General features: G+C 48.5%; 1 protein-coding gene and 2 pseudogenes across 2 annotated transcripts; all 3 read left to right on the top strand.

Annotated features, from left to right (window-relative positions):
- Window positions 1-1,701: 1,701 nt before the first annotated feature.
- Window positions 1,702-78,199, top strand: SMAD6 (SMAD family member 6). 2 transcript variants are annotated; one of them, XM_054565244.1, is made up of 4 exons: window positions 1,702-3,446; window positions 11,256-11,312; window positions 15,009-15,074; window positions 77,253-78,199. In XM_054565244.1, exons 1-4 carry the CDS (start codon window positions 2,636-2,638, stop codon window positions 77,792-77,794), a joined length of 1,476 nt encoding a protein of 491 aa, XP_054421219.1. In that variant the 5' UTR covers window positions 1,702-2,635; the 3' UTR covers window positions 77,795-78,199. The 2 variants fall into 2 exon arrangements, with proteins under 2 accessions (XP_054421219.1, XP_054421218.1); XM_054565243.1 differs by having other exon boundaries at window positions 15,009-15,086.
- A 22,413-nt stretch (window positions 78,200-100,612) lies between these two features.
- On the top strand, window positions 100,613-100,995 carry LOC129063321 (nuclear transport factor 2-like; annotated as a pseudogene).
- A 1,046-nt stretch (window positions 100,996-102,041) lies between these two features.
- On the top strand, window positions 102,042-102,530 carry LOC129063315 (S-phase kinase-associated protein 1-like; annotated as a pseudogene).
- The last annotated feature ends 19,366 nt before the right edge of the window (window positions 102,531-121,896 follow it).

Below are 121,896 nucleotides of genomic sequence, written 5' to 3'. Positions count from 1 at the left end.
GATCAGGGATATAAGCCCAACCTTGGCGTATCAGGATGAAAGTCTAACCAACTGGGCTACCCGGCCAGGGCATCCCCATTTTTCAAACAAGGAACTGAAGCCAAGACAACTATTTTAACTTGGCCAAAGCAGTAGGGGATGAAGGTAGGGAAGCCTCTCAGGTGTTGGGACCGTGGTGTGAGCAGTACCTGACTTCAGGAAAAGCTCACTAAACGGTTCTGAGTCCTTCCTGCAAATACCGCCCTTGCTCCAGCGTATACGCAGACGCCCCGCCGGGGATTCTCTATGCAGCGCACTCGCAGGGTCAGCTCTACATTTGGGCACGTGGAAGAGAGACCCCCCCCCCTCCACCCCTCCAAGCGGAGCCCCCGCGGGAGAATGGCGCCCAGACTCGGGCCAATGGGAGTAGCGGAATTTCTTTCATTCAATGTGGGGCTGGGCTCCGCCTCCTGCCCGGAAAGGGGCGGGGCGCCGTGCTGGGGGCGGTGCCGCCCCGCGACAGGGAGAGGGCGGTGCCCGCCCCGCGGCCGGGCCAATCGGCGCCGCGCCCGGGGGGGGAGGGGGAACCAGGCCTTTTTTCCCTCCGCGCGGGACCAATCCGTACTTTACAAGCTTGAACTTTTGCCACCCACGGACGAGCGAGCGCGCCCGAGGAGGTACCCCGCCGCGCCGGCTCCAAGGCCTGGAGCGGCCTTAACCCTTCCCGCGCCAGGCGTCCCGCTTTTGCCGCCGCGCCCCCCAGTTCGTCCCTTGACCCTGCGAGATCCCATCCCCAGTGCCATTCCCATTTAAGCAGTGAAACGTCGCAAGAAAAAGCACGACCTCTACCCACATCCCTTTCCGTGGTGCAAAGAGTGAATTGGAGAAGGGGGAGGAGGAAGCATCAGCCTTGAGGGGGCCCAGACAGCTGGCGACCCGCCTGGCTCCGAGGCAGGGCTGTGGCGACCGAGAGGAGCTAGAGAGCAGGAGACAGTCCTACCTCTACCCTACCCTCAGCAACTCCTTACCTTGGGCAAGCGTGGAGACCCTGTGTGCGAAGTGTCCCACAGTCCCCAGCTGGGCCCAGTAGAACGACCCCTGACTTTGCTCAGGGGATGTGGACACCTCGGGCGATCACGGAGATCCCGCAACCACAACAAATCAGCACCCCCGTTCCCAAGAGACACAAGCCAGGAAGGCTCACACGCACACCCATTTTTATTAGCCTTCCCTGGGATGGGGGTTTGCATCAAGTTTAACGTGCAATGTGTGTTTGTAAATTTGTGCTCAAGCCAGAGGCAAAGCGCCCCGTTTGCGTCTGAGTCTTAGTAGGTTCGTGGAGCCCTCGCGCCACCCACCCGTGGTTTTTGTAACCGTGTGTTGTGTGTGTGCGCGCGCGCGTGCTCTTTCGCATCGTGCTCGCGGCGCAACGCGAGCCCGAGAACGGGGTGTGGGCGCAGTCAGGCCTGGGGCGGGGGTGCCTGGGCGAGCACGGGGCGGGGGCCAGGGCTCGGCCCGCCCCGGGAGCCGGCCCCTCGGAGCCGCGGGCCCTGCAATGGGACGTGTTCTCCTTTAAGAGTTAAGAAACTTGAAACCTTGTTTGCGCAACAATCAGCGCCGCGGAGCCGCCAAAGTGTCTAGACTGGCATATGATGGGAGGCAGCCAATGACTCCGCGGCGCTCCTCCGGGGGCCCTCAGTGTGCGTTTGAGGAGAACAAAAAAGAGAGAGAGCCGAGCGGGGGAGCGAGCGAGGGAGCCGAGCCGAGAGAAAGAGCCGCCCGGCGCTGCATCGCCAGACTTCGCCGGGACCGCGGGGCCACCGGGAGGCACTTTTTGTGGAGGGGGGAGGGGGGGCGACCTCTGCAGCGCGGCGCTCAGAGCGTCCGAGCGCAGTGTGGGGAGGGCTGCGACCTCTGCCTCGGTGGATTGCATTTTTAATTAAGGATTCCCAAGCAGCTCTTTGGGATTTTTACAGTTTCCACTCATGTGTTGACACCCGCGTTCGGGAGAAACTCGCTCCAAGTGCATCTAGTGCCTAAGACCTGAGACGGAGTTGGCGTTTCGTGCATGCAATTCCAGGGATTTTGGTTTTGTTTGGGGTTTCTTTTTCTTCCCCTCCTTTTTTTTTCTTTTTGCAGGGAGTAAGAAGGAAGCTGAAGGTATCAACAAGCCTGCCTTTTGGATCCTGCAGGGAAAGCCCATGTAGTTAAGAGCTTGGGTTTTACAGGCAGGACTTTCCAGACACATTTGGGGGGTTCTACGCGAGCGCTTTGTGCTCATGGACCAGCCGCGCAACTTTTGAAGGCTCGTTAGCCCATGCGGGGACTTTCTGGTGGCGCGCTGCCCGCGGTTCCCCTAAAGCACCAGGGCTGGAGTTGCTGAGCAGCCCGGCCGCCGGGGTCCATGTAGCCGCTGGCCGGGCTCAGACCGCGGCTCGGCGTGCGCGTGTTCCCCGCCGGCCCACCCCGGCGAGCTCCCTCATGTTGCAGCCCTGCGGCGCCCCTTCGACGACAGGCTGTGCGCGGTCTGCACGGCGCCCGGCGGCGGAGCTTCATGTGGGGCTGCGGCCCGCGCAGCCGGCGCCTCGCTGAGGGAACGGACCCCCGGTAACTGGAGACCGCCTCCCCCCCCACCCCCGGCGCCAAAGGATATCGTATGTTCAGGTCCAAACGCTCGGGTCTGGTGCGGCGACTTTGGCGAAGTCGTGTGGTCCCCGACCAGGAGGAAGGCGGCGGCAGCGGTGGCGGCGAAGAGGATGGGAGCTTGGGCAACCCAGCTGAGCCAGCCCCGCGGGCACGAGAAGGCGGAGGCTGCGGCCGCTCGGAAGTCCTCCCGGTAGCCCCGCGGCGGCCCCGGGACGCGGCGGGACAGCGAGGCGCCCAGGGCACGGTGAGGCGCCGACGCGCAGGGGGCCCCCCGAGGCCCATGTCGGAGCCGGGGGTCGGCGCTGGAGGTTCCCTGCTCGACGCGGCGGAGCCGGGAGGCCCGGGCTGGCTGCCTGAAAGTGACTGCGAGACGGTGACTTGCTGTCTCTTCTCGGAGCGGGACGTTGCGGGCGCGCCCCGCGACGCAGGCGACTCCCTGGCCGGAGCGGCCCTGGAGCCGGCGGGCGGAGGACGGAGTCGCGAAGCCCGTTCGAGGCTGCTGCTGCTGGAGCAGGAACTCAAGACGGTCACGTACTCGCTCCTGAAGCGGCTCAAGGAGCGTTCGCTGGACACGCTGCTGGAAGCGGTGGAGTCCCGCGGCGGCGTGCCGGGCGGCTGCGTGTTGGTGCCGCGCGCCGACCTTCGCCTGGGCGGCCAGCCCGCGCCGCCGCAGCTGCTGCTCGGCCGTCTCTTCCGCTGGCCTGATCTGCAGCACGCCGTGGAGCTGAAGCCCCTGTGCGGCTGCCACAGCTTCGCCGCCGCCGCTGACGGCCCCACTGTGTGCTGCAATCCCTACCACTTCAGCCGGCTCTGCGGGCCAGGTGAGCGCGCCGCGCTGGGCTTGGGGGGGGCGGGGGCGGGCTCGGGGGCCCTTTCCAGTCCCTTGTTACCTTCTTTTTACCCCGGACACCTCGGGTGGCAGAACTGAGGTGCCCTCGCGGGTGCCCCTGAAGCGTGGGAGCTCCAGTGGAGGCGCCTCACCCTGGTCTTGAGGGAGAGTGGGGATCTGGGCGCACACATCAAATGGCAACTTCATCAAGGCACCGGCAAACTTAAAAGGGTACACCGTGAAGTTTTCTTTACGTAGTTTCAGGGACGGAATGTAGGCTCTAACTTCATAGAGAGGGGGAGGATGGGCCTAGGAGAAGCCAAACATTGAGTTCCCCTACCCCCACCTTAACCCCCAGTCTGTGCTCAGGCCTGTAGCATTTGCGTGCATATGCCTGTACCTACGCTGTAGTTTTCTATATCCCAAGTGCAGATAGAAATTGTGAAATCGGGTGTAGAACTCGTGGTTAGAGTCAAAGTGTTTGTAAATTGTCCCATTTGTTCCTTAGTATACTTTGGAGCAAAGCTTTAGCAGGGCAACCCCTCTCAAAGTGGATACCATCCTCTTGACGTGAGTGTTCCCAGCATCCCTTGGGTGTCAAATGCCAGGGCTTTCCATCATCATTCTCAATTCTGTGTCCAGCTTTTGTGTCCACTTAAGGGTCCTGGGGGCATCTATAAGTAGGTGAGGAAGCCAGCTATTTTGTTACATCTGAGAACTACTCCCTGTCTTTGTTTTCTTCCTGGGACTCATGCACACACCCCACTCCCAGCCCAGTTTACCTGAGGATGCCCTGGGTGCTGGAGCAGAGGTGAGAACAGATGGATGTTCCTGGCAGGCTGGAAATTTGCAGGAACACACATTGTAGCCTTCAGTGTCTTTGGGATGTATGCATCTTAGCTGGCATTGGGGGTTCTGTAGGAGTGTGCCTGTCAGAGAGTTATATAGGCTATTGGGTGTTGGAGGGCTCTGCGTTTCTCCAGTTTGGTGCCTCTGGAGACAGTAGTTAGCACCCAACCTAAGGGTCAATAGAAGGTCAGATCACACTGATTTCCCGTGTGAAGGGTGGGGGAAGTGGGCCTATGAGTGCGTATAGGGGTAGTGGCTGGAGGGGAAAGGAAAGGAGGTGCCTCCATTGTGGTTTGCTGATGGGGGTTGGTGGGTAAAAGGCATTGATCTGGTTGCCCTGCTCCCCTCCTCATGGTTGGTCACTCCAAGCCTGATTCGAGAGCTTTTTGCAGTCCCTGATCTGTGGCCCATGGTTTTTGTGCCCCTTGTTTCTCTGCCTGACATCATCCCCTAGAAGTGGCTTCCTCCCTTCTGCTACCTGGTCTCCTCTCTGTCTCTTGGGAAGGGGATCTCTCCATGGTTGCCCTGTCACGGGTCATTATTGTTTAGTGGGAGATCCTTGGTGGGGCCCACTCAGCTGTTTTAGAAGGCCCTGGCAGGTATTTTTTTCTCTCATTGCGTCCATCTGCCAGTATATATTAGTTGAACACTTATTCTGTGCCAGGCATCGTGCTGGATGCAGTAGCAGGGGGAGTGGAAATATGAGTAGGATCCCTGTCCTCAAGAAATATAATCTTCCAGAGGAGATGGAGTAGAGATGGGAAAAGAAGGGCCGTGTCAGGGGGTGTGAACTCCCAGAGTGCTGTGGGGTTGTATATGTAACAGGGTGACCTCAAGCAGCTCCATAGTTCTAACCTGGAGCAGGCCTTGGAGATTGGGTAAGGGGAGGTGGGTGTTGAAGAGGGGGAAAGACCCAGCTGAGAGTCAAGGTGCCAGGCAAGCTCAGGTATGTGGGTGGGAAGTGGGGGAGTGAAAAAGTTGGAGACAAAAGACAGGACCCATCCTTGCCAAGCATGGGAGGGTTGTCCCTCTTCCTTGGATGAGAAGTCATCTTGGATATTGGTTTGAGTTTGATGGACCTGGGCAGGTACAAGTTGAGGACAAACTGCAGGGGGATGATGCTTAACCACAGACTTGGTGCTAGGCTCTTTTTGATCAGTAATACAACTTGACCTTGGATGAGTAACCTGTCCTCTTAGTCTGTACCAGTCAGTGAGGGTGGCTCCAGGAACATTCTCCACATCTAACTCTAGACTAAGCATTGGCACTTGACTCCTGTCCTGCTCCCAGAAGGAGGCACTATTGTAGGGGCTGTGTCTATTCTCCTTCCTCTTCTCCAGCCCAAGGGGTCCCTCTTCCTAGCCATCTTGGGGGCTGTTGGGAGGACTGATAGTCTGGGAAGAGTTTCCAGTATGAGTCAGGTAGACCCTCTTGCTTCATTTCCCTGCATAGTGACATGGGCTGAGGAGACTGGGACTGAGAACCTGGGAGCCCAGTTTACTGCCCACCCCACCCCCACCAGCTGGCCGCCAGTCTGGCTCCCAGAGCTGGGCGGGTGCATAGCTGGAGCTCAGTCGTGCGCGTCCTGATAAGGAGACTGCTCCTTCCAAGGCTCTGGGGGAGAGGGCTGGAGCACTGAGGCAGGCCAGACATACAGATAGCTAGAGAGTATACTGGAACACTCAGCAGGCCAACTGAGGGGCACCCACCTGTCACCAGTCACCTCAGTGCCCCTGCGCCCCACAGAGATCCCCAGTGACAGAAGGCCCCTTTCTGGGCATTTGCAGACCCTTGCTGCTCAGAGCAGGCCTGCTCTATCCATAACGTTTTAGGGCACTGGGGCCAGTTCCCTCTTTGAGCCTCTTTTCCCATCTGTAACGTGGTAAGCGTGGACAGAATCCCTGAGGTCTGACGGGCAGGTTTCAGGTGACACAAGCCTGTCTCCCTAGCCTTGCCCTCTCCCCCACACTTATCTCATAAAGTGGGTTTCTCCCTCTGCCCAGCTATGTCTCCACTTCCACATCTCCCCACCCCCACCCCGTGGGAGTCAGGCCCCTAGCATTCCCTCCCCTTTGTGTGTCTCTTTCAGTCCCGGGAAAAGCCAGTTCACTGAGCTTGGTGCCTATGTGGACGGAAATGTGGAGAAATACTTTAATCACAGTTCTAACCTGTGTTTATAGAGCTCCTTTCTCCTGAAAGTATCCATTAACTTTGGAATAAATCTGCTCTTTGCTTCACCACTTTTTTTTTTCTGTAATTATATTCAGTAAATTACTATTATCCAAATTGCGCCAGGGAAAGAGAGACAGAGTGAGAGAGAGAACTTCTAAACGACTGTAGGAGGCCGCCTAGGAAAACACAGGGTTCCCAGGCCAGGACTATAGGAATTAGAATGGGCTAGAAAGTTTTCCTTTTATTTGGCCTGGCATTATCCCTTTGAAATGAGATCAATTTCAAGTTGGGCTTCCAAGCCCTCGCCCCGCCCCTCTGGCCTGCCTGCCCTGCTCCTCCAAGCTCCTCTGAGCTCCTCCTTGGAGGTGAGGAAGGGGTGATAATGTGCAGTTTGCCTCTTGCTGGCGCCAGCCGGCCGCGCTGTTTATCTGGCTGCCGGGGGAATCTGGGCAATTAGGCTCAGCCGGCCTTAAAGTGCCAGGAGCTCCTTTTTTGTGTTTCCCACCCTGGGGGTTGGGTTTCAGCCTAAAGCTTCTGGGGTTGGAGGGGATAGGCACTGGAAGGCCACCTCCCCACCCACCGCCACTCCTTGGTAGGGTAGAAACTGGTTGGCCCAGGGAACCTCCGATGGAGCCTTTTCGGAGCAAGATGCTAGGCTGCAAAGATGGGGTGGAAGATAGTGTCCCACACTGATACATCAGCTACTGAGACAGGCTGTGAACTCTTCTGGCCTTAGAATTAGATAGATACCAAAAGGCCAGGTACCTTCTGGGGGCTCACCAGAGGCAGTCTGGGCTGGCTGACTGCTCTCTGACTTCTGGAGGAAGTTGGAGGAGATTCCTGAAGTTGATGCCTAAGTCTGGATGTCTGAGGGGACTGGAGTTTCTTCTGATCTCTCTCTCCCCCCTCTTCCTCTTTCTTTTTCTCTCTTTCCCATTCTCTCCTTCCCTCCCCCGTGTTCATTTCTTTCATAAGGGCCCGCAGGACTCTAGAAATTACTATTTTTAAATCAACACAACTTTTGCAAGCACTAAGAGCTTCTAAGAAGGGAGTAAACAGAGGACCTGGAAGCAGCTCACACCTTCTTATCTGACCTTTTGTCTGTCACACCCTGTGTCCCACCTAAGGGCCCACCTTGATCACCTGATTTAATGTCCTGGAGCTCCATTCTCCTGGACCCACTCCTTGGATATGTGGGAGTAGAGTGGACATGCCAGGTTAAAGGTTTCCCAGTATCGTTCATAGAAGTATTATTTGTAATAGCCTAAAAGTGTAAACAACCCAAATGTCCATTAGGTGATGAGTGGATAAACAAAATGTCATATCTATACAATGGAATATCATTCAGCCATTAAAAAAAAAAATGACATTGATGAACCTTGAAAACATTATGCTAAGTGAAAGAAGCCAGACACAAAGGCCATATGTTACATGAATCCATTTGTGTAAAGTGTCTGGAATAGGCAAATCTATAGAGAGAAAGTAGATTTGTGATTGCCTAGGGTTTGAGGGAATAGCGACTGATTGCTAATAGGGACAGGGTTTATTTTGGGGTGATGAAAATGTTCTGTAGTCAGATGTTGGCCTCACAACTGAATAGACAGAAAACCACTAACTCGTATACCTCAGAAGAGTGAGTCTAAGAGTATATGAATGATAACTCAATTTTTTAAGAAAAGGTACAGTAACTTGATATTGGTCCCCAACTGGCCTCCCCTTTTGTTTAGTTGAAATAAAGTAACTTCTCCTTCTTGCCTTCCTGTGTGGCCTTGGGGCGGTCTTATACCTTGCTGGACTTCAGTTGCCCCATCAATTAAAAGAAGAAATTGAGTTGGGTAAACTCCAAGAAACTGAGTTAGGCAAACCCCTGACATTCTAAATGCCCCCCACTGGCGGTGAAGTCTATAGGCCTTTATACTGTTTTACTTGCCTAGTATGGAAGTTTGTGATTAGCTTCTAGTGCCCACAGTTGTTAAACAGCTCTGTGCACACTGTTTTGCTGGAGCAAACGGGGGTCTCTCCTGAGAGCTTTGCAGTCCCCTGCTAGCTGGCGTGTCTGACATTTCAAGTTCGTACATTTGCTTTCTGTCTCGTTCATGTCATTAGAACCCTGAGCAGGGGTGGCCATGGATGATGGTTGTTACATTTCAAGGCCCAGGTGGTCTCTGGAAGAGATGCTGATGTAGGTGACAGTGGCTTGACTCCACCTACTGCCCACCGCTATTAAGTTTTATTTTGGGGGATAGATGTGGGAGGGAGGGGCAGATGTTCAGAGCTTCCCTCCTTGTGTGGCCTTGGCTTCAGCCAACCAGATTTTTGCCAGAGGAACCCTAATACTGTAATTGTGGTCCTTCTTATAAGTTAGTGGGGTGGTGGAAGGGCATGAAGCTGGGGGTCAGTAGACCTGGCTTCTGGTTCTGGACCAGTTCCCTATCTGGCCCTGAAAGAGTCACTCTCAGTGCCCAGGCCTCGGTCTTCTCTGTACAGTAGGAGTACTGGCCTCAGTTCTCCTTCCCTGTGGAACTTTAGCCCTACCTGTGTTTTGCTTCTTGTCCTGAGAAGCTGGTCCTCACTCAAGTCTGGTCTCTAGCCCCTCCAAGTACTGAAGACTGGTAGATGAGGTGATTCTTACTGAAGGCAAATAGCTGCCCTCCTTGTCCTGTTTAAGGTCTCCCATGGATCACCCCTTTGGTCCCTTAGGTCCTGTTTATCCACTGATGCCCCAACGTTACCGTTATCCTCATCACTATAGTCTTTGTCCACAGATATTACTGAGCACTTTGCAGATGATGTGACTCAGCTGGGATGAAGGGGTGGAAATGGGGTGCCTTTTGATTACCTTTCTCACTGGGGTGTAGAGCAAAGTCAGGCCTGGGCTCAAATCCTAGTTCTACCATGATTGGCTGGGTGATGCTGGGCAAGTCAGTTTTTTTCACCTGCAAAATTGGAACAATACTGACCATTTTGTCTCTGAGAGAGGATGAAATAAAAATAAGTGCCCAATAAGCATAATTAACCACTTTGTACCTAAGGTCCAATAGAATAAAATATAATAAATAAAATTAAAAATGCCTGGCATGGAGAGAGACAGAGGGTAGGCTTTCCGCAAATGTTTGCTTCTCTCCCAGTAGCTACTCCATGATTAACTTTTCCTTCTCCCTAAATCCTGTCCACAAAAGATTCCCTGTTTTAGACCACAGAGGCTTCACTTTGTTGAAATAATTTCTGGCTGGAAAGGCAGGGTGGGGAAGAGCTGAAGCTGCATAGAGTGTATGGAGCAAAACAAATGCTCCTACAGCTAATTGCGCCTTATTATAATTGCGAAAAACACTTATTACCCCTTGTGTCATTACTGATACCTGCCTAATAATAGTTATTACCACTTTACTACCACTGAGAGTTTGTTTTATTTTGTGATTTGATGGTGTTTAGTTTTCATTTGAGGAAAATGAAGGGTCATTTCATTCATGCAAATTGTTACTTAGTTTAGCAAATTGTTACTTCCCCCAAAGCAAGAGGCTAAGGAATTCTTCTGAAGACAAAGTATATGTTTTTTAGGAGGAGTATTTTAGGCAAATGAAAGGAACCAAAAGAAAAATACCATAGACAATAGGGAATCACAGAGGGTCTGAGCTGGAAGGCAGTAGAGAGCTTGTGTCCCCCCCTTCCCTTTACAGATTGAGGGGACTGAGGCTGAGGGCCCATGGTGACTGGTTCAAGGTTTCCCATCTAGGTAGCTGGTTTTGGCTTCTTGGGTCCCAACCAGTCTTGTACTCCTCTCCCCAAAGAACGCTAGTTCTAATGCAGCTTGTTTGGAAATGAGCTTCTATGTCTGAGCTTCTGCACGCACACTTAATTCTGATGAGAGTTGCCAAATTTAGCAAATAAGGATACAGGATGCCCAGTAAGTTTGAATTTCAGGTAACCAACACACACCTTTTTAGTATAATAAGTATGTCCCAAATATTGCAAGGCACCTACTTATACCAAAAACTTGTGCTGTGTACGAGTATATCCAAAATTCAGATTTACCTGAGCATCCATTATTCTTTTCCTTGTTTCCTTTTTTAAAGATTTTATTTATTTACTTTTAGAGGGAGGGGAAGAGAGGGAGAAAGAGAAGGAGAGAAACATCCATGTGTGAGAGATAGGCCAGTTGGTTGCCTCTGGGGCACCCTCAGCAGGGGACACAGCCTGCAATCCAAGTATGTGCCCTGACTGGGAATTGAACCGGCAACCCTTGGGTCCCCAGGCCGCCACTGAATCCACTGAGCCACACCAGTCAGGGCCTGAGCATCTGTTATCCTATCAAGCACCACTGGCTCTGACTTTTCCCTGCAACCACATTTTTCTTGCTACAGTAGTAACAGTTACTGTTTGTGGAGGTATTTTTCTACAGCACTAAGATCTCTATTAAGTATTTCATGTACGTTATCTTTGTCACCCTCCTGGCAAACCTGGGGAGTCCATATAATTATTGTCACCATTTTAGATCTGAGGAAACAGCTCAGAGAACTGAAGTAACTTAACTTGCCCCAGGTCACACAGTCAAAGGTGGCAGAGCAGGGATTGATCCCAGGTCTGTATCCCAATCCTCCGGCCTTACTGTTGGGCAGTTATGTTCCAGTGGATTTGGGCAGCAGAGGTGAGGGGAGAACAGGAGGGTTTCCTGCAAGCTGGGTTAATTATTGGAGGAAATCAATAATCAAAAGCATGTAGAAGAACCGCCAGGTGAGACCCCTCCCGCCCTGGCATTGACATGCTGTCTCCTGTCTTCCAGAATCACCGCCACCCCCCTACTCTCGGCTGTCTCCTCGTGAAGAGTACAAGCCACTGGGTAAGTGTGTCCTCCTTCCGACCTTTGGGGAGTTGTGTCCATCCTGGGCTCCCCTTTAGCCTCACTGCTGAAGGGCTGGAGGGGAGAGAGAAGGATGGTCTGGTTGACTTTGAAATGGGGTGAAATTTTACAAACACACCCTCAGTTGGGCCAAAGCAGACTCAGCCTCTCCAGAGGGCTATTTACATCTTGGAATTCCTCAGCTCATCATTAACCTCTCTGTGACCTTTAAACATGGGCTTGTGGGAGATGAATGGGTTTCGACTTAAGCATCTTATTGGAGGTGGGCTGGTATTTGTCTCTTCTCCTTTCTCACCCTCCCCCAGTCTTAGATTGTCCCCCTTTCATGTATGTTAATTGTTATCATGACAAATACATTGAGCTAGAAGCCACTGTTGAGAGGAGCTGTAGATTTTTTCCCTTTTTAAACCAAGAAGTTTACCTGGGCAGGAACAGCAATAGTAGGAACATTTAGAAAGCATGTGTATTGGTACATAAAGACCCTGGCATGGAGCTTAGTGGAGGTGGTTATGTCATTTCAGACAAGCTCCATTCAGAGGGAGAATGTGTCTTCTGTAAACCTTGGGGCTAGATGAGCAGCTTGTATTCTGCAGTAAATGTGCATGGTTTTAGATGTAGAGATGGCTTATTTTCCTGGCCGTCTTGTTTCCTCCAGTGGAGAGTCCTAGTGGTGGGGCAAGTTAGTTTGGCTTTAATAGTACCGGGAGAGAGAGAGCGGCTTTGCGACCCATGCAGTTCCCGTGGGACTTAAGCTTTAAAAGTCAGATGGCGTGGCAGTGATGCTAACACATTCCATCAAGTGGCCACAAAAAGTGGGTTTTGTTTTGTTTTTGGTAAAGTTCTCTTCCCAGTACGGTGTGTCAGCATCATCTGGGAGGTCCCTTTTAAGTGTTGTCAATTCTCAGGCAGCCAGTCCAGTTTCCCTTCCAGGCCCTCCTGTGGAGTCAGAAGGGCCCACCAGGTCCCTCCAGGAGTTTGACCTCCGCAGTTTAGGAGGACAGAGGCTGTTCCATGATGGCGTGTGAGTCAGTGGCTTAACGATAGCCACTTCCTCATTGTTTTTCCTGACATATGGTCATCCCATGGATGGAGTGGCTTTATTTAGTTCTCTGGGGAACTGGAGAGGTCATCTGATTGGACCCTGTCACTTCGTAGATGGGGAGTCAGACTGAAGGACTGGCGGGCCCCCCAGCTAATGAGCAGCAGGGCCTAGGTGGAAACCCAGAGCAACCCTCTTAATCAGCGCGCTGGTTCCCCATCCTTCCCTTCACAGGCTCGTCTCAGCATTTCCTAAGTCAACATAATTGCACTAGTCACTTAGACAATCCCTAGTTCCATTAGAGAGGGGAAAAAAATAACACACTCACAAATGTTCTTAGTAAAGTAGCACCTCAGTTTGAAAGTCAAGGTTCATTGCCCTGAGGAATCATGGGTCAGCCTGTGATAAAGCAGCAACAATCCGGATACCACTTAACCCTGCTGAGTGACCATTTGGAAGTCAACAGGTGTCCTGGTTATTTTATGAATGGGACAACTGAGGCCTAGAGAGAGGAAGTGACACTTGCTGGTGGTCATATAGCTCAGGGGTCTGCAAACCACAGTGCACCATCTGTTTTTGTATTGCTTGGGAGCTAGGAAAAGTTTTTACCTTTCTTAGATGGTTTTAAAAAAATCAAAAGAAGAAAAAGATCTTATGACATGAGAAAATTATACCAAATTCACATTTCAGTGTTCGTAACAAAGTTCTGTTGGAACATAGCCACACTCACCCGTTTCTGTATTGTCTGTGGCCGCTTCCTTACTATAGCGGCAAAGTTGAATAGTTGCAACAGAGATTGTATGGCATACAAGACTGAAAATACTTAATATTGGGCCTTTTGCAGAAGAAGGTGATGACCCTTGATTTTGCTGACTAGGGACTTCGAATCTGGGGATCCAGCGAAGGTCCCTCCTTGGGGCTTGAGCAATGTGATCAAGGTGGGGAGTGTTCCTTTTCTATAACAGCCCGAAGACACTTTAGGCTTCCCAAGCCTCACTAGAAGCACCAGATGTGAGGGTTTGAGAGTGCGTCATAGGGACTGAGTACAATAGCTGTGAAACGTGGCAACTGCCTGTTGTTCCCACTCCTGGGAACCTCACAAAGCTATCTGTGTAGGCGCCACAGTGGTTCATCAATAAATAGGTTCAGCCTGTGATGTTGCTACTTCAAACAAGAAGTGGCAGCAAAACTTGGGCCACTGAACACTTTGGGAACATTACGTATTAAAAGCAACAATCTTAAGAAGGTCCCACTGAGGCATCGAGATTTTTTTAAAAGAGATTTTCCATCTGTCCTTATTTTCCTCCCAACATATTTTACCAGCAGATAACTTTTTTGTGCCTTGATAAATAGTACGAGTTATTTTTTGGTATTATTTTCTTTTCCTTGCATTGTTGCTTTTTTATAAACAAAAAGTCAGTTCACTTCTAAGCCTCTGTGATCACATGAGACCAAAAAACAAAATAAAACCCAGAACACCCAGTCAGCATCTGGCAAGTGGGAAATGAAAAAGAAAAAAGAGGCCAAACTGGTTAATGTTTCATCTTCCTGCTCCCCTAGCCATGTGGTAAAAGGAAAAAAATAATCCTGTAGGATCGAATGGAATCCTAGCTAGTGAGGGCCTAGGCTAACGGCTAACGGTTTTTACCCCAGGAATCCCCAGCGTGGGGTGCCTCTCCTGAGCCAGGTGGGACCAGCTGAGCCAGACCTGGGTTGTGCTGGGTGAGATGATGGTGAAAGTGCTGCAGGCCTCACAGAACATGCCTTCTGACTCCTGGATAGGCCTGTCCCTTAACAGGGACAACACCCCATTGCTGGTAGCAGGAGGCACAGGCCCAGGAAAAATTTTCCAAGTCGGCCTGCCCCAAAAGGCATTGGCTTGTCAAGCTAGCAACCCACTGTTCAAGAAAAAACGTGCAAGAGATTTTCCTTTCCCCATCTAACTGCGCTGCAGACAGGGGAAAACAAATAATGCACGCCATATGAAGTACTTAAAACTACTTAAAAAGACCGCCTTAAAAAAAAACAGTTCAGGCATTGAAAATTGCTCTGTGAGCAGGTTTGGATGTTAGGGAGTGGAGGAGGGGAGAGAGAGAAAAAAGTTAATCTTTGAGCAAATGCTTGAGCCCTTAATTAGAGGGGTGTAGCGGGACAGAGTGAGGATGGCTGGTAACTTGTTAAAACAGAGTTTCCTCAGCTCCAGAGAGAGGAAGGAAGGAAGGAAGGAAGGAAGGAAGCAAGAAGGAACAACTTCAAGAATTTTAATGGTTGTAATTAAGTACAGCAGCCAGCTATGAATTGTTTAGGGGCTTAATTTAACCTTAACCAAGGAGGCTCCAAGTTGCTACTTGCTCAGTCCCCTGAACTTGGGTTATTTCTCTGGTCACAGCAATTGCAACTTTTTCAGGTGCCAAGGCTGCAGCCGTCAGCATTTTCCAGAAGAGTTCCAGGGCTGACTGGCCTGGTCTCGTACAATCATGGGACAGAGTTTACAGAGTGGCATCAGAAAGTTGGGAGGGACACGCTGCCCTTTGCAAGCTCTTGCATGCACACACGTGCACACAGATGCATGAGAAAGCAGAAGAGGGAGGCGCACCCCACAGCCAACTAAGTTCTCTTTCTCTTTCCTCCCGTAGATCTATCTGATTCCACATTGTCTTACACTGAAACGGAGGCCACCAACTCCCTCATCACTGCTCCAGGTGAATTCTCAGGTTGGCATTTTTTTTTTTCTTTGCGTGTTGTTGTTGTGTTGAACTTTACAGATGGGACAGGTGGGAGTGGTGCTTAATGGAGGCTTTTTTGATATTCCCACTTTCCTTCCTCTATTCCTCCCACCTTTTGGATGTGAAGACTGCGAATGTTTTCACTGCTGATGTTCTTGGGTTTAAGAACAGAACAGTCTGTATCAATGAGACCTAAAGATGACAACTTAAAGTACTTGTCAATCCATGTTTTAACAAGTTGTCTCTACTTGTCTTGGGGAAATGAATAAAGCCCAGCACAATTCTTCATCTCTCATTTTAGCAAGGGAGCTTCTCCTCCCAGCTGCTGAGAGGCAGAAAACGGAGGTATTTATATACATTTCTCTTCATGGGTTTCTCCTTCTGTCCGCATTCTGAGGAAGGACCTATGTGGAGGGTCAGAAGAGGGGAAAATAGAGTAGGTGGAACAAGTTTTCAGGACGGTCTGGTAAGCAGGGAGTTTGCTAGAGGCCAGTGGTTTCCCTGTCTTTCCTTGAGCAGTGGATGCTGGGCTAGCTTGTAGAGAGAACACTGGTTTGGAGCTCCCACCCCTTGCAATTGAGTTGGCCATAGGAACATTCCAGAAATACCTAAATCAAGTTTTCCTTAAGAAATAAGAGGTTGGTGGTGACCAGGGGGGCATAGAGGGCCAGGAGACACATGGATGCCAAGGTCTGTGGGGCCCTTTGGGAACATGGTGTGTGGTGCCCTATGAGGACAGCCGGGGCTTTTGGCCTGGCCCTGTGCTGCATGGTGTGACAGCCCCTCGGGCTGGAGCTGCTTCCCAAGTGGGCATCGCTGGATCCCGGCCTGAAGACCTCTGCCTGCATCTGAGCTGTTTTTCCTCTACCCCACGCCCATGCCATAATAGCAACAACAGTGACCAGGGCTATTGAGTGTTTACGCTGGGCCATGACCTGTCCTTGGGCCTATTTACCTGTATCCTTTCAGTACAGCAGTAAAGAAACTTGGCCAGAGGTATATAGTAGCAGAGCCATTTGTCATTGTACTCCACTGTTCTGTCTCCAATTTTTCTTCAAGGCCTGAATGTACCTCTGATAAACTTATGCTGCACAAAGTCCTGGCTGTCATTCTTGGTGTATTCTCCCTATGACCCTACACAAAGCTGGCTTCTCATGGCTGCCTGGTCATTCTCCTTTTGCAGAGCTCTTCCCTCTATTCCATCACAACCATGGGAGGTTACAGGACCACCATAAATTGCTGTGCATAATATGCACTTTTTTGCCCAAATTTTTGAGGGAAAAATAAGGATGCACATTATACATGGGTAGTACTAATTCTGTATCTACATAAATGTTTTTAATTCTTTTATTTGTGCTTATACATTAAAAGTATAACCTTAGAAAACAATAATGATATCTGTATGCAAAATAATACCCTGGAATACTAGAATTGTTTTTTTTCCCCTAATTATAAATAAAAATTGAGTTAAAAAAATTGAAATGAAAGATTTTTTTTTTTTCCTGAAGGTTTGGGCCAAAAACATGAGTGCACAGTATACATAGCAAAATACAGTATCTCTGTTTCAAAGATAGAGAACTAGAGAAACTATCCCTGACTAGGCTGGCTCAGTTGGTTGAGCATCATTCTGCAAAGCGGAAGGTTGCCCGTTCGATTCCTGGTCAGGGCAACCCGATGGCTCTTTCCCTCCCTCTCTTTTCCCCTCTAAAATTAAATAATGACTTTTTTTTTTTTTTTTTAGAAAACGTAAGAAAATGCTCTAAAAGAAAAAGATTTCAAAGAGACTAGAAGCTGGAGCAGGAAGTGACTTGCACAGGGTCACATTAGCAGGGCTCATGGCACAGCTGGTACTGGGACCTAGGTCTTCTGGAGCTACTTGCCTTCTGGTTTCTGGTGGCCCCTTCACTTGGTCCACTTCGTTTTCTTTGCCTTTTGGCCTTACTTGGTTATAGTGCCTTTCCTGAAAGACTTAACCAGATAAACACAAGGACTTAACATTTTAATCCTGTCTTTTTCCTCTGTGACTGTAGGGATGGAGGCCAGATATGATTTTGAAGTTGATTAAAAGTATGTCTGAATGCATCATTCTGTGTCCCTGCCAACCCTGAGAGTGAGTTTAATTTAGATGAATCACAATGGCAATGGTTGAACAGATGGGTAATTTTTTTACATCCCCTTTCCTCCATTGATAAGGGTGGAAACACCAGTGTGTAGAGGTGCCTTGCAGTTTCACAGTGTGTTTGCAAGCATAGTGTCTTTGTCTCTGTCATCCCACAATGGGCCAGGTGAGTGGCTCAGGCAGGAAGGAGCAGACTCCAGACCATCTGCTCTTACTTGGTTCCTGGGAGGACCCTTATCTGGTTCCCAGGGGAGAGCGTCCCCTGGAGGCTGGGAGTTCTCTGGAGACCCTGGGGCCATTGGATTTGGCTGCCTTTGGGGTTCCCTGTTTGGGATTCTGGCCCAATTATCCCAGAGCAGTCTTTGGTCCTGGCCACTGAGAAGGCCCCTGATGCTCTCCACTGTGGACCAATACTGTATGGTTCTCATGAGAACATTTGGCATCCAGTGGCTTTGAAATTCAAAGGGGCTAAAGAAACTGGGGGGAAAATTTGGGATTTCCTATGGAGGGGGATTGAATGGGGTGTGGTGGGCTTTTGTCCAAGTTCCAGTGGTCCCAGTAGACCACTGGCTTTCCCCATTTTGGTCATTCAGTCCCCTTCCAGGGACAACAGGGGTCTTCTTCCACTCCAAGCTCTTCCAGTTTACTTGTGTTGTAAGAGTCTGAGGACTAACAGGTTAGCATTGCCCCTGCCTCCTGGGAGCACACAGACTTGGGGCTGTGGTGGCTGTCATATTGGAGAACAGGCTCGGGGAGGGGGCCTTGTAGGGTGGAGGAAGGGCCCAGGGGGACATCTCTGTGGATGATGAAGGCAGGGGTCATTCTGCAGAGATGGAATGAATGCAGGGTTGCACCCAAGGGCAGGGTGGGAGGTGAGGTCAGAAAGGTGAGGGACAGAATGTGTTGGGCCAAGGCAGGGCGCCTTATATTCAAGAACAGATAATAATGCTGCTGTTGATGACAACAGTTGACATTTATTGACACTCACTACTCAGCATTTTGCTAAGTGCTGGTCATTCTCCATCTCATTGACCCCATCACAATCCAGGGGCACAGATGTGATTTTTCTTATTTTATAGGTGAGGAACCCGAGGCTTGTTGCTGGGCCGGCTGCCCAAATTCACAAATTGTACGTGGCAGGCTTGTGATGGGAGCCTGAGCAGTGTTACTGCCCAGCTCTCCACCCTGAGGGTCCTGCCCAGCATTCCACAGCAAGGGTTCCCATCCGCCACTGGGAGACACACCCTGGGGGGCATTATACAGTGATCACAAGGAGTCCGGGGCCCTGGCCAGCGAGGCTCAGTTGGTTGGCGAATAGGTAATTCAGTAGACCAAAGGTCGAGGGTTCAGTTCTGGTCAGGGCCCATACCTAGGTTGCAGGTTTGTCCCGCAGTCAGGGTGCGTTTGAGATGGCAAAATGGATGTTTCTTTCTCTCCTTCTAAAAGCAGTGAAAAAAAATGTCCTTGGGTAAGGATTTAAAAAAATAAAAAGGCACCTGGAGGCAGCCATTCCCACTTTAAGTACCAAGGATAGGGGTGAGGGGCTGGTTAGAGGCACTGGGCTCTTTGCTCATCCCTGTCACCACCAGGTAAACCTTGCAGACCACCCAGAAACCATACCAGCCAGCTGCCTCAGCACTTCCAGCCCCCTCTGTCTCCCTTTGTCCTGAGAGCCTGCCCCTTCCCAGTGTCTTGTGCAGCCCCAAGACGGAGACTGCCCTTGTTTGTCTTGCACAATGACAATCCCAGCACCCGGTCTGGGGCTATTTTTATCCAGTCCAAGGTCTCTGCTTCACTTTCCCGTCCACTTTAGAAGGAATGGTGGGAATTGTGAAGCTTAGTCACAGCCAGGCGGTTAAGAACACATCAATTGGGGGTAGGCTGGGCTGGGCAGGGCAGGGCAGGGGGCGGGCAAGCAGGAGACTGTCTTGCTTCAGCTTTCTGCTGAATGGTTGACACAGCACTTTTATCTGATCTCTACATCACTACCAAATCTAGATTCTAGAGCCTTGACCCTTTGGGTTCCTTGCCTAACTCAGAGAGGGGGGTGCTTCTCCTGTGACTGTCTAAAGCCCCCTTAGGCCATCCTCTTCATCTCTGCAACATTTCTACCCCTTTCCTACTGCCTTGATTTCAGTTTAGTTCGGGGAGGAAAGGAAGATTAGCTAGTTAAATTCATACTAAGGTGTAAGTGTCTAGTAGACAACCTTTCATGGCAATTTAAAGGCAGAATATGCCGTAATTCAAAGAATTACAGGACGAAGGGCTACATGGGAATGGCCATCCTGAGGAGGGCTGAGGGAGGAAGGCAGGGTCACACAGCTCTATGCCACTCGAGGCTAGAAGAACAGAATGAGCAGGACACAAGGAGCTTTGTACTCTGTGGGACAAGGAGCCTAGCTTGGTGCTGGGTGCTGAGTGAGTTCTGGGTCCTTTAATGAGAGCTCGAAGTGGTAGAGCTGCTTTAGAAGCCAGGCCCGCCCTACTACATGCCAGGGGAGGGGGCGAAGGTGGGGGGGTGTGCAGCACTGAGCAGGCTTCTTTAGAAACCAGTGACTTCTCTTGGGTATCCTATTCTAGTGCCTGTTGGAAAACAGTTCATGTGTTTTATTTTTTAAAGTTTTTATTTATTGACTTTAGAGAGAGAGGGAGAGTGAGAGAAACACTGATTTGTTGTTTTACTTACTTATGAATTCATTAGTTGCTTCTTGTATGTGCCCTGACCAGAGATTGAACCCACAACCTTGGCATATTGGGATGATGCTGCATTCAACTGAGCTACCTGGCCAGAGCTCAAGTGCTTTATTAAGCACCCACTGTATGCAAGCCATGTTGTACAATGCCTGTCATGGGGCTGGGCTGTTCCCTTTGCTGACCTTACCAGTATCTCAGTCTTTGGGGCATGCTGGTTTCTTAAGAGCTGTGTCAGCCAGGGCAAGCCCCTCATGTCAAAGAGAAAGGAGGGGGACTGTACAGGACTCTGTGGAGAGTTGGGGTCTCAGCTGGATTTCCTCCACCAATAAGACTGTAAGTTCCTTGAGGGCACAGATCCTTCTCTAGGATTCTTTCATTTTGTAGATTGACAGGGTTTGGGAACAGAGGCTCAGAGAGGTTAGGAGAGTGGCTGAGGGCCACACAGGAAGCACAGCGAGTAGAGCCAGTTCATAACCTAGGTGACTCCATGATGCCCACTCACCTGCCACTTCTCAGTAGTCCCTGAACAGGTACCTTTTGGAATCGATGCTGTGTGATGTTCATCTTCAGTGCCTACAGAAGCTGGGAGAGAAGTGTGTTGAGGCAGTATTGTCTCCTGCTGCATCCTGATTCTGTAGGGCCCAAGTGTGCTCTCCTTAAATGCCCTTGTCTAGCTGCGTGGGCTGAAGAGCATGGACTCTGTACCAGTGGGCCTTGGGTTCAAGTCCCAGGGGTGCCATTTCCTAGTCGTAGGCCTGGAGACACAGAGGTAAAAACCATATCATTTATGCCCTCAGGGCATTCACCAACAGGTAAAGACACAAACACTAGTAATGAGAAGTAGTATCAGAGGCAGTCCGGAGGAAGAAGGGACTAGTGTTTTGACTGGTGTTTGATTAGTGGTGGGGAGGTGGTCCAGGAAGACTCCCTGGAAGAGGTGATATCCAAGTTGGGTTTTACAGGATAAATAGGAGTCTACCAAAGAGACATATTCCAGGTCCAAGAAATAGCAGGTACAAGGCCTAGAGATGTGAAAATAGCCTGGTGTTGAGAAGCCAAAGAAGGTCAGAGGGGTTGGGAAGGAAAGCTCCAGGTGTTGGTGGGAGATAAGGCAGAAGGAAGCCAGAGCTTGGGAATTATTTATTAAAAACTTTTTACTGTAATACAGAGTGTGTAAGTGTCCAGCTCAGTGAATTTTATAAACTGATCACACCCTGGCTGACATTGCTGTACATGACAGTGTTCAATCCTCACACATGATAGAGCTCATTGCCTGTGGTCCCAGCACCACTGCATGTCTAGTGAGTAGGCAGGTGGATAAAGTTTTAGCCAAAAAGAGCGTTTCATTTGGTTTTGGAGAGAAGAAGAACATTTAACCTGGAATTTGGGGCACCTAGTGTCCTGGCATAATTAGACGTGAACCTCAGTCAGTCCCCACGGGTCAAGAGCAGGCCCTTGGGTGTGGCACACACCCGCTTTGCCTACCTCCCAAGTCAGGCTCCAGGCTAGGAGTGGTGGAAAGTTTTCAGGACTGACTGAGCTCTCGGACCAGGACCAGCTTGCTACTTCCATTTCAGAAGTGGCCTCAGACTCCTTGCCTCCTCTTGCAATGAGGTTGGAGGAGAAGGAGCACTCACCTCTGGTTCCAAAGTCAGTAGCATTTGGAACTAACATCAAGCCCCTGCGTTGCATTTTTTAGCTTTGACCAACTGAAGGGAAAAAGAGTCTTCTTCCCTGCATAAAACCTCCTGGATATTTCACAAAGGGACCCATTCTTCCTGGGTTGGTTGTTTGAAGTTGGAATAGAGTGGTGGCAAAGGTGACTTTGGTAGTCTCGGGAGGAACTGGCAGTGGTGGAGGGATTCTGGGCAACCTGGTTGGCCACGAAGCAATGTGGGGTTTACCACATAGCCAGAGTGGGTTCCAGGCTTGGCTTTGCCCTTTACCCTGCTGTGACCTCAGGTAAGCTCCTCACTCTCTAGTCTCAGTTTGCTCAGCTGTACATTGGGGCCATTGGATCACTGATGCTGATGTGTTCCTGGGCAGAGGGTTCCAGCTCTTGAGCCTTGAGGAATTATACAGAGAGCTGGGGCTTCTGGCCTGTAGCATCTTAGCTTCTCACCATTGTCCCAAAGCAAAACTAAGGCCTGGGATAAGCCCATGTGGAGAGAGGGGAATGGTGCCATGGATTCCCCCCACTCTCCGTTTCAGAGCACTAAAGCTTGAGGAATGGAGTGAGGGTACCCTTGAGTGATGAAGAGTCCAAAGCCCAGAGCGGGTGACAGACTCACCAGAAATCACCAACTTTCACATCCTCTGGGGTCTCTGACATGGGACCCCAGGGCTGGTATGTTTCCTGGCTGTAGGCTTTCGGGTGACAAGTCATTATATTGAAGCTTTGTTAAGAACCTACTCTATGCCAGTGTCAGGTGATACAAAGTGAAGAAAGCCTGGACCTTTCCCTTGAGGGGCTGATGGTCTAGAAGGCGAAGTAGACAGTAAGCAAAGGATGGTGAGTGAGTGTGTTAAGTGCTGTGGCGCCATGGGCAGTTTAACACCAGCACAGAAACAGGAGAGGGGGACTCTGTCAGGGAAAAATGGCATGTTCAGGAGAAGCTTCAAGAATAAAGTGGTTCTGAGTTGGGTTTCGTAGGGTGACTGGGAGTTCACCAAGAAGACAACAGGATATAGACAGCCTGTGGGACAGAAGGAACAGCTCGTGCAGAGGCAGGGAGGTGTGCAGTAGCACTATGTGTTCTTGTTTGTGGCTGGAAGGTTAATATGTGAGAGATGGGGCAATAGGGAAAGATGAATCCAGAGAAGATATCTTGAATTTGGAGGAATGGGATGGAACAGAGCGACTGTGGTCACTGGGGCCAAGGGAACTTTTGGGATATACTTGCAGGAGCTCTGGACCTTGTCTGGCATCCAGTACAGGGCTAGCCCATGGCCAGAGGTCACTGTGGTATAAATAAATGACTTCTTGCCTGGGACAAAGAGATCCAGAGAGAGAGAATATATAAAGACAGAAAGATCATAACACATATTAAAGAATCATAGCTAACACAGCTCTGTGCCAGGCACTCTCTAAGTGCTGTGCACATAGTCATTAATGGGATCCTCCCCACAACTCTTAAGAAGTAGCCACTTTTATTAGCCATGTTAAAGGAGAAGTAACTGAAGCTCAGAGAAGTTAAGTAATTTGCCCAAGGTCACCCAGCTAGAAAATGGTAGAACTGGAATCAGAACCCAGTCAGTCTGGCCCCTCTTGGGTTGCCCAGTGTGCCCACTCCCCTGGAAGATAGAGGACTCACAATGGTTCTGGCTCCTTGGGGTCTTCTGCGTTCCTGGGTACCCCAGATGTGGTATGAACAGTTGTTGCCAGGCCTTAGAGCAGCTCTGCTCATCAGATGGTTGCTGGATTAATAAATGAATGACCAGTGAGATGGCACGTGGGTGGGCTTCTGGCCTGGCGGGGAGTCCTGTGCCTGTCCAGGGCTGTATGACTCTGGGCTGGAGGTGGCCGGCCCCTACACTTCGGGCAGCCTGCATCCTGGGGCGGTGGGGGGGGGCGGGGGTTAACCGGCAGGTTTTCTCGGGAGACCTGAAATTCCAGAAAATGCGCTTGGTTGCATCCAGCCTAATCACAACCATCTGTCTGCCAGGCACCATGGCTCGCCCTCCTCCTGTCCCTGCTGGCTCGCTTTCCCTGGGCGTCTGTAACAATTGGGAGCTGCGCTCGAAAGTTTCCTTGTCAGGGTAAAGCGGTTGTTGCCAAGAGCTCCTTCTTTGATGCAAAAAATATATCCTGAAGGTACTTTGTCAGATGTTTTTATATTAAACACTCTCCCTCCGTGGCCCTTGGCCGCCAAGGGAAGCGGAGATGCATGGCTTTTCCAGTTGCCCTTGTGGAAAGAATTCCTGGTGTTCACAGGCCTTTCACCACACCCCACCCCCCTTCCCACAGTCAGGGCCTGGCACCCCCAGCCAGAGCGACTCAGGCCTTGGGGACTGGCACTTCTGCAAAGCAGGGGCCACCCTGGCTTGAGGGAGGAATGCTACCTTTATCTAGAAGTTGCTGGGTTTGAGAAAACAGAGTTCTCAGGTCTCGAGCAGACATCCAAGCCACTGTCCCACACTGCAAGGTGAATCATTGGTGAGATTTTAATTGGTATTTAAAAGGAGATATGGTAGCTCTGAGATAAGAGCCTGGGGGCCATTTTGATCTCTCCGAGGGTCCAGGGTAGTGCCAGCCTGGGACAGAGCTGGGAGAAGGTGGAGAGGTGGGCTCGGCACACAGTAATGGCCTGAAATCAGGAGGGGCTGGGGAGGGCTGGGTTGGGGCCTGTGTGGCTTCTCAGCAGCCTTGGGAAGCAGCTAAGGGGAGGGGCTGTTCTGGGCAGATGTGGTCAGTGGGGTGTGTTGGGAGAGGGGTGGTGGCAGAGTACAGCCGTTCTGGCTCATGCTCTGGTTCTGGCCTCTTGGGCTGAATGGGGTGAAATGGGGCATCGAGCAGGCACCTATGTAGATAGGCTTTCTGCATCAGCTCGTCAGAGTATATGTGCCCCAGGAAGTCCCAGACTGTCTCCCCACCCTTCCGCCTGTCTCTACTCACCTCCTCAGCCCTCCCTCCTGTCCACTGCTTTATGCCTGGCCCTGGGGGCCTACGTTCCCCGACCCCCATGTTGGGGCCCAGCCTTCACTTAGTGGCTGTGTGTTCATTGCCAATCACATGTCTACTCTGGGCCTTAGATTTTATGTTCAGGGTCCCTCCCTGGCCAACCCCCAGGGTCACAGGAGAAGAGGGGACAGTGTTTCCAAACCAGGGACTCCAGGCTGCTCTCAGAGGGCAGAAGTTGGGAACAGGGCTTGGTATGCTTGTCTCTGAGGGCAGGGCCTGGGCCTTCCCCTCCTAGTGCCCAGCTTAGGGCCTGGTGTGCAGTGGGTATTGGGTTTGTGTTTGTGATTCATAGAGAGGCCACGGCCTTTGCACACCTCTTGACTCTCAGCTCACATTGTCTCAGGCTCAAGGAGACCCTGCTTTGGGGTGAGGGAGCCCTGCCTCTGGAGCCTCTGCTGCTGTTTGACCTGAGAGAGGAGCTGAGGAGGGCAGAGAGGGCCCAGAGGTTTGCGGACACAGACTTAGTCTTCTCCTGCCTGTTGCTCAGCTGTGCCTTAGTTGCCAGCCCTCTTCCTCACAGGGCAGAGGCTGGAGAGAGCCCCAGGGGCTTCCTCTGAGTCCAAAGGAGTGCCACCCCTGGGGGCCAGGAGACCCAGGTCCCTGTCCCGATTCTGTCTCTCATCTCTTGGTGACCCGAAATTGTTCCCACTCAGCTTTTCCATCTGTAAAATGGGCCAGTGGGTCTAACTTATTTGTTCTTAGCCCTCTTTGTACAGAGTCCCATGAACACTTATTTTATTTTTATTTATTCACTTTTGAGAGGGGAAGGGAGGGAGAAACAGAGGGAGAGAAACATTGATGTGAGAAATATTGATTCATTACCCTTCGTATTCACCCAGAATAGGGACCTGGTCATGTGCTCTGAGAATCGAACCAGTGATCTTTCACTTTGCAGAACGACGCCCAACTGAACCACACTGGCCAGGGCTCGTGAAGACTTTCAAATAGCTGGAACCCATTTGAGAAGTGGTTGGGGAAAACTGGGCATCAGGATTTTTAAAAATTACCCAGGTGGCCTTGGCTGGTATGGGTGAGTGGGTTGAACGCCAGCCAGAGAACCAAAAGGTTGCGGGTTTGATTCCCAGTTGGGACACATGCCTGGGTTACGGGCCAGGTCCCAGGTTGGGGGCATGCAAGAGGCAACCAATCCATGTTTCTCGCACACATCTTTGTTTTCCTTCCTCCTTTTCTCCCTCTCTTCCCCTTCTCTCAAAATGAACAAATAAAATCTTCAAAAAAAAATCCCCAGGTGATTCTAATATGCAGCTAATATGCAGCCGGGGCTAAAAACCCAGGTTTGGATGGACCTAAAAGGGACATAGAGCATCTAACCACCTTTCCCTCAAGGTAGGAGCCTTTTCTCTCTCTGGGCCTCCAGCCTGTACTTCATCACTTCTGGGGATAGGCATATATGGCATCTTAAAGCAGCCTACTTCGTTTGTGAGCTGCCCCAGATCCAGTCTCTTCAGCTGTGATTTGTGTTCTAACGAAGGTGTTAGCAGCACGAGAGCACCAGTGAGGTCACATCGGCCTGATCCTTTGAGGGTCACAAGGTGCCTACATGTTTGATTCTCAGCACAACCTGGTGAAGTAGGTGTTATAACTTCCCGTTTTTGGGTGAGAAAGCTGAGTCTGGGAGGTGGTTTAAGTGACTTGCTCAAAGATGTTGAGCGGCTCTGACTAGTGCGACTCAATGCATTGAGTGCTGACCTGCGAACCCAGAGGTCGCCAGTTCAATTCCTGGTGAGGGCATACGCCTCAGTTACAGGTCAGGTTCTCAGTTGAGGATATGTGAGAGGCACCCAATCAGTGTTTCTCTCCCTCTCTTTCTCCCTCCCTTCCCTCTCTAGCCTTCTGCTGAAGGCAAATGTCTGACTAGCTCATGTTGTAGTTTTCATCCTTGCAGAAAGGCAGGCCCTCTGAGTCCTCATGCCCTCTCCTCGTACCCTCCTTGTTGTCCTTGTTGTCCTGGGTCTGAACAGCTTTACTAAAAATGGAGCCACTCAGCTCTGCTTCTGGATCTTGGAGTAGTAGGATGTGTAGGTAAGGGTATAGGTGACAGCGGGGTGCTCAGGACTCAAGAAGTCAGGGGTGGCCTGGCCAGGTAGCACTAGTTGTTTAGAGCATTGCCCCAGTACTCCAGGTTCTGGGTTTGATCCTGGGTCAGGGCACATACAAGAATCAACTAAGGGATGCATGAATAAATGGAATAACAAATTGATGTTTCTCTCTTTTTCTCCCCCCCGCCCCATCTCAAATCAAGAAATAAAAATTAAAAAAAAAAAAAAAGAGGTTGGGGTGAAAAGTCTAGGCTCTGGGGGCCGGACAGATCTGTGGCCTAAATCACGAAGCCTCCCTTTTGCAACCTCACTTTACTCTGCTTCTGACAAGTGGCCCGGGCAACACCTCATGGACACCTTGGAGATCCCATATGCACAGTGCGTGGCACACATTTGATTTTCAATAAATGGTAATTACATGAATTGGCAACCAAGTACTTAGCATGAGGGATAGAAATGACATGAGGAAGAATATACCAAGTATCTTCTCAAGGAACTTGGACTCTAATGTAACCCTAGAGAGAGGCAGAGCGAATGCCATTTCCTGAGTGAACAGTGTGGGCTGGGAGCAGAACTGGGCTTGAAGAGGGTGTCTACAGGCTAAGGGGGCAAACGGCACCCCAGGCCCAGGCAAAAGCAGGGTGATGTGGAGATGGTTGTTCTAGGAAGGGCAGTGATCCTGGCAGGGCGGTAAGAAATGAGGCCCATAGGGAGGGCCTTAGTGCGGCCTCCCAGAGAGTTGAACTTCCCTTTGTGGTGGGCCACGGCTGCATGTCCTGCAGTACTTTTGATTGATAGATGGATTGACTGCAGCCTTAGAAAATAGGTTTGTATGGCCCAAGAGTGTAGAGTTTTGTTTGTTTAATGTGAGGTTTTTACTGACGTATAATACGTGTACAGAAAAGCAAAAACATCTTAAGTGAGCAGTGTTTCCAAACCGAATGTATTTGTATAACTTCTTCCCTGATCGAGAAACAGAACATTACATCAAAAGCCCCTTCCCAGCTTCCCTTTCAGTCACTCCCAACCCATACAGGCAACCAAGCTCTATTCTGGCTTGGAACACCAGAGACTAGTTTTTCTGTTTTGAACCTGGTACAAATGGGAGTATACCCCATGGCTCTTCTTCTTCTTCTTCTTTTTTTTTTTTTAACTTGAGATACAGTTGACATAAATAACGTCACATTAGTTTCAGGTATGCAACATCATGATTTGATATTCGTATATATTGCACCATGATTACCATTATGAGTCTAGGTAAGTGCCATTACCACACAGAGTTACAATTTTTTTTTCTTGTGATGAGAACTCTTCAGACCTACTCTTAACCACTCTCCTATATACCGCAGATCAATGTTGACTATAGTCACTGTGCTGTACATGACACCCCCAGAACTTTTAACTGGGAGTTTGTGTCTTTTGACCACCTCACACACACACACCATCTCCCATCCCATCTCTGGGCTCTTCTGTAACTCAGTGTTTGCAAAGCCCATCCATATTGTTGTGACACCTGTAATTACTCACTCGTTGCTGGATAATATTCTCTGGGCACAGATCGCGGTGCTCCTACTCTAATGTATGCATTCCACTACTAATGAGCACTTGGGTAGCTCCCATTTTCTGGCTCCTGCTCATAACGCTCCAATAAATATTCTTGGGCAAGCCTTTCCATGGACATAAGAACACCCTTCTCTTGGGTGTATACCCGGGAGTGGAATCACTGGGCTCCACATTAATCGTGTGGTCAGCTTTATTCCATGCTCTGCTAGACTGTTGTCCAAGGCCACAGTGTTTGGTCAGAAACATTTCTGTGGAGGTTTTGGTTCATTCCACCTATTTTACTGACACCTTGAGAGGGGCAGTGCCTGTCCTTGGCCCCACAGCTCCCAAGTGGCAGAGCTCCGTCTGGACCTGGGGTCTGCCCGCTCAGTCTCCAGCGCCTCTGCCCACCCGGAGGCGGTGCCATCCTGCCACTCCCAGGAATTCGGGCCCTGTGCTCCACCTCCGCCCTTCACCCCTGAGGCAGGATCTTAGCTCCATATCCTTTTTGAAGGCCGTGGGCAGTGCACTCTGGGAAAAAGAAAAAGGAGAAAAGAGTGAAAGGAAACCAAACATTAGAAAAGAAGTGTGTTTCCAATAAACTGGGCCTTTCACCGGTAGCCAAAACATTACATTCCTGGACCCCGGGAACAGCCGGTCGGGTTTGCCTCTCTGGGCTGTAAATCTTTCTGGGTCTTGGGTCGGGACTCTCCTCTCACATCGTCTCTGGGACACACAGGCTGCCAGTGTCCTTCAGGGCTTTGGATCCCTGGACTTTGGGGTGGCATGCCATTTTTTCAGCGGACTGGCTCAGTCCCAGCAGGGCCTCTGACAACAAGCCACCTAGGCCCTTATGAGGGAGCAGTGTGTGAGTTACCGTAAGAAATTTTCTTCACTTGCCCACCCCCTCCCTTTCTTGGGTGCTTTGATGGGTTTGAGGTGTTTATAGGCTTGATTCACAACGGAGTTACCAGGGTTTTCCACGGAAATAACTTATTAAAGGGGCCGTGCACACAGCGACATTGAAGTCTGGGGAGGGGTGCTCATCAAAGGCGGCCCGCGGCCCAGCCAGGCAGCGGTTCACTGGCCTGGCACTCCAGACGAGGCCAGGAGGGGCAGAGAGGGGGCGGCCTGGGCTGCAGGAAAAACACTTGGGCTTAAGAAAACACTCCTCAGACAAACCCAAATTCAGGTCCATGGGAAAAAAGAGGGGAAAGTGAAAGCCCAGTATCCCAGGCCAGCCCTCTGTTGGAGCCTCCTGCCCAGATGTGGGGACACATGTGGGTGCCTGGCTGACGCATGGTGCCTGACTCTCTGCTGTCATTCCTAACCCTCCCCTTGGCCCAGGGCTGTTCCTTGGAAGGAAATGCTAAGTCTGTGGGCTGCCTACTACCTTTTGCCAGGGATGGTTGGGGAAGAAGTTAGGAGTAGAGGGATTTTCTGGTGCCCTGACTTCCTGAGAGCTTCTTTCCTTTGATTTAATTTCACCTGATTTGTCCTTTGCCGCTCACTAAAAGCTTTCCTTGTCCAGGAAGCTGTCAGGGATTGCACAGCCCACGGTGGCTCTCTCTTTTCTGAACTTCCAATACTTTTCATCTTTATACCACTCCCTTGCAGTGAGTTGACTGCATTGAGTTTTCCTGCTGTCCCCAGCCAGAATGAATGAATGCCTTCTGGTCAGGGCCTGGGTCCACCTTTGCCCCTCAGGGAAACTGGTGTCCCTGGTGCCTAGCTTTGTCCACTTCATGCAGGAAGGCATGGATCAGACCCTGCAACTCAGTTCAGGCTCTTTCACAGTAATAATGATAATAGCAGTAGAAGAAGTAATAATAGCTAAAATTTGAGAGCAAAACATGTAGGAGACACTGTGTTTCATATTCCTTGAGCTCATTCAGTCCCAATAGGGTAGTTTCTTTTAATTACTTACCCCCATTTTTCAGAGGAGAAAACTGAGGCTCACAGGGGAGAAGTAACATACCTGGGGTAACGTGCTAGTAGGTGGCAAAGGTGAGGTTTGAACCAAGATCCCCCTGAGTCCAGAACTTGTATCCTGGGATAGTCGCTTGACCTCTATGGGTGGGAATCACCCTCACATTCTATCAGTGAGTTCACAGACTGGTTGGAGAACCAAGACAAATCCCTATGAGACTGTGTAAGGTTTGTTTGTTTGGATTTAAGATAATACTGTACATACAGTAATACTTTTTGAAAGTGTATCCTATGAATTTTGACAGTTTAACCGTTACCAAGATACAGGGTATTTCCCTTGAATGTTCCCTGGTGTCCCTTTGTGGTCAGCCCTCGCCCAGCCTTCAGCTATACCTGACCACTCCTCTGATTTCCACCTTTATGGTTTTGCCTTTTCTAGACTATCTTACAAATGTAATCATACAGCAAGTAACCTTTTTCTTTAACTCAGAATAATAATTTGAGACTTATCTATGTTGTTGCATGGATGGACGTTTGGTTTATTTCTAGTGTTTTTGGTTATAAACATTTGTGTTCAGTTTTTTTGTGTGTGTCAACGTAAGTTTTAAATCATTTGGGTAAATACCTAGGATTAGGATTGCTGGGTGTATGCTTAAAGGTATGCCTAACTTTATAAACAACCGGCAAGCGGCTTTCCAGGGTGGTTGTGCTATTTTGCAATCTCACCAGCAGCATGTGAGAGTTACTCCACATCCTCACCACCATTTGATACGATCAGTTTAATTTTATTTGAGTTATTCTAATACATCTGTAGTGGTGTTTCACTGTGGTTTTAATTCACATTTTCCTGATGACTAATGAGGTCAAACATTTTTTCTTATGCTATTTGCTAGTATATCTTTGGCGAAGTGTCTGTTCAGATCTTTGCACATTTTTTATGTCAGGTTAGTTGCTTTCTTATTCAATTTTGTAAATTCTTTTTATATTTTGGCTATCAATCCTTTGAAAGATATGTATTTGGTAACTGTTTTCTCCCAGTCTGTGGTTTGTCTTTTCATTTTCATAACGGAGACCTTTGAAGGACAAAAGTTTTTAATTTTTCTGACGTCCAGTTTATCAGTTGTTTCTTTTCATGCTTTTTGTGTTGTATGTAGAATGTCGGCAAACCCAGGCTCACAAAGATATTCTCCTAGAAATTTTATAGTTTTAGGTTTGACATTAAGGTTTATTATCATGTTGAGGTAATTTTTGTATATGAGATAAGGGTCTAGGGTGTTTTTTATTTTCTTTTTGCATGTGGAGCTTCAATTGTTTTATTACCATTTATTGAAAAGACTACCCTTTTGGGTTATGTTGGCCCTTTTGTCAAAAATTAATCAGTCATGTATATGTGTTTCTGGATTGTATTGTTTCATTGTCTATATGTCCATTCTTTTATCAGTACTGCACTATCTTGGGTTTGTTTTTTTTTAAAGATTTTATTGATTTATTTTTAGAGAGATATGGACAGTGAGGGAGAAAGAGAGATAAACATGGATGTGCAAGAGATACGTCAATCAGTTACCTCTCGCATGTCCCCAGCTGGGGACCTGTCTTGCAACCCAGGTATCCCCTGCCTGGGAATTGAACCAGTGACCTTTCAGTTCACAGGCTGGTACTCAATCCACTGAGCCACACCAGCCAGGGCTACACTATCTTGATTACTGCAGTTTCACTCTGTTAGCGTGAGTTCTCTCTTTCAAAGTTGTTTTGGTTATTCTAGGCATTTGCATTTCCATATTAATTTTAGAATCAGCTGTCGATTTCTAAAAACAGGTCTGCTGGGATTTTGATTGGGTTTGCATTGAATCTATAGATCAGGTTGAGCAGAATTGACATCTTGACAAGATTTTTTCCAATCAGCAAATATGATATACCTCTATACATTTAGGTTTTTGATTTCTCTTATCAGAGTATACAGATCTTGCACATTGTGTTAGATTTATACTGATGTAGTTCATGCTTCTTGGTACTATTGTAAATTGTAAAACATACTGTGATTATTTATTAGTAGTATATAGAAATACAATTAATTTTTATATGTTAACTTTGGATGCATAGGATTTTAATAGCTTGTGTGCTTGGAATTGAGTTCCATGTTTCAAAGAAAGAGTTGCAGAGTAGAGAATTTTTTTCTCTTGGACTCTCAGAAACCTCACCTCTTTGCCTCCTGCCATTCCCTAAGATAGTCAAGTGTGAATTTATCCTAGAGGCAGATGTGACATCTTGGGTGAATTGCCTAAGGCTTTGGGTGTCAGTTTCCTGTCTGTACAATGGAAGACAGTGGAGAGGAGTAGATCAGATGATCTGGTGAGATCCCTTCCAACTCTGAGCCTGTTCATATGAACTACAGGATGGGAGGTTTAGAAGAGAACTGAGACCTTATCCCTGGAAACCCTTTCCTTATTTCACAGAACTGAGAGGGCACGACACTTGCCTTGGCTTGCCCAGCAGATGATGAGAGGACAGGACCCGTGATATGGACAGGAAAGATAGCACAGCATGGTGACTAGGAGGTGACGCCACTGCCACAGCCAGGAGGGAGGGTGGGGGTAGGGGAGAGAGGCTGGAGAGGTGGCTATCAGCCATCGGGGCTGGCAGCCAGAAGGAGGCCGGGAGCTGTGACCCTCAGGAGTGGCCAGTTCATATTTGGCTGTTTTCAAAGCATAAAAGCACTGTGCTCGGGTTTTGGCTGACCTTGCCCCTAGTGTGGAGTTTAAAGGCCTTTGTAACTCTTTGGTTTGGAACAAGGTCTGGGCATGGCTAGGGGAAAACACTGGAACCCATTAGTGCTCATTCCCACTGCTCTGCCGCTGGGAGGGAAAAGCGACCTTCTCTCTCTCTAGTCACTGCAGATGGCCCAGGAACCTGAAGGGTGTGAGCAAGAAGGAGAGGAGAGGGAAGGGGAAGCGTCTCCTTGTCCTTGGCCGCAATGGCCCCAGCGGCCTTTACTTAATAGAGCTAAGAGCAGCTCTTAGCATTTAGTGCCCATTAGCTTTGATCTTCCTGGCACCTCTGCGCCTCTAAGTTATCATCCCATTTTACAGATGAAGAAACTGAGACTCAGAGAGGCTTCATTTACCTACCAGGGTCACACAGGTAGCAAGTGAAGGAGCTGTGATTCAGACTCGTTTCCTCTGAACTCAAAAGCTGGTGTGATAAGTTGCTGTTGGGCACAGCGTTTCTGTTGGAGTGATGAAAAATTCTGGAACCAGACAGTGTAATGGCTGCACAACATTGTGAGTACTTCATGCTACTGAACTGTACACTTAAAAATGGTTATTTTTATATTATGTGCGTTTCACTGTCATTAAAAAATTGGTGTGCCCTTTCCCCCATCTATGGTACTTCCTGCCGTAGCAAGCTCCTTGGCATGGAGAATGTGGGTGCTTGCAGCTTGCCTCCTGGTTGATGGGACTGCCCAGGATCCTGGCAGAGGGGCGGGCAGGGCCTTCAGCCAGTGGAGAGCTAGGGCTAGGTTGGCCTTTTGACGTCATCCTCCTCTTTAAGGATAGAGAGAAACTTAGACCCTGGCAGCATCCCCAAGAGGATGCTGGGACATTGTCCCAGAGCTCTTGATCCACACAAAAGAGGTGGGACCTGGGGTGACCAGGGCCTGCTGGCCACCAAAGCCACGCCATAGTCCAGGGCTGGGCTAGAGCCAGAGTGGATGGCCTGGTGCCCGCCTGGTTGGCCTCTGGTCTCTGTCCCTTGGCGCTGCTGGGAGTTATGACTCTTTCCCCCACAAGAGCCTTCCCCTTTGGGAGGGAAATCAGGGAAGGAAGTCAAAACCTAACTGCCCATATATTTTTTTAGAGATGCATAATGAAGGATGTAGGGGGAAATGAAATGAGGTACTGCAGCCAAAACAAACAAGCAAATAACTAAATACAGGGGGCAATGAAGCAATCTTGATAATTGTTGAATGAGAGCTAGCTAGGCTGAGTTCTTAAAAGTGAGCCGGAGATGCGGATGCGGATTTGGATTTGGATGCACGTGGTTTATTGGGGAGTGTGTTCTCAGGAGGAAGAGTGCGGGAAGCAGGATGGGGCAGTAAGGATGTGGTCTGAGCTGGAGTCCAGCCTCAGCCTCAGCCACAGGGGGCTCTGGGGAGGGAGCTGCACCACAAGAGTTGGTCACACCTTGAGGCAAGGGTCAGCCTTTTGTTCCCTTGTCGGTTAGTCATTGGCTGTTGGCACATACACAAACACACCCACCCACCCCATGTGGGAGGGGCTATAATCACCTGACCCAGGACAAGTCTCCCAATAAAGGGCATCTGTGAACCAGCCGCAGCCAAACCTCCTAGTACTGGGGGATAAAAGGGACCTGGGTGGGACATGTAACAGCATTCATTACATGGATCCATAGTAGGTTATTGTTACTATTCTTTTTACTTTTAGTGTATGCTTGAAATTTTTCATGATGGGGGGAAAAAAGTCTCTACTGAAACACCATCCTGAGAAGGAAGGAAGGAAAAGGTAACTTCCACCCACTGAATGCTGGTTTTATGCCAAGCAGCTCACTGCTTGCTTTCACCTGGGTTATTTCCCTGCAACAGATGGGGAAGTTGAGACTCAGAGAAGTTAAGTAACTAGCCTGGGTCTAGGGTTGCCAGATTTTAACAAATAAAAACACAGGATGTCCCGTTATAGTTGAATTTCAGAGAAACAACAGCAAATTTAAGTATCTCCCATGCAGTATTTGGGAAATACTTACACTAAAAAGTTTTTCACTGCTTATCTGAAATTCATACTTTAACGGAGAATCTTGTATTTTACCTGACTGCCCTGCATAGGGTATATTTAATTGTAGGAGGTGGAGAGCTCATATTTATACTCAGTTGGGGCTGATACCAAAGCTTATGTTTTTCAACTCCGAAGGGTACAGCACTAACAAGAGGATTTTGGAGGCAGTATCTTGCCAGGGCCTCATTAGGTGCTGCCTGAAAGCAAAGTTCATTAGAATCATCTGGGCAGCTTTGAAAAATACCGATGCCTAGCCCCACCCCAGACTAATGAAATTAGAGTCTCTGTTGGGCAACCTCCCCCACCCCCCGCCGCCCAGAAGTTTTTAAAGCTCCACAGGTGAATCTAACAGGCAACCAGGGCCAAGGATCACTGGCCTGGACCCCCAGCTCTCATGGTTCATGAATGTGGGAAGGAGTCCACCAGGGACCAAGAGGGATTCCTCTGGCACCTGGAAAGTATCCAGAGCCTCTGCCCTGGCTTGGGCCCAGGAATGCGCTAGGGAGAAGCAGGGAGCCTTTTTGTCACCCTCCCCAATTCTGCATCCTCCCATGGCAGGAGAAAGTTCAGCCTGGCACCAGGCCCTATCCCAAACTGCCAGCATGCTAGGCTCTTTCATAGGCCCTAAAACTTTGCTGTCCCCTCTACTTGGAATGCCCACTGGGCTGTTTGTCCACCTGGCCAACTCCTGTTCCTTCTGAAGGTCCCACTCATGTCACTTGCTCTCAGGAGCCTGCTCTGCCCCTCACAGCAGAGCTGGCCGCCCTGTCCTCCATGACTCATGGCACTGAGTCAGCAATAGCAGTTCACTTTTTAGCAAGAATGAGTGAGGGGTCTGCTGGCCCCCTGCATTGCTACCTTGGTACTTCTCCATGTCCAAAGGTGGTGTCTGGCATGGTGGTACACCTGGAAAATGGGAATTGAACTGAAGGGAAAAGGAAGGATTTTTGTGTGTGTGTGAGTGGGGTCCCATCTTTCCTCTTCACCCTCTCGTCTCGAGGGAGGGTGTCCCATTGCCACTGCTCCTCTTCTGGGCTGGCATCTAAGTTCGTTTGCCTGGAGCTTAGGCCCCGTGCAGCCCAAAGGTAAACAGGTTTATGATGACTTGAGGGAAGAAAAAAGCAAGTGAGCCAGGAAGCCTTGCAGTGCCAGCTCTGGGCCTGGGTAGGTGGAAAAAGGTCCCTGTGGCAAACCCGGAGTCTTGGAGCCAGGCCCCAGCCAGCCTGGGCTGATTCTCCTCTTCCCAGAACTCCACTGGATAAGCACGGAAGTGAGGAGCCGGAGCCTCCCGCCTTTTGAAAGGGGCCGTGGCCCAGAAGGAGGCTGAGGGGCTAGGGAGGAACAAGAGGGGGACTGGCTACTTGCTCTTTGGGTATTAAAAGAACAGCTTTTTAAAAAGTTGTGGAAAGATACATATAATGTAAAATTTACTACTTTAACCCTTTTTAAGTGTACAGCTCAGTGACCTCAAGTACATTCACATTGTTGTGCAAGTATGACCACCATCCATCTGTAGAACTGTCTTCATCTTGCAAGAGGAGGATGGCTTTTTAAATCTCCTATTATGCTGTTTTATACTGGCCGAGGGGACACATAAATAAAAGAGCCCCCTACCCTTAGGGAGCTCTCATTCTTGTGGGGTAGATAGGACCAGGGAGCCAAGGAAAGTTGGATGCAAGTGAGCGGGGAGGACACAGCAGGATGTGTGCAGAGTGGGGACATTGATGGGTGAGGCTCTGAATGGGATATGGGGCGATGGTACACGGGCCACTTTTATATTGATAAATCAGTCTGTTCATGCTATCCCCGTGAAGATAGTGCGTGAAACAAGTGTCCCAATGATCCAGAAGTTCAGAAAATAGAAAAAAAAAATTCTCATTCCACACTGACTGCCATGCTCAGCATTCTCCCTGTCCTTCAGTATCTTGTCTCATTTGTATTTTCATGTTGTTGCAGTGCGGTGGCACAGAAGATAGCATTTTCCTTTCTGCCTCCCCCACCTAACATTATATTAAAACCACTTTTCCGTGTTCCACCCTGGGGCATCACAAACAACTTTGCTTTGTCTAGGGGGAGCATTCCTACCATTAATCTCCTCCGAGCGGTGGGGTGGGTGTGGGGGTGCTGGCTACACTGGGGGCCAGAAAACAGGTTCACATGGATGGGCCAAAATGTAGGAGTAGGCCAGACACTTCGGCAGCTTGTGGGGCACCTCCATTTTTGAGCAAGGTCATGGATGGTGGATGCTGGGAATATCTATGTGGTATATTTTTATCCATGCATTCCATTCACAGGCATCCCTCTCTTGGTCCTAATTCACTTGTGGGGTGGGTGTGTGTGTTGCGCTTGCCTGGCTGCAAGTAGACCTCAGGTGTGGATTGTTGAACCTGGCAGCCTATCGGATGGTAGAGGTGGCCAGTGAACGTCTGGTGTATGTATCCATCTTTTGAGGGCCTCAGATTGCCATTCCCATGGCCTCCTGGAGAGAGAGCCTTACCCAGGCCGCCTGTCTCCCAGCGCAGCTCCCTCATCCTCCGCACAGGTGGTGGGCAGGCCTGCGGGGAGCTGTTCAGGGATGCAGGTGTGCAGTGCGGAGGGCCCTTGGAGGGAGACAGGGCTCCAGCAGTGGCATCATTTTGGTTAGCGCAAAACACCTCTACTTGCTATTATTTCTCAAAGAAGCACATGGCTCATTATGGAAAATTTGGAAATCATAGAAAAGTGCAAAGGGGAAACTCCCATAATCCGGCCCTTCAGAGAGAACCACTGTTAACATTTTGGTTTATTCTGTTTAAAATTTTTTTTTCTGTTAAAAAATGCAATTTTGTATCCTGTCTTTCCCCCTCAGCATTACATAAATATTTTCCCATGTCATTAACATTCTTCATAAACATTGATTTTGATGGCTGCATTCTATTCTGGCCTATGGATTGACCGGGGCTGACTTAGCTGGCTTCTAAGTTGGACACCTGGCCTCCCAGGTGGGAAGATGAACCACAGCCGTGAGGAGGGCTCTGCCCCGGGGCAGGCAGTGACTCTGACTCCTTCAGTCCTCCCTGGCCACTTCTCTAAGCTGTGTTGCTTCCTGCCTGGGCCTGGCCCAGGGAGGTAGATGCCCATCGTGGGTGGTTAACCGTGGTATTGACCACTCCCTCTTTTAAGCTTTGGCAGCCCTGGGCGTGAATGGAATGGCTCTTCCAGGGAGCCTTCTCTGATCACCCCAGTTTAGGATGTCAAGTGGGCATTTTCCCTCCTTTCTGAACTCCCACAAAGGAGGAACCTCACACACGCCTAGATTGTATGTGCTTACAGGGTGGGCATCATCCCTGCTTCATTTGGCCTCTTTTTCTCACTTTGTGGAGTATTGGCCTTAGAGGAAGGCCTTGCTATTCACTAGCTGTGTGACTTTGGGCAAGTTCCTTGACTTCTCTGAATCTTGTTTTCTGTAAAACGAGAGTGATAAAAATGTCCTGTTTGCTGGTTTGTTGTGTACATGAAAAGAGATAATATACGCCAAGTGCCTAGTGCTGTCCAGGGACAGGGTGGGTGCTTGATAAGTGATGGGAGTTATTCTGAGTGAGATTGTACTATCCTGTCATCTCCCTTTTCACCCACAGAAATAAGCAGCCCAGTGGGGAATGGTTGAACCAAACTAAGTACAGTTGAATGAACTATCTTTGCTCCCTTTTCTTCTGCTCACACTTGAGTTGGGGAAACTGAGGCCACCCTGAAGTTCCGCCTACACTCCATGACTCTTGGCAGATCCCTTGAGGTGGCGTAGGAAATGTCTTTGGAGATTCAGGAACACACTGGATACATCAGTTGAAGAGCCAAGGAAATTAGCAGTAACGAGCTCATTTCGATAGCAATGAGCTGAGTCTCCCTCCAGCTGCCAGACATTTACGAGGCTGGCTGGGTGCCGGCGGCCGGAGGCCTCCAATGGCCCTCATCCCTCTGCCTTCCGGCTGGAAATAATTCGTATTTAAAAAATAACAATAATAAAAAAAAATCTCCATCTTTTCTGGCCTTATGGTTCCTTCAGGTCCAGGTGGGAGGGTGGTAGCTGTCTTTGTTCCGTGAACCCAGTGCAGGGCAGTCAGACAGAAAGGGTTTCCCCCGCCCCCGTCATCTGCCAGAAGGTCGGTCCACACCACCCCGTCTGCAGGATGGCCAGAGGGCTTCGCCTCGTGGGGATCCTCCATAATAGACTCTGCTCTTCGGGAAGGATTATTGGACTTTCAGTAGGATCCTGCAAGAGCTTTGGGTCCTTTTCCTGCTCTGGGCCTCAGTTTTCCCATCTGCAAAATGAGGGAGGAGATGGATGGGAGGATATGTAACTTTCAGACCCAGCACTGTGTGGAAACTGGGGTCCAGGATTGTGTGGGGGGCGGAACCATGTGTTAAATGCTCAGGCCTATTGAATCAGAATCTCTAGGGCATGGTCAAGCAGTGTACATTTTGAGGGCAGTTTTTAAAATTGAGGTTAAATTCACATAACATATAATTCACCATTTTAAAGTGTACAGCTCAGTGGTTTTTGGTGTATTGCCAGTGATAGGCACCCATCACCACTATGGAATTCTAGAAGGAATGTACATTTTGAACAAGTGTCCCCAAGAGATTCCAGTGCCACCTTTCCCTCCGGGGACCTCTGTGAGAGAGTGTCCTCAGGCACTGATTGGGATGGACCCGCAGGTACCAGGTGGTGGGGCTGCTCCCTGTGTGAGTTTTCTCCTGAGAGAAGGTGTACAGGACCTCCGTGAACTGAGATGGGGGTCTTTGGGAGAGGAGCGGGCCAGCGTCAGGGACAGGTGGTCCTGTTTCCCCACAACTTTCCAGAGGAGCAGTGGCTCTCTCCCATCCTTGTGCAGTGCACACCCTGCCAGCTGATTAGTGGTCACTTACTCAGATCTGGTGACCCTTTAGCTTCCAGCCTGGGACTGTGGGGGCAGCTTGAGCACCTCTGGGCTCACAGCCAGGACACATGCCCAGTGATAGCCCTGGGGGCTCCTCATACCCCCAGCGCTGCCCTTCTCCACTTTCTCAGCCTAGCTCTGGAGGTGTCTGTGCCCTCCTGCTGCCCTGATCAAGCACCCCTGCTCCAGACACTGGGAGTAGAGTCCTTATGAACTCACCGAGGTCACACTCTTTGAGAATTTCCCTCCAAGCCACTTGGGGCACTTGCAAACTTTACTCCTTACCAGAAAGGACTTTGTGAGGGTCAAAGAGTTGGAGTGGGAACAAGTTACTGTAGTTCCTTGTCAATAAAGGAACAAGATCTTTCCAGGAGTTTCCTCAGCTCCTTGCAGATGGCACAGGAGGCTCTGCCCTGGAGAAGGGTATGTCTGGGGGTCTTGGGCAGGCCACCCCCCCACCCCAGGTCTCCCCAGGCAGTGAGGCCCTGCACAAGGTTCTGCAGCTCTGACGTTTGTGGTGTTGGGGCACCGTGCGTGGTGCAGCCAGCCCTCTGAACAGTAACTGGTAGCCACAGGAGTGGGACCCAGCAATAGTGTTCTTGCTGGTTGACCCTCCCCCCAGGCAAGGGATGGCTGGTTGGCTCTCTGCCCCTTCCTGATGGAGCATTTGGCTCTCAGGGTCACTACTGCTATTTTTGACCTTGGTCATAGTCAGTATCCCTTACTTATGAAGCCCAGTGGGTCAGTGGACATGGCCTTTGCTTTGGACTGCCCACTGGGCTCCCTGGCCTGAGACCTGGCTTTGCTTTGTGTCTGGGTGCTTTTCCTGAGTTTTTGCCTGGATTCTTGGCCCTGGGCTTCTTTTTCTTGGGTTCCCCCACCTGGAGGTCTAACTGCTGACTGCCCCTCCACAGTCAGCATGGGGTAGGCCGCACCCAGACTGTGCAGCCTTTCCTTCTGTGGGCCTCAGTTTCCACATCGGGCTGTAACTGGTCCTTTCGAGCCCTGTACTTCTGCGAGTCACCCTTGCTCTGGATGTGGTAGCTGCCCAGGGAAGACTGACTGAATGGGTGGATGCACCTCCTAGCCAGAGGCCCTGCTGTGCCTTCTTCCTGTGGGATTTTGAGTCTTCTGCAGTTTTCAGTGAGAATGTAGCAGCTGAGAGTTTGCTTTTTAAGAAGGGTTGGTGGCTCTGTGGCGGGGCAGTTTTCTCCCAGGGTCCCACTCAACCTTTCCCCCACCCCCCAACCAGTCCCGCAAGGTGGACTTGGGCTACATTCCCTTGGGGCGGCTGGCGCTGCGACTTGAATGCTGAGGAGAGACCTCTGCCTGGCATGGAGTCAGTTTCGTCGTCTTTAAAATGGTTATCTACCCGAAGGGGCTTTTGTGACTGTGAAATGTAACATCTGTGCAGGTGTTTTCGTCTTGACTGTCAATATCACTGATGTCCTCATTATACAGAAGAGCAAAGGGGGCTCCCAAAGACATTTAATGGCTTGTTGATATTAGTGAAGGAACAAAGCTCCACCCCAATAAGCATTTATTCTTTCTTTTTTTAAAAGTAATACATGATTAATGCAGCACATTTAGAAAACAAGAAAAGCACAAAAGAAAAATAAATTACCCTTAACTCTACCTCCCTGAAAGGAAATCATTATTATATTTTAGTTAACTTAGAATATTAATTTTGTCATCCTCTTTTCTTAACAAAAAATTGGAATAGAAATCTGCTGTAAAAGTATACATTGCCAAATGAAAAGAAGGGTGCTATTAAAAAGTATATACAGCTATTTGTAACTCCCTTTCTTTCTCTTAGCAATATTGAAAACATCTTTCCTCAATTCAACAGATATTCTGTGCGATTTTTAATGGCTGCTTAGTTAAGCAATCGCATTGCATGGATGTGCCATATTTACTTACCAGCTGCCCAGACCTGGACATTTAGGTTTTAACCTTCAAAAAATCTTGTGCTCTCTTGGCGAGCATCCTCACGCATACGTCTTCACGTGCATCGGGGCATTTCCCTAGGATAAATTTCTAGAAGTGGGACTGCCAGGTCAAAGGCCATGCACACTCAAGATCAGAGTGCCCTCTGGCAAGGCAGGCTCTCTCCGTTTTCTCTCCTAGCAGCCGTGCCGGAGAGGGCCCGGATCTTGTAACTCACAACCCTTGGCCACTTCCAAACCACGAGCCCAGAAAGAGTTGAAAAAAAATAAAAAATAAAAACCACCGCGCTGGGAGCGACTTCCTGCCAGAGGAAGGGAGGCATTTGGTAAATAGTCCACTCCCAGTTTCTGAGTGGATGCTCTTGGGCCTGCCTCGGGCCAGGCCATGTGGGAACATGCGAGGGAGCGGAGACCTGATCTGCGTTGCTGGCTTCCCACCCCCCTGGACAGGGAAGATGCTGGACACCTGAAAGGCAACAGGAGTGTGAGCCTAGGAGCTGCGATGAGTTCAGGCTAAGGGCAGGGCCACGCGGCTTCAGCCACCTCCATCCCTGGCATCTGGTTCAGTGCTCCAGGGACTAGAAGTGTGGTGAATATTTGTCGAATAACAAAGAGCAGCTTGTTACCAAAGGAAGCCTACGTGAGCTCTTTGAAGTAGAGTCTGAGTCTTGTTCACAGCTGGCTGCACCCCGAGCCTAGAACAGTGTCTTTCTCCATAAATACTGGCTGAGAGTGTGAATGCTTTACGGGACAAATGAATCCAAGGAAGTGATGAAGGAGTAATCCAGATCACTCAGGAAAATGGGATGAGCCTTCTTGCTGCTTGTACATCACCCACTCCTCTTGTAGGTAGGTGCTAGAGCGCACTGGACAGGGAATCTGGGTGCCAACTTCATGCCTCTGCTCCTGTGTGACTGAGGTAGTTGCCTCAATATCCGAGCCTCAGTTTTCTTAAAGGACTAGATTTTGTTTGCAGGGCCCCCTTCTGGCTCTCAGGCCAAGAATCTGGGTGCCTGTGGTCAGGATGGGGTTGTGGAGGTTACCAGTTGGCAAGACTTTGGCCCCACGTACCCAGCAATATGCCCCCCCCCAGGTGACGTCTGGACCATTGGGCAGCACCTGCCATTGCCTCTCACTCCGCCCCTCAGCGGGGCCTTCAGAGGTGCCTGGTAGCACTTCTCTGGGGAGGGGATATGGAAATAAGGTGGTCCAACTCTTACCCAGCATTGACCCTCTGTTTTGAATAAGGTTGTGGATTGTTTATTTGAGAGGAGAAGCCCCAGCAAACATCCTACTTTTAAAATCAGAGCTCTAGCCTCAGTCCCCACTCCCCCACACACTCTCCCCAACCCCAGCCTCAACCTGGGAGGCCCCGCTTTTGCAGCCCCTGGGCTGGCTTGCCTCTGCCCCTCAGCTTGATTCCCCACCCTCGCCCACTTCCTGGGCCCTACTGTAAAACAGCTCTTGATAGCCTCCTTCTCCCTCTGTTCTGTCCCCTCCCCTCATTTTCCTAAACTTCCCCTCTGTTTAGGCAAGAGGAGAAGAACTTCCTACTCCAGGAAGGCACTTTTACTTTGTCAAAACACTTTCCTATCCTAGACTTGTATCCTCAAGATCTGAGTGCTGAATCCATTTGACTGGTAAGGACACTAAGCACCACAAAAGTGCAGCTACTTTCTCAGAGTGCAGGGTGCAACAGCTGCCTACCATATGAAAGCTGGGACTCCAGCACAGCCTCTGCCTCCAGCTTGCTGTGTGACCTTGGACAAGTCCCATTCCCTCTCTGGGTCTCAGCTCGCTCATCCAGAGAGTGAGTGAGTGGGTGGGTGATGGAGGACCTCTCAAGTTCCTTTCCACCTCAGCATGTCTCTCTAGGTGAGGATCACGTGACATCAGGTGGGGAGGCCCCTTGCAGTGCCTCCAGGGCCCTGTGGCACCCCCACCCCTCCCTTGTGCCCCACTTCCCGTAGCCAGTTTGGAGCCAGAGACAAAGGCCTGCCCTGGGAGGAAGGTGCGGCCAGTGGGGATGTGTGCTGGTGCCTGGCTGGCGGGCCCTGATAAGACGCTGAGGCTCCTGTGAGGTTCCTGTGAATCGGCTGGAGATGCTGGGGGCAGGGGGAGATAGGGCAGGCCGGCACCAGTCTTACCAGCCTCGGCCCGCCCCCACTTTGGGGCCTCCCGAAGCTCTCTCACACAGGTGGGAGAAGGTTTCATGATAGATGTTGGCCTTGTAGAGAGAAAAGAAGGCAGCAGCCGCATAGCTTTGGTGACTCCTGCACTGTTACATGTTTGCAAGTCTGGAGTTTTCTGGCCCTAACAAACCTGGGGCCTTTAAAAAGGCCACGTGACCCCAGGGCTCTCTCCTGGCATTTGGACAATGTGTGAGATGGGACATGTGTAGATTCTGGAAGTTAAAGGTCTCCCTTTCCGGCGAACCGGCTCTTTGTTGCACATCCTCAAGGTCCCTGACTTCAGCTTATTGTTCCTGCTGCTGACACAGAGGCTTCCAGTTCCTCTCTGGATTTGCACTGGGGTGGGGGGGTTCCTGGTGTTGGCAGTGGGGAGCTGGGGGTTGGGATCTGTGGATACCTGCTTGTGAAAAGTCATTCGCTCATTAAGGGGAAAAGGTTGTTTTGGGACACCCTCTTGGCTATTTAGGGGGCTGAGACAGTGACTGCCACTTCTGGCTGTTGCTGATTTCATGCCCTTTAAACCACTCAGGTGGCCAGTCAAGGATGAGGTGCAGTTCGGCAGTAGCTGATAGAGGTAACGTACAGAGGGCTCAGTTCTGGCTTCTGATGTGAATGGTTATGAAGACCCCCAGTGAATCCAGTAAGTCCCCCTCGTTGTGGATTCACAGAACATTCAAATCAGAGTCAAGTGTGAAGAAGTGAGTTCCCCAGAGTTAGGGGGATGATCCTGGAATTGGAAGATGCTGGCTCTGAGGGTTAATCTTGTTCTAAAGCATAAATAAGGGAAGGGTATATTTAAGCTGCTTTCTAAGAGATGCTGTGCATTTGGACATTTAGTATGTCAGTTATTGGTATAATAATACTAATACACAAAATTTCTTCTGGCCTGATTTTCACTGTACAGAGAGTAGTCCAGTTGCTCTGGCCAGTGTAGCTTAGTTGGTTAGGCACCCTCTCGCAAAGCAAAAGGTCCCTGATTTGGTTCTCAGTCAAGACACATGCCTGGATTGTGGGTTCGGTCCCCAGTGTGGGTGCGTACTAGAGGCAACCGATTGATGTTTCTCCCCTCCTTCCCCTTCCCCTAAAAATAAATGAATAATTTTTTTTTTTTTTAAGAACAATCCAGTTGATCCAGTTAATTTTCCATAACAGGGTCCAGCCGGAAAGACAGACTCTTAGCTCCATTTGGCAAGTGGGGAGACTGAGGCTTGATGAGGTCATGAGACACTGAGGTGTGGATGAGCTTTGAGACTCCAGCTGCAGAGGCCAGGCCCTTGCTGCCACACCTCCCATTCACTGGGGGCCCCAACTGCTCCTGTGAACAAGCCTGTCCTTGATCTGGGCTCCTCGGTCAGCACCCCTAGGGAGAACCCAGCCAGCGAGTCCCAGTTGGTCTTTGAGGGTCTATGACCCGATCTGCTTGGGTGACCCCTGGGGAATTGAGGGACTTCGTGGAGATGTTGGTTATAGAGCCCACTGGGCCATCAGTGCCTCCCTATCTGCCCACCACCATTGCTTCTTCGCTGGAAGAATGTTCTGGGTAGTTTTTAATTCCAGGTTAGCATTCCTCTGCCACCAGGGTGTCTCCCTTAGTCATATACACTTATAAAAAGTTGAAAAGTGAGCAGTGTAAATTTAATAGAGGTTGAACAAAACTCCCCACCGTAGAATGCAAGGCAAAGGCAGGTGACTTGGGGACCACTGGACATTGGGGGTTATCTGGAATGGTCACTTCTGGTCCAGCCACCGTTTTTTCAGAAGGCTGACTGCAGCCATCGGTCCTGTATAGGAGCCACTAACTCACCCTTCCTCCCCCTGCAGAGATGGCCTGACGTTTTCCCTGAGAGTCATTTGCGGCCCCCCCCCGGCTTTGCCTTAGCATGAGGCAGTATTTGGGGGGCACACACAGCCACCCCCATATCGTAACTTGCTCCACTGCAGCCAGACCCCTCCCTGAATGATGAATCCTGCCTAGACTCCATAAATCACCCTAACAGCACATTCCTTGGGGGATTTGTAAAATAATCAAAATATTTGGGGAAAAGACCTTAAGATTACTTATGGCTATTAGTGGGATCCATATATTTTGGCACCAAACATGGCTTAATTGAAAAAATATGTGTGCTTGGTGATTTCTTTCTTTCCTTTTTTTTAAAAAAAATAAGGAGTAGGCCTAGAGAGAAGAGTGGTTAGGAAAAAAACAGGGAGGAATTAAATATCAAAAGCGTTTGTGTGGAGGAGCTGTTTACAGAATTGTGGAAAATATAATGCTAAATGGAAAGTAAGCCCTGCCTATATAGTCCGGGATTATTAATAGAACAGAGTTAACCACGTACATAATGAACCTTTTAAGAGACCTGGGACAACTTTCCCCGTTGCAAAACAAGTTTCCTTCGAATAGCACCATTCACGCTGCTAAGGGCATTAGGTTACAACAATAAATAAAAATGAACAGTGCCCTGAGAAATTCAAGGAATGCACAAATGTTTCAGTGATTTAGTATGAGAAAACACTACTTAAACATTTAATTGAATCGCATACTTTCATCTTTAAAACGTGAGCGTTTGAACTGCCACCTGAAGCGTTCTCTTCGCTTCATTAGATGGCAGGGCTCCTTGGGGGAGGCGTCTGCTCCTGCCCCTCCCCAGGTTTTCCCCTTCCCTGCTGTGCCCTAACTCACTTTTGCCCGAGATGTCAGGAAAAGGCAGCTGGACTGGAGTTTCCTTGTAAAGCTTTCGGGAGAGGCCTGTATGTGATGTGCTTTTCCAAATGCTGTATTTGTGCTATATTTGCCAGGATGTGGTGTTAGCGTTGGAACCCTGGTTCAGCCACTGCCCCTCCCTGAGACTCAGTTTCTCCTCTGGTGAACAAGGGGCTTGGATGAGAGGCTCAGGAGAACTTTGTCACAATACTTGTGCCTGGTGCCCGGGCTGATTCAGCGGGTTCCCTGGGTGCCAATATTGTGCCTTCCTGGTTAAAGATTACCAGGGCAGGTGCTCCTGGGGCTCTTCCAGGTCTAGGAATTCAGAGAGTGGGGGCACAGTGACTACTGGGCCCTCCCGGGGCTGGGCCATGTGCTCAAGGCTTGCTGCACGTTGCCTCGTTGAATCCTCTAGGATCCGAGGACACTGCGACTGTAATCCCAGGAGGTAGACTGGGCAGATACCTGCGGAAGGGGGCCTGGCCCCACACCGTGTCCCAGAGTTGAGTCTGTGTGTGTGTGGACTGTTGTTCCAAGTTGCTGGGTTGGGTTTGGCACGTGAGAGAAAGGGAAGATCATGGGTCGGCAGCATATTTTCCAAACTTGGCCAGGGGCTGTTCTTCGAGGTTAATGTGTACACATGGGAAGCACACATGGGCAGTGCCTCGAAGGTTCACCACAGACAGGGCTCCGGGTCTTTCCTCAGAGATTGATCAGTGGCCCTTTATTGATGGCTTGCTGTGAGTTGCAGTGGGGGACACAGAGGGACTCCTCTTAACCCTGCCGTTGCGAGGCTTATAATCTGTTTTCACGTGTAAGAGGGAAAAGCTGTGTGACCTTGGGTACATCATCTCATAAAAAGGTCAGTAAGACTCATGACCTTTTTATCTAGATGCCTAGGAAAAACTTCTGGTACAAAGCACTCTTTTTCTGTGAGTATATTCATGAGCTGTTTTGTATTATCTCCCAGCTAGACTGGGGACTTCTCAAGAGAGGACAAGTATTTCAGGTGGCCACTGAGTACTCAGTAAATGAGGCATCTTAAGTTTACTTCGCTCCATTTATGGGCACCTCCTGGGAGTCAGCCTGTGCCTGGTGCAGGGGTACAGGCAGAGAAGACCCAGGCCCTGCCCTTGTGGTGCCTCCTGTTGCTGCTCTAGGAGCCTGGGCTTGGGACCAGCCACTGTAAGCTACAATTTGGTGCCAAGGCAGGGTCTTCCCAGAAGCAGACAAAAATTCGGGTGCGCAGTTTATTGAGACAGGGGTTGACCCAGGAAACAGCAGGGGGAGATTAGGGAGAGGAAGGGGTGCGAGGCCAGTGTAGGGAGCACTAAGAAGCCAGCTTACCTCTGGGGGCACTTGGAGCTGAAGTCTGCTGGGAACTTTGGGGAACAATCTAGAGCTCACCTCAGAGTTGTCCCACCTGAGGGGCGAGGGAGCCGGGGGATTAATCCAGCACTCCTGGGGCGTTTATTCCTGGCCCTTCCTGACTCTCAGGCATGTCCTTGGACAAAAGCAGGCGTTGGTATGTGGAAGCCGGGCCATGCACTGAGTTGGTGAGGGCTGAGGGGATGTGAGCAGAGCGCCAACAGAAGTGTTCATTCAGTTCATTCAACCAGTGTTAACTGAGCGCCCTCCGTTGTGCCAGCCCTGGGTGGCCCAGAGACCCCGCCACTGGCCTCCCAGACAGTAGTTTCTTCTAAGCTAAGGAGAGCCTGGCAAGCCCCTGTCCTTCACAGAACCAGCATGAGGCTGGCCCTGTGTTTGAGGTTCTCTGGGGGGAAGGGCCTTTCCAGTTGTTGAGTTTTGTTCTGTGGGTGGTCAGAGGGTGACGGTGGTGACCGCAGCTCTGCACAAAGGACTCAGACCTGCAGGCTTTTGCCATCTTACTCTAGAATCAGAAGTCAGGGCCAGGGGGTAGCCTGTGGCCTTGGGGAAGCCACTGAACCTACCTTGCTGGCTTAGTGTGACCCTTACATTAAATGGGAGTTCAAGTACAGGCCTTAGTCTGGAACCTGGCACATAGATGCTCAAGAAATGGTCACTCGCACTCCCATCCCTTACAGGCTGATCACATACCATGCCCTTTCCTTAGAGTTCCTGACATGCTGTATGGTGGCAGGTGGGGCGTGGTCTATCATTGCCTCTTTCACAATAGGAACCTGAGTCCCAGAGGAACTAAGACCAAAAGCAGGGTCTCCTGAACCCCTGGGCAACATTGCTTTTCTGACAGGAGGAGTATGTGTCAAAAATCAAAGCAAATTGCAGAGCCCTCCTAGGTGGGAAGAAGGGAAGCCCTACCGAGGTGGGATGGACCAGCCATGTACTTTGGCTGTGGCTTTCACCCGCCTTTGAGCAGGTGGTTACATTAAGATGTTTTAGACTCAGAACTCGAGCTCCTGATTTGTGCTCTCTGTATCCTCAGAGCCTAGACAGTGCTGGGCAAGGAGCAGGATATCAGTGCTAGTGGGGCTTTGGCAGTCAGCCAGCCCAAATCTTTGTTATGTTGAGAAAAGGAACTGCTCCTGGAGACCTGAGCAAGTCACACAGTGACTTACTGGCAGCCAGAAGCTCAGCCAGGCCCTGGATGGCCAGCTTGCTTTTCTTCCTACTCCTTCCAAAAGGGGTTGCTGTATAGAGTATGTTTTATTATAGTTGCTTATAAACATAATAAAAATCCCTTATATTTGATGGTTCCTTCAAAAATAAAAAAGCAGCTTACAACTCAGCTTTTTACTTGCTCCTTAGGAAAGCCATGAGAGGAAAATCAAGCTGGAGCAACTGAGGCCCAAGAGGGTTGCCTGTGTCTTGAAGCTCTCAGAACAGTGATCTTTCTGCCATGCAGGGTACTCTGGTGGGTCATTTAAGGCCACCTCTGGCTTGCTGGTCACTATGGAAAGTCACATTACCTCTGTGCTTTGAGCTCCTTCACTAGGGTAGACGGTCTCATGTCACCCCACGAGCTTGGGCCTCTTCTCTCAGAATGCTTGCAGTTTGTGGAAGCAGACACTTAATGAAAAGTTACATGTACAAATTTATAATAAAGACCTGAACAGATTACTCTGGGATTGCACCAGGGGGTGCCTAGGTAAGTGTGGGAAGGCTTCATGGAGGAGGTGATGTTTAGCCCTGTTTGGAGACAGTGAAGAACACTCCAGAGAAAGGATACAGGGGGAGTGACAGTAGCATTTGCCAAACACTGTGCTTTACGTAAGTTGTCTTATCGAGTTCTTATAACAGACGGTCCTAAGAAGGTTGTTTAATTATTGCCATTTTGCAGATGAGGTCATTGGGCCATAGAGGAGGGTGATGGCTTGTTTGACTTGTTTGGGTTGGGCTTTAAAGCCCCTTGTCTTCCTTCCATTGCTCTCTGCAGTCCCTCCAGGCCATTGCCATAAAGGCCCCAAGGCCTGAGCAGATCTTCCCAGCACTTTTAGGATCTGAGATCTCCAAAAGGCCAGGAGGCTGAGCAGTTCTGTAAGAGGGTGTGCCCAGGGTGGGAGTGGGTGGTCCCAGGGCCTACCTCAGTGCTAGCAGATTTGCCCGTCAGCCTGCCCTTGTGTCGTCCCAGCTGCGGGATCTGGGTAGAGTTGGGCCTTCTGGGAGCTGGACGTCTTGCGGGATTCCCAGAGGCTCCTTGCTCCCAGAACCTGGGCACCGCCCTTTGGGTACCGGCTCTGTATTTCTCCCCTCCTCCTGCCTTGGCTTCCTTGGGAGGCTTCTGACGTGCACCAAGGGCAAGTGGGTGTGGTCAGAGTAGCCTGGCATGCCTGCTCCTCTCCCCGATCTCTGGGTGGCCTATTCTAAGGGTCCTGCTTCATGGACCTGAGACATTAGAGGTCACTGGGCTCAAAATTTCATTCTACAGATAGGATAACTGAGGCTCTGAGAAGGGAAGTGACTTGTTCAGAGTCACACTATTTTAGAAACTGGGCCAGAACCCCTTGTGATCCCAGACTAGGAGTGACCTTGTGGACCCCCAGCCCTCTGCCATGATAGCACCCAGTACTTCCTCCCCACCCTGCCCAACTCGGGCCCTCCACTCCAAAGATCCTCGTAAATGTGAGGAATTTATGAAAGCATTTCTTTCTTCCTGCAAGGGCTTCATCCCTCTTTTGGAGATTTGTGGGGATGGGGTCTTGCAGAGGGAAGGAGCCCCAGCTGGGGGGTGCTGAGGCTTCATTTCCTGGCCCAGCTCCCTGAAACTGCCTGCCAGTCACCATCAGGGGCCCTAAAAGGCAGCATATAGGGGGATTGGGGACTCAAGCTCTAGGGTCAAATGTCAGCTCCGCCACACTCACCGTGGGTGGTTACTGTCTCACTTCTCCATAAATGTGGGGACAGTGGTAGGCCTACCTCAGAGGAATGGGTTAATAACGTACGTACAGTAAATGTCCCATAAATGAGTGATGTTGTTGTCTGGTTCTCAGAGACGGGGGTGGGGGGGCTCTTCTCCCTCCTTTCTCTCCAGTGGACTCTGTTCTCTGAATGCCCTCAGCCACCACTATTCTTACTAAGTGGGCTGGCTGCTGGTGTGTGCTCTCCTTAAATTAAAGGTAGGGGTCAAGCTCAAGCTCTACGCACAAAAAGGTCAGAGTTAGTCAGGCTGCAGGTGACACTACCGGGGAGTGGGCAGGCTCTCTCTGGGCTGCAGAGACTCGGCTGCAGTTTGTAGTTTGCAGGGGTCACACCCATGTCTCCCTGACCACTTCCACTTGTACACGAGCACACACAGTTCACCCGCATCCCTCTTGTGCAGTACAACGGGTGGTGCTTGGTAGGAGTTCAATAATGCACCTGCCTGTTTTATTTTCTGTCCTGCTACAGTCATGGGACCCAGGTGGGTGCTTTCTGTGCTGGGCATTGGAGGGTGGTCCAGAGTAAGTGCCTACTAGTTGTTCACCACAGAGTCGGGCATTTTATGTGTCTTTCATAATCCTTATAATCATAGAGGGTATCAGGAGTGTAGTTAATTATGATCCCCATTTTACAGGCGGATTCACTGAGACTCAGAAGAAAGGCACATCAACTTAAGGTAACAGTGAAGGGCTTAAAAGTCCACTTAAGACAATAGTGTCAGGGATAAGGTGAGGCCTTATGGCTCCCTGCAGAGGCAGCAAAGGAACTGAGGGGCAGAGGCAGGCTCTGTGGCTTGGGGGAAGTGTGTCTTAACTCATTAAGGAGGTACGACTTCATTCGGGGCTAGGGATAGGCTGCTTTATTCTTGTCCCTAGTCCCCCTCTGCCGCTTGCTTGCTATGTGACCTTAGGCAAGCCCCCTTCCCTCTCTGGGCCTGTAAGGACTGCACAGCCATTCAGGTCATCTTTGGATTTTGTGGAAATTCCAGCAGCAGATCAGTTGTGTGCAGAAAGGAGCTCTTTTTATGAGTTCCAGTGCTGCCCTTACTCTTTAGAAGCTTCGAAGGGGCCTGGAAGGTCATGGCCCAACTCTAAGGGGTCACTTTCCTGTTGAGCAGTCGCCACCAGGCTGGGGATCTGACAGAAATTTCAGCTTGCTCCTTTGAAAGAACTGGGTAGACCCCATCAGTGTGAGTGCAGGGCCACACTTCCTAGTCCCTACCTGCCCTGAAACCAGCAAACCGTGATCACTCCCTGTTCTGGGCCTCAGTTTCCCCTTTTGTAGCATGAGAGGAGAGGATCTGTGGTGTTCAGAGTCTTTCAGGTGTTGCTACAAAGCATGAGGGGTGGGGTAGCTGTACTTTTCCCCATTTTCGATCTTGGGACTAACAGATTCTGTATGGTGGAGAATGTTGGGGCAGAGAGTGTTCCACCTGCTAACTAAGAGAACAGATTTCAAAAACCAAGTAGATGATCTCATCCACTCCAGTCTCTTATGGATAAGGATATTATTATGCTAAGGTCATCTTTGGATGACCCCCCCCAGGGAACCCCAGAGCGGGAGGATGGGGTGCTGGGTAGAGTATGTAGGGCAGGATTCTAAGTGTTGAAGGCTGTGTCCTCAATTGCTTACCAGTCCATGAAGTCACCACCACAGCCGTCTGCTTACTTGCAGTCATGGCCCTACCTGGGCTCCAGGTAGGAAAGCCCACAGTGCATCCCTGGGCTTTGTGGACGCGTTGCGTTTTACAGGGTGCTCACGACTGATCTCCCAGCTCTGCCTGGGCAGGGAAGCTGCTGTTATCACCCCATTTTAGGTATGAGGAACTGAGTCTCAGGGAAGGAGGAGCCCTGCCTGAGGTGAGGGACTTGGGGGGAAGCCATGCCATGGGGGCGGGGGGTTAGGAGGGTTGGGAGTAGTAACCCTCCCATCCCTGGGCAGGGTTGGGCTTGGCTCCCATCTCCAAATGGGCCTTCAGGCAAGGGGAACCCATAGTGGGGTTAAACAGAAAGGCCTCCTGGAGGAAGGAAAGGATTCCCAGAGTTCTGTGCTTCAAGCCATTTTGGTAAAAAAAAAAAAAAAAAAAAAACCTAATTAGAGGTGACAATGGTGACTTTGTCTGTGTGCTCACTTTTTCCTCCCTCTTCCCCACACCTCCCCCTTCCTTTTGTCCCTCATTTGTTATATCCATGGGAAAACTAGGTAACGTTATAATTACTGAAAATATTGTGGGTCCGTGGAAGCTAGGGGGAGGGGCATGCCTGTGAGTGCAGGAGGCCCTTTTTAAAAAAATTTTTTTTTAGGTTTTATTTTTTTCCTTTCGTTTGGAAACGGAGCTCTTTGCAGTCATGCTGTCACAGTTAAAATAAGGTTTAAATTACAGGCCAGCCCGTGGCTTTTCCCCTTTCTTTCAGAATTTTTGCCAACTTGCAATTTACTTAATGAAATCCTGCTATTCCGTTTAACGGGGATATTTTTTGCAGATGTTGATTTAACTTAGCTTTGCAAAATATGTGAACTGTACCGTTTCTTTTCCTATTTTTAACGGTTTCAGGATTCTGGTTCAGCAACTCCACCGGCTCTGCCATGCCAACAGCGGTGTTTACTCCCATCCCTTGAAAATATTTGTTTTCCATTGCTCTGTCTGCCCTCCCCTCCATCCCACATACCCACAAGGGGGAGGGGTCCCATACACAGAATCTTCCAGTGGAGGCTTAATTAGGTTTAGTAATGGGTAGAATTGGGCTGATGGAGTTGGAAGGCACAGCACAGTTTCTTATATCTAATCCCCTTGTTTTGGAAATGGGGGATCAGAGTGGGGAAGTGACTTGCCTGAAGTCACACAGCAAATTAGGAGCAGATTGAATGACTTGAGATAAATAAGCTGTGTCCTCTGGACCAAGGTGAGCATCGGGGGTTTTGGCCTTGTGGCTATTTTGGCTGTTTCTTCTCTGTAGGAAGAGAGACCTTTTTCCTCCTCCATGGGAGCTTTGGGCCTGACCCCCATGTTGGGAGGGAAGTTCCGCTTCCTGTTTACCTGAGGCCGCTGTGGCATAGTGGAAAACCCCCCACCAAGAGTTCTGAGACCTGGGGCTGTAGGGAAGGGCTGCTGCTGCTGCTGACTAGCTTTGTGACCTGGGTAAATTGGGTGATCTTCCAGAGCCTCAGCTTCCCCACCTGTACTGGGTAGGTGATAGTATCGTCCTTGTCTGTTGTAAAGATCTAATGCAGGAGGGTGGTGTGAGAAGGGCTAGCATGAAGCACAGCAGGTGTCCAGGGAATGCTTTTGTAAAATTCTCACAAACCGCCAACTCTGATGTGCAGGGTGGGATGATAGGAGGGCTAATCTGGTGCCTGTGGGTGCCCCAGACCCATGTCAAACATAGCAGGAAATGCCCCTTCCCTTTTGGTTAGGGACCTACCTCCTCTCGCCACCCTTTCCTTATCAAGGAGCCTCCCAGAGTGACAGGGACTGGAATCAGGAAAGAGTGGACAAATTGTTTAACTTACCGGGGCAGAGACCCAGAGATGGCCGGGGACTTGCCAGGGGCAGAGCCTGAACCCAGGGCGTCACTCCTCACGGCTCCTGAGGTGAGTCCAACCCCTTCAGATGTGTCTCTCCTGAGATCCCTAGGCTGGGGACTGGTCCTTCCTAATTCCGGCCCCTTTCAGGGCCTCGTCCCCAGTCGCTTGGAGGGCTTGCCTAGCTCTGACATGCTGGAAAAGGCTAAAGGAAATTCTGGGGGTGGGGCCAGCAGGGAGAGCCGGGGCAGCAGCTCAGTGCTGGAGGGGGTGCCCGGGCTGGGCCTGCCCTGAGCACTGCATTCCGCACACACGCCCTGGATGCCAGAATGTTCCCGAGCTGCGAAGGAAGTGCTGGCAGGACAGCAGAGCCACAGGCAGAACACAGTGGGCCTGGGCACTGGGGATTAGGTCCTCTGTAAACGTGGAGCTGGCCTGGCTGGGGCTGGGGGTGAAGGTGGGGGTGGGGGATGGCTGCCTGGGTGCGCTGGGTGACCTCAGGGAGCGGTTGCCTGTGGCCAGAGGGGCTGGTTTCTGCTTAGTCTGACGGAGAGGGCTGGGGATGCTCCTTGAAGCAAACTCCACATTATATAAACTTTATTTATATAAAGTTGTTGTCTTTGTGTGTGTCTCCGGGTGGAGGTGGTGGGAAGGAAAGTGTGACTAGAACTTGTGTTGACTGAAGAATTCATCATACAGATCCTTGTATATTCATGACTCTTGGTTCTTAAAAACTCTCCTTTTTATTATTAAATATAAAGTAATATGTTTTTACATAAATAATATAGTTACATCCTCTTTCTGTTAAAGTTCAAAGTGTACTGATAAATCAGAAGTCTCTTTTTCTTAGTCATCCCACTTTTCTCCTGACAGTTAACTACTCTGAAAGTCAACAGTATGAAAAAGCAACACAGCATGGTAGATTTAAAATAAATATGTGGCAAGTACAAACACTAGTGACAATAAATGTGACAAAAGCTCTCAGACTGTGTTTCTATAAATCCAGTTACATGTGAATTTCCTATAGAGAAAAGAGGTAGAAAAAAGACATCTATACAAAATTATATAGGAAGGTTGAAACTAAAGAGAATGGGGAAAAAAAGATATGCTCGTCAATGCTAAGCAAAATAAAGCAAGTGCAGTAATTTTGATAGGAGGTAAAATAATTCCAGGGAAAAGAGCATTGAAAGAAACAAAGAGGCAAACTTCATACAGATGAAGGTTGTCAGACTTTTCTGTAATGGGTCAGATAGTAAACATTTTTGGCCTTGCGGGCTGTGCATAGTGTGTCCCAACTGCTCAATGCTGCCATTGTGGCATCCACAGACAACACATAAAACCGTCAGCATGACTGTGTTGCAATAAAACTTTATTTACAAAAACAAATGGTGGGCCAAATTTCACTTTTGCTGATCCCTGGCATAGAGCAAAGCTAAAATGATCAGCAAGATACAATAAGTAAGTGTTTTTATATACCTACCAACATAGCTTTGAAATATCTAAATCACAGATAAATAGATACAAAAAGAGAACTTGAGAAGCCCCCAAAAGAATGGGACTTTAATAACACAGTGCTTTCAAAAGTTGACAGATCCAGTAGACAGAGAGACAGAGACAGAATTAGGAACAACTCTGTAAACTTGTTGATAGGTATATATTTACAGGTGCTTGTTCACTGTACTGTGTGAGGTCTTTGGTCAGCCTGTGAGTGTTTTTTGTTGTTGTTGTTGTTGTTGTTGTTTTTTAAACTAGAGTAGCCTGTCTGTCTCTAAATGGGCTTGATAAAGATTAGGGCAAGACAAAACAAAATTTTGTTACCTTTACGTTGGATGCTTTGCACTGTCCTAAATTTCCCACTTCTAAGATCCACCTGTCTTTTAGTTCTAATCACACCCAATTGTAAGCAGGGTTGGCACTCTTAATGAGCTAACAGTCGATTGGGATGTGCACCCATGAAACAGTGGAGAACTGGTGGGGCCCTGACCCTCCCTGCCCACCACCTGTCCTTGGTTCCCTCTGCTTGCAAGACAACGCAAGTGCTCAGAGCCAGTTGGATAGTAAAGGTCTTGCATGGCCTGGCCCTAGCCAACCTCTGTAAACTCCTCCTTCTCCGTGAGCACTTCTGTGTTCTGTAATCTGGCCACAGCACACTGTTTTCTCCTTGTCTTCTCCTGCCCCTGTGCCTTTGCCCAGTCTGTTCTTGGAGCACCACTTTCCCATCCCATCCCTTCCACCCCCTCTGTAGTGGCACTCAGCCGTCCGCCTCCCCAGATAGATCTGATAGCTCGCCTTTCCTTGTCTTGCCGCCCTTTATTGACAATGCTCTTTTGGGCAGTGTCTCTTTCTCCCCCTGGACTCGGAACTCTGAGAGCAGAGGCGTGTCTGGGCTCCTGGGAACAGTGTTGTGTGCTGCATAGGCTCTGGGCAGTACCTGTGGAAGGAGGGCAACATCTTTGGGGAGCCTCCCTACCTGCTGCAGAAAGGTCGGACTGAATGAGAACTCCAGCAGCACCCCCTTCACCACGGAGTGACCTTAGATTGGTCAGGATGCCTCAGTTTTTCTCCTCATCTGTAAAATGGGACAGTCAGTAACATGTACCTCCTAGGGCTGTTGTGGGAACTAGATATGCCTGGTAAATGGTGAGCTTGCAGGACATGTCAGCTATTAGCACATTAGTCCCCATCCAATGATTCTTTGTCATGAGTGCTTTTGGTTCCATCCCACAGGTAGAGAACCTGAGGCCCAAAGTAGTTACAGCCATTTTTCCCAGACACAAAACTAGAAAGTGGCAGAGCTGGGATTTGAACTGAGGTCCTTGGTTCCAAATGCCACTCAGAGGTACACGCTGTCTCAAGGGCCTGTCCTCAAACACACCCTGATGTACTGAGTCAGGGCCATCCATGGTGGCTCCGGAGTGTCGCCTTCCCTGCCGGTCTCCCAGCCTGGCGCTGGGACTGCCACATCCGTCTCATTCTAGGAAGTCGATTTGGTTTGGTCTCCTTCCTGCCCCTGTCATTTCTCCCTCGAGGAAGCCAACTCTCTCACTAACGTGCCAGGCTGTTGAACCCTCCACTCGTGGGATGGTGACATATCAGAGCCAGAGAAGGGGCCTCTTAAATCATGTTAAAAACAGAGATTCCTGGGCTCCACCCAGGACCCATGAATCAGAATCTCCAGGGGCGGGGCCTGGGAATCTGGACTCAAGGGCCTAAAGTAGGGCAATCACTAGCTCTTTTAACCCTTTTATATTTCTGTTGCAGAAGCCCAGCCTCAGGGAGGCCCAGTGAGCCTGGGGGACTCACAAGCCCTCTCTGCACCCTCACCTGAGCTATGGTTGCTGCCCCTTCCCAGCATTGTCCCCACCTTCCCCTCCCCATCCCCCAGCCTCAAATCTCTAGAAACCCTGTACAATGGAAGCGGTTGTGAATGGGTGTGCAGAGACCTTCTGGAAATGCAGGCTCTGCTTGCAGACTTCCTGTGTCTTACAATGTTATCTTCAGAATAGGAAACTTTGCCCCATTTTTGCAACGCACATCCTTTGCCTGAGAGTCTGCGGTGGTGCCGGCCAGCCGGGGCGGGTCACTTCTCAGGCAGAGGCGGGGAGTTGTTCTGACAGCGATGGAGGAAGGACTCTCTCTCCCTGCTACCCACAAGAACAAACAAACAGGCCCTTTTGCAAAAATATTTCACGTTGGTCAGGCTCATGAGGATTATTTGTTCCTTGAGCCCAGTAGTATTTAGGACCAAGTCATTCTTCAGAGACAGGAGCCCTAGCTGTGAGGCCTGGCCCTGCTGCCTACGCTCTGGCAAGTGATTTCTGCTCTCTGAGCCTCAGTTTCCTTTTCTATAAAGGGAGGAGGTTGGGCTGAATGATCTCTAGCCCTGACATTTAGCAATTCCCCCAAAATCCTTTAGATTCCCCTCAGTTTCTCTTGGAAATAAACATGATGTTGCTGTTAGTATGTTCCACAGCACCCTGTAATTTTCAGTTTCCACCAATCCAAGAGTGGCATGCCCCTCTCACGCTCGACTCCAAGACACTCACATGACCCACTGTGGGGTGGGGGTGGGTAGGTTCCCCAGGTGGCAGAGGCTATTTTGAATTGGGAGTAGGGCAATGGCCCTCAGAACTCACGAGGAGTGGGGCTTTCATCAGGCTTGCAGTCCGCTCCAGGCCCGGGCTGGTGCTCACCTCCTATAGCCCAGCTTCAAAGAATATTTATGCTGTTTCTTTTATTCCTCTCAGACTGGAAATCTCAGGGAGGGCGATTCTAGTTTGAGGGACAAAATATGTGTGTGTGTATAGCCCACTAAATAATTTGGAACTGACCAGAAGGAATGATGTTTACAAAAACAAGAGTCTCTCTGATTTCCTTTGACATCTCCGTTAGTTTCTTCTGACTTCAGCCTCCAGCACTTCCCTCGCCACAGGATTAAATTCCTCCAGGAAGCCTGTGGGCACGAGGGGGCTGGAGCCTCGCCAGGGAGACCCAGAGCCGCCAGCCTCCCCAGGGTGCCTCTGTCCTGGCGCTACCCCGAAGCCTGTCAGCCTAAGGACCCCTGCGGGAGGCTGAGCCCCTCCAAGTGGCACTGACCTTGGCAGGTAGTCAGGCCACCCCTAGGCCACCTTCCATTCTCCCTCCACCTTCCGCCTCCTCGTTTCCAAGGTGCCTGGCACACAGTAGGCATTTGGTGAGCATGAGAGAGGTGCCTCCTAAGCAAATGTTCTTCTCGCATGTCAGTGGCACTTCTGTTGGCCGGACCCCAAACCCACAATGAGTGGTTCTTGAAAACATCCTACCCACTCTTTCCCTTCAGGGAATTTGCTTCCAGGGTTTGAGGGTGGAGCTCCAACGTGTTTGAGGCCAGGGCGGGGCAGCTCTTGTGGCTGGGTCAGAGCGGTCAGGAGGGGGTGCTTCAGGAAGGTAGAGATGGTCAGACTCTGACGTGAACGACCTGCTAGGATGTGGTTCTTGGTGGGCCTTTATAAATGAGTTGGTCTGCCTGTTTTATGGAAAAGGCCATGAGGAGGGAGAGGGTTGAACCAAGCAGATGCTCAGGTTCTGTGCATGTGGCGAAGATCCTTTTGATCAAAGTGTGGGTCAACTACAAAACCCATGGTGTCTATGGCAGAACGTCTCCCTGGTGGGAGGATGCATGTTTGTGGCAAGCCCCAGACTCAGTGCTTTTGTTGGTCTTACCTGATAGCACTTTTTGAAGCCCAAATGGATTGGTGGAAGAGGGAGAAGAAGCATCTGCCAGAACATCTGGCTTCCTTGCCTCACAAGATGAGTCTTCCTCCAGAGATACAGCAGAGAAGCCTCTGCTGGCCTCGGGAGCCCTCTGAGTCTGGTTCTATCACCCGGTGGGTCTTGGTAATCCAGAAGATGCCTGAAATTCCCACAAGGGCAGTACAGCAGGCCCTGAGTGGGCAGCGGTCTTAGGGGGCTCAGCTGAGCACCTCCAAAACTAGAAGATGGAAGGTGGAGGGAGAATAATGTTCTGGTCTGGAGGCTGGGCCTGACTACCTGCCCAAGATCAGTGCCACTTGGAGGGGCTCAGCCTTCCTCAGGGGCCTTTAGGCTGGCGGGCTTCAGGGTAGCGCCAGGACAAAGGCACCCCGGGGAGACCGGCGGCTCTGGGTCTCCTTGGCACAGTTCCAGCCCCCACGTGCCCATAGACACAGGCGGTTGCTCCTGACTTGGTGGCCTTGGGGACCTGCCCGGCCGGAACCTGCCATTCCCCCATCAGTGCCGCCTCCCCGACTTGGCAGGGCCTTCCCCTTGAGCTGGAGCAGCCCTCGGTATTTCCAGCTTGGCCTGCTGCCCGCCTCTCTGGGGCCTTGCAGTCTGTCCCTCGCAGGCCAGGCCCAACACACCCTCTTCGCTTGACGGTTGGCTTCCCAACTTGCCCGGGGCCTCGTCCTGCCGCCCCACACTCCCTAAGCTTATCTGTGGGCCTCTCACCTTGCCTGCTCCTCCCTGGACTTCTAAGTGTCGCTTTCTTCCTGGGAGAAGACATGGGGCCTGGCTAATTTGTAAATCACCAAGGAGGCCATAAATGTCGTTGGTTCTTCTACTGGGGTTGACACCTGAGGGGCCTGTCACATGGATACGCCCCAGTTGGCTGGGTGCCTGGGCCAGATGCCCTAGGAAATGCTGCTTCTCTAAGGTGGGTATGGTGATAACTGGGTGGCACGTTGGTGTGCTGGAGCCAAGGACTCCCACTCTTTCCTGGGTGACTACAGAAGGACCCGGAGGCCTTGGGGACACAGAAGGTTCAGCCCTCCAGGCGGCTTCCTTTCTAGATACACTGAAAGGGATCACTGACAACTCAGTGACTCCTCACCAATTTAGGCGAATTGGGTGGGTGATTGGGAAGAATACTGTCTAATGAACCAAGTTCTGTGGTTTTCAAATACTATGGACTGTGATGCTAACTGGATAATGTTTCCTGTTAGAGGTCATTTGAAGATCTGCTTTAGTGAACAGATAAGAGCAGTTCGTAATTGGTATTCCATTTGTTTATACAGTGCTAGTAGAATAAACAGTTCTCCTGAACCTTATTTATATTTTGCATTTGTTTATCAAAGCTTTTTTTTTAACATCAACCCAGCTGCTTTCGGAATTATTACAAACTCTGGATTTATGAGTCCTAATTAATAGTACTTTATTGTATGTGTACAATAATGTATCTTGGCAGTATGCGCGCTTTATCCAAAAGCCTCAGTGCATAGGGTAAGGGAAGCCAGAAGTGTTCCTTCCTCCCCAGGGTGTCAATATTATATGAAGACTTGGGGAGCAAGTCATTTGTTTTATCAGATCAAAAGCAGACATGTTGTGGGGTAGATAAAACATGAGATTTCCAAGAGTTTCCCCCGAGGGATTTGAGTCCCCTGGGCTTGATTGGCTGGCTCAGTGGATACTCCAGGTGAGGTTGCAAATGGTGGGGTGTGCAGACCCAGTGGGAGAAAGAGGGGGGGTGGAGGTCACTTGATGGCAATTTTCAGCAACAGCAAATGTTTATCCTTTTTTTATGATCCGCTATGTTCCTTCTATCATTTTTGTCCTGTACCACGTTACGTCTTACCTTTGACATTCGTCCCGCTAGCCCTGGCATCGACCAGTCAGCATTACTTCTAATTAGGAATTCAGATCCGACTTAGCCCAAGGGTTCAGCACGGATACTCGGAAAATTGTGCTCTGATTTCACAGTTGGATCTCACTATCATGGAGGCTACATGCCACACCAAAGTTGGTCTCCTTGGGGGTGTTTGTCCATGTAAAGGCCTCCCAAATACTTGGCTCAGATCAAGAGGTGCTCACACTTCCATCCTTTTCCTTACCACCCCAGACGATGCCTGAATGACTTTAATAAACCCAAACTCAACCATAGCCTCGCCTGCCCTCCACTCACCCAGCTGCCTGTCATTTTCTCCATCCAGTGAGGATAAAGTGGGCCATGAAGTTAGAGGCAGCCGCTTCCCCAGCCTGACCTCTGGATTGCCTCTTTGCTTTGTTGTGTCTCCCTTTCTGGCTAGTGAGAATTATCGGGGGGAGGGCATACCAGGTACCCCCTTCCTACACACACCCCACAGACAGAAGCAGCCTGCAGGTCAGAGGAACGTATCCCAGTTTCACCAGCTTCCAGAAATTGAGGCATGTTGTGGTTTTAGGATGATAGTGCCCTGCCGGTTGGATTGGCGTTGTAGGATGGAGTTGGGAAAGGAGGCTTCTGGGTGTTTGGGTTTTTCTGCAGTTATTTTAAACTGATTTTAAGTGTCCTTTCTCACAGCTTATGGCCACAAGACAGGGGTGGGATGTTGTGAGATGCTTGATGTAACCGAAAGGGCCTGGGTCCCCCCCCCCCCCCCCCCCCACTGAGGAGGAAGTGGTTAGGTGGCCAGGAATGCAACCTGTGCCTCCCAGATTAATTAATAATTGAGAGCTGGCCCCCAGCCAGGGAGAGCTGTGAGAGATACAGTGAACAAAGTGGTTAACTACAGTGGGGGAAGGAAAAGTTTGACTTTGCCTGTGGCTAAAAGGGAAATTCACAATGGCCATAATTTATGGGCTGAATTACTTGGGATCCTCCTTAGTGGGCCCAATGTGGGCATGTGCTCCAGGAATGCAGACAGGCGGCCTGCAGTGCCCACGGGGAAGGGAGGAGGAAGGAGTTGGGGGCAGCATGGCAGGCGCCAGCCTCTGTGGAGGAGGTAGGAGTCACACCCATGGGAGAGCCGCTGCACCAACTGCCTTTTGGAACTAGGGATAAGCTACCTGGGCACACGCTGCATGGAGGAATGGACGGGACCGAGGCTGTGGAGTCTGGCTGCCCTGGGTTCAAATTCTGCCTAATTCTAATTGGCTGTGTGACCTTGGGCATGGGGCTTAATCTCCTTGAACCTTCATTTCCTCTTCTGTAAAAATTATACCTGCCTCCTAGGATTGTCCTCAGGGTTAAATGAGATGGGATGTGTGGGTAGTTGGTGCTCAACGGTAGTTGGATTTACATAGGATGGCTGGAAAGGGCAGCTCCAGCAGCTCTACACAGGGTCATGACTTGGTGGATCCCCACTAATGTTTGCTAGGCCCACACATGCCAGGTGTATGTTGCTTTCTAGGTAGACTTACTCAACCTACAATTATTCAACCGCCATTCCCAAAAGCCCCTTTAGACTTCCTGGTGAGTCAGGAAAGACACTCCTTTTCCCCCCTATTATACAGGGCCCTGTGACCGCACACAGCCCTACAGAGGGGGACGCAGTTCTAGAAGGCACTTGGGCTTTGCCATCAGATGGGTTCTCCCTGGGCCCCTTGTCTTTTCTAGAAGAAATCAAGGATTATGAACCTGATCGTGGAAAACAAGCCATATGCCCCTCTTGGCTGAAAAGTTGGCCTTGGGGATAGAAGACCAGCCGGAAGCACAGTTGACAGTTATAACCATCGCTCTTGCATTATTGCTGCATTGACTTGAGTCATGCAACATGTTCCCAAGTGTATCCAGACACAGGCTAAAGAATCACTTTGACGAATGTGGAACTCTTCCTGAGGTGATGGCTCATCTTCCCAAGATCCCTCGGGGGAGGCCCTGATAGTAAAAGGAGCAGGCACCTTCTACTTCAGAAGATGTGGTTGGGCCCCCATCTTGCTTTCTTGTTTAACCCTGTGGACCTCAAGGCAGTCAGCCAACCTCTCTGAGCTTTATATACCATAACCTTAAAACAGGGTCATTTACGAATGGACTTGGAGAAATAGAAAATCCTCTACCATTAAAAACGGCATTCCGCCATCACCATTGATGGGGATTGGGCCATCTTCTCGGCTTGGGCTACAGGGGCTGTGGGAACCAAGCTTGGTCTCCTTCTGCTTTGGAAACCAGTTCTGGACTTGGGGTTGAGGCATGGAGCCCAGGTCTGTGGAGCTGTGTCCACCTGTTCGCCTGATGGAACTGACGGAGTGACTGGCCCTCTTCCTCCTCGGCACCTCCCTCCCCAAATGAAACAAGCCACCCCTTTACAGGAACCCTGGCTCTTGGACACGGATGGCACCAAGCAGCTTTAGCTGCTTCCACTGTGCACAGTAGCACAGCCACAAACAAGAGACTGGGTCACAGGGGTGAGCCTTTGCCAAGCCCATGGGTCATTTTGCAACAGTTTTGCAGGGAACGTTTAAATCTCTTGTTACTGCATTCTTTACAGCAATTACTAGTGTTTAATTGTGTCTTAATGATCTCTCCAAACAGTACTAGCTTTTTGGTCATTATAAAGCACTGCTGGGTGTTAAAGAAATATATGAGAGTGATCGAGACAACCCTCACTTTAAAAAAGAAAAATCCAGTGTGGAGGACTCAGCCTTCACTAGACAGGCATGGATTATGTACCTTGTGTTATAAAAGGATGTTTTAAAGGAAATGATTTAACGCAAGGATTATTTTAAAATTGAATGCCCTTACCTCTGGGACTTTAATTTGGGGGTGTTGATCCCAGAGTCTTTAATGTAAATAAGGCAGGAGTATTTGACTTGCAAAGGTCACATGATACTGTCTCTTTGGTAAATAGCAACAGGCTGGTGTTAGATGAAGCTTATTTTTGAGAGCGTTGCAAACAAGAAAGCCAGCCACACCACAGTAATCTTAGGGTTTTCCATTCAGAGTCCTGCTTCCTGTCTTTTCACCCTCATAGACTTAGCAAGCTGGAGAAATTAAACCCACCCCCATTGCCAGTTGAGGTGACAGTAGACTTTAGGTGATTGATTGATTGATTGATTTTTTTTTTTTTTTCCAGCCACTGAAAAAAACTTTGCACATAGTGAGTTCTTCCAGTATTCCAATGGCCAGGTTGCATCATGAGGCTCAGCAAGGAGGGGCGTTACCGCTCCATCCCTGCCTCTCAGTGTCCTGGCCTCTGAGCATCAGTGGTGTCATCTGTTGGGTGGCAACAGTACTGCTGCTGTGCCTTTTTCAAACACAGGGAAAACCTGATGATTTCTCAACTGCCCTCTCAGCTCTCGAATGTAAAATTTCAACAGCACCCCATTGTTGAGAGCACCCTTGTCTGGCGGCACAGGACCAGGTCCCAGGGGAGGAGGGACAGAGCTGAGTGCAGCCTAATCTTAGGCCAGCCTGCTCACAGGTGGGTGGGGTGGAGCACACACCCTCCTGATGGCAGCATCAATGAGAGAATCACAGAGGGGATCCAGACCCAGGGACTGGGTGGGGAAGGCTTTTCTAAGGCGGTGACAACGGGGTCTTGCCAGTTGAGTGAGACTCTGAAAACATTGGACAACGGGGAGGAAACTCATATTCCTTGAGTGCCGGTTCCTGTTTTAGGCCCTTTACTAATCTCTCCCTCCCCTCTGAGAGAGGTATGAAGCCAGAGGAAGCCAGCGCTGAGAAGGGCCGGCTTCCTAGGCATGCAATGTGTGCCTCTCTCAGGCCTGTGCTGGGGAGGGGCAGGGCGTGGAGCGGGGCTCTGCTCAATTCAGAGCTCTGCTTTCACCATTGGCATTTTGGGTAATTTCTGAACAAGGGGCCCTGTTGCACTGGGCCCCCCAAATTAGTAGCTGGTCCTGGCGCTCAGAGGTGTAGGTAGTTGCTTGCCCGTAGCAACAGAGCTGTTAGGGTTTGCAACAGTTCACCTCTCTGCTGCCTGTGGTCTCAGGGAGCTTTACAGATCGCGAGAGAGTGGGATGGACAAAGTACACACAGAGTGCGGCGTTAAAGGCACAGAAAGCTAAGGGACTCTGATAGCAGGAGATGGTAAAGCCAGGGATTTGAAGGGTCCGGGCTGTGGGGGTCACATCCCTGGTCAACCCCTGGGATGTTTCTGCCTTAGTGTGGTGGGTTCTTGCCCTTTGGAGTTGAGACAGGCAGATCAAGGGCAATTTTGAAGTACTCTGCTTTTATGACTTTATAGTGGGTCCAAAGTGGAAGTCTGAGGCAGAAGGTTTGCTAATAAAACTCAAATTGTATTTGGAAATAAAAGAAAAATGGAGGTGCCCCAAATTCTCCCAGTTCTGGGAACCTGCAGGGCAGGAATGTTCCTTGAAGCACAACACTGCCATCTGCCACGGACCTGCATCCTTGTCCCTGTGACGTGTGCCTGGGCTGTCCCCATCTGAACCCCCAAACGGCCGATTTTGTTCTCTGTGGTCTTGGAGTCAACAGGGAAGTCAAAGTTGGGTTGAATCAGTGAACTTTGGCACTGAAAGCCTAATATGAAAACCCAGACTCGGCTAAGAACCCAGGACAACAAGCCAGAGGCCTGGTTTGCGTGTGAATTGAGGAATTCGGCCATGAGCAGTGCACACCCCGCAGGCAGGGAGGATCTGGGGCCTCTTCCCTTCTCACGATTGCCGCTTCTTTCCTGGGGACCAGGGTACCCAGCTTTATGATCTTGCACCAATGTGTTGTTTTAAATCTTTCCAGGGCCAGCATAAAAAGCCAGGCTTTCCCACTTCTGGGGTGGGGTTGTGGGGTGGTTCTCTGGGTAAGAAAACAAACAAACACTCTGAGTCTGACTTTGTGATAAAACAAAAGAGGACTTGGAATGGGAGCAAAGTTCAGAGCTTTTTGTTGCTGAAATGGGTTCCTTCTCAAAAACGTAGGCTGATTTTATAAGCTGCTTATCACTGTCTCTTCCCTCAGAGACGTGTGTCGCTATCCTTCCCTCCCCGGGCGCTGGAACTAGAATTCTCCCCTGACTCCACTCCCTGCCAGGGGTTTCCCTGCCCTCAACTGTGCTTCTGGTGTGGAGTCTAGGCTCTCATCGGGGAGAACAGCCTGATGGCAGCCTGAGTGTGGCTCTCAGCGGCTGGAGCTGCCTGCAGGGTGTTAAGTCTGAAGCACTGGGGCTTGAGGAGAAAAGCCACTACTCCCTGGACCCAGGGAACTTGCAACCATCTTGCCAGGGCACCAGGGAAGATGGATGCTGACAGAAGCAGGGCCCAGATTTCTTCCTCTGGCAGGTCTCCCTGCCCACCAGAGCCGTAGGTGCTGAGGAAATTGTCTGTGGAAGAGAGGCCAGAAAGTGTGTGTTGGGGCCTGAGCTAAAGCTTGTTTTATGTTAGGTTGCAAGATGAGTTCATCTTTCCAGAATTTGTTTGAATACTGCACAAGATAAAAGAATGGAAACCGTACCCACCTTGGCCCAGGCTGCCGCTTTGTTCCCCTGGAGACATGGGGCTGAGCAGGTCAGGGTCAGGGCGCCAAGGCTCAAAGAAAGGCCTTCCTGCAGGGCTCAGCAGGTGTCTCCCCGGAGAAGGCCAGTCACGGCCCATCTGGGTGGCCACGGACTATCCTATACCAGTATCCCTCCTAAACCCCTCTGAGCTGGGGGCTCTGAAGACTCCCCAAAATAGCAGAGGGAGCAGATGAGGCAGAACCAAGGGCCTGGTGGGGAGAGGGTGGGCTCAGAGTCAGGCCGGCCAGTGGGGATTCCCATGCTGCACAGCTGCCGGCTTCTGACTTGGGGTCTGTCCTCAGAATGGGGATGATGCCACCGCTAGGCTTGGAGAGTTCAAAAGGGAGAACCAATGAAAAGCACAGAATACCTGGCACCTCCCACCTCCAGCGACTCAGCCAGGATTAGCAGCCTTGTCCCAAGATTACAGCATTGCCGCATCGAAGGACCTCTTTTAATGCCAAGTCTTTATAGAGCCTCCATGTGCCACCGTGGAGTGGACATAGCTGGGTTATCATCTTTGTGTCCTTACCCTGCAGTCCCCTGGGGTTTTGAGCCCACAGGTTGCATCCACTGGAGTAATGCAAAGTCCTCTGTCTCTAGGCCTAGAGAGACGTGAGTTCAAATTCCAGCTTTGCAACTTCCTAGGTGAGGACTGTGGATATGCTCCATGTTTTTCAGGCTTCCCCTCCTTCATCTTAAAGTGGAAATGACAGGATTAATAGTATGTTGAGATGATGCATTTAAAGTGCTTCTTACTCTGCCTGGCATTTGGTAAAAGTTCATTAAATGTCAGCTGGTTGTTTATTATTATTATTATTATTATTATTATTATTATTATTACAATTGTCTGGTTTGTTTTATTATCACTACGACTGCTAACTACTACTATGATTCTCCTTTGTTCTCAACTCCACTGGCACATCTTATCTTTGCAGGTATTGTTACCTAATATAAATACCTTCATGAAACTATACAGGCTGAATTAATCTAGTAAATAATTTATACAAGTAATATATAGAGGTAAAGCTGTACGATGGTAATAGTATTAGTAAAAATAATAGTAGCTGTTACCTATGGAGTGCTTCTTTTGAACCAGGCATTATTAGGCGCACTTGAAACTAATCTCAACAGCCCTGTGAAGTAAGCACTGATTGCATCCCCATTTTACAGATAGGAAACTGAGGCCCAGGGTGGGTGTGAAGTCAGTTGCCCAAGATTTCACAGCTGGTGAGTGGCAGAGCTGAGATTCACATGCAGGCAGTTTTGCTCCTGGGCCCGTGCTCTTCATCCAGCCCTGTGCGGCAGACAACCAGTCAGTCCTAGCCGTATGGCCGCTTCTGCTGTGATCTTGGGAAGTCACTTTACCTCTCTGAGCCTGAGTTTTTGTGTGTGCAAAATTGTGAATGTTGGCCACATGTACTGTGTCTTTCCTGGCCTCAGTCTCTGCTTACTGTCATCCTCCTTTTGCATTTCTGTTTACTCCCTGTCTTGGGGTAAAGATCCTCTACCAGCAGATAGACAGCTAGCTCTTCGTCTATCTGGGAAGCAAAGTCCTTAGCCCCAGGTGACCAGCAGCTGAAAGAGCCCCCAAGATGGACCTTGTGCAGGCGGCAGGGGTGGCCAGACTGCCCATGATGTAATGACCGATTAGGAACTTCCTCTTGGAAGCTTGTCTTCCTCTAGGAGCCAAAGGTGCTGGCGCTGAGGGGGGGGGGGGGGGAGCAAATAAGAGGAAACTCCTGTCAGCTGGGCCCTACTTTTGGAAAGAGTTCAACAGAGTCTTGGTCTAAGCTGTTGACCATTAACATGGCCCGTGCACATTCCTTCCCTGCTTTTACTGCCTGAGCCCAGTGGATAAAGGCCTGGTTGCCCCCTCCCTTACCAAAGAAAAAAAAGAGCCTTTAATTAATGCTGCATCTCTGGACTTGCTGTAAAACCTAAAGCCATTTCTGCAGCTTAAAATGACAAAGGAAGGTTAAGTGGAAACTCCTTTTCCCCCCCTTAAGTTTGATAACAAAAACTACTTATCTAATGGGCAAACAAGGCTTTTAAAGGGGTGTTAGGTTAACCAGATGCAGGGCCATGTAATTATTCCCAGGCCTAGGAGCCGCAGATGAAAAAGCTGCCGGTTGGACTGGAACTTGAAGCCACAGGCATGACATGGGACAGAAGAAAGGCATTTTCCAGGAGGTCCAGAGGCCCCAGCCTGGCTTGCAAAAAGGGAATTGGAAAAGTCAGCCCTGGGCTCCTCTAGCTCTGATACCAACTTGCTGGGTGACCCAGGGGTAAGTCACTTAACCTCTCTGGGCCTGTCTCTTGAGTCTCTTTTCCCAGCTCTTGGTGAGGTCTGCCCTTGCTTCCTGCTCATAGAGGTATGACTGGGCTGACCCTTTCCATCCAGCCCTGGGAGAGACGGGGAGGCTGCTGTGGCCCAAGTAGGGTGTGAAGTGCAGCAAAGGCTTTAAACACAGAGGACCATGGGGTTTAGGGGCCACCAGGGCCCTGGAGACCAGGACTCAACTGGCCGCCTGCAAGTGCTCTCAGCCTTACGTGTAGCTCCCTTAGAGTCTAAGGGATTCAGAGACTTTTGATCTGGGCACATCTTAGGTTCCCTTCACAGGATGGCTGAGTCCAGGGTGGTCTGGCCAAATGGAAAGGGAGGAATCACAAGGAAAACAGGCTGCATTGTGTTTGCGCAGGCTTTTGGAGCGTGCGGCCCACGGGGGAGCACACAGGAACGTTGCTGCTCTTTGTTTTGACAGAAAACTGCCGATTCAAAGAAGCTAAAGGATTTCTTGGGATTTTGGCTCTCCCCACCTTCCTCAGACTGTAGTTGGCCCCTTGGTACCCCAGCAGCCCCACAAAATTACATGTTGGGCTCTCAGCACCCTCCCGGGGCGGAGGGGCCAAGAGGAAAGAATGCCAACCGTTAGAGGGGCTGCTCCAGTTTAGGGGAGAGGGCCTGTTGTGGGCCTGTCTCCTCCAGCCCACCCCAGTCATCCGCCTCCCTCTGGTGGCAGGAATGTGGGTACCACCAGGAGGCCGGGCCACCCCTACCCAGCCTGGAAACACGGGGGCTGTCCTCCGGGCTGCCACAGAGCCCTGCCAAGGCCATTTCAGGACTGGAGCTGGCCTGGCAGCACATGGCCACTTTTCTTTTTTAATTCTTTCAAGTCCTCATATTTGCAATGAAATCCACAGCTCCTAACTGCATATAGGTCAGGATTTTTGACCACGTGTACACCTGACTTCCTGTTGTACCAATCAGAACATCACATATTTCCATCTCCCCGGAAAGTTCCTTCCTACTCCTTCCCTGTCATCCCCACTCCGCAGAGGTGATCCCTGTTGTGATTTTTATCACCATAGATTAGTTTTATCTCTTTGAGAATTTCATATAAATGGAAACAAACAGCACCTTTTTGGGGTGCACATTGTTGTATGTTTCAGTAGTTTGTCTGTTTTTATTGGTGATGGTGTTCCATTTGTGTGGATACACCGTTTTTAAAAAAAATTCATTGGTTTTTACCATTTTTTTTTTGGCTCTTTAAATTTTATTTTTTCAGTTAACTACAGTTTACATTCAGTATTACTACTTTGTATTTAAGGTGTACAGCATAATGGTTAGACAACCATATACTTTAAAAAGTGTTCCCTTGATATTTCAAGTACCCACCTGGCATGATACAGTATTATTAACTATATTCTCTATGCTGTACTTTATATCCCTGTGACTATTTTGTAACTACCTATTTGTACTTCTTAATCACTTCATCTTTTTCACCCAGCCCCCAACCCCTCTCCCCTCTTACACCCATCAGTCTGATCTCTGTATCTATGAGTTTGTTTCTATTTTGTTTGTTTATTTTGTTCTTGAGATTCCACATGTAAGTGAAATCATATGGTATTTGTCTTTCGCTGTCTGACTCATTTCACTTAGCATAATACCCTCTGGGTCCATTCCTGCTGTTGGAAATAGTAAGATTTCTTCTTTTTTATGACCAATATTACATTGTATATATATGCCACAACTTTGTATCCACTCTTCTGTTGGGTTGCTTCCATATCTCAGCTATTGCAGATAATGCTACAATTAACATAGGGATGGATATATTCTTTTGAGTTAGTGTTTTCGGGTTTCTTTGTATGTATACCTAGAAGTGGAACCACTGGCTCATAAGGTAACTCCAGTTTTAATTTCTTGAGGAAGCGCCATACTGTTTTCCACAGTGGCTGCACCAATTTGCATTCCCCCCAACAGTGCTCAAGGGTTCCCCTTTCTCCATATTGCTGCCACCCCCTGTTGTGTGTTGATTTACTGATGATGGCCATTCTGACAGATGTGAGGTGGTATCTCATTGTGGTTTTGATTTGCATTTCTCTGATGGTCAGTGATGTTGAGCATCTTTTCATATGTTTGTCGGCCTTTTGTACGTCCTCTTTGGAGAAGCACCTATTCAGGTTCTCTGCCCATTTTTTAATTGGATTGTTTGGGTTTTTGTGGTCCTGAGTTGTATGAGTTCTTTATAAATTTTGGATATTAACCCCTTATATGATATATTATTGACAAATAACTTCTTCCATTCAGTAGGCTATCTTTTCATGTTGTTGATGGTTTCCTTTACTGTGCAAACTTTTTAGTTCATTGTAGTCCCATTTGTTTATTTTTTCTTTCGTTTCCCTTTCCCAAGGAGCTGTATCAGAAAAAATATTGCTAAGAAAAATGTCAGGAAAAAAAGAAAAAAAGATGTCAGAGATTTTACTGCCTGTTTTCTCCTAGGAGTTTTATGGTTTTGAGTTGTACATTTAAGTCTTTAATCCATTTTGAGTTTATTCATGTATATAGTGTAAAAAGTTGATCTAGTTTCATTTGTTTGCATATATCTGTTCAATTTTCCCAGCACCATTTTTTGAAGAGACTGCCTTTACCCCATCATCTGTTCTTGCCTCTTTTGTCATATATTTATTGACCATATATATATATATATAGGTGTGAGTTTATTTCTGGACTCTCTCTTTTGTTGCATTGATCTATGTATCTGTTTGGGATTTTTTTTGTGTGTGTGTGGGTTTTGGTTTCTTTTTTGTTTTGTTTTTTTGCCATGGATATACCTTATTTTTGTCTATTCATTCATTATCTTAGTCCATTTGGACTGCTATAACAAAACCCCATAGGCTGGGTGGCTTAAACAACACATTTTTTTTTTCACAGTCCTGGAGGCCGGAAAACCCAAGATCAAGCAGATTTGGTGTCTAAAGAGGGCGCATTTCTAGTTCATAGATGGTGTCTTCTTGCTGCTCCTCCATGCTGGAAAGGTTAGAGAGCTCTCTAGCATCTGTTTTGTAAGGGCACTAATCCCATTCATGAGGGTTCTACCCTCAAGACCTCCCAAAGGCCCCACCTCTCCAAATGCTATCACATTAGGGGTTAGGATTCTGACACACGAATTTGACAAGGACACACACATTCAGTCTATAATATCCATTATTTTGTTGGACATCTGGGCAGTTTTCCAAGATTGGGTGATGATGAGTAGCGCTGCTGTGATTGTTCACTGAATCACAGAAATTTAGAGCTCATTGTTTCAATGGGAAGACTGAGGCCAGGAGGAGGGAGGTGACCTGCTTGATTAGAGCCAGGAGGCAGGACACCTGACTGCAGGACTCCTGCCAGATCAGCGCCAGACTGTGCCTCTCCTCTCCTCCTCCCCCCGGAACCATCCCAGCCGAGACCCAGAGTCTGGCTGGGAACTAGGCCAGGCCCCGAGCAGGGGGTAGTAAGCAGGAGTTTCGGTCAGAGCGCGGTCATCTTTGATGTTGTTCATTCGGGTCTGACTCCCTGGCATTTATTTGCAATTAAGGAGCTGGTTCCTAATTAGGCTGATGGCGGACCACAGCCTTGAAACCATGAGAAGAAAAAGATCTTCTGCAAGAGACTGTGCCCCTGCACCCAGAGTGGCAGCTCAGGCTGCAGATGAGAGGTGTGGTGGGTGGAATGGGGCTCTGCAACTGTGGGAAGTGCAGAGGGGACCCTGAGCTTTGGGGCACCTACCTTCTCATTTGCAGACAGCGTGTCAGCTAATCTGTATGTACGTATGTTCATACATATATGTATGTACATATGTATGTGTGTGGGAAATGAAATAGTGCTACAGCAGTACTTGTCTTTGTTTTAGGTATTCAGTTATTTATTGCTTCATTCTTTTCACTTACGGAATATCTTTTTCTCCTCAGGCACCAGGCTAGGAGCTTAACTTTAACATTTGTAAAGTCCTTTATAGTTTGCAATGGCCATTGCCATCCACTGTCCTATTGTCACTTCTCATGGTGGTGACCTTGGGTTGTGACCCCTAACACCCTTGGGGAGCCCTGTTCTCTGAAAGGTCAGGGCCAACTCTGGGACCAATAAACAGACAGTTGCTTCTTTCTGCACCTAATTGATCTGCTACTGGGAGTTCCAGAAAACCCAGAGATAAACTATGTAAGTGAGGCTCTCAATTATGAATAAGCCTATTTTCCAAAATGGAGGGACTAAGGCTTGGGGACATTCAGTGGCTTGTGAACAGCCACACATCTAGTCAGTGGTGAAAGCCTTAGGTCTATCTCATTTCTGAAACCTTTATTTAGATCATGTGACAAGCATTAGATTAGAATTCTGGGATCTCAAGTTCTGGTCCCTGTTCTGCCACACACTGCTGTATGTCCTTGGAGGAGTCAACCTGTACCCCAGGGGCGCCATCTTTGGGGCACAGGGACACAGGACTCAATCAGTGGCTCACATAGGCCAGTCTCAGGACTAAGTTTTCATTGGTCCATGATGAAAGAAATAAGAAAATTTCCTATAATCTAAATGTAGCAATTTTTCAACCTTTTTCATCTTGTAGCACATATAAACTAATTACTAAAATTCTGCAACACCAAAAAATACAATTTTTTTGCCAGACAAAAAGATATGTATAATTTTGATTTACAAAAAATAAAAAGTAATTACCAACTCTTTTTGCTCCAAAGTGACTTTTTAGAAAGTCAGGTGCCTATACGTCTGTATAATGATTTCTTTTACCAAGAATTAACCAATCAGATGCAACCTTATTATGCGACATGACCAATAAGATGCAAGTATATTATGTGACCTATATACAGGGTTCAGCAGATGTTAACAGCATTGAGTTGGTAAGGTACGTGAATGTCTCGCATGAGATGCAGAGTGATTTGAACATTTCACCTAAGATGTTGTATGGTGTGCCTGAATGTGATATGTTACCGAATTGCATCCTTATGATTTTGTAATAAAAGGATTTTATGTAATAAAAAAGAGGCATTATTGTGCCAGACCCTATTTATTTATGATCCAGGACAGGGTGTTCACACTGGATGGCTGTTGTTGTATTGGCTGTTGTCATATTTTTATTTGGCAATCTAAAAGAAGAGAGCTCAGTGACCCAGACTAAATAGTTGGGTATTGCATGTTTTAAAAATTCTTGTGGCACACTGGTTGAAAATCGCTGATCTAAATGTATTAACTTTAAATCTGATTTCTTTCAGCATGAAATTATACTTTTTGTAGTTTTGTTAGTATTAACTTATACCTTTTATGCTAGCGATAGGAGATGATCTTGGAGATTTTAATGTCATGGCATAATAAAACAGTGGTAACCCCATGATATTCCCAGCCCCTCTGTTAAACTGTGTATTGGTTTGTGGAAGTCCAAAGTGTTGGGGCTCCCTCAGATGCTGTCAGGGGGTCTCTCAAGCTCTGGAGCCCTGAGACCCTGAGATCACCATGTCCTAGGGATGGGGAGGCTCACCTGCTGGCTTATTTTTTGGATCAGACCTGAGACTAAGTCCTCGCCCACCATCCCCTTGGGCCTGTGGTCATCAGCCCCACCTGCTGGGCCCGGTTCCAATACGGGGTGGGGGTGAGGACAGTGTGCCAGCACTTGAACTATATTTTATTTCCTTCCTCTTTCCCTTTTAGTATGTACCAAGAGCACCCTAGGGATACTGCAGCCTTCAGACAGACACAGAGAGGACTGAGACCCACCCCTTCCTACCTGAGAGTCTAGCCTAGCCAGGGACACTGACCAACAGCCCAGACACCTGCTCAGGCCAAGGGAGGAGCTGCATTTAAGCCTTTTGCTGCACTGGAGGGAGTGGTCAGAGAGGGCTTTTCCGAGGCGGCAGTCCATCTCCTGGAATTTGGAAGGCTTGGCCAGGAGCCCAGGCCTGATGAGGTGTTACCTAGTCTGCTCAACTGAAGAGGCTGTAGGAGGTGAGGCTTGGCCCAGGCAGTGTCCTTGAGCCCTAGGGCAGCTCTTTGTCCCTAAACACAGGATACCATTCCTATGAGGGGCACTGGCATAAGGCCAGGAACACAGGTCTTGATTGGGGTGGTGGTATAGATGCCGAGGGGGCATTTGGCTTGACTGGTGGGAGGAGAGGGACAGGAAGTTTCACCTGGTGTTGGGTTGAAAGCTTTATGGGAGCTGGGAGAGAAGGAGGATCCCCCCACCCCAGTCCCATTACTCTTAAATCCCTCCCTCACCCCCCGCACCCAACACACACACACATACACTCTGATCGTGAAACTGCTTCTTTCCCTTTTACAATGGTATGGCTACACCCTGGGGCAGATTCTGAGCCCTATCTGAAAAAGGGGGATAGCAGTAATCCCTCACTTGGTGACACTATGCAGTGAGCTCTTGAGAAGTGAAGGCTCTCTGTTTGCGGAGTGGGAGTGACTCACAGGCTTGTAGGTAAGCACCTCTAGGACTTACAGACCATGAAAGCAGTCATGGTTACACATAGGGAAACTGAGGCTTAGGGAAGGGGAGGGGCTTGCTCAGTGCATGGGTTAAGGGGGTCTCTGCACTCCTCTCTAGAGGATGGCTGGGCCCTGATGCTGGCTACAGCACTCACTAGTGTGTACCCTGGACCAGTTAGGGCACATCCCTGTGAAATGCGGTGATCACAAAGGGAAACCGCTACTGTTGTGAAGAAGGTGCTCAGCTTACGGAAAGCACTCCGGGATGCCTGTTGCATGTCCTGTTGCCCAGTGTTCTCCCGTCATAGCTGCTTTGCTTCCTCACCTCTCTCTGCTGAGAGCACTATAAGCATTCTCTTTGTTTGGTGAGAAGGTCAGTGCTAGAGTTTTATGGCCAAGCTGGAGTGGTGCTTCAGAACTCCTAACCGGTGCCAGATAGACGGATGGGGAGGGGGCAATGGCTTGGGTGTTTCTGGCTGCCCATCTGCTAGGATTGGCCTAGTGTCCACAGCTTGGTCTTCCACCACAGGACAGAGTTGTCTCTTTGCCCACTGGCTAACGGGCAGGTCAGTGAGGGCAGGAGTAGGGCCAATCAGCTAGAACCATGAGGGCCCTCGACGGAGACTGTGAGGCAAAATGATACCTCTTCAGAGCTGGCCTGGGGACCTGTGGCTGGGACCTGAAGCCAGACATAGGGTGAGGGGCACACCCTTTGGAGCTGTGCCCAGTCCAAGGCCACAGCCGAACTGGCAGCCTGCAGGAGGCCCCTCAGGCCGACAGCTTCCTGCTAGGTAGCTAGGCGGGCCTCCTCGCACAGAAGATGATGTCAGGGGTCCTGTCACCCTGCTGCTCTGGGGCTTCTAGGTGGGGCTGAGCCAGTAGGCAGAGCTGACCTCACTCAGGCTCCTGAATGGAGTTAGTAGTGTTTTCCCCCTCAGGTTTAGTTGGACTTTGATCAGTTTCTTTTGGAGAATAGGAGCCATAGAGTGACTTGCTGTGTTCTCATCGGGCCTCCAGCAGAATTCTCCCTCTGTGCAAAAAAGCTCCGGCCAGGGCGTGTGTGGGTACACTTCACCTGGCAAGGCAGTCATGGGTGCCCACCTGCTTCTCAGAGCTGTGAGCTCAAGGAAAAGAGCAGATGTTTTTAAAGGGCTCCAGGATCTGAGCAGCTGCCCACACAGGAGAGCAGTGAGCGTGGGCCTGCCACCCGACTCCCTACCCAAAATAACACCCCGCGCCCTGTGCTTGCCCCGCAGACGCCAGCATGTCTCCGGATGCCACCAAGCCGAGCCACTGGTGCAGCGTGGCGTACTGGGAGCACCGGACGCGTGTGGGCCGCCTCTACGCGGTGTACGACCAGGCCGTCAGCATCTTCTACGACCTACCTCAGGGCAGCGGCTTCTGCCTGGGCCAGCTCAACCTGGAACAGCGCAGCGAGTCGGTGCGACGGACGCGCAGCAAGATTGGCTTCGGCATCCTGCTCAGCAAGGAGCCTGATGGCGTGTGGGCCTACAATCGCGGCGAGCACCCCATCTTTGTCAACTCCCCGACGCTGGATGCGCCTGGCGGTCGCGCCCTCGTCGTGCGCAAGGTGCCACCTGGCTACTCCATCAAGGTGTTCGACTTCGAACGCTCTGGCCTGCTCCAGCACGGGCCTGAGCCCGATGCCGCCGATGGCCCCTACGATCCCAACAGCGTCCGTATCAGCTTTGCCAAGGGCTGGGGGCCCTGCTACTCCCGGCAGTTCATCACCTCCTGTCCCTGCTGGCTGGAGATCCTGCTCAACAACCACAGATAGCGGCAGCCACCTAGGCAGAGGTCCGCCATCTGCCCCCCCACCCCCCGCCTTGGGGGGGCAGTGCCCAGAGACACAGCCCCCACGGACAAAACCCCCAAATATCATCTACCTAGATTTAATATAAAGTTTTATATATTATATGGAAATATATATTATACTTGTAATTATGGAGTCATTTTTACAATGTAATTATTTATGTATGGTGCAATGTGTGTATATGGACAAAACAAAGACGCACTTTGGCTTATAATTCTTTCAATACAGATATATTTTCTTTCTTCTCCTCCTCCCTCTTCTTCTTCTTTTTTTTTTTTTTTTTTAAGAAAATGATACAGCAGAGCTAGGTGGAAAAGCCTGGGTTTGGTGTATGGTTTTTGAAATATTAATGCCCAGACAAAAAGCTAATACCAGTCACTCGTTGATAATAAAGTATTCGCATTATAGTTTCTTTCTTAAAACTGTCTTCTTTTTAACAAAGAGGGACATGCAGGGCTTCAGTGGATTTCTGGCCCATGAGACATCCTGAAACTTGACAAAGGCCTTCACCAGACAAAGAGTAGAGGGAGAAAATTGAAATGGGAGGAAGGATATATATTTACTCTTAAGGCCATGGGAGGCTCTGCTGTTCCTTCCTGCCCATGGCTGTAGTGTGTCCACAGGAAAGTGGAGAGTGCATGAGCCAACCATCCCGGTCCTGTGGGGGAGGCATGAGGAACTCATTCGGATGGTGGAGACTCGAGTCCATACCTCCCATGTCTGAGCTATGCACAAGCTAGAAGAAAACACTGTATCTCACCACTCTGGGGAAATGGCCTGAGGAAGAAAAACTGAGATGGTGGGCCTTGGGCTCACTTACCACCAGGAAGAACCCACCTGACTCCCAGGGTGAAGCTCCTCTAGGACCTCACCAAGCTACCCTCCACGCACCTGTAGCTCAGAGTCTTCCCATCTAGGCCCGCATTCATGAATTAGGCAAAGGTAGGTGGTTTCTTTTTACTCTGTAAAAGGCAGAAGTTGAGGTTCTGGAAGGGTAAATGGCTAGCTCATGAGATAGATCTAGGTTAGAAGTTACATCTAATTGTAGGACCAGAGCCATATTAAATCAGTTTTTTCTATTGAAAAAAACTAAAAGAAGAAAGCCTTGGCCAAATAATGAAAGGGAATGTTACATTATATATCTTAGAGATTTACATCAGCATAGTAAATGTTCTGAGAAGTCTGTGGATTATCTATTGCTGCATAATAAATTATCCTAAAGTTTAGCAGCTTGAAAACTCTAAAATTTCTCTCCCAGTTTCTGCATTCAGGAATGCAGGAGCAGCTTGGCTGGGTGGTTCTGGTTCAGGGTTTCATGAGTCTGCAGTCAAGCTGTCTGCAAACTGCAAGCTGTCTGCTGCCAGGGCTGCAGTCATCTGAGGCTTCACGGAGGCTCACCTGGACCCATTTCCAGGCTCACTCCTGGGGCTGTTGGCCGGAGGCCGCAGTTTTCACCATGGAGGTCTCTCCATTTGGCTACTCATGAGATGGTTTCCCCTGGAGCACAGGATCCAAACGAGACCCAAAGTGAAACTCTCACCTCTTATAACCTTACCTCAGAAGTGACATCCCATCACTTCTGCCATAGTCTGATGATCACATAAACCACTATTGCTACAACATGAGAGGGACAAGAGTGGGAATGCCAGGAAGTGGGATCATAGCCACCGTGTCCAAGAAATGTATCCTTTCACTTTGTTTTCTGAAGTTCTTTGCCAACAGGCTCCCCACTCCTGTTAATAATGTCCCCATGCCAAAGCGCAGTGGCACCTCTGGGCTGTATGGTCACTGCTGACTGCTGGACATGCCAGAGCACCCACACTGTGCCCTGAAGATGTTCACCTGGGATGCCTGCCTCACTGGTGTATTCTGGCTGTGGGGTCAGTGTGGAGACTCAAATAGCAGGGTCCTCAGGGCAAGACAGACTGAGGAGCTAGTCCTGTGGGAGTGCTGAGGAGAGGAGTAGGGATGACTCCCAGGAAGACTCAGTGCTTCAACTCTGACTCTCACTGGAGAGGTGAGTGGCAAGTTGACGGGCTAGGAGTGGCAGAGGGGGCAGGAGCTGAAGGGGCAATGCCATAGGAGTGGCAGAAGCTAAGAGGCATCCCATTGTGTGGATGAGACCAGGAGAGGGGAGTCTGTTCAAATTCCAGCTCTACCATTTGCAGTGGTGCCCAGTCTTTTGGCATCTCTTGGACACACTGGAAGAAGAATTGTCTTGGGCCACACATGACATACACTGTGACATGTAATCACACATACACACACACAAAATCTCACAATGTTTTAAGTGAATTTACATTTGTGTGTTGGGCTGCATTCATAGCCATCCTGACTGCATGCAGGCCGCAAGTTGGACACCCCTGATAGAGAGACCTCAAAGACTTCTTGAAGGTGCCTCAGTGTTAAGAGAATAAAATTATTTCCACCCGAGAAGTATGTGTCACTTGGAAAAGTACACACCACACAGTACCTGGCTCATCATCAGTGCCTGTCAGCTGTTACTAATACAGGGCCAGGGCTGGAAAGGGTGGGCATTCAGGAGGCAGTGGGGAAGGTCGGCTGGTTCCTGAGTGGGCCAGGGAGGTGGTCAGTGCTAAACTTTAAGAAGCTCCTTGTAGGGGCTCCCTAGCTGAGGGCCAGGCTGCAGGCAGGAACAGGTCACCTGAGCCTTGAACCCAGCCTGGGTCCCTAAACATGGTGCCCATTAATGCCAGGCTCCTGACAGAGACTCCTTACCCTTAGAGGACGCAGCCAATCACACCAATGCCTGAGGATGGGAGTGATGGTCATAATCTCCCTTCATCAGGGAGCAAGAGACAGAGATTGACACTCCCACTTTATAGATGAGCACACCATCTATAGGTAGATGCACACCATATACAGGTAGGGCAGGGAAGTGCCTACCTATCTCAAGCCAGGCGATCATGGAGGCTGGGATAGGACCAGGTTTCCTGCCTCCCACCAGAGAGTCTCCTCCATGCAGACCAGATGGTGACATCCTTTCCCCACCCTCCATCCCCCAGCTTCTCAGGAGGTGCCCACCCAGGAAGATGATACCGATTCTCTCCAGAGATAAGCCTCATGGACCACAGTTTTTCATGGAAAACTTTCTCCTGGTTTCCCTGCCAGTCCAGATTCCTCCCTTCACGCCTTCACTCTGCCACCCTTGAGTCTGATCCTCGTGGGAGGCACAACTCTCAGACCTTGGTCCTTTGAGCTGGGGTCCCCAACCTCCAGTCTGTGGACTGGTACTGGTCCATGCCTGTTAGAAACCAGGCCACACAGCAGGAGGTGAGCTGAAATGGAATGAGCTTGAATCATCCCCGAAACATCCCCCTTTCTCCTCTACCCTGCCACCCTGGTCCGTGGAAAAATTGTTTTCCACAAAACTGGTCCCTGGTGCCAAAAAGGTTGGGGACCGCCAATCTTGAGCACTGAGTGGTGCTGGGCGGTGCTACATGAGGATGGGCTGGGAGTCCCTAAATCGCTCTTCTTTTCAGAATGATAACTAATAATACTAAACCATTTGTGAACCCTTGTTGCGTGCTAAGTGTCTTTTATGCATCTACTCTTGACAAGAACCTCTGTGTAGGGTTCTCAGTTACCCCCACCCCCACCTTCTTCAGATGGAGAAACCGATGCTCACATGAATTCTGTCATTTGCTCAAGCTCCCTGTCTCAGATGCCACCTTGGGGCTTCTCCTGTGTACTAGCTGTGATTGGCTCCGTAAGAGTGGCCTGTCTCTTGGGGACAGTTTGAGCCTATAGGGCTGAACTCGGGACCCGGGACTGTCAACCACACAGCTGTTTTGCCTCCAAGACCTGCCCTGTTTGGAGGCTGAGGACCTCCCTGAGGTCCTTGGGTGTCAGGGAGAGGCCCTGTGGCTACTTTTCTTCATGGGCATCTGACAATTCAGTTCCAGCCCCTCAGTTTACAGATGGGGAAACCAAGTCCCATACAGGAGAGACTGAGTTGTTGTCTCAAGTGGTGGCAGGACCTGCTGTCCTTCCCCCTCTCCCAGTCATGGGGCCCCTAGTAACTGTGGTTCCCCCGCAGCCCCCTGGGGATCTGGTGGCTCAGGCTCCAAAGGAAACACTTCCTAAGTAAGCAAGGCCTGGCCTCTGGAGAGTGTTGTGGGAGCCTAGTCCCTGCAGGCCCTGGGAAGCAAGGTGAGTGGGGCTTACCACACCCAAACCCAAGCTCAGGCCTAGAGTGGGGATGGGGTGGGGAGGCAGGATTTTCTGCAGTTGACTGGGTTTTTGGAGAAGTGTTAGTCCCTCCATTGCCTCCTCCTCTCCATTCCACAGCCCACCCCCCTCTCCAGCGCCTCCCCCGACCTTAGTCTCCCAGAGTGTCTGGGGGTATGGGGGTGGAGGGGTTAATTGAGGAGTCTGAGAAGCAGAGCTCTGACAGAAAGGGGACTCTGCAGATCTTGTGTTCATGCCTCAGGTGAGAAAATTCTAGGCCAAAGGTCGCACAGCAAGTTTAGGGAGGAACTCATCCTAAAATTCAGTTCTCAAGATTTCTGGCCTGGCTGCTTTCTCTGTTTCCAGGCACAGCTTCCATCAGTGCTGTGGAGGGCTTGCACATACCTCTCTTTACCTCCGGGGGCTCCCCCCATTCCCCTTCTCCCTGTCTTGGAAGCTCCCATCCTACACACACATTTCACGGGGCTTAAAAGTTCTAGCCACCTCTGGCTGCAGCTGGCTTATTATAATCTGACTCTGCCATTCACCAGCTATGTGACCTTAAGCAAGTTACTTAACCTCACTGTGCCTCAGTTTCCTCATCTGAATAAGAATAAGAGTGTCTACCCCCTAAGGTTGTTGGGAAGGTTAAATGAATTCATGCATGTTACACACTCAGAACTGGCATGCATTAAGCTTTCAGCAGGTGCTCACTTGTACTATTTTAGGGCCTGAAAGGCAGCTCAGGGAAGTGACAAAAGCTCTGGTTGGGGACTCAGCAAGTATGATGACTCAAATCCAGATCTCTTACCTCGCAGATGACTTTGGACAGTCACCTGACCTGTGTAAACCTCAGTTTCCTCAGGGGGAAAGTAGAGTCGTGACCCGCTGGGATGTTCCCAGTCTGGGACACCAGGGCCATCCCCGACAGCTGCTGTGTCTTCTTAAGTGGGCCTCCCGCCCCTCTCCTGCCTCCTCCCGTACACTCTCCTCCACCCTGAGTGGTCTGCACTCAGAATCTGACAGTGTGCCTCTCCCGTGTGACCGTGGCCTCTCTGACGACTCCCTGTGCCCTCAGGATCAAGAACTGCCTCTTAGAGTGGCCTGTCAGGCCCTAAGAGAGTCTGGCCCAGCCCCATCCCTACCTGGCCAACTGCCTTGAAACACCACACTCCAGACCTCTCTGTTTCTCTGTCTTTCTCTCCCAGGCCTTTGTGTAAGCTGCCCCTCCTCCAGACCATGCCCCAGCCTGCCCAGGCCAAGCGCTGACCACGGCGCTGACCCTTTCTCCTCCCAGGGAGTCTCCTGGAAGCCAGAGATATCTCATGTCCCATTTGTCCCGGAGGTCCTGGGCCCCTGAATGTTTGTGGAATGAAAGGGTCATGGAGGTAATGGATGTGGGTGTGTATTTTATAAACGCTGAAGGACTAAGCAGGCATCCAGAGAGGGGGGTGTGTGTTTATTAGTATCCTGTGTCTCCATGACGATCCCCAGCTGGCTTCTCCTTGCAGGCCCTGAGGAACCCTCACCCCCCCATCCCTTCCCCTATCCTCAGGCCCTGGGCTCTGGGGGCTCATGTTCTGCAGCCTTATTCTACCCTCTCAAGAGTGTGGTAGCAAGAATTTCTGGTTTGGGGGTGGTGTCCCTTCGATAATTTAGAACACAGACTCAGAGAACATCCAAGCTGGAAAAGGTCCTTAGAGTGCCTCTAGTTCCATTACTCACAGAAGTAATAAGGCCCAGGGAGGGCAGGGTGCAAACGAGGGTCACACAGCGAGGCAGTGGCAGATGGGAGCCAAACCCATGACTTGGGGCTCCGTCCAGAGCTGGCTTCTCAGCGACGCTGCAAAGGCTTCTGTGAATCCAGCAGAGACCTGAGCAAAGCAGTTGAGAGGCAATAAGGGTAGGGATGCAGGTCATTTTCGTTTTAATTGTGGTAGAATACATATAACATAAAATGGGCCGGTTTAACCATTTTTTAAACGTAAAGTTCAATGGCATTAAGTACATTCACGTAGATGTACAACCATCGCCACCATCCGTCTCTAGAAACATTTCATCTTCCTTATGCTTTTTTATGTTATAGGAGTGAAAGAGACTCGCCACGAAATTTGCCATTTTAACCAATTTTAAGTTTATAGTCTATGGCATTAAGGACATTCTCATTGTTGTGTTCCCTATGCTGTTTAATAAAAGGCATACGAAGGGAAGTCTTAAAACTCTTTTCTCTGGGATTCTGAGGCCTTTGCTGACTTCTGGCAGCCCTGAGAGCCCAGAGGAAGCTGTGTGTCAGCTTGGCCCTGTTGGGGGGCTGGCAGAGGGTGCTGGGGAAGGGGGTGTCCAGCCCAGGCTGACCACCACCAGGGATATAGGCTGGCACGGCCTTCCAGTCTTGCTGACTGCTTTTACAGCAGGTCACAGCAAGGCTAGCGGCGTGTAGATAAAATGCCCAGCATTTCTGAATATGAGACTGGGAGGGACCCCATGGCTGAGCACAGGAGAGAGCTGGTTTTTCATGTGACTTCCTTCGACTGCCTGGAGCACCATGGGAGACCTGAACCCTCCCCAGGCCTCTATTTCCCCTCAAAAATAAAAGATCTAAACCCGATGGCTCCTGGTGCCTTCCGGGAGAGCCTAGAGCCTCTAGAGAGCCCCTGCGCTTCACCCAAAAATCTGTGTCTCACGAGTGGCAGCTAGAGTGGACTGTAATACCGGACCTGCTGAGAGAACCCGAGATAATCATAGTGATGCAGCTCTTCCTTTGTTTAGCAAAAATAATAACAGTTATTTACTGAGAGGCTTGTTGTATACAGGAGTTCCCCTCTTCCACAGTTTCATTTTGGTTTCAGTCACCTGTGGTCAACCACGGTCTGAAAACATTCGATAGAAAATTCCAGAATAAACAATTTATACATTTAAAAGCAAGTCGTTTCGAGTAGTGCGCTGAAGTCTCGCGAGTGTCCTCTGTCCCGCCCGGGACGTGAATCGCCCGCCTGCCCAGCGTCTCTGCGCCGCAGGCGCTGCCGGCCCGGGAGGCGCTTCGTCGTCATCTTGGTTCTCACGTGGGCTGCTGCGGTATCCCAGGGCTTGGGTTCACATCATGACCCCCAGGGACAAAGCAGTGATGGTGGCAGTTCGGACACGCCAAAGGGGAGTGGTAAGGTCTTGTTTGGTACTGTCAGAAGCGCAGTGGTAGCCCAACGTTAGGCCACAGCGACGCGTCATTCACCACACTTCCATCTCCTCCTGTCCACACTGTGACCGCTCACGTCGTGACGAGAAGGGTGAGTGCAGAATAAGACGTTATCTTGATAGAGACCACATTCACAGTTTTAAAAGGTTTTGCTTTCTATATCTTATCTTGAGCAATGAACAAAATGGAGCTTTAGAAATGCCTAGAGAAAACACATGCAAACAACATACATGCAGGCAGGCCAAAATGCACTTTTCTTAACATTTTAACAAAAACATACCTATTCATGAGTTTTTGTAGAGGAGAGGAAAAAAAAGTCTCTTCCACAGGCCATTCGGTGTTGGCCAAATTCCTTTAGCTGTTTTAAATGCACATGGCGTTTTGATGCTTTGTAAGTGTGTATTATTGGGTTGGCCAAAAATGTTGTTATTTCTATACGATGGCTCTAGTAGTACTAAGTTGTCTTTAACGTCATTAGAAACAATTTTGTTAGATTGTATTGTGACAGCTGTCATATCACCCTGCATTAAAAAAATAACTCATCAAAATTGGTAAATTTATGCACAGCCATTTTAACATTGAAGAGCGAAGAAAATACACGTTATTTTCGGTATACAATGCTTTCTTACTTCAAGAAAGGTAAAAACGCAACTGAAATGCAAGAAAAGATTTGTGCAGTGTATGGAGAAGGTGCTGTGATTGATCAAACAGGCAGAAGTGGTTTGCAAAATTTCTTGGTACTATTGATATTTTGGCCAAATAATTCTTTGCTGTGGGTTTGTCTTATGCATCGGCAGATGTTTAGCAGCACCCCTGGCCTCTACCCACTAGAAGCCAACAGCAGGAGATAGCTGACATACTCAAAATACCCAAATCAGTGGTTATTGGGTGGAAGTGAAAAATGTGTCTGTTATTTTACGGAAAAAGCTAAACATACTTTTTGGCCAACCCAATAGAAGCAGATGCTTTGAAAATGTCTACACCATCTCCACCCCTACTCCTTCTCTCCTTTCCTGCTGTACTCATGGATTCAAGGTGGTTGTTGTTATTGGCCTTGATGACAACCATTTTGGCTCCTTAAGAGTCCCTTGCTTTGTGCTGCCCAAAATATAATATCAGTGAACATCAAAAAGCACATTAAATCCCCAGAAAGTCAAGTAGCACCTGGTCTGCCTTGGTGACAGGCCTTGGCTGGCTCCTTGGCTGTCCTCACTCTGTAGCTCGGGGGGGGGCCTGAGGTCTGCTGACCCCCGGGGCCACCTGGCTCCCTGTGGGCCCACAGCCAGGATCCCAGCCACAGCCCAGCCTACCCAGCTTGAGTCACATGGGGTTTTAAAGTGAGATATCATCAGTCCACATGTTTGGGATCCTGTTCTGAATCAGAGTCTGGAGAACCCTGGGGTGCTCCTCAAGGGTGGAAGGTTCTGGCTGACCTGGCTCTAGCCCAAGTGGGTGATGTCATCAGTCTTCTGCAACAATTTCCAGGCTTTAGGGGTGGTCTCCCAAGTGACCATGAGATGCCAGAGCCCTTTGAAATGAGTCTGTTCTTGAATTTTCCATGGGTGGGAAGAGAGGAGATACTGGAGAACTGAAGTCCACAGAGCCACTGAAAACCATCTTTGAAAAGAGAGATTTCCCCACCTTCTCCATCAAACCTTATGCCTGAACTGCTGCTGATGAGGATGAAGGGGTCAGGTCTGGAGAGAAGTAAAAGCCTGTGGACATAGGTTTGAATCCTGGCTCCACCATTTTCCACATTGCGTGAACTTGTGCATTTTGTGTGTCCTGTGGGCCTTGGTGTTCTCATATGTAAAATGGGGAGGTATCCTCTACTGTGGAGGGAGCAAATGAGAAAGCTTGTAGTGTTGGGAGACCATGCTCCATGGGCCTTTCTGCAAGTCTTGCAAGCAGAGGCACCTACCTCCTCTGTTCTGGACTATCTTTTCAAGGAAATTTGATACCCAAAAGCCTTAGAAGACAGAGATAGTGTCTCCCTCTGGTGCAGAGGGCAGGCATGTTTATTACCTATTATAAAAGACTTGGGTTTCCTAAGCTCAGGATTCCCCTCCTATAGAGCACCCCACTGAGTGTGCAGGTGTCACCTGTCTCTCTTTGCCCTTCAAGGACACCAAAGCAAATGTGATGCTCATGCTGCTGGCTGTGCCATGAGTAATGGAAGTCTGCTATCTCTGACCCAGAAGTCTTGAGTCTTCTGCCAGCATCCAGGAGACAGGGCAAGCTAACTTGTTATCCTTTAATTGGGTGAAATCTCAGATCCTTCACAGTTTTTGACAGATTTGGTGATGAAGATGAAATGCTAACAGAGACATGGCTTTCTAAAAGAGGAACAATGAGGACCTTGCAAATCAAGTAATTAGATATTGAGGGACGTCCATGGGAATCATTAGAACATATGTTGACCAAATTGTATGGCCAAGTGGGCAATAAATGGCTCTCCATTTTGTTGTCTCTTCATGAGGAGGAATTGGGGAGGTGGTTGCAAGCAGAGTACTGGGAAATAGATTCAAAGGCAGCTGTCCATGTGGCATCCTGGTTGTGGCTAACTCTGGGTGGGAGGACTTCCTCACCAATGCAGTGGCCACCCTCAGTTCCTCACCAATGAAACAAACTAGCAAGGGATTTTGGGCTTCTTGGGGAAATTTCCTGGAGAGAAACTCCGAGAGGAAACCCCAGGTGAAGAATTGACTGGTATAAGGGCTCTTACCGCTCCAGGTTGTGTCTGTCCAAAATGTGTCCACTGGGCTGCCGTGGCTGTTTCAACTCAGTGTCAGTTCTGCAGAACTGAAAATGGTCACTTTTCTGAGTGAACAGAAATCGATACTGTTCTCACAATTCTATCCAACAGTTGTCTTGATGTAGCTTGTTATATTTTTACTGTCTCTTGGGTATCACTAATGACCTGGCTGTGGCATCTGCCGCTTGGAATACAGGCTGGCAGATTGAAGGGTCCTACCCCTCTGTAGGACCACAAACTATAGGAATGGGTTTAGGCTGCTGATTGAACTGTGCGGGCCACTCTTGTGGTTGCCCATGGTAGAGCTTCACTCTCTGATGAGACTAACTGCCATGCCTGACCTGCCCAGACCGCCCCTGCCTGTTACTGCCGGGACCTATCATCCTAGCAGACATAGCCATACCCTTGCCCTCAGAGACCTGTACAAGTAAAGAGCTCTGTTTCTGTACTGCTAGTGACTCCTCCCAGAAGTTGACCTGTCTCGCAGTGAGCATGATCTCTGTCTGCTCAAAACAGATTGGCTGCCTTGAGACTCTGACCCCTTCTGTGACTGCAGGTGGGTGTGTCTGTGCTGCTGACACATTTTCAGGTTATGGTGTTGCTCTTCCAGTCTGTTCTGTCAATTCCAGCCACAACCTTGTGGCCCTTGAAACTAATCTGGGTGATGTTTTCAGCTTTCTGGATCATTTACATCTGACCATGGTGTGTCTTTTATTGCAGAAGGCATTCCACAGTAGGCTGACAGTCAAGGTGTTTGACGACCTTCCCTGCTCCCTGCCACCTACAGGGACGGCCTTGTCAAGTCAAAGCTCCATTTCCTTCACCTCTTCTTGGTTCATACACCCGAATAAGGCATTTTGGTCATTGATTATGGCTCTCCTCAGAAAGAGATCATCTACTCTGGGCCTCCTCCTGAGGGATGTAATGGCCAGGGAGAAAGGTCGGGGGGGTTACATAGATCTATTTTGAAAACTTGAGATTCCTCCCTGGCCATTCCTGTGCATTCCTCAAATGGCTAGCCTAGTTCATGCACACTGTGCTTGGTAGTCTGGCAAAAAGGGGATTCAAACTGAATTTTGGTTAAATGTTATAAAAATGTCCCTTCATTGTTGTACCCAAACCTTCTGGGAGAAAATTCTGGGTGTAAGTGAGGGCTGAATGGGGAAAAGGTGAAGTTATAGCCATTGGAACAGAACACGCTGCTTTTGTGGCAGTTTAGGAAAAGCAACAACAGCATCTGGGAAGGGACCATAGATGTCCCTTCCACACAAGGGACAGTGCCCTGTGCATCCCTCCCACAATGGAGTGAGTGCCTTAAATTTAGCTGACTGCTGGCTTAGTCATCCCCTGCCAGGCAGTTCTGACCACAATTTGATCGCCATTTCCCTTTACCTTTTACCCAAACCGAGTAGTTACGAGAAACAGCATGAGGTGACCTCAACTCCTGTCTTCCCGTGCAAAATATGTGTCAGAGGCACCGTTGGATGTCTACCCCACCCACTCCTGTTGCTCAGGCACCCTGTGGGCTGATGAACAGTAGGCCCTCTGGAAACAAGGTAATTTGTTATGCAAGGGTAGATAACGAATACACCATCAGTTCTCCTATTCCATGCTCACAGTAATGCTTTAGCATTAGTGGGATGATCCCTAATTTACAGATGAGAAGCAAAAGTTCAGAGAAGTCAAGCATTTACCCAAGGCAGGTGGCGGTGCTGGGCTACAACCAGGTTTGCCTGACTCTTGTTCCAGTACTAAGTTGTACCTCACTAGCTTTCCCTCACACCAGGTGCTAGGTTCTTCCATGTGCCTCACAGATCCTGGCCCATAACATTTTATGCCTTTCAGCCTGTGCCCTGGCTGTGGACACCTGGTTGGGAGGCTTAGAAGGCTGGGGAGGCAGGAAGTCTCCTCACCTCCTCCCCACATGTGAGGTCTTGATTTCTTCATGTGCGAAATGGGTCTAAGACCTTCTTCAACAGAGTGGTTGCGAGGAACTAATGAACTCAGGAGCTGGAAAATGCTTTAGAAAACTAGGAGTACTGCTTTGAACAGTGACGTGGTCTGAGACATGGCCCAGGAGGAACGAATGAAAGGATGGATGGAGGGCCTGGGATGGAAAGAAAGCAGAGTGGAAAGGGCTACTCAGACACAAGAACCGGGGCCAGGGCTCCCTTATGATTTGTTTGTGAGCTGCAATGTTACCTGCTTTCCTGTGCCTGGAATCCTGGACATTACTTTGGGTTAAGCAGTGCCTTTCCTAGACTCTCCTTTTAAAACACTCATCCCCCTCAGAGCAGCGGTAGTGTGCTGTGCATGCACTGTACCCCTCTCACGTGCTGGGAACCTACATTACCTACGTTATTGTATGGAATGCTCACCCTGGAAACTCACACTAGCCCTTTTGATCCATTTTGCAGATATGGAAACATGAGGCTCAGAGGAGTCAGTAGTTTGCCTAAGGTCTCATGGGAGATAAGGGACAGAACCAGGATTTTGGCTGAGATTGCTCTTGCTTCTGGGTCTGGTTGCTTTTGGGCTCCTTGGTTCTTTTATACCTTTGGCTTTTGCCCCCAGAGAAGTCAAGCGTGCTGAAGCCGGGGCCTGCACGGAGCAGGCCCAGAGTCCTCCTGCACGGGTGGGATCTCAAAGTGACCAAAGGCTGAGCTTTAGGGAGGAGCTTCTAGACTAAGGGACAGCCCCAGACCACCATGGCTCTGGGTACATCATAATCTTCCTGTGACATCACCATGACCCCTCGCAACGGTCCCTCCACCTGCTTCCAGGAGCTCCTTTTGTCTGTGCTTCAGCCAGGTGGAGCTGCCTAAACTGCAGCCCTGGCCGAGCCATTCCCCTGTGTAAGCCACCGGTTGGCTGCCCATTGAAGTCCAAGCCCCTTACAGGACATAAAAGGGCTCCTTAGTCTGCAGCCCCTCGTCCTACCTAGGCTGAACCAGTGACATTTCCTAAATGGGCCCAGCTGATCTGTGATTTCGCCAAGCATTTATTTATACGGTTTCACTTCCTAGATGCCCTTTACCCTCCATCGCTTAATTGTCAAACTCCTTTTTGTTCATTTAAAGTAGTGATCCTTGTGGATATTTAATGTACCTATTAGGAGATACATGCATGTGGCACAAAATGGCATGTAGTGACAACTGTTTCCTCCCATCCGGCCCCAGCCACCCAGATACCCTTGGGTTCCCTGAGTGTTGGGTGTTTTTGTATCTTTTAATACGTTCCCTTCTCAATGCTCCAGCTCACCTGTCCTTTCCTAACGTCTGTCCCCTCACCTGCCCTAGATAAGCCCTGCCCACCGAGTCTCACACAGCAAGCACCCAGATGTCCCTCTGTGCTCAAGCCATTGCCACATTTATTGTGATTGTTGGCAGGCCTATTTTCTGTCTAGCTTGGTGGTCACTATTGTGTTGGTTTCTGTGTCCTCAGTGGGAGACAGAGGGCCCTGATGCATGGTGAAAATAAGTTAAAGGTATTGCTGGAGGACTGGGGTGTCTTCAGGTGGTGATGACTCAGTACCTGGGGCTGCTGCATGTCACAACGTCCCCTAGAAGGGAAGATTTGCTTTATGAGTGGTACTGGGGAAGCCGAGGAGATGGTAGGCGGTGAGGGTGGGATGGGGAGAGAACACCTACATCTTCTTTCACACTATGGAGTAGAATAAACTCCAGATAGATGAGAAATGTGAAAACAATGAAACAATAAAATAACTATAATAAAATGTTCATGATTTTGATTTCTGGGTGGAAAAGCACTCCTAAGCACAGCAGTAATGAAAGAAATTATAAAGGAAAAGATGTATATTTTTTAAAGGAAAATTTCCTTTAAATTTAAAGGAAAATATGTATATGTTTGTATACTTAAAAGTGGAAACTTCTGTACATCAAAATATACCACAATAGAATTAAATAAAAACAAATATATAAAGAGTATTTACAAATCAAAAAGAAAAAAACCCTAAAAACCTTAATAGAAAAAAATGGACAGTGGACATGAAAAGAAAATTAATAAAAGGAAAATGTAAGTGTGTAAGTATGAAGAGATGTTTAACTTTATTAGAAAACGAAAGATTCAATTAAAATAATGAGATGCTATTTCTCACATTATTTTGGCTGAACGATATTAAATGTCCTCAATGGGGCTGAGATAAAGCGAGGCGAGCAAGATTATGTTCTTTCTGCGCTGATGGCTCTATACCTGTGGGCAGCTTTCAGTAAGTCAGTTTCTCGGTAGGGATCAAAAGCCTTAAGAATGCTTATGTGTGCCCTTTGTTCCAGCAATTCAGCCTCTGGGGGTGTTTCCTGAGAAATATTCATGTTTTTAATAACAGCAAAATTCTGAAATAGTCTGAAATATCCAATAATGGGGAATTAGAGAAGTGATGGCACATCTGTGTAATAAAATATTATGCAGCCTTTAAACATTTTAATTGTTAATGATAATTGTGCCTTGGAGAGTGGAAGAAGACATCAAGGTGCAACTGGGTTTCTTTTTTCTTTCCACTTTCTATTTTTCTGGGCTATTTACCTTACCATAAGCATGTGTTTTTTTTTAATTATGTTTTTGAATATTTTAAATTGCAGGGTTCTCTCCCACTATCTGAAAGTAGAGCATTCCTATGAAATCTTTCACAAGCCAAAATGGCATAAAGCAAAGAAGCAATTACCATTAATTTATATGGAAAATTTTTTGAGTGTTTCCAGGCGGCAAATTCAAGGCACACACAATGTCTTTATTTTGTTCACCATGATCAAAACACTTAGTTACATCCAGTTTTACATTAAGTGTAACACCCTTATAGGCTCTTTTAGGCTCTTTTGATACCTTAGGACACACACCTTGCTAATGGAGGCACAAATCAATTGAGATAAAGCACAGATGCTCACAGACCCAGTTCAAAGCTATTCAGCTAGATGCCAAGATGCTGAGTGTGGTTCCTGGGGAAGGAGCTTGGCGGGGCCACTATTGCTGCCCTTGGATGCTGCTGCTTCTATAATGCTTGCTGCAAAACAAATGCTATCGCTGTTTTCACTTTCTGCCTTTCTTTTTTTTTTTTCCTTTGGTAAAAGTGAAAATCCTCTTGGTTAGCAAAAACAAGTAGTGATGTCTTTCATAAAAGTGAAGTGGAGTAAAGCAAACTTTTGAAAAGCAGGGGCATACCTGCATGTGGAAAAGTTATCATGCTGTAATGCTGGATGGGAAAAAAGCAGGTAAAAAACCTACATACACATATGACAATACTTCATTTACGTGTGTGTGTTTAATGAGTAAGGACTGTGTTCAGTCCTTGGCACATATAAAATGCTGAATATATACATACATACCGATATTATGACAGTAACGCATACACAAGGTCTATCTGGAAATAGTCCAGCCATTGTTAATATAATGAGAATGGTTTTTGCGATATCAGTGTAACCTGGCAGCCAAGGAGAGTGTACTGGAATGAGCATATGTGAACAATGACAACTTTATTATACTAGTCAATGGGGGCAGTAGACACTATTGAGTGAGCGGGTGTACTGTGTGGCTGGCTGTCACATTCAGAATGAGTAGGTAGAGCAGCAAACCTGCATCAAGTTTTGCATTAAGCTTGAGTATTCCTCCGCGGAAACTATTTGGGTGATTGAGAAGGCCACAGCTATGGACAATTGGTGATTGGCAGCTTCATCATGAAAACGCGCAGGCTCGTGCAGAGTTTTTGGTAAAACACCAAATCACCCAGCTGACTCAGCCCCTTATAACCCAGATTTGGTGTCCTGCAACTTCTGGCTTTTCCCAAATCTAAAGTCATCTTTAAAAGGGAAGAGATTTCAAACTGTCGATGAGATTCGGGAAAATATGATGGGGCAGCTGATGGCAATTGGGAGACCTGTGTGAGGTCCCAAGGTGCCTACTTTCAAGGTGACTGAGGCATCATTGTCCTATGTACAATGTTTCTTGTATGTTGTATCTTCTTCAGTGAATGTCTCTATTTTTCACAGTACATGGCTGGCTACTTTCTGGACAGACCTTGTATATGTATGTAAAATAAAACCCGTGAATATATCTGGGTTGTAGAGTTAGGGATGATTTCACATTTTGTGAAAGCTTTTCTACATTTTTCAAATTTTCTACAATGAGTATGTAATATTATTATATTAACTTTCTTAGAAATTTTAGTTAAAAAAACAGATTCTCTACAATAAATGTTGAACCAAAAGGGATTTTGTGTTAAAGCTCAATTAGGCATTTATAACTGCCAGTGTTCTGGTTAATTGAAGTTTGTCTATATTAAATGACAGTAAATGAATCTTCATATTTGTATCATTTCATAAGTACACTTCTACGCTTGACTGCCTTCCTTGACCCTTGTAGCCCCCCTGTGAGGTACTGCGATATGGGAACTTAACAAAATATAATGGAAAAAGTATACATACATACATATACCCAGAGCACACACCTGCTATGGCCTTGGGCAAGTCATAGTCCTCTAGATCTGCAGGCTCATATTTAGATGGCCAGAACACAGCACAGATTCCTATCTGGGCTTCCTGGCTCTTCCAGCATCTGGTAGGCACAGATGGGAGTTGGCAGCGCAAGAGGAGAGGAGAGGGGAGGAGCACTCCCACAGTCCTCAAGAGGTGATAGGGTGCATCTAGAAGGCCTCCTGGCTGCTGTCCCCGGGAGACCCCACACTGACTAATAAGGTTCCTGCCAATCCCAATGCCCATAGACCTGCCCTTCTCATCCCAAAAGTGGATCTGGCAAAGAGATAACCTTTCGTTGGAAGAACAAAAGAAAACCACGTCCTGCCGATGCTTCCAGGCTAACTGCTGTCTGTTCTTTCAGTCATTGGATTTATGTGTGGTTTGTTCCTGGGGTGCTCAGGATCCAGAGGGTTCTCTGAGCCTCAGTGCGGAAACTCCAGTTCACAGATAGACTAAGACATCCTTGGGGTGATAGGGGGGCAGCACAAGCAAGACTGTGGGGCAGCACTGCACTGGCCATGTTGGTCATACACACTGGAAGAGGGCTTAGAAAGGGAATGACAAACAACAATAATAAAACAACTATCATTTATTAAGCACCTATTATATGCCATCTGTTATCTCATTTAATCATCCCATCATCCCTGTGAAGTAGGTAATGTTATATGCATTTTACAGATTTTGAAGCTGAGACTCAGAAAGGTAAAATAGCGCCTCCAGATACTTGACAAGTAAATGGGAAGGATGGTTCTTTCTCTCAAACTAATATCCGAAACTTACCCAATATATGATATTCTCAGTGGGAAGTGTTTGAAATGGATGGATTTAATGAGTACCTACTGAATGCCAAGTCCTGGCTTTGGTGATCTTTATATGGTATGCCCTTTGTGGGGCATATATAATTATTCTCATTTTACAAATGAGAAAATGGAGGCTCAGTGGTTTATCTAAGGTCGCAATGAACCAAATAAAGGCCTTTTTAGGGAAGCACTAATGGGGAGAACGAATGTGGGGTAACCTGGACCCAGGATCAGAGCCCCAGAGCTAGGAAAGATGAGGGAAGTGGTGGGGCAACGGGGTGGATACTGTCTTCCCCCACAGGAGGCAGCAGAGGGTCCAGGGGTAACTATGGTTTTAGATAAGCCACCATCCCAACCTCAATTTCCTCATCTGAAAAATGGGGCTACCATACTGTCTGTGCATGGTTGGCATGAGGACTGAATGGGGTGATGCACATGATATTCTCAGAGCAATACCAGGTTCACAGGATATGCTTGACAAATGTGAGGTCCCTCTCCTCCCACCCACTTTTCCTTTCCTCTGGACTCTGTTAGTCGATCAGCACTCTGGTAGGGGAAGGGGATTGTAGAACCAGCCTGGCATTCTATCCTTGCCCTCCCTGGTCCTCCCTGTCCCAGCACCATTGTGTCATAAGGACTTATGGAATGAGAGCCAGCTGAGCTGTCCTCTGGCTATGTGACCTAACCTTCTCTGGGCCTCAGTCTGGACTCTCTGAGTGGGTTAAGTGCTGAGGATGCCAATAGGACCATCTCTGGGGGCCTCACCATCCCCAAGTGAGCTTCCTACCCCCAGCTCTCTCTCTTTTAACTTGTACCACCTTCCTGCTGAGCCTGCCCATAAAGGCTCTGGGGGCTGAGGCTACTGCCCACTGCCCCAGGGACTGTCCCTGAAGGCTTCTCCAGTGGGTCCCTCCCCAGCACATTTCAGGTGACAGATCCATCCTTCTTTCTCCTGTATCCCTGGCCCTCCCACTCCAGCAGGGGACAGGAAAGTGACTCAGCCCCCACAACCCCCTCCTCAGGCTCACACACTCACAGTCTTGCTTTGGAAAAAGGGTGGTTTTCATTTCTTTCCTTTTTTTTTCCTTTCAAGCACTCTTACTTGTCTGCCCCTGGGCTGTCTCTCCCACGGGCCTCTGTGGTCTGGGCCAGGAGTCTGTGGCCAGCCCTTCTCTGTCCTTTCCTGGTGGAGGGTCCCATCATCAAGGCGGGCTGTGTGGCCCTACTGTGCATGGTGGGAAAGAGGCTGGCCTCTGGAGGCCCCAGCTGGCCCCCTATTATATTGGCTTCTATTAAATTGAAACACATAGCACATCTATTACACAATAAACCACAGCTATTTCATGGATCAAATTAAGTTTTATTTGGGCAAATTACAACCTTTCCTACAGTCGTGCCTTTGTGAGGCCATTCCTTTTTAATAAAAGCAAGCATTTCTGGAGCTGGCCCTCCTGGACCAAAGCTCCGTGGTGGGTTGGGGGCTCAGGCCGAGGCTGGCAAGAGGTTGGAAGTATGTGTGCAAATGTGTGTGTGCATGTGTGTGTGTGAGAGAGATGGGAATTCTTGGGGCCCCTCTTGAGAATGGATTTGTCCACCTTCTCCTCCTGCCTCCCCATCCTGAGGTTGCCATGGAAGTCTGCAGAGAACTTCTCATTAAACAAGAAAAAAGCTGCAGCAACAGCAGCAGGAAAGCATTTCCCGGAATCCGGGAGGAAGTGTGAGTCACCAGCCTGCTAAGTGAGCTTTGCGTGGCCACTGTGGCCCCAAGCCCAGGAGGCCTGGAGCACAGGGCCCGTCGGCAGGACTGCGCCAGGCCTGCCCGCATAGACATGCCTGCTGCCCAGGCTGACGCAGGCTCCAGGAATGCAAACAAAGCTGGGTGGAGGGGCCTTCTGACGGCTGGGGCACTGGGCCAGACAGGAGGGAGCAAGCCTGGAGGAGAGGCCTGCAGAGGGGGCCTCGGGCCTGACAGGCCCCTCTTTGGTATCCTTGGAGCTGGGGCTGCTGGGAAGGCTCCAACCTCTCAGTGTGACCTGGCCTAGCATTGCCAGCTCTGGCACAGCCTCTAGGCTCCTCCTTGTGGGGCAGGGGCTGGCGTTCCCTAGATCAGAGGTTCTTAGAGTCAGTCCTTGCACCAGCAGCATCAATATCAATATCAGCGTCACCTGGGAACTGGTCAGAAATGCAGATTCTCAGGCTCCAACCCCAGACCTAGTAAACCAGAAACTCTTGGAGTAGAGTCCAGAGATGTGTGTTTTAACAAGCCCTCCAGGCCATTTTGTTGCACGCTCAAGTTGGAGGGCCACTGTGCTGTAAAGATCTGTAAGTCAACTTCAAACTCACAGCTGCTGGTTATTCATTCAAAAAATTAGGAGGTAATGCTTAAGTAGTGCTTACTGTGTGCCGGGGACTTGGCTAACTGCTTTATATATGCTAAGCCACTTAATCCTCACGTCCACCCTGAGATTGGGGTCTGAGATCATCTCTCCATTTTACAGGTGACATAAGTGCAGTTTTTTTAACCAGAGGCCAGCATTCTGGGACCTTGGAGGTGATGGGAGATGCTGGGCCCAATTCATAGATTTGAGCCATGCAGGTTAACTGGTTTTGTAGTTGACCTTTCTCTGGGTAGCTCTTCTTAAATGCTCTTCAGTGGCTGCCCTGTTCCCTGATAAGTGGCAGTGGGGAAAACTCTCACTTTAGGAGTGGGGAGTACAGAGGCAATCAGGCAGGTGGAGTCAGAGAAAAGAGAACAAAAGAAGCTGGGCCCGAGCATTGCAGGGTCCTGTAGAATCTTGTTTCTCTAAACATGGTCCCTGGACCAGCAGCATCCACATTACCCAGGAACCTATTAGAAATTGAAGATCTTGGGCCCCACCCAGGCCAACTGAGTTTGAATCTGCATTTTAACAAGATCATGTGCACTTTCAAGTTTGAGAAGCACAGGGTGGGGCACACAAGCACACATTTCGGAGCCTCTTCTTGCATCACAGGAGTAAGGGTCATGGGACCTGGGACCTACACCAGCCTCAGCCCAGCTTTCTTTGGGCTCCACCTCCTATGTTAGCACAGGCATAGCCTCAGTAAACCTTGAAGCCCAAGGGCACTGGAGGGAGCCTCCGGCCCTTAAAACTGGCAGGGACTTTGCCTTTGCCAGGTCTCCTCTCCCCAAAGTCAAGGGTCTACTTCCTATACCTTCTTCCTAGAATGTGGGCTCTGGGTTCAAACTCAGGCTCTGCCATTTATTGATTAATTCTTGTAAACTTGGTTCATTTATTTTCCTTTTCTGTAAAATAGGGTAATATTTTCTAGATCATACATTTGGGGGTTGGTTAAATCAGTGAATACACACAAAGTACTTAGAACAGTGTTATATAACTCCATTAACATTAGCTACCTGTTTTCAGCCTTCCTTCTATCCCTTTTCTTGGTGGACCTTGGGCTGGGGCAGGATAGAGAAAAGGTGGTCCTGAGCTGTGAAGGGTTAGCATCAAGGAAGGCAGGACTTCTGAATTGGATTCTGAAGGTGACGGGGCTTCTGTGGGGGAAAGAAGAAATGATACTGTATGATACCTGTGATATGCCAGGCCCAGTATCAGACATTTTCCTCCTCTCCACAGTTGTACCAGGAAAGTACTGTTATTTTCTGAGCTTACCGATGAGGATTGAGATTCTAGAAGTACAGCGACCAGCCCAAGGACACGATTATTTAAGCGTAAAGCTAATGTTTGGTGGGTCTGCTTGGCCAGCCTGACCACAGTCCCCCACCCACTGCCCATGACCCCGTGCTTTTGCCTCCGCTACAGCCCAACCCTGTCCCTAAGGAGAGAGTGAGATCTAGAAGGCCAGAGCTGACAGAGGAGTAGGGAAGCTCCTACGGACATGGTTCATGGCTCCTTCCGTAGGGCCTCAGTTTCCCTTGGGTAATGCTTCCTTCTCACAGGTTGTAGGACAGGTCTGCGGAGTGTACCTGTAGTGGTTTCAGTTGCTCCCGGCATTGCTCCACCAACAGAGTTTCCCCATCCCTCTGTCCCTGTGACTGGAAGGCACCCCTTTGGCAGATGCATTAAAATCTTAGCAAGGGAAGACTCTGGTTTCAGCTCTGGTGCATAAAGATTTTGGGAGTTTTCACTCCATGCTAACAAGAAAAAACAGAACAAACTAAAAGTCAGCATTTTTTTACATCCATCAGAGAATTAAGGTTATGGGGCAAAGTTCCACTCTGAATTCCAGGGAAATGGGTGAATGCAGAGAATCATAGCCAAGATCAGTACCTGAAACAGAAGCCACCAGAACCAGTAGCTATTAGAAATACTTAAATGATAATTTTTAAAGCTCTGTTACTGAGGTATGGTTGACATACAAAAAAGCTGTACATATTTAATATTTACAACTTGATAAGGTTGCATGTAAGTATGTACCTGTGAAACCGTCATTACAATCTGTGCCATAAACATATGGAACTTTTCTGGAAGCCGAGTGTGGACTAGCTTGAAAATTAAAATCTTCTGGGGGGCCCCAGTCTCAACACCCCCATAATTTCATGGGTTTTATCCTCAGGGACCTCACCAGGTTCACATGGTAAAGATCAGACAAAAACTTCCTCTGTTTTGGGTAGGGAGAAAGGAAAAATAAACATTTTGAAATATGTCCAGAGTTTTCTCCATAACAAAGGCCTACCCTTTGTTACGAGAGCCTTGTCTGACCTGGGGAAGGGTTATTAGGCAACTCCAGCCCTCCCTAGCTTTCCTGTCTCAATTAAAGGTTTAGGTGTGCTTTGAAAGTCAAGCGCAGGCACTCAGGCCAACTGAAACTCTGAGATTTAATGATGAGTGTAGAACTCCTCCCCTTCCCAACATCTTACCACCAATAGCAGGTCTTTAGTGTAGTAACAGTGGATTACAACTAAAAGGCCTGCAAGACATAGACTCTTTTTAAGAAGGAGTTCTTAGGGAAACCCAAAAACAACAGGGGAGGAAAACAAACAGGGAAATTCTAGGAAACTGAAGCCTCTGGTACCTACAGCTACAGCAAACCTTAAACACAACCCAGCTAGCCAAATTAATATAAAATCTCACACTAAAAGCCTAATTACTTCAATTCCCATAATCCAATATGTCATGTCTGCTTTTCAACACAAAACTAACAGATATGCTAAAAGGCAAGAAAAAACAGTCTAATGAGAGAAAGCAATCATTAGAACCAGACTCAGATATCACAGAGTTTTGTTTTGTTATTTTTTGCAATTAAGCAAGCAATTTAAAATAACCATGATTGGAAACTGTGCTGGGTTGCTTGCTGCCGCTGCTGCCATCGTGCCAACCCTCGGGTCTCAACAAGGTGGAGTGATACTTCAGAATGGGAGACAAGCCATTGGGAGCAGAATGGATCCAGCTTCATTCAACATTACTACCAGTTATTTAATAACAACAGAACCCGACTAAGCACAGTATACATTGATGTTTCATGCTTTGTATGGAACAGCAGTTCAAGTGAGGAACTGCTATTGAGGAATTGTTGTCTAGCCTTCCATCCCAGAAAATCCAGCACGGCATCATGGTGCAGGACCATCAGCCCATGCCAGATAGCTGCATCATCAGCATGGTTGTGGGCCAGCTTAAAGCCAATGAGGACCCCATCATGGGGTTCCACCAAATGTTCCTATTAAAGAGCATAAGCAATGCTTGGGTTTACACCTAGTGTTTGACATGTTCCAGCTTGCCCTGCACAACTTTGGTTGACCCCCTCCCAGCCAGGCACTCATGCTGTTTCTTCTTCCCTCTTCTTCCCGATACTATTCACACTCCTCCAGATACCCTAAATATTATACACAAATGAGCAGCCCTGGGTTGGGCGGGGGGAGTCGGTGGGGGGAGTGGGCACTGTGCACTGCTACTGCCTTGGTATTGTGCATGATGTTTGGGCACTATACTAGTTATATCTGACAGGAGAAGTTTGTGTTGTACCAGTGCATGCCTTGGAAAGACTTACGTAATGCAAAAGTTTGTGTTTTTTTTTCAATCTGACAAGTTGCTGTAGCAACCCAAAGAAGTGAAGGAGAAAGCAGCCACCTCACTGCCCAGATATTGATTTGTTCAGATGTTTCAGTGTCTCATGATATAATAAAACCACAAAAACTTTCTTAAAAAATAAAATAACTACGATAAATATTCCAATGGGAAAAAGTAGATAACATGCAAAAAACACATGGATCATATAAACAGAGAGATGGAAACTCTAAGAAAAAAAAATCAGAAAGAAATGTGAGACATAAAAAACACTGTAACAAAAATAAAGAATGCTTTTGATGGGCTCATCAGTAGACTGGATATGGCCAAGGAGAAATCAGTGAGCACACAGACACATCAATGAAAACTTCACAAACTGAAATGCAAACCGAAAAAAGAATGAAAAAAAAAAAAAAAGAAACAGAATATCCAAGAAGCGTGGGACAATTACAAAAAGTATAACATATGTGTAATGGGACTACCGGAGGAAGAAGAAAGAGAGAAAGAAGAAGAAAAGATAATGACTAGGCGTTTTCCCAAATCAATGACGGACACCAAACCATAGATCTAGGAAGCTCATTGAATACTGAGCATGATAAATACAAAAATACCTACACCTAAGCACAGCATGTTTAAACTGCAGAAAAGCAAAGACAAAATTTTGAATGAAGCTAGGGGAGCTGTAAGTTGCCTTGTTCTCTGCCTTTTTCTGTTGTGTCTACTGATGCTGCCCAGCTCTCATCAGCCTCTGGCCTACTCTCTCCTTGAGACTGAGCACCATGCCTTCAGTTAAGTTGCAGAGTTCTGATGGAGAGAGATTGGAAGTTGATGTTGAAATTGCCAAACAATCTGTGACTACCCAGACCATGTTAGAAGATTTGGGAATGGATGATGAAGGCAATGATGACCCAGTTCCTCTAACAAATGTTAATGCAGCAATATTATAAAAGGTCATTCAGTGGTGCACCCACCATAAGGATGACCCTCCTCCTCCTGAGGATGATGAGAACAAAGGAAAACAAACAGATGATTTTCCTGTATGGAGCCAAGAATTCCTGAAAGTTGACCAAGGAACACTTTTTGAACTTATTCTAGCTGCAAACTATTTAGACACCAAAAGTTTGCTTGATGTTACATGCAAGACTGTTGCCAGTGTGATCAAGGAGAAAACTGAAGAGATTTGCAAGACCTTCAATATCAAAAATGACTTTACCAAAGAAGAGGAAACCCAGGTACACAAAAAGAATCAGTGATGTGAAGAGAAGTGAAATATTGTGCCTGACACTGTAACACTACAAGGATTGTTCTAAATACTAGTTGCACTGCTCTGCTTATAAGTGTTAACATTAGACAAGCAGTAGACAAATGCAGCAGCAAATCAATTGTATTAGTGGAATGTTGTCCTCATTGCCTGGGTAGTTTGGGTACAGTTTCCAAACATATGGCTGTTTCTTTCTATATGATCAGAAAGTTTATTTTCTATTTGCTCTTAATAAAATTGAATTGTGGGTTCTCTATTTTAAAAAAGAAAGAAAGAAGCCAGAGGGAAAAAATACATTTTACTCACAGAGCAAGAAGGATAAGAGCTATATCAGACTTCCCAGTAGAAACCATGAAAAGAAGAAAATGGAGTAAAATTTTTAAAGTATTGAAATTAAAGTACCCACCAACCTAGAATTCTGTGTCTAGCAAAATTATGCTTGAAAGTGAAAGGGAAATAAAGACTTTCTCAAACAAAAATTGAGAGAATTTGTCACCAGTAGGCCAGCCTTCGAAGAAATGTTAAAAGAGTTCTTTGGGGAGAAAAAATGATGTAGGTCAGAAATTTGAATGTACATAAAGAAAGGATGGACATCAGAGAAGGAATAGTAAAGATAAAATGAAATATTTTATTTATCTTATTCTTAATTGATTTAATAGATAACTATTCAAAGTAATAGTAGCAAAAATATAACAAAAAAAAGTATTGGGTGATTATAGCATGTAGACATGTGAAATGAATACCAGCAATGTTATAAGGGATGGGAAAGAGGAATTGGGGATATTCTGCTATAAGGTACCACAATATGATATACTGCTATTGAAAGTAGACTTAGGCCCTGGCTGTATAGCTCAGTTGGTTAGGGTATCATCCCAATATGCCAAGGTTGTGGGTTTGATCTCTCATCAGGGCGCATACAAGCATCAACCAATGCATGCATAAATAAGTGAAACAACAAATCTCTCTCTCTTCCCCTTTCTTGCTCCATTTTCCCCTTCCTCTCTCTCTGAAATCAGTAAGTAAAAAAAAAAAAAAGTTAAAGTAGACTTAGATTCATTGTAAATGTATATACTGCAGACTACAGGACAACAACTAAGTTTTTAAAAAAAAAATTTAACTGATACACTAAAAGAGGGGAGAAAATTGAATCATGTAAAACCAGATAGGCAGGAAAAATGAAACATAAAGAAGTTACAAACATGGCAGATATTAATCAAACTATATTAATCACCTTAAATGTGAATGGTGTACATACACCAATTAAAAAACAGATTATTAGAGAGATAAGAAAGACAAGCCTTAACTATCTGTTGTCTATAAGAAGTCCACTTTAAAAATAAAGACATAGCCCCGGCCGGTGTGGCTCAGTGGTTTGAGCACTGGCCTGTGAACTGAAGGGTTGCTGGTTCAATTCCCGGTCAGGCCATATGTCTGGGTTGTCATCCAGGTCCCCAGTTGGGGGTGTGTGAGAGGCAACTGATCAATGTATCTGTCGCACATTGATGTTTCTCTCCCTCTCTTTCTCCCTCCTTCCCCCTCTCCAAAAATAAATAAAATGTTTTAAAAAGCACGCATTTCTTTAAACAACAACATAGATTAAAAGGGTGGAGAAAGATAAACTATGCTAATACTAATCAGAAAGCTGCAGTAGCTACACTGATTTCAGAAAAAGCAGACTTTGAAACAAGGAAGATTATCAGGGATGAAGTGGAACGTTTCATAATGATAAAGGGATATCTCCAAGAAGTTGTTACAGTCCTTAATGTGTAAGCACCTAATAAGAGAGCATCAAAACACATGAGGCCAAACACTGATAGAACTGCAAGGACAAATGGACAAAAGCACTATTTGGAGATTTCAACACCCTACCATGAGTAATTGACAGACCCAGCAGGCAGAAAATCAGTAAGAACATAGTTGAACTAAACAGCACAATCAATCAACTGGATCTAATTGATAGACTACATCATCCAACAACCACAAAATGCACATTTATTTTCAAGTTCACATGGAACATTCCCCAAGATAAACCACATACTGGGCCATATAAACCACCTTAACAAATTGTGAAGAACAGGAGTCATACAAAGTATGCCCTCAGCTCACAAGGAAATAAAGCTGGAAGTCAGTAACAGAAAAATAGCGGGCCTGTTTATCTGTTGCAAAGTAGGAAAATAAAAATACTGAGTTGTATGTATATATATTTGTGTGGGGGGGGCATGCATGTGTGTATGTGTGTGCATGTTTGATTGCAGTATGATGGTGGGAGTATTGGCAATTTCCTAATTTTCTCAACATTTCTAATTTTCTTCAGAAGCATAGTGGGGAAAATAAAAAATATATAGCTGACAGTTTGGAGAATTATTAGGTTAGGTCATCTCATCTTCCTTGAGAACTTTCTTGTGGCGCAGGGGGCCCACGTCATTCTGTGCTCCCCATATGCAAACTGTGTAATGTCAAGATTTCCTGCTTCCCTTGGTCTCTATTCTCCGTTTTCATGAGTTTGGGAAAATGCTCCTTCCTTCCTTTCTTCTCTCCCTCCTCCCTCCCATCCTTCCTCATTCTCTCGTTCTCTTCCTTTCTTCTCACTCCTTTTTTTCTTCTTGGGATGTGCTTGGAGAAGTAAGAGAAGATGCAATTCTTAAAATATACCCTCTTCTTTCTTGTTTATATAATACTTTGCTGTGAGCCTTCTAGGAGGCCAAAGGACAGCACACAAGCAAAATCAGATTATAACCATTCTGCTATCTGTCCCTTGCCAAGCTGGATCCCAGGTGGAGCCGCAGGACAAAGGTCTGGGGGTTGCACCAGGAAGCAAAGCAAGCACACCCCAGGAGGGGGGCTCCACATGCCTTGGATCAGGCTCGGAAGTGGAGAGAAGTAGCCAGACTCCCTCCAACCTAGCATAGGGTCTATGCTCAGAGAGGACAAAGTTTCAGTGTCTGCCTCTATGAAATGGCACTATTGTGAGAACCCACCGAGATGACACACGGGCCTGGTAGAAGGAGGACCAGGCTCAGGCCAGGAGCTCACTCAGTGTAGGCTGAACCCTATGTGTGAAGATGGGTCTGGGGTGGGAGGAAGTGTTTGCAGGTCAAAAAGCATATGTTTTGAGAAGCCCTCTTTCTGTTGTTGGCATTGGGAATTCGCATCTTCTGTGAATCATTTCTTCTTGCAGTGTTGGTGTTTTCCCCGCCTCATCTCAAAGTCATGTGAGCCCCTAGTGCCAGTTTCTGCTTCCTCCTGGGCGGGCCGCCAGCAGCCGCCTGTCTATGCCGTCTTGAGGCAGCATGAGGGACGGACAAGGAGGCTGCGCACAGTGTCCCTCTCCTGGGAGAAGGCCCTGCTCTGGACTTGCCAGGTTTTAAGAATCTGGCATGGGGTAGTGGAAAGAACTCTTGATTGGTATTAGAAACCCTGAGTGCCTCGTGGTCCTGCCATGGAACTGCCTGTGCCGCCTTGTTCCAGCTTCCACCTAAGAAGTCTGGCCTGAATATCTTGAAGGGCCTTCTCAGCCTTGTGGTCCCAAGGGAAAGGCTGGGACCAGTGGAGGAAGGCTATCAGGGAGCTGAGCCCATTCTTCCAGGGTCCTCCCTCGAGGCCCCCGATGCAACCCCACTCCCCGACATGGTTCGAGGCAGTGGCAGCTACTGGTTAACGCAGACCAGATGCAGCCCTTTCCCCAGGCATGCTCAGCAGCCTTCCTCCTCAGAGGCCTTGGAGATATTTGAAACTCCGTGGAGTTTGGCATCAGAGGCTGAGTGGAAACCACAGCTCCATTACGTGAGCACATATGATCTCCCTGGGAGGAGAGAGGCAACTAGCCTCAGAAAATGAGAGGCAAGTTGGAGGCCACTGCTCTGTGGAGAACACTTTTGCCTCCCGTGTAGGACAGTGCCTGGGAGCCCCAAGGAGGGCAAGCCCAGTGTGCTGTGCCAGAATGGAGTGACCTCAGAGGCAGTGGGCTCCCTAATACCAGAGGATGGGACCAAAGGCCAGGGGCTGTTAGAAAAGAAACTTGAACCCCCTATGCAAGCTGGACCTTCACCAAGGAGCCATTCTACCTTTCCCCTAATGTGATCACATATGAGGTCTGTCCAGAAGGCATCCAGCCATGAGAAATAGAGACATTTATTGAAGAAGATACCAGTACAACATACAAGAAACATTGTACATAAGACAATGATGCCTCAGTGACCTTCAAAATAGGTACCTTGAGACCTCACACAGTTCTCCAATTGCCATCAGCTGCTTTGTCATGTTTTCCTGAGTCTCATCGACAGTCTGAAATCTCTTCCTTTTCAAAGGTTATTTTAGTTTTGGGAAAATCTAGAAGTTTTGGGATGCCAAATCTGGGCTGTAGGGGGGCTGAGTCACCTGGGTGATTTGATGTTTTGCTAAACAACTCTGCACGAGAAGTGATGAAGTGATGCATGAGCGGATGCACTGTCATGATGAAGCTGCCAATCACCAGTTTCCCATAGCTGTGGCCTTCTGAATCATCTGAATAGTTTCCACAGAGGAATGTTCAAACTTAATGCAAAATCTGATGCAGATTTGCTGCTCTACTTGTTCAGTCATTTTGAATGCGATGACCACACAGTACACATGCTCACTCAATGGCTTCTACCGCCCCCACTGACTCATACAGTGAAGTCTTCATTGTTCACACATGTGCATTATAGCCCACTCTCCTTGGCCGCCATGTTATATCAATGTCATGCAAACTGTTTTCACTATATTAACAATGGCTTGACTTTTTCCGGACAGACTTTGTATTTTGAAAGCTTTATGTCTTCCAGACAAATCCTTGAAGAAGAATAATTCCATTGAATGAGAATGACCTCCTGTCCTTCCTCTTCCCCTGGGCAGACAAAGCAATTAAATTTGCACAAATGAGTGAAAAATGATCCAGAGCCACTGCCAGTTAAGATACTCCAGCTTCTATCACTGCCTAGTTGGGGAAATTTGTGTCAATAATTTTTATCTTTATCCTCAGATTCCCATTTGCCTAATGGAAATAATGAGCCTAACCTGGAAGGTGGGTGGGTGGGGGTGCATAAAAGGGTCAGGGCAAGGCTCAGAGTCAAGTCACTGTTACTCTCAAGTGACATTGATTAAATCCTCACTTCCCATTTCTAAATAATCCAAGACCTAAATAATAACTGCCCATCAGCACTGTGGTTGGCAAAAATAACCAAGATACACGCTGTGGATGGCTAGTCCGCCAGCTTCATGAGTATAGCACCTTGAGGGTTGAGTGATGGTCTGGAATGGGCACTTTGAATACTACTGACATGACTTCTTAAAAAAATTGTGGTGACATTGGTTTATAACATTATACAAGTTTCAGGTGAACAACATTATAATTCACATCTATGTATACTACATTGTGCATACCACCAAAAACCTAGTTTCTATTCATCACCAAATACTGACCCCCTTACCCATTTTGCCGTCTCTCTACTCTCCTCCCCTTCTGGTAACCACCAGTCTGCTGTTGACATCTGTGAATTTGTTTTTGTTTTCTTTATTATGTGGTATTATGTGGTTTTTAGATTCCACATATGAGTAAGATCATGTGGTATTTGTCTGTCTCCATCTGACTTATTTCACTTAGCACAGTAACCTCAAGGTCCATCCATATCGTCCCAAATGGCAAAATTTTTTCTTTTTTTAATGTCTGGGTGATATTCCATTGTTTATATATACCATATCTTCTTTGTCCATTCATCAATCAATGGCTACCGAGGTTGTTTCCGTATCTTGCCTATTGTAAATAATGCTGCAATGAACAAAAGAGTGCATATATTTTTTCAAGTGTTTTTATTTTCTTCAAATAAAAGATGAGGAAAATGGGCAGAACTGAAATTATTCAATAATACAGTAATTCAATTCTTAATTTTTTGAGGAACTGCTATACTATTTTCTGTAATGACTGTACCAACTTACATTTCAACCAACAGGGCACAAAGTTTCCCTTTTCTACACATCCTCTTCAACACTTGTTATTTCATGTCTTTTTGGTAACAGCAGCTCCAACAGGTGTGAAGTGATAACTCATTGTGGCTTTGATTTGCTTTTCCCTGATGGGTTAGTGATGTTGAGCATCTTTTCATATGCCTGTTGCCCTTCTGTATGTCTGCTTTAGAAAAATATCTGTTTGGCTTCTCTGCCCATTTTTTAAATCAGTAGTTTTTTGTTGTTTTTGAGTTACATGAGTTCTTTATATATTTTTGATATTAACCCCTAATTAAATATATAATTTGCAAATATCTTTTCTCATTTGGTAGATTGCCTTTTTGTTTTGATAATGGTTTCCTTTGCTGTGTGGAAGCCTTTTAGTTTGTTATAGTCCATTTGTTTATTTTTGCTTTTGTTTCCCTGCCGTTGGAGTCAAATCCATAAAAATATTGTTGAGACCAGTGTCAAGGAGCTTGCTGCCTATGTTTTTCACAGTTTCTGGTATTCTGTTCATGTCTCTAATCTATGTTGAGTGAATTTTTGTGTAGCTGACATGGCTCTGAAGGGCAGAAACTGGGGCTGAGACCATGTCTGCTGGCCCTTCTAGCATGAAGTGAAGGCTCAGGAAACACAGTAGATCCCCACGCTTTGGTTCTGCTCAGCGTCTCTTCACCTGGGGTGCTCTAGGCTAGTTACTTGGCTATTTTTGTGGGGTGTAGAACTGACTTTCTTGGTCACTTAGCAACCTCAGTTTTCTCCTCTGTGAAATGGGAATAGCAGCCGTGTCAGCTCCCTGGAAGAGTGTTATGAGGGGTAGGAGGAGTGTTCAGTGGGTTTGGTTATGTGATCAACGCCCACTGTGGGGAGGCCTTAGGCTTCAGGGCTCCAAGGAATGAGAATGCAGAGTGGGCTGCTGCCCTCCATAATTAACCCCAAGGAGAAGGCTGTATTTCCCTGGCACAGAGTCTGGGAGTACCTAGAGCAGGTTTCCCATCCATTTAAGATTTTTAAGATTTCTAAATGGAAAAAAAAAAAAAAAAGGAACTTGGTAGTGGACCTTGAAATAGGCCACTCTGGCTAAAGGTAATGAAGCTTTTATTACCCCTGCCAAATCTCCAAGTGGGTCTCCATCCAGGCCCTCCCTCATCCTTCCTCTCATCCATCGGTGCATTCACGCAGACAGTTGCTTCGTAAATACTTCATGGGCACCCTCTTTGTGCCTGGCACTGGGAATACAGTGCTCAGCATGGTGCCTGTCCTTGGGGAGCTTTCACTTCACATGGGGGAGAAAGACCCTAAACAAATAGTGGGAGAAAGAACCTATACAAATAGCCACACACATCAGTACAACATTGCAACATTTAACAAATGCTAAGAAGGAAAAGAATGAGGTATTGTAACAGTGCATAACAAGGGCCAACTCTTCCTGAAGGCCAGTACTTGCTTTGTGTCTTGCAGTATCCTTAAGCCCTTAAAGTTGACTCACTGGATCATTGCCATGTCCCTATAGGACCTATAGGGTAGACCTGTTGTATCTCCACTTTACTTTTGAGGAAAATGGGCAGAGCTTAGATCTCAGTTGTTGCCCCTAATTTTGTGTCACAGGAGGGCAGGCTTCCCTCTTCTATTTTTTCCCCAAGTGAGGAGACTGAGACTTTGAACAGAAGTTAGTGTTCTTCTCAAGGTCACAGAGACAGGAATGGCTGGATTCCCTTCTTCTCCTACCAAATTCCAACCAACCTGGGACAGAACTTTTAGCCCAGATAAGATAAATTAGGCCTTGAGGAATGAACTCATGGTGCAGTGGAGAAGACGGGCATTATGGAAGATCAGCTGCATCATGGCCCCACAGTTCTTCATCCCTCCCTGTATCCACATCCTTCCCTAATAGCTCTGCAGTGCCCTCCTACCTGGGGTAGAATGTTCTCCCAGCCCTGGGCTCTGGGCTCAGCCCCATGATTTGCTTTGGCTGATAGGATGTTAGCAGACTTGGTGTGAGCAGAGGCTTGGCCAGGCACTCACACATTTCCCTTTTTGCTCTTTCTCTTCTGCCACTGTCATGAGAACATGCCAGCCAGCTTGCTGAATGATGAGACACGTGGCCCTGAGCCAAGTCACCCCTAACGTCCCAGTGAGAGACCCCAGCCCAGATTAGCTGAACCCCACAAACTTGTAGGCTACATCAACATTTGCCGTTAAGGTCGGGTTGTTTTGTGGTGTTATTGTGGCAGCCTATGGCAGATGCAGACTGTCTGCAGCCAGTTTGACTGTAGATTGAAGGTGATAAGGGCACTGCAGGAGGTCTGCACAAAGCAGAGGAGGAACAGTGAATTCTGAACTGAGAGATCAGGGACCGAGTCATAGAATGGTAATACAGAGCTGAAGCTTGAAGGACGAGTAAGAAGGTGTCGCAGGCAGACAGGCAGATGTACTACCACAAGGTATGTTTGGTGATTGTCACTCAGTGAGGGCAATGTGAGCAATGAGCCTGCTGGTGGCAAACCCTGAATGCCAGGCTCAAGAGCTTGGGGCCTCTAAGTGGGCAGTAGGGAACTACTGAAGGTTGATAAGCTGTGAGGGAATGCTATGAGCTGAATGTTCATGTCCCCTCAAAATTCCCGTGTTGAAATCCTACCTCCTGCACTGTGATAGTTATTAGGAGGGGAGTGTTAGCCTTTGGAAGGTGATCCAGTCATGGTGGTGGAGCCCTCATGAATGTAATTAGTGCCCTTAGAAAAGAGACTCCAGAGAGCTCTCTGGTTCTTTTCCTGCCGTGTGGGGATACAACAAGAAGTTGACAGTCTGCCACCCAGAAGAAGGCCACGAGAGCCCTGATCTCAGAATTTCAACCTCTGAAACTGTGAGAGATAAATTTGTGTTGTTTTTAAGTCCTTGGTCTATGATACTTTGTTATAGCAGGTTGGACTAACTAGGACAGGCCAGGCTGACCTTTGTTCTTTTATTTTTCCCATCTAATCAGGTGCCAAATCCTGCATGTTTGGTCCATCTTTTGTGCTCCAGCCCTGCCTCCCTACCCTCATTCTGACCTTCTCAGTGGGGCTTTTGCTCATCCTCCACGAGGAAACCCAGACCTACCTTAGCAGTTTTTCCCTAGAAGAACGATAATTAGAACTTGTGTGTCAGCAGAGCTATTCCTAGCTTTACAGTCAAAGAACCCATTTCTGAAGCTTCTCTAGGATAGGCCTTGGCAGCTTGGGTGGTCATGACCTTTGGAACCTGTCTACCTGGGTTCCGAAACCATGTCACCATATCCTGAGGGAGTGATCTGGGGAGCCATGCCCCCTCTCAGAGCTGTTCCATTCTTACTCCCCTGAATCTTCACTATACCTTATAACATCAGTATCCCTGAACCTTGGAGGCTCAAGGTGCGGGGGGGCGGGTGGAGGTTCTGCCTTCCGGGGGTCACATTGCTAGAATGATGTGGCTCAGGCAGGATGAAACCCAGTCTGTTTGAAATGGGGAAGTCTTGTCTGTTCTGCACCAATATGTCCAGGTGCTGTGTCCTTCTGGGACCCCTTCCTAAAATCCTTTGAGACAGGATGGTACATTTTTTCCAAAGGTGGTTGCCAATAATTTCTTCCTGTCTGAACCTAAATGAGGCTCCTTCCAGCAGGAAGAAGACCTGTTTCCCCTCCCTTTGAATCTCTACTGGCCTTGTGACTTTCTTTGATGAAGAAAATATGGCAGAAGTAGCTTTGTGCCAGTTCGGGGTCTCACCTTAAATGGCCTAGGGCCTCCTGTGTGCTTGCTCGCTTGCTCACTCTCTCTCTCACCAGCTGCCTTGAGAAAGTCTTGAGCAGACTAGAGAGTGACAAGGAACCACAGGGGAAGACAGGCTATGGAAGGAGAAATGAGGAACTGCAGCACAGGCATGTGAGGGAGTTCTCTTGGACAATTTAGCCCTGTGGAGCTCCCTGCTGGGCACAGCCATGTAGAGGAGCAGAGGATTCACCTGGCTGCCCCATAGAACTGTGAGAAATAGCAAATCACTGTTATTTCAAGGCACTAAGTTGCGGTTTGGTGTGTTACACAGCGTAGATAACTGAAACAGGTGGTCACACAGATGCCTTGGTTTGGAGTCCCTGGGATCTCTAACATTCTTCAGGGCCCTGATCCCTGTTTCCCATGGTTGCCAGACAACTGGCAAAGGCTTTCCTCCTATTTAATTCTTGTTGGGGAAGGAGAAGGGAGTTGTGTGATTTCCCCACATTCCATTTTGAAAGCTAATGGAGCTAAGACAAGCTAGTGGAGCTCCTATGAAAAGAATGACAAGCTAAGAGCTTAGACTCTGGGGTCAGACTCCTGGGATTTAAGTTCCGGTCTGCCAATTCCTAGCCATGTGACCTTGGACAATTTACTTAACCTCTCTGTGCCCCATTTTTCTCATCTGCAAAATAAAGTTAATGCTTGCACCTATCTCATGGAGTTCTATGAGTGTTAAATGAGGTAATATATACAAACTCTTAAAAGAGTTCCTGACTCATTATAAGCTCTCAATAAATATTATCTATTGTTCTGCTCCTCTTCCTCCTCTTCCTCCACTATTGTTTTGTCCCAGTATTCTTGACCTGAAGGACCTCAGAGTCTCACAAACTAAAGGTATAGCTAACACCTAAATAGGTAAGGTATAAGACAGAGGAATAAAAATAAGTATGGTCAAAAATAAAATAATGATGATCAAGTCTTGGAGTGGTTTATTGTACCTTCCTGAGAGAAGTGACAATTGAGTTGGGTTTTCAAGACTGACAAGGAGTTTGCTGGCTTTTTCAGTTAGCTTTACATTTGACTCTGAGTAAAAGCAACCACCACCACCCTCACAAAACAAACACAAAAATAGCAGTAGCTTAAACAAGATAGAAGCTTATTTCTGACTCAAGCAGAAATCTGGTGGTGGGAGGCCCAGGGCTCATAGGGTGCTCCACAGTGACAGGCACCCAGGCTCCTTCTATCTTGTTGCTCCAAGATAGGGGGCTCCTATTGTGATGCATGGCCTCCATCCCATGCTTCTTCCTGGTGCAAGGTAGTTGCCAGAGGACCAGCAACTCTGTCCCTTTAAGGACACTCCTGAAAAGCTATACACAGTACTTATGAGCCGTTGTCAAGTCTTCACTCCATGGCTAGTCTAACTGCAAAGGAGGCTGAGAAATCTTTATTATGGGTGGCTATGTGGCCAGCTAGCTAAGAATTGGGGATTGTGTTACTAAGAAAGACTTGGAGAACGGACACTGCAGGTCATAACTGGCTAAGTTCACACGCTAAGGACAGGTGACAGGAAAGGTGATAGGAAAAATAGAATGAGCAGTCTGGGTACTTGAGGCATCTGGAATGGCTGGTTCTGTCTTCACATGGCCTTCAAGGAATATTCACTCTTCTCTCCTGTGGTTCAATGTAGCTACTTCTGTGGACTTGCTTTTAGACTAGCCTCTTGCCAGGCAGACATGCTTCATTCCCAGCTCTGCTGCTGCTCTGCAGGCTCCCTCCTACCCTCAGCACTCATGGGAGGAACGGAGATGCTGGGGCAGCTCTCTGTCCTCACAGCTGGGCGAATCCTCAAGGAACTGGTGGTCACTGAGCAGATGGGACTGCTGAGTGGAGGGCCCACAGAGAAAAGGGCCAGAGCTCCCACAAGGCTTCCAACCTAGGTCTGGACAGTGGGGACAGGGATTTGAAAGGGCTTCCCAGGCCAGGGGAATGCTGTAAACAAAGGTCAGGAGAGGGGGCTCTTAGGGGGCCTTTGAGGAGAGCTGTCCTGTCAGTTCTGGGGGTCTGAGGCACAACAGGGCTAGATGTTTAAGGGATGAGGGCCCACGTACACGTACAGATCACGTAGTGCAGAAAAGCTGGTAATGGCAGTCTGGGACCACAGAGTAAATGTCCAAAGGAAAGAGAGCCACAGACTGGGGAATCTTGGAGCAAACAATGGGAAGCACAGGCCTCACTCTGAGCCCCAGCTCTGGGTTTAGAGGCAGAAAAACAGGAGATTCACCGTTCCAGGTCTGCTTTCTCATCTGTGAAGTGGTGGTGTCTGCTTCCCCAAGAGCACAGTGAGGGTTCCAGATGATAGATGGGAAAGGCCTTTGCAAGCATTCAGGTGCTACACACACATGCCTGTTACTGTGGAGACCTGTGAAAGAAAGGCCTCCCACAAGGTGACATCCCTTCAGAATCCTCAGAGGCTTTCAACAAGGCAGTATTGCCTGGCCTGGGGAACTGCCCTTGCCCACTGTGAACCCCTTCCCTCACCTCCCAGCTTTTCATATCCCTTGGCTCCAGTAGGCCCAGCCCTTGGGTCAGAGCTCTGAATGCAGACTCTAGCCAGCAGCCTGGGTCCTATGACCAGGCCAGCAGTCCATGAGCCTGGACACTTGGTCTGAGGTGGCCTGGATGGCTAGAAAGTCCAGGTACTAGAGGGAATAGTCACCCAGGTAGAACCTGCTGCTCACACCTGGCAGGGACCGCGCAGGCAGCCAATGCGGAGAGTAGCTAAGTGGGTGGCAGCCGCTGGGTGCTGACCAAATCAAATGAAGTGTTTTTACGTGCTGTATTCAGAGTACCACGTCAAGTTGCAGGCTTTGTGATCTGGCTTCCCAACCACAAATGTCTGCTCTGGATATGCTGTGGAGAGGGACAATATGCTTTTATATAGACCTGCAAAGTCAGCCAGCCTGAAAAAAGGAAGTCCCCATCTGCCTTGGTCCTGTAATGGAAGGTGGCAGGGTGGGGGGGCTCAAGGTGTGATCTGGTGAGTAGAACCCAACGAATGCCAGAGACGCCCATTGTTTTCTTTGCCTATATCATCCCCTTTGTAGGAACTGCTCCCTACCACCACCAGCCACAGGTTTCCAGTAAGATTTACCATATGTATTCTCCCCAGATGGTGAGCGCCTGACCCAAGCTGAGCCAGTCAGTGTGTCCTGCAGAGAATTTGAACTTGGGACCAAAAGACTTCAGCTAAGGCTGGCTATCTTCCCATCTGTAGGCTGTGAACCCAGGAGCTGATGACAGCCATTCTTTTGACCACTGACTGGAGGAGTGGACAGAGCCAGGGCTGTGAGAGGAGGAGGAAGAGACAGCAGAGAGCAGCAAGGTGAGAGGAGAGGAGCCCCGCTGGGCACCCACAGGGCTGCCAGCCCTGACTGCATCCTCTCCTGAGTCTGACCAGGTCCTGGTATGGGATTCCAAGAGATATCCCAGGCTCCTTTCAACAACTTCCTAGACCCCCTCCCTCCAACATTTTCTTTTACTTGCTATAGCTACTTAGGTGAGTTTCTGTTTTAACTAAAATAGTCACACCTGACATAAGGAAAAATCCAGTGAGATCTAGTTTTATGTGACTGCTGCTCCCTGAGTGAGCAGTTTCACTTGCATTATTTTGTTAAATCCTTATGATGACTCTGCGAGGTAGGTATTGTTATTATTTCCATTTGACAGATGAGAAAACTGAGGCTCAGAGAGGATAAGCAACTTGTCTAGAGTCACATAACTGATAGGAAATTGAGCCTGCGCTGGTTGTTTCTGGAGGCCAAGTAGCAGTCTTCATATGCACTTACCCACCTTGCTGTAGGTGTTGTACTGGAAGTCACTGGCCTTGGGGTTTCTGTTGGGCCTCTTGCAGAACCTGTGAGTCTCTGGGCTTATATGACTCTGTTCTGTTGAATAGGTTTGTGTATCTTGAGAAAGAGCCAAGCTGGTTGGGCTTGATGTTTTGAGTACTGGGCTGGAGGTAGCCGCCTTGGGGGACCCAGCCGGGGGTGGCCAAGCCTTCAGACCAGGCTTGTTGGCCGAGGAGGCTGACATCACGTCCTGCCACAGCTTTGAGGCCTGCCTTTGGGTCATGGGTCCAGAAAGCCCGGGGCAGAAATGGTTCTCTCCCAGAAGAAAAACCTAAGCCACCCCTTCCAGGACAATTTTAGGGCCTGGGCGGTTGTGATCTTCTTTCTTCTGTTCTCCCTAACACTCATTTTGGAGCGCTTGGCTGGGTTTTACTGCTGAGTAACCACGAAGGACAAAGCTGAGACATGGGACAAGCTTGGTCCCCACCCCATCAATGGGTGGTTGATTGTCCTTGGAGGGTCAGATGGAGAGAGAAGACCCAACATTGGCTGAGCCATGGGAAGCCATGAGGTCCCAGGGAAAATCGCAGGGGTCCTGGCTATTAATCTGCAAAATGAAGTGGAGGTGGACATTATAAGCCTCATGCATTACAATGGGAAATCATGGTGAACATCCCCCTCCCAATTTAATTGTCACTAATAATGGGGAAAATCCACCTGACAAGCACACAGCACCAAGGGTCCTGCTGAAAACATTGAACTTGAATCTAGTCACGAGGAAACATCAAATAGAATGATATTGTGCAAAGAATCTGGCATGAACTTTTTAAAAATGCCAATAGCATGAAAACAGTAGAGAAAGGAAAAATTTGGAGAACTATTCTAGATTCAGGGGGTGCAAAGGGTGATCCTTGACTGGATACTGGGCAGGATGGGGAAGTTATAAAGGACATTATTGAGACAACCTTGGCAAATTTGCATATAGTCAGTAAATGAGATAATAGTATGGCCACATTAAATTTGCTGAGTGTCATCACTGTACAGAGATTATATAGGAATATGTCCTCATTCTTTATTTTATTTAAAAAAATTTTTTTCCTGACCTGGCTGGTGTGGCTCAGTAGATTGAGTGCCAGCCTGCAAACCTGAAGGTCACCACTGGTTCAATTCCCAGTCAGGGCACAATCCTGGGTTGTGGGGCCAGGTCCCCAGCTGGGGGCATGCAGGAGGCAACCAATTGATCTATCTCTTGCACATTGATGTTTCTCTCCCTCTCTTTCTCCCTCCCTTCCCCTCTCTCTAAAAGTAAATAAAATCTTTTTAAAATAAATAAATAACATTTTTATCCTCACCGAAGGACATTTTTTCATTGCTTTTAGAGAGAAAGGAAAGTAGAGAGAGGAACGCTAATGTGAGAGAGAGACATTGATCTGTTGCTTCCTGTAGCATCCTCACCAGGGACCAAATCTGCAACCCAGGCTCATGCCCTGACTGGGAATTGAACCCACAACCTTTTGGTTATGGGGCAATGCTCCAATCAACTGAGCCACACTGGCTGGGGCAGGGTTCCTCATTCTTAAGAAGAATTGCTGAAATATTTCAGGGGAAAATACCATGTCTGCAACTAATTCTCCATTGATTCAGAGATGAAGTAAATGTAACAAAAATTAAATGCCTAGCACAGGGCAGACCTCAATAATCATGAGCTACTTTTCCATTTGGCCTAGAGTTGCAACTGCCCTGCCTCCTACCTAGAGGACCCCTTTTCTTTCCAACCCCTCCACTGAGCTCCCTCTCCCAGAGAAGGTGGCCACAGGGGAGGCTCTGGGAGAACAGTAGGAATCAGCCACAACCCTCTCCCTGAAATTCAGGTCTTCCCCTTCAAAGAAAGCACACATCAGTGCTCAACGACCTACCTTTTTCTCAGCCCGTGGAAGAAGCATCCTTTCCTGGAATGATTCTTGTGCTCTTTAGTCCACCCTGCAATGCACTAGTCATTCTGTCACCTGCACGAGGCTGGCAGCTCCAGTTCACACAGACCAGGTCACAACCACCCCTGAATCTCTAGCTATAGTAGACACTCTACACATGTTTATTAACAGAAGCTTAGGTGCTAGTATGAATCCACTGCTATTTTGGAGACTAGTTAAATACATGTTGGTATATTAATATATTATAGTAGACTACTATGCAGATGTCAAAAGAATGGCATGAGTTGGTATGACATAATCCAAGATGTAACAATAAGTGACAGAGCAAGGTGCCCTACCATGAATGTAGTAGGCTACTATTTGTGTAAGAAGAAAAAGTATGTATACTTGTACCAGGAAAGGGTGCCTTAAGGTCAGGGACTGGGGCTCTAGGGGTATGGGGAGGGAGTGAACGTTTCAGAGTTTTTGCCATGTGTATATGAACCTATTTAACAAATTACATCATTTATATTTATAATAGAGTCCTACTCTTTGGGGGAGGGGGAGGGAACCCCGGGAGTTGGGTGCTGAGGAAAGGTGGGGAGAAACAGGTGAGCATCGGTCCTGCGTGGAGGAGACTTCTAGGCTGCCTGCCTGTTGTTCTTGCCAGAGGACCCTGATGAAGAGCCCCTGGCAGTGGAGGGGTGCAGCAGCCTTCCATAATCCTCAGCACCACAGGCTTCTTCCACTTACGTGATGCCCCATTTCCTGGGCCCTGCAGCTCCTCAAGACACCCACAGCCGTGCCTCTGCCAGGCTTGTGCCTTCACTGGAAATGCCCTGCCTCCATTTTCACACACTGAGTCCTATTCGGCTTTCAAGGCCCCGCATAATTCCTGCCTCTGCCCGAGTTCCCCTGACCCCACCCCCCCATCAGAGACCTTTCTCATGCCATCTTGCTCCTTTAGCCCTCAGTGCTTGCTCTAAAGACCTCAGAGCTGAGCAGGCCCAACTATGAGAGAAGGAGAGGGTGGGAAGGGCGTCCAGAGTCTGGCCCCATTGGCCTTCCTCAGGCCCAAGGCCTCCTGCTGCCCAAGTTTCTGGTGTTGAGACACAGGGCTGCCTGTTCCAGGCCTTTTCACCACCCAAGGAGTAGTGGGAGTGTTGTGCCTCCTGAAACTTCTTTACATGGGGAAGGGACTGGAGCATATATAATAGGATACATGTGTTAAAGAAAAAATTATCCTGACACTTGTTAAAGCAGTAAGTAAGACTTTATTCAGGACTATTGCAATAGATATCAAGACTATTACAATAGGGTTAGAGATTGGGCTCTGGATTCAGCAAAGACAGTTGGGGATTTATAACCAACAAGCAGAATGAGAGGGTCAGTGGATGAAAAATTACTGAGAGGTGACATCAAGGGTAGGGGGGATTTTTACTAAACCAACTTACCAAGATTCTTGCTGAAGGCAGGCCAGGGTGATCAGATATTGAGGTGGGAGGATTCTCACTAAACTGATAGAGGATTCGTGCTAAAACTGAACTAAACAGGCCTAAGACAAGGCCCAAGGACTCAGCCTAATCAAAAACTGGGATCATAGGAGCCTGGGAAGTTTGTTCAAGAAGGGAGTCTTTGTTATATATTATGGGATGTTGAGAAAGTTCCCTTTTTTACAGGTGAGGAAATGGAGGCTCAAAGATGTAGTCATTTGCCTGAAGTCTGTTTTAGTCCACCTGGCCTCCAGGAGGCGCAGACCCAAGGCCCCTGCTACGTCTGCCCCTTGCCCACAGCTGTGGGTAAAAGAACCTGGGCTCTAGCCCCTGTGTTGCCACTGACTCCTTGTTGTATGACCTGGGACTTTTGATATAACCCAGGAACAAACGCGTGAGAGTTCTCTGGCCACACTGTGGAGCTCAAGGGGAGCCGGGTGGTCCAGGCTTGGGCTGGGCAAGGCAATAATTATCTGAGAGCTCCTCTGGAATGTTAAGTACCCAGGCCTGGAATGCAGTTCCTGCTGGCTGCAAATAAGCCCCCATCATCAGACAGGCCCTTCAGTAAAGATAAAAATCAGGGTGGGCAGGCATTGAGGACCCTATCTTAAGAGCTCCCCCATAAGGCAACACATTTTTCTGGCCTCTCTCAGGATCTCCCTCCATTTAGAACCCTTTCCACCTTAGGACTTCGCTTAGAACTAGGCTTTGCAGGTGTGGTAAGGAGCTTTCTACCATTATCCCCGCCTCCTGGTATTAATGCCCTTGTGTAATCTCCTCTCCTTCAGTGTGGGCCAGACTTAATGACCACTTCGAACAAAGAGAATACAGCAAAAATGATGGAATGTCAATTCTGAAATAAGGTTACAAAAAGACCATAGTTTTCATCTTATGTACCTTTTACTCTCTCTGAGTGAAGCCAAGCAGCCATGCTGTGAGCTGTCCAATAGAGAGGCCCATGTGTCAAGGAGCTGAGGGAGGCCTCTGGCCAACAGCCAGAGGGGGCCAGCGAGGTTGGTGAAGTACAGAGGTCTGCAGTCTCGCACCCGCAAGGTGCTGAATCCTGCTAACAATCACGTGAATGAGCTTGGATACAGATTCATCTCCCGTTGAGCTCAGAGGTCAAGCAGTCTCCACCTCTAGCTGGGATCCAGTGTTACTGAACAGCAAGTGGGGTCCGGCTGCCCGCTGCCACCCTCCAGGCAAAATTCCAGAGGCAAAGTTTGGTGATAAAGCAAAGGAGTCTTTATTCAAAAGTTACACAATTTTGGAATAGCAGCTTTCCACATGCATTGGTCACTGAAGCCTATCAATTAATGCTAAACTCTTTAACACATGAGTTCTAGCATTCCCCCTGTTAGTTTTTAATTGTTTCTATAGGGTTAGTTTACAGACTAAAACAACATAAGATACAAAAGCTACACAGTTTTGGAAGAACGGCAGGCTTCTGCCTCAGAGCTTGTCCCCTCTAGAACACCCAAAGATGACACTTTCTCCCATGCCAGCCCGATCCTAGGCTGCACCTGGAGTTTCTTCTACCATTCAGAATTCATCCAAAATACTGTCCTTTGGGAAATGTAGGTAGCTGCAGCACAATTATCCAGGCATCATTGAGAAAGAGAGAGAGGGAGAGAAGGATAGAGGGAGAGAGGGAAAAAAAGGGAGAAGGGGAGAGAAAGAGGAGGGGGAGAGAAAGAGAAGGGGAGGGGGAGAGAGGGAGGCGGGGAGAGAGAGAGAGAGGGAAAGCCCTTCTTTTATTTCAACTCTTCTAGTCCATAATTCCATATGCTCTGGAGGCACTCAGCTTCTCAACCAATCCTGCCCTAGACTGCTTGGCATTGCCTCAGGCAACCTCCTCCTAGGGTCCCTTCCCTACTCCCCAGGATCTGATCAGATCTCTCTGTATCACTGGGACTAACAGATTTTTTTGGAGCTTGGGCCCAGGCAGAAAGATGGGTGACATAAACAAATTAACAGAGCACTCACCAGATCCAGATTCAGATGTGTGGCTAGTTCAGATGTGCACTGAGAACCCTCATACTTCTCAGACTATAGAGAGACCATGTACAAGCTGGAGCCTCATCCAAAGTCAGGATACTCAGGGGACTCAGATGTGATTCCACTTTCCACATTCCTGTCACCAGAATCCTTTAGAGTGAGAGCCTCTCCCTCTAAAGAAGGGACCACTTCTTGCTTCAAGGCCTAGGGCCCACTCCTAGCTGTCTGGTCACAAGATCACAGACTGTCTAATCCAAGGAGGCTCACCTCAGTCTCCCAGGGCCGGCCCCACCAGTTTACACCTAGAAATTTAGAGGCCCAGGGAGGGGGCCTGACTTGCCCAAGGTCACAGAGCCTGGGGCGGCCAGGTCCAGAATTAGAATCAAGGTTTTCCAGTGTGCCAGGCTCTAGGCTGGTACTTCTGGTGCAGCTTG

This window comes from Pteronotus mesoamericanus, unplaced genomic scaffold (genome assembly GCF_021234165.1).
Source record: "Pteronotus mesoamericanus isolate MK-2021 breed Mesoamerican mustached bat unplaced genomic scaffold, CSHL_Meso_final contig_164, whole genome shotgun sequence".
NCBI classification, from domain to species: Eukaryota; Metazoa; Chordata; class Mammalia; order Chiroptera; family Mormoopidae; genus Pteronotus; species Pteronotus mesoamericanus.
This window is presented reverse-complemented; position numbering and strand designations above follow the sequence as displayed.

What these genes read in the sequence shown, in the direction of transcription:
- SMAD6 (XM_054565243.1), top strand. Translation starts at nt 2,636, where the DNA reads ATGTTCAGGTCCAAACGCTCGGGTCTGGTGCGGCGACTTTGGCGAAGT. An exon ending in CAGCCGGCTCTGCGGGCCAG is followed by an intron (nt 3,447 to 11,255) that starts GTGAGCGCGCCG and finishes CCTGTCTTCCAG; the next exon opens with AATCACCGCCACCCCCCTAC. An exon ending in TGCTCCAGGTGAATTCTCAG is followed by an intron (nt 15,087 to 77,252) that starts GTTGGCATTTTT and finishes CTTGCCCCGCAG; the next exon opens with ACGCCAGCATGTCTCCGGAT.